At 45.2% G+C, this 144179-nt stretch overlaps 2 protein-coding genes across 5 annotated transcripts; both read right to left on the reverse strand.

The window, feature by feature from the left end:
- Positions 1 to 14051: 14051 nt before the first annotated feature.
- SOX7 (SRY-box transcription factor 7) lies at positions 14052 to 21578 on the reverse strand. Its single transcript, XM_037893854.2, has 2 exons — positions 18365 to 21578; positions 14052 to 17146 (listed from the first exon to the last, which is right to left on the reverse strand). Exons 1-2 carry the CDS (start codon positions 18600 to 18602, stop codon positions 16248 to 16250), a joined length of 1137 nt encoding a protein of 378 aa, XP_037749782.1. The 5' UTR covers positions 18603 to 21578; the 3' UTR covers positions 14052 to 16247.
- A 3754-nt stretch (positions 21579 to 25332) lies between these two features.
- On the reverse strand, positions 25333 to 105728 carry PINX1 (PIN2 (TERF1) interacting telomerase inhibitor 1). Of its 4 annotated transcripts, none has more exons than XM_027825681.3 (7): positions 105432 to 105728; positions 98401 to 98510; positions 95390 to 95482; positions 94550 to 94628; positions 90450 to 90539; positions 88847 to 88920; positions 25333 to 27892 (listed from the first exon to the last, which is right to left on the reverse strand). In XM_027825681.3, exons 1-7 carry the CDS (start codon positions 105448 to 105450, stop codon positions 27284 to 27286), a joined length of 1074 nt encoding a protein of 357 aa, XP_027681482.2. In that variant the 5' UTR covers positions 105451 to 105728; the 3' UTR covers positions 25333 to 27283. The 4 variants fall into 4 exon arrangements, with proteins under 4 accessions (XP_027681482.2, XP_043398030.1, XP_043398028.1 ...); XM_043542095.1 differs by having other exon boundaries at positions 105398 to 105468; XM_043542093.1 differs by lacking the exon at positions 105432 to 105728 and adding an exon at positions 105204 to 105373.
- Positions 105729 to 144179: the final 38451 nt, after the last annotated feature.

Below are 144179 nucleotides of genomic sequence, written 5' to 3' on the forward strand. Positions count from 1 at the left end.
CATAATAATACCCACTCGCTAGGGGTGACATGAGACCTAGTGCAAGAACTCTGAGACCCTCACACGAAAGGAGAGCAAAGTATTAGTATTCCTCACTCCCATCAATTGTTTAATCTCTCGAAGCCTCAGGGCTGTTAAACTCTGCCCTCTAGGAGTGCATGACGGGTCCTTGTCCATGACTCAGTATTGCCAGCTCCAGCGATTCTGGGTGTTTTTGTCCATTTCACGAAACCTGATGAAAGGCCCCGCTGTATGAATACTCCCATATTCAAAACGGCCACTGTCCCCAATTACTGTCAACGGGACTAAAGCCAGCAAAAGGGCACTGTTTTCCTACAGCCTATCTGCACACGCAGGCAGCCCTTAATAGAGCTGGCTGCCATCTCCCACTGTTTTCAGTGAGATTGAAGCCAGGCCCGGAGAAGATGGCTGCCACACTCTGGTTCAGGGGCCTGGACAGGACACAGGGAGTGTGAGAAGCAGTAGAGATGCTGTGAAAGGGGGATGGGACAGTGAGGGGGAGCAGGAGCCAGATTTAGAGGCTGCAGGAGGATGTGGGGACAGCAGGGAGTCTGAGGGGTGCAGGAAGATGTGGGAGGGAAGGAGGGAGGTGGAGGCATCTACAGGAGGATGGGGGGCAGGAGAGAGGCTGAGGGGGGGCAGGAGAATGTGGGAGGGAAGGAGGGAGGTGGAGGCACCTACAGAGGGATGGGGGGCAGGAGGGAGGCTGGGGGGTGCAGGGGAATGTGGGGGGCAAGAGGAAGGCTGAAGGGTGCAGGGGAATGTGGGAGGCTGAGGGCTTGCAGAGGACAGTGATGGGCTGGGAGAAGAGGGGATGGAATGGCCGCTCCCCCAGCGTGGGGGTTGTGGTGGGGAAGGAGAGTCCCCTCCAAGCAGCCAGGGGAAGGCAGCATTGACAACTCTCCTGAACTGATCGCAGGTCACAGGATTTTGGCACCTACAGGAGGAGCTGTCGTGATGACACCAGAGGGGCTGGGTGCGTGGCCAGAGCTCTGTGAGACTGCGACAGCCTCAGGGCTGAGGACACAGACCTGCCCTGCCGCTGAGCCCTGCCTTCATGTATGTCCCTAGAGCAGAGGGAGGGTCCTGGGGCTGCGGGAGGCAGGGGAAGAGGGGGAAGTTGGGGATACTGGGTCCCAAGCAGAGACGTTCCAGGGCAGCAGGAGGGAGAGACGTGTTGTTGCAGGCTCAAGACAGGAATAAGAAACGCATGGCAGTTCCCATTCTCAGGGGTGAGGCGAGGGTAAGCGGAGACTCCATCTGAACAGCCAGGGAGAGGTGAGGATTTCTGTGTGCAATTAAACATCCCCTCAGTTTTCACTTAAAATGCTGCCGCTGTGCCACTGCAGTGAGTCGGTGCCGACACCCAGGGGCGGGGTGCTCCTGTCGCTGTAGGTAACCCACCTCCACAAGCAGTGGCAGCCAGGTTGACGGAAGAATTCTTCTGGCGACCTAGCGCTGTCTACATGGGGACCTGGGTTGGTTTAACTAGGCCACTCGGGGTGCGTGTGAAGTTTTCACACCCCTGACCAACATACTTAAACTGACCGAATTTTCTAGTGCAGACCAGGCCTGCCTTTGCAACCTGAAGCGATCACAGAGACTTTGGCAGAGGAACAGAGGGGAGTCAACAGACAGATTAAAAACCATGGTTTGACTTTTTAAGAAAAATCCCGTGATTTTAGGGTCAATCTCATGATGTTGGAGGGGCTGACTCGGGATTTTTGCTCTCACATGGTTGGCAATACTTATGACTGGGACCTGGAGGAGCCATAGAAAGAATAGAGCAACAGCATGAAGTGGAGCACAGAACTCAGCCATGGGGACAAGTGGACTCTGGTAGCTGTGAGACACCTTTGTGCCTCCCTGAGTCTGGGCCGCTGGAGAGGCCTCTGGTCTGACTTAGAAACCTCTGGGGGCCTTTCTACATTACAGCAGCCGTCCTGGACTGAAGCACTGCCCAGAACCTGCGTAGTGATGCATGCTGCAGCCCCAGCACACCCCCAGGCCATATCCCAGCCTGTCCCCTACTCCTGCCCTTGCAAGGCAGTACCCAGGAAGCAGCCTTATCACTGTCTTTCACCGTGCCTGTGGGTATGTCTCTATACTGCAATAAAAGACCCACAGTGGCTGGCCTGGGTTAGCTGACTCAGTCTTATGGGGTTTGATCTGCAGGGCTATAAAACTGCAGTGCAGATTTCAGGCTCAGGCTGAGGGCCAGGCTCTGAGACCCCTTGGGGAGGGTCTCAGAGCCCGGGCTCCATTTTATAGACGGGGAGGTGAGTCACAGAGGGCATGTCTACACTGCAGCTGGGAGTGAGCCTCTCAGCCTCACTGGACAGACTCGCGCGAGCGCCATTCAAGCTTTGGCTGAAACATTCCAAAAAATTCAGACTGTGGCAGACACCCAGTATGGGAAAGTTCAGGCCAAATGGTTAAAGTTTTGCAAAATTATCAGCAATTGAAAATAGGGTCTTATAATGGAAAATGTCAGGTAACCTTCATAATAGGTGGTGCCATAGGCGCTGACTCCATGTGTGCTCCGGGGCTGGAGGACCCACGGGAAAAAAATAGTGGGAACTCGGCACCCACTGGCGGGCCCTGCGGGTCAGCTCCTCCCCCTCCCCCATGCCTCCCGCCCACCGCTGATCAGCTGTCTGTCCAGGCAGGCAGGAGGCGCTGGGGGAGGAGGGGGAGGAGCAAGGGCAGGAAGAGGCGGAGCCAAGGTGGGGCGTGCTCAGGGGAGGGGGTGGAACGGGGCGGGAAGGATGGGGCGGGGCGGAAAGAGGTGGGGTGGAGGCGGAGCTCGGGCGGGAAGAGGCGGGGGGGCCTTGAGGGAAGGGGCAGAGTGGGGGCAGGGCCTGAGGCCGTGTGGAGATTGAGCACCCCCGGGAAAATGAGAAAGTCGGCATCTGTGGGTGGCGCTACAGTGCCACCTATAATTATATCTCTGAGTATAATGTTATAATTTCCTATTTTCCCACATTTTATGTTTAGTTCTTTAAGTTTTGCCTGGACTTGTTTCCTGGCTTTCCGATGTTTTTAATCCCTCCGCACCCCAAACCCACCCAGTTTAGTTATTGATACGTATTTATAGCCCCTAAGTATTAGCTTAATGCTTTGTTGTCACTGAATAACAATAATACTTTCCCCTTTGACAGCACCTTTCATCCAAGAATCTCTAAATGCTTTAAGAATATTACTTAAACGAATGAATGAATCAAACCTCCCAGGATCTCAGTGAGGCAGACATCATGCTACGCCGCAAACGTGGGGTGAACCGAGGCATGGAGACATGCCCTTGGTCACCCAGGCAGTAAGTGGCGGAGCTGGGATTCCTGACTCTTGCTGTAACCTGTAGCCCAAACTTCTTCCATTGTTCATTTGGATAAAATGTTCTACGGTCAATCAGTACCAGAAACAAATCTGAACTCCACACAGTGGAAGGGATTGGCCATTATCTTTGAAAACTCATGGTGATCGGGGGAAGTCCCGGACGACTGGAAAAAGGCAAATGTAGTGCCCATCTTTAAAAAAGGGAAGAAAGAGGATCCTGGGAACTACACGCCAGTCAGCCTCACCTCAGTCCCCGGAAAAATCATGGAGCAGGTCCTCAAGGAATCAATTCTGAAGCACTTAGAGGAGAGGAAAGTGATCAGGAACAGTCAGCATGGATTCACCAAGGGCAAGTCATGCCTGACTAATCTAATTGCCTTCTATGATGAGATAACTGGTTCTGTGGATGAAGGGAAAGCAGTGGACGTGTTGTTCCTTGACTTTAGCAAAGCTTTTGACACTGTCTCCCACAGTATTCTTGCCAGCAAGTTAAAGAAGTATGGTCTGGATGAATGGAGGATAGAAAGTTGGCTAGATTGTCGGGCTCAACGGGTAGTGATCAATGGCTCCATATCTAGTTGGCAGCCGGTATCAAGTGGAGTGCCCCAAGGGTCAGTCCTGGGGCCGGTTTTGTTCAATATCTTCATAAATGATCTGGAGGATGGTGTGGATTGCACCCTCAGCAAGTTTGCAGATGACACTAAACTGGGAGGAGAGGTAGATACGCTGGAGGGTAGGGATAGGATACAGAGGGACCTAGACAAATTGGAGAATTGGGCCAAAAGAAATCTGATGAGGTTCAACAAGGACAAGTGCAGGTCCTGCACTTAGGATGGAAGAATCCAATGCACCGCTACAGACTAGGGACTGAATGGCTTGGCAGCAGTTCTGCAGAAAAGGACCTAGGGGTTACAGTGGACGAGAAGCTGGATATGAGTCAACAGTGTGCCCTTGTTGCCAAGAAGGCCAATGGCATTTTGGGATGTATAAGTAGGGGCATAGCAAGCAGATCGAGGGACGTGATCGTTCCCCTCTATTTGACATTGTTGAGACCTCATCTGGAGTACTGTGTCCAGTTTTGGGCCCCACACTACAAGAAGGATGTGGAAAAATTGGAAAGAGTCCAGCGGAGGGCAACAAAAATGATTAGGGGACTGGAACACATGAGTTATGAGGAGAGGCTGAGGGAACTGGGGATGTTTAGTCTATGGAAGAGAAGAATGAGGGGGGATTTGATAGCTGCTTTCAACTACCTGAAAGGGGGTTCCAAAGAGGATGGATCTAGACTATTCTCAGTGGTAGCAGATGACAGAACGAGGAGTAATGGTCTCAAGTTGCAGTGGGGGAGATTTAGGTTGGATATTAGGAAAAACTTTTTCACTAGGAGGGTGGTGAAGCCCTGGAATGGGTTACCTAGGGAGGTGGTGGAATCTCCATCCTTGGAGGTTTTTAAGGTCAGGCTTGACAAAGCCCTGGCTGGGATGATTTAGTCAGGGATCGGTCCTGCTTTGAGCAGGGGATTGGACTAGATGACCTCCTGAGGTCCCTTCCAACCCTGATATTCTATGATTTCTATGATTTCATGGCGCTTCTCGGCAGACAAGCCATCTGCATTGTAACAGCCCTGTTCAGCTGGCACTGTACGACACCCAAGAAAAGAAGGATCTAGCAGGCTATGGAGATCAAATGTCTCTTCTTCCCAAGAGCTGGTCCCTCCGGATCAGGGCTTCGGGACATTAGGGGCCCGATCCAAAGCCTGCTGCAGTCAGTGAGACTCTCTGCATTGGCCTCAGTGGGTTTTGGATCAGGATGTAAGGGGAAGCTTGTCTTGCTACTGCCCAAATTGTACCTGAGCTGTGGCTACCACGAGGACTTCCCTCCGCAGGACTGTAAATCTAGCGCTTTTCACTTGCAGGAAATTCACAGGAAAACAGTAACCACATTTTTTAAGATCTCAGAGCAGGAAGATGGGAGCGAAAAACAGATTTTAGGGCCAGGCCCGTTAAGAAGGGAGGCGTTGCCAAGCTGCTCTCCAGGGGGCCTTGCCAGCCCTGGATGGGTGCTCTCAACAGCCAGCTAGGCAGCCAGACAAGCCAGAATCTGCCATCCCGGTTGCTGTTTGGTCTCAGACACGTTTTTGGTCAGCAGCCTCCCCTGCTGCCTGGGATCCTAGGGAAGGAGCGGACAGAAATCTGACTAACCCCATCACGTGAGCAGGTTTCCTTCCTGAGTGCACAGAATGCTTCTGATGTTTTGTTAGCTCTGAAGCTCTTGGGGCTGAGTGACATGGCAGGCGCACGGGCGCCTGCGAACGAGAGCAAACAACAACGGGTCAGGGCTGCGCTGGGCCCGGGAGCGTCTCTCCGAGGTGGCGGCTGGGCCGTGCTGGCGGAAGAGCGTGCGGCATGCGTGGGTGAATGGGCTGCAGGCAGTTCAAAGCTCCGTCCGGATGCTTTTAGAACCCTGATTCTTCACCGCAACACTGTGTCCGGCAGCTTGACTGCGGTTCGGCTGCACGTCGCCTGCCACACATGCCTCCCAAATCCACAGAACTCCCCCACACCCGGGATGGTGTCCATGGAGATCCCCCCCGCAAGCTGTGAAGGAGGATGGAGAATGCTGTGGAGCTGCTCCTTTCCCTCTCCCTTATTTCAATGCCATTTCATCTCCTATCTTCCAGCTCCTCTCTGTGCCCCACAAGGGCGGGGGACCTCTGGCCCCCCAGGTAAGGATAAGAACATAAGAATGGCCACACTGGGTCAGACCAAAGGTCCATCTAGCCCAGTATCCTGTCTTCTGACAGTGGCCAGCGCCAGACAGCCCAGAGGGAGTGAACAGAACAGGTCATCATCCAGTGATCCATCTTCTGTCGCTCATTCCCAGCTCCTGGCAAACAGAGGCTAGGGACACCACCCCTGCCCATGCCATTGATGGACCCTATCCCCCATGAATTTATCTATTTCTTTTTTGAACCTTGTTATGATCTTGGCCTTCACAACATCCTCTGGCAAGGAGTTCCACAGATTGACTGTGTGTTGTGTGAAGAAATATGTCCTTTTATTTGTTTTAAACCTGCTGCCTATTAATTTCATTTGCTGACCCCTAGTTCTTGTGTTACGAGAAGTAGTAAACAACACTTCCTTATCTACTTTCTCTACACCAGTTATGATTTTATAGACCTCAATCATATCCCCCCTTAGCTGTTTCTTTTCCAAGCTGAAAAGTCCCAGTCTTATTAATCTCTCCTCATACGGAAGTCGTTCCATACCGCTAATCATTTTTGTTGCCCTTTTCTGAACCTTTTCCAATTCCAATATATCTTTTTTGAAATGAGGCGACCACATCTCTGCACACAGTATTCAAGATATGGGCACACCATGGATTTATATAGAGGCAACATGATATTTTCTATCCTATTATCTATCTCTTTCTTAATTATTCCCGGCATTCTGTTCGCTTTTTTGACTGCCGCTGCACATTGAGTGGATGATTTCAGAGAACTATCCACAATGACTTCAAGATCTCTTTCTTGAGTGGTAACAGCTAATTTAGACCCCATCATTGTATATGTATAGTTGGGATTATTCTTTCCAATGTGCATTACTTTGCATTTATCAACATTAAATTTCATCTGCCATTTTGTTGCCCAGTCACCAAGTTTTGCGAGATCCTTTTGTAGCTCTTCACAGTCTGCCTGGGTCTTAACTATCTTTAGGTGTCTTGAAATGTTCCACCTGTCCACCAAAGACAGGCTTTCCGGATCATTGTTCTGATCTTACAGCTTCCAGATGCAGCGCTACGCAACTGAAAATGCTTAGGGTGAAATCCAGGCTCCGCTCAAGTCCACGGCAACGCTCCCACTGACTCCAGCGGGGCCAGGATTTCACCCTATCGGCGCTCGCGGCATGGGCCAATGCAGGAGACTGGGTTCCACCCCCAGCTCTGCAATGACTTGGTTATGTGACCTTGGCTACGCCGCCTGTGAGATAGGGTTAAGGAGACTGCTCACCTCTGCCAAGCACGCCAAGATCCGGATTGGAAGCCTGAAGGACTGTCACCATAAAGGACTTTGCCACACATGCTGCTTTATCGACGACACTGCGGCCCTTCACCGCGTATACGCTACCTACTGGGAAGAAAGTCATTTACCGTCCCTCTGGGAATGGCAGAAGTGTCATTCTGCTTTTCACAGCACTGTCTTGTTCCGGAGCCCAGCCCTCCTGCGTCAAAGAGAGAGAGGCAGCACAAAAGGCTCAATTACAAATCAAAAAGAGGTCCCAGCGTGGGCTCGTGTTTACAGATTTCTAGAGAAATTGTGGCATTTGCCTACTGCGTTGGGTGCCATTCCCTCTCCACCCACCAGCTGGCTTCCCCTGCTTAATACCTCCCAGAAAGATGCTCCCCACTCACAATCCCTCCACAATGCTTCTGTCACCCACTCTCATCTCACTTATTAGTAAGGGAGATCCTTTATCTCAGAGATGGGCCTGAAGCCAATTTCCAGCCCTGGATCTGGGTTGGGATCAGCGTTCGCAGCCTAAGCCTCTCTCTGCGACAGAATCTGAACTCCAAATGCAAACGCTGCAGTAGCTGGGAAAGTTCCCATTGGCATCTGGGTTTCACACCCGTGAGTTCAGGAGTGATCAGATTGGGGTGTTTGTTTCACACTCTCCGTTAACATGGGGTCAATCCAGAGTAACTCAACTGATTTCAGTGAAGTTACTCCAGTTTTAGACCAGAGTAACTGAGTGCAGAGTCCAGCCCATTGCATTCAGATCCAGACTCCTGGTCTCCCCGACCTCTGCTTCATAACAGACATGAGGGAGGGGGCCCACCGTTTGCACGTTTCAAGGAGCGCCTCTGTCCTTTCCTCTAAGGCCTTTCCCCCATTGGCAGCCAGCTCCTGCTTTGTGTCTTTGGGCCTGTTTTCATTTTCCCAGCGTTTTGGCCGGGGGAGGTGAAAGGGAGCTAGCGAGGGAAAACTTGGGAGCTGCAGAATTGTATGGAAGGAGAAGTTATTTTTTTCTTGACATAAACAGCCAGGCTTTCCCTCGGCCCTTTACTTGAATCGTGAAGGTAGGACCCGGACTCATAACATCCGGCAGGAGGGGCCGGCGTTATCAGGCAGGAAACACTCAGCTCTGGACACATCCTCCCCGCACTCCCTGCAGCTCTCATTGGCAGCGCTCAGCAGGAAAAGACTCAGCAGCTTGTCTCATTCCCTCCTCTTAATCAAGGGAGGGCCTGAGCCTGCTGTCCTAACTCAGGGGGAAAACTCTTACTGACCAGAACGGGAGAGCTCCTGGAGCAAGGGCTTGCTGGGCTGGTATGGGACAGGGAGATGTGGCCCCACAAACAGGAGCGAGAGAAGATCTTCATGTTACACGCCTTATTCCCCCTCCAAAACTCCGCTCCGAGTGAAAGCAGAAAACAATTCCACTTCATTGTATTCACAGCATTCACCCGGTCCAATAAAGCAGGGCCCTTGGCTGGGAATCAGAAGATCTGGGGTCTCCGCCACTGACTCACGGTGCAGCCTTAGGCAAATCCCTTCATCTCTCTATGCCTCTGATTCCACACCTGTAATATAGGGACAATGATATCCCCCACCCCCTTGCAAAGCTCTCGGAGATCTAAGGACCCTGGGCGGGGTTGTACGCAGGGCAGCTAACCCAGGCCACCAACCATGCAGCTGCAGCTAAACTGCCATTTTTAGCACAGGTAAGTCTACTTCAGCTGGGAATTGCACCTCCAACTCCAGTGTAGACGTGCCCATAGTAAGAGACAATCCCTGCCCCAAAGAGCTGAGTGTAAGGGTATGTCTACGCTATGGAGACTGTACTGGCACAGCTATGTCGCTGCAGCCCCGCAGTGTAGACGCAGCCTGCCCCCACAGACGGGGTGCACCGCTACCCCAAACCAAGTTAGCCCTGTTGACAGAAGCAGTCTCCTATCAACCTAGTTGCATCTACGTGGCGGGAGGGGGGTGTCAGCATAGCTGTGTCAGTCAGGGGGTTGGGGTTTTTTCGTACCCCTGACCAACAAACTTGTTCAGTGTAGACTAGGCTTCAATAGATAACACAGACAAAGGGATCATTCTTATCCCCATTTTATAGATGGGGGAAACTGAGGCACAGAGAGGTGAAGTAACTTGCCCGGGGTCACCCAGAGAGGCCGTGGCAGCACTGGGATATGTACCCAGGTCTCCTTGACCATGAGACCACCCTTCCTTTCCAAATGCTAGAACTGCTCCGATGGGAGCCTCTCCCACCCTTGGGGACGTTGCCTAGGCTTGACTGATTTTGCTATCCATGCTGCTGTTGCCTCTTACAAATCCTTCTCCTCCTGTGATGAGCAACAGGCGAGCAACAGGCAACCCCGCATATGGTGCTTCCGAACTGTGGGGCCCCCTTTAGGATCTCGTCTCCTTGGGGAGGGACTGTGCCATGTCCAGCAGTAAACACACAGGATGCAAGAGAGCGAGGCCATTCTACACCAGCTGGGCCCACTGGCAGCAGTCAATAAACGACAGTAACGTAGCTAGGTTGACTCTCACTCAACCTTTTCTCCTCTGACATCTCGGGCAGAATGAGATCTGGACAGATGTCAATCAAAGAGGTACCGAAAAGGGTTGGCGACCCCTCCTTGCCCATAGCAGCTGAGTTAGGACAGATTCAGCTCCAGCAATTCTGGCCTCAGTGACTGAGAAGAATCACCACCTGTTCTGTGGATTTAAAGGAAATCGGTTCTCCCGGGAGGCCAGGCACATGACACACGCTAACTCCCAGACGGACCGAATTCCAGGGCTATCCGGGAAGGGTGAGGTCATGATTGCTCACAATTACTCACATTGCAACTTGCACAACAAAAATATTGACTGCAGCTTGAATGTCATATGGAAAACTACTGCCCTGCTGGTTCAAACTGTGTGTGGGCTTTGAGACCCGTGGACTCGGCCTAAGGCGATAGGTGACTTTTTCAATTCTCCGCCTCCTCCCTCCCATCCCTGCCTTGGATCTATGTCAAAAACACCAGTAGAGATTGGGTTTGAATTACCCCGGGCACATTTTCATTTTCACTCCCCGCCCTGTCTTACCTGGAGGAGACGACCGACGCATCTTAGGAGAAGGAGATGGAGAATCGTCGCCAGCCTGGTGCAAAGACGAGGCCTCACTCTGGGTCGTTCTGGGGAGAGTGGCCGACTGCTGCAGGGGAAGGACAGACCTGCTTAGGGTATCGACGTGGAACAAGCTGCTTTCTGAGATGGCCATGTCACGAAAGCCACCACCACAATAGACTCGTACTGGGGTCTTGTTGGTATTTGCAGCAGAGAGGCCAATGACTGAGTGGACCTCGTGATGGCAGTATGTTCCTTACCACTTGCGATGGCTATTTATTTATTTTCCAGTCACCCCCATCTGAGATTGGAGCCCTACTCTGCTACGTGCTGAATGTACACATAGTGAGCGATCGGGAGTCCCTGCCCCAAAGAGGGGAAATGGTCCCTGCAGGTCTGATTTGAGAAACATTGTTGGAGGACTGAATGGGAGGCTACCACTTGCTCATGCCCTGTTTGGCAAGTAAATAGGGGACTGTGCCCTCAGGGGTGCCATTCTGGCACCATGGAAGCCCTGGATCTAAAAATAAATTCCCAAGAGAGCTGATTTTGCAGAGTTAGCTACATAGGATGAAAACAGAGAACTCAGTTTTGCTGTGGCTATTAAGACGTTGTCAGGAGATGGGCTGATGGCACTGATCACGAATTTCTCCACTACTGAAACCACCCCAGTGACCAGGTTCTGATCCAGAAGCAGATTTTCCCAAAGTATGGGTGTGCCTAATGGGCTAGTTTTGTCTATTATAGAGCCAGACCCATTGTTCGAATTCAGATCCAAGTTCCCCCAGCAGCAAGGTTTTTGATTCAGCCCAGCTCTGCTACAAGTAAGGTGTGTGGGTGACTCACGCTGCTTTTCCTCATGTGATTCTGCTTTAAACAAGTGGAGACAAAGTCATCCCTTCTATAACACCAGAGAAGTCAGCCGAGTTAAATCAAGGATTAATCGAACTTCTGCCCTGCAAAATGGATTAGAGGGCTTAAAAAATACATTACATCTTCAGAACAATAGGTAATATGCACCGGACGTGATTTTTCTGAGATGCTGAGCACCCACTGCTCCAGGTGACGTCAATGGGAACCGGGCGGCCCAGAGAATTAGGCCCAATATCTGCATTAAATACAAATAATGTAATAAATGGTTGTAACTTACCCAGAGACTCATGATTAGCCAGAATAATAGGAGCTTCGTTGGCTTGTTACAAGCCCCAAACTCTAATTTCCTTGCAAGGCTTTGGTACGTTTGTTGTTTGTACCGTCGCTGGGCTGTGAGACCGATTCGTTTTGATAAAAGAGCAGTTTGCATCCTTGCACCCACTAGGGATCCAGACTGCCTTTAGGGGGCGCTGCTAGCCTTACCTCCTTAGACGAGTCTACTCCTAACTAGGCCTATGATGATGGTCTCCTCGGTGGTCATTGCACAATCTCTGTTCAGGAAACAAGACTCTGTCTATGAGATGGGAGGAGAAAACAGGCTGCTTCTTTACTATCAAATCAGATTGCAAGGTGTTTGGGACAGAAACACATCTGTCTCTGTGCTTTGAAGCCCTAGCTCAATGAGGCCCAATACCGACTGGAGTATGGGTACTACTATAACCGACCCTGCTTGTTCTGTTCGCAGTGTTTAAACCTTCAATCTCCAGATCTAATTGCATGAGCCCTCACTACTTCAGCTGAAAGACTAACATGGGGGATTTTCAAAAGCATTTGGGTGACTTAGAAGTACAAACCCCACTGACTTTCAATGGGGCTAGTGGGGTGGGATTTGCAGAAGCACCAATCTGACCTAGGAACAGAAGCCACCTTGCAAGTCAATGGAACTTTTGTTTTTGAAAATCTCGCTCTACATTTTGAATTTTGCATGCACCCCCTTCTCTTTCCCAGGAGCTGAATAGAACTCCTGAATCAAAGAAGCCCCAAATGTTGGGGTATTTGAAAACTAAATCCAAACGGGATTTTGCAGCTTGAGTTCACTTCCAAGCTACCCTATGAATTCGGAATCTACCCCACATTTGATAAATGGAGACTTCCTTTTATGGCTCCGCTGCTCTCGTGAGTTGAAGTCATCCCTATCATCTGGGAGGCAGCCTGGTATTGTGGTTGGAGCATGGAAATAGGAGTCTGGAGATGTAGGACCTAGTACTGACTCTGCTCCTGACCTTGGACCAATTACTTAATTCCTCTATGCCTCAGTTTCCCAACTTGTAAAATGGGGTTAGGAATATCAGCTATGCTGGAGTGTTGTGAGGGTTAATTCACTCATGGTCGCAAAACATCTTGAATGTGCAAAGGGCTCCTTCTGGCATAGTTCCCTCTATACCATGTGCACAGAATTTGAGTGTAGTATATTGTGTCCCTAATACCCATCAAAACTCACTTGAACAATACAGATGCATCATGGCCACAGAAGTGTGTATGCTGAGGAGCAGAAACAAAAGAAAAGGCTGTGTCAGTGAGCGATGGCTTTCTATGTAGCTTTCCTTCGTGTCGTTCACCCTTCTGGCCTCGTTGTATAGATATTTGGGCATCATGAGAATGCTTGGTCTGGAGCATATAAAGCCGGTGAAATTGATTAGTTTGGACTCCCCCAAGACTCACTCCTCTCAGAATTCATAGTCACCCGTTACAAGATGTCTCGGAAAACTGGCTCCTGCCCCATGGATCTGAGGGCAAGAAAGAGGCCTTACAGAGGTATATGAGTCCATGGACCCTATTTCAAAGTCCGTACAAGGCAAAGCTTCAAGTAAAGTTTTGCATGAATGGGCTATAGGTTTGGCCTGCAGGATCAGGTCCATGATAAGGGCTAAACTCTCATCAGTTACACCAGTTGAGTAGAGAGGAATCTGGCTCTGTCTGGAGAGCTCTTCACACACTATGTTTCAGAGTTACAATTTAAAACCTATCTATCATACCCCACTGCGTTTCTTACCTTCCCTCTTCCACACTTGTTACATTTCACCCACAACTTCACCTTTGGAGACTATTCATCCTGATTCTCAGTTACACCAAGGCCCCTTTACATCACTCTGGCAATGTAAAGGAGGGCTCATAAGGGGTGTAAATGTTTAGTATCCTTAGTGCAAATAAGAACCATGCCCTACAGACTCATATTATACTCAGCAAAACAGTCCACATATTTTGAGGTCCACTCCTATGCCACGTCAATAGCAAACTCCCCATTAACTTCAGTGGGCCCCCCAAATTGTGCCTGACTTGGATCCTGCAATCCTTGCCTACACAAAGGGGGGAGGGATAGCTCAGTGCTTTGAGTATTGGGCTGCTAAACCCAGGGTTGTGTGTTCAATCCTTGAGGGAGCCATTTAGGGATCTGGGGCAAAAATTGGGGATTGGTCCTGCTTTGAGCAGGAGGTTGGACTAGATGACCTCCTGAGGTCCCTTCCAACCTTGATATTCTATGATTCTATGAGAACTCTGATATTGAAGGGCGCTTTGGATAAGCGGGAATGCGCAATCAGGTCCCTTAAAGAGATTTCCACTGATACATTGGGACGGGAAAAAAATACTTCAAATTGTGACATAAATTAGTCCCGGATAAAGTATTACACAATTTTTAAAGATAGCCATAGGCCTTTTTTATTTCAAAAAAGAAACTGATGTAGAAAAGTTTGGCTGAAAATTAAAAAAACCCCAATGCAACATCGAGCACAATAAATGCTTCCCCTTTGAACAGTTTTGTCCAGAACTACAGCAATCTAAATGATAAAACAGTCATTGTATAAAAACATATTTATTTAAATTAAATATTTTATGCGAACTCATATCTACACGCATTCAAAATGCATAAGAGTCACACACAAAAAAAGATGGAAAGTGTTAGCTTAAAAGTTGTGGTTTTTTTAAAGAATTATTTGCAATTATATTATCATTTGCAATTAATTACGCACTCAGGATTGAAACCAAAAAATCATAACCACGCTACTAACTAATCATAACCAAATGTCATACAGTAATGCTAAGATTAATCATGATACATAACTGATTTAAAATAAAATGTCATCTTTATGAAAAAAGAGCAATACAAAATATGACGGGGAAATAATGGAACATACAAATCAATGTACAGCTTTATTACAAGCAATAATATACTGATGGAAAGAGGAATGGGCATTTCATTTCTAAACATTAAGTATTTGCCTTCAAATGATGCTTGATACAAATGTGTGTCTGCTATGTATCACCTCTTTTCCAAAGTGCTCATCACAATAAATTCTTTCCAGCTGTGGCTGCAGGTCGAGGGGACATGATGGGATATTACTCAGGTTCGTGGCCTTCAGAATAGCTGTTACGAAGGCCACTAGCATGGCTACGTACATGGGAAATTACTTGTAGTGACTCAGGCAGGGACCGATCTTGGTTCCATTTAACTCAGTGAAAGCAGGATCAGAGCCCAGTGAAACTCTGTTTAAAGAGAAGTCAAGCTGAATTTTATGGAGTGCGCAAATTTCAGCTTCAAACAGAAGCTCAGCTGCAACCTTCCCACTGGAGCAGCTAGCAGTCAGTCCATTATCACAAGACCACATTGTGTCACTGCACTGCAGTTCCAGTTATTGTGAACCTCCCACTCAAGTTGTTCAGGGTTGGGGCGGTGGGGCGCGGGTGTGTGTGTGTGGAAATGACATCAGGGTTCCACCCTGGGCCAGATCTTTCCTTCCTTACACTCTCAGGGTTCCTACTGAAATCCACAAAACGTTCCAGGAGCCAAAGGGACACAGAGCGGGGCTATGTGGGTGCAACAGATTAGATTAGATGCCTTTGCAGACACAGGACCAAATACACAGCTGGCACTAGGGATTGCAAGTCCAGTGACTTCACCGGAGTTGCATTCCTTATGCTAGTGCACACTCAAAAACTCCCAGCCACTTCCGTGAAACTGTTGAGTACACAGGGAATGCAAGACCAGGCCAACAGAAAACACACACAGCTATGCATGAAAGCCACAGAGCTCTCTCTGGTTAAAGCTCTTCACATAGCGTAATTACGGGAGAACAGGACATTTATGATCACCTGATCATATTCTCTCTGTGCAGCTGGTTGTGACAGCCACCATCTTAGCCAGTGCTGCGACTGGAATTGGAAACCTGCATTACTGAACACTGGAGTGACTACAGCTTGACGAGCCAGGTTCTGTAGGTAGGGGGCAGTCACGGAGTCACACCAGCAGGCCCAGAAGGCGGCACACGCTGACCAGAGGGTTACATTAACTCATTTGCCACATCTTTGCTTTTCCCCCCATCCCTACCACAACGGCAAAGAGCTACACAGAACAAGACACAGGGGCTGACTTTTCAGAGGAGCCGAGACTCTGCAGCCCCCAGGGGATCCAGCCAGCGTTGAGGGAGCTCTGGCCCCGATCCAGGAAGTTAGGAGTCTAAATACCTTTATGGAGCTGGGCCTCAGTGCCACTGAAAAATCAGACCCATCATCCAAAGACTCGCCACGCTTATCAAATAAATCGGTAGGAGGACTGTAGCCAGTGACCAGCTGGCTTGGAAAAGGGACTTGACCACAGACCTTTTCTGAAGCAGGATATCAAATACCTTTTAAAGCAGCATACTTAATATTGATGCCAGTGGATGTCTGAGAAGCAAAATCCATTACCTAGGACAGAGAGGAGGCTCCAAAGCTGTTTCAGTTCTGACCTGGCAACCCTGAGGTGAGGAGCAAGGTGCCCACCAGCTGTTGCGGCCCTGGAGCCATGGCCAATAATACTGTAGGGTCTGTCCGTGGCCAGTCCTCAGGCCCTGCTCCTTCTGGCCTAGGAGACGCGGTAGTTGTTGTAATAGGTAGCAGTGGCATCTGCTAGGACGGAGATGAGGCTAGTCTCTGTGGAGGGCGAGCCACCTGCAACCTGGGACACCTGTGCGTCTCCACTGGTTATCACCCCGCTGCGGTCTGAGTGGCCGGGAGCGCTGAGATACTGGTCAAACTCATTGCGGTCCATCTCCCCCAGAAGTTCTGCTTGGCTCAGCTGGTCCAGGCTGTCAAAGCCAGGGTGTTCAGGGGGTGGGGAGAGCTGACCAAGATGGGCATGGAGGCTGTGGGGGTGGATGGGGTGGAAGGCTGGCGTGTAGTAGGTGGGAGGAGGAGGGGGGCAGCTGGGGATTGGGGGGATCATGGAGGTGCTGGGCTGAGGGATGGACATGGGGCCAAGGGGATGGTGGTTACACTGGAGGGGGCTGGTGGAGTACTCTGGAGAGTAAGGGGCCCCAGTCATATGGGGGTGGTGATGCTCCTCCGGGCAGGGGGAGGAGAAGAAGCTCTGCTCAGGGTCTATCACATCCAAAGGGGACATCTCAGGCGGGGTGGGCAACCCGTAGGGGTAGGTGTCCATGTTGGTGCTGCCGCCGCTGGCCTGGGCTTCCCTGTAGCCCCTGATGCTCTGCAATACCGGGCCAGGCGAGTACTCACCCTGCCCCTCCTTTTCCCCCACTGTCCTGCCGCAGGCCCGCTTCTCCGGCCCCGAGTTCTGATCCCTGGAGAGGTTCCCCAGCAGAAAGCCTGGATCCACCCGCTTGCAGATCCGCTTGACCTGTTTCTTCCTCCTGGGCCGGTATTTGTAGTTGGGATAGTCTTGCATGTGCTGAACCCTCAGTCTTTCCGCCTCCTCCACGTAAGGTCTCTTCTGGGAAGGGCTCAGAGATTTCCAGGACTTGCCTGCAACCAGGAAGGAACAAAAATCCCCTTAGAATCCACAGCTGAGGCGTCGGTGCTGGGCAAGGAGGGGCTGTTCCCCTAAGCCCCCAGAGAGCGCTGGCTGGGACCCAGGAACAGAGCCTCCTCCTGTAGAAACCAGTGGTCAGACACCCGCTGAATCCTCAATACAGGGGTACGACCCTACACAAAATACTGGGTCGAGGGGAGTGTATGAATCCTACAGATCTAGTGAGTGGGACCTCCCCAGGAGAGCAAAATATTAAGAGGTTGGAGTGGGAGGGATCCCCCCGCCTGTGGCTTGCATTCCCTTTCCTCTTGAATCAGATGCTCCCTGACTCGCCTGCTTCAACTACACTGCAGCCCTGCCCAAGCTGCGGAGAAAGCCCCTTGGTTTTGTAATTAGACCAAGCCGAGTTCCTGCACCTGGGAGGGGGGGGGGGGGGGCAACTCATTTCGTGCCAGAGTCTGAACGCGAAATGAAAGGAAACAAGACAAGTGCCGGGTGGCAGTTTCCAAGGGGAAAGGTGGAAATAATCGGCCCCTTCCCCACAGAGACCGGGGGGGGGGGGGGGGGGCTGGACACATTTAGAGATGCGACGTTTTCAAAACAAATTCCCAAAAGTTCATTACACTTTTGGAAACAACCCGGGACGATAAATGGCTGTCGTCAGTTTGGCCAGATTTGGGCAGGGTAATTCCCCCCCCCGGCCTCCCCTCTAATCACAAAAGTGGAGAAAAGAAAAAGACCAAAGAAATCACTGGTTTTGTTTTGAGGAACCAACAATCATCGCCCTGAAGATCGGTCCCCCCCGGGTCTGACGAACGGGCCGGATTGACGAGTGAGCAAAACTAACGCAACGTGACAACTTCGACCCGGAAAATAACCCGGGTCAGGGACTTCTAACCCGCTTTGCTCCGGCCCCAGAGGCGCAGCGGAGTCCCAGCCAGGGACACGGAGAGACACGGCCCAGAGCCGGGGCAGGTCCGCCGCGCTGCCCGGGGTGTCGTGCCGGGCGAACACCTGCTTTTGTTTTGGATCCCGGGTCCAGACCGGCGGGGGAGGTCACGGGGGCGGCTGGGGTTAGGGTCGAGCCCGGGGGCAGGAGCGGGAGGCTTCCCCCCCCCCACCCCCACAGCTCGGACCCTGGTCTCTCCGGGGGGCACCGGGGGACGGATCCCGGCCGCCAGCCCCACGGGCAGCCTGGGGGCCCGGCTCACCGAGCATCTTGCTGAGCTCCGCGTTGTGCAGGTCCGGGTTCTGCACCGCCAGCCGCTTCCTCTCGTCCTTCGCCCACACCATGAAGGCGTTCATGGGTCTCCTGATGCGGGTCTCCGAGCCCTTCTCCGCCGGGCAGCGGTGCGCGGCCGGCGGGGAGAGCCCCTCCGGGAGCTCCCCATCCAGGGCGGAGCAATCCAGGCTCTCGGACCACGGGTAGGAGCCCAGCAGGGAAGCCATGACCCCCCGCTTCGCCCCTGGCCCCCTAGCGCTCCCCGCCGCCCGGCTCCGAGTCCCCCCTGCAGCGCCCGGGGCTCCCTGGCTGCCGCCCCCCTCCGCCTCTGGCACCGTAATCCAGGGGGCCCCCGGCCGAGCTGCACCCTGCAGCCCGGGCTCTGTATTTATGAGCTCCTCGGAGGAGCTTCCTCCAATGACACCGAAGGTGCCTGCGGCTCCTCCTTGTTTTCAAACTCCGGCGCCCCAGCCAGGAGGCCTGTGAGAAACTTCTCCCTGCAACCTGCCCGCAGCAAGGGGGCTGGCTCAGCCCCAAGGGGGAGCCCGCCCCCGGCCCCGGCCTTCCAGTTCTCCCCCATCCCTCCGCCAGGTTCTTCTTCTCCCACCTCGGATTGCTGGGGCGCCCCCCCCGGGGCTCCCTTCTCCTGCCCCAAGGGAACAACGGCCACCAAGCGGGCCAGGATCCAGCTCCCCCGGTCAGCCACAGAGCAAGTCTGGTGCTGGGCACGGGGGACAAGCGTCCAGGTTCAACAGCCACCTGGCTGTTCCAGCCAGCAAGAAAGTAACCGAGGGGAGAGCAAGGGTGTGAAAGCTGCGATGTGTGCCCCGCTGGCCAGCTTTGGTCGAAAGAGGGAAGACGAGAAGACTGAGCTTTCGAAAAGATCGGAATTCTCCCGCCTTAGTCTGATTGCAAATTCAGAATAAAACGAAGAAGGCCTGGTTTTAACTAAACTAAACTAAACTAACACACACACACGTTCTCTCTGATTCCAGCATCTCATCGCCCTCTGCAAAGCAGAGAAATCACATTACCCTTTACTGGCAATGTAGGGAAACTGAGGCACAAATAAGCGACGTGACTTGACCAAGGTCCAGTTGCAAATCAGATGCAAAACCACTCACGCCCTAGCCCCCGCCACTAGACAGCGCGGGCGGTTTGTCTGACAGTGCTGGTTTCCGACTGGTCAGGTGGGCCCCAGACCCGAGGAAATCTCCGCAGAGCTGCAGTGTGGATGCCTACGGGCCGCAGCCCAACAGAGACCAGCTGAAGGCACCTGACAGCCTTACAGGGACCTTTAACTAGACAGAGCCCGACAGCCCTTGCAAGCTGCTGGGCGACCTATCCCCGAGATGTTTATGCACTTTGCATGAGCCTCAGATTCACCATGCAAATAATGAATCAGGGGCCAATGCCTCCCAAAGGGGCCCTGAAGGCGACCTGGGTTTTGTTGCTCACCAAGGCACACGATGGTCCAAGCAAAGCCCAGCCTCCTGCTTTCCCCAGACACTTGGAGCACATCAAAAGTAGGGCCTCCGAGGGAGGCAGGAAAAGCCAACAAGCCTAAAAGAAACCAAGACACACCCTGGTCCCCCCCCCACCCCCCACTACAGATTCCCCCTTCTCTCTCCAGAAGCATGGATTTGCCCTCTACAATCCAGCCACTGCCCCCCAAAGAGAAGCTAAAGGTGTAAGGTTTTGTCTCCTTGACAAACCCCCTGGTATTCAGAGTAACAGCCGTGTTAGTCTGTATTCGCAAAAAGAACAGGAGTACTTGTGGCACCTTAGAGACTAACCAATTTATCTGAGCATAAGCTTTCGTGAGCTACAGCTCACTTCATCGGATGCACCCGGCGCATGGCCTGCTTGGAAATCCAGGATGTGTCAAGTCAAAATAGCATCACTCCAAAGGTGTTGCTTAAAAAAATAAATAGCCCAAGAGCCAACAGCAGGTGCTGCTTGTCCGGAAGAGAACTAGGGATGAGTTTTAAGAATTGTTCGGAAAGTTTCAGCCAGAAACGGTGGGGGTCTAAATATCCCCCCACCCCCAAAGGCACTAGAGACCGAGGTGCAGCCAACCCCCGGCCCGCAAAGGAATCCGAAAGCCTCGCCTCCTCTCGGGCTAGCCAGGGTCAGAAGAAATAAAAGCCAGCACCTCTGGCCTCGCTGAAACGGTTCTAGTTAGGCCCTGGGTTCCTTTATGATTCTGACCCCCTGACACGACTTACAGCACTTCAGCCGCTCCCGTTTGAATGATGGTGGATTTCCTATTTGTGCTGCCAGACAGCGGGCTGGACAGGACCCGAGCTGGGGAGGCATTTCCTTCAGCTGGGTGATAGAGGCGTGTAAAAGTGTCGGGGAATCAGGCAGTTGGAGCCTTTGGCTGCTCTGCACGGAGAGTCCCAGCAAGACCCGGGTGTTTGGACAGGTGGGCCGCTGACAGCGACTTCCAAGACGTGTCTCCGGTTCTGTTGACATGCGCCAGATTAAAGGTGATCTAAAGCCTGGTATGTAAACGTGTTGTGCGGGACCAAGATCCGGCTCAGTTTCCTGATCCCTAGAACACTCCTCTGTACATAATCTGACATTATTTCGAGCTCTTAAACGAAGAATTTTATTAGGACGACTCTGGGGGCAGGGTTGCTAGAGAAACGTTGCGGGAAGTTGTTCCAACACCCTACAAAAGCAACTGCCCTGATGAGGCTCTCTCGGTAACCAAAATACTTTTAAAACTGCGCAGAAACATCAACATTTTCCAAGGGAAACTGATTAAATCTAGTTATTTACAAGTGGGTTTGATCTCAGTCTCTGTTATCTGAGAACACAACAGGAAGGCAACTTCTCTCCAATCTAAAAGGCACAGGAGATTTCCTGGATGTCAAGACAGATTTTTAAATTCCTTTCAAAAATAATCAAGGAGGTAGTTATTCCCCTAAGCTGCGTGTTGGAGGCCTGGTCTAGAAAGACAGCAGCAGCAAACTTCCGGGGAGGAATCCTACATGTGCAGCCTGTAACTCCAGGTAGCCATTGCGCTTTCAATTCAAATATGTCCTGGACTCATTTGCCCGACTGTCAGTCTACAGCAGGGGTAGGCAACCTCTGGCACGCGTGAGCTGATTTTCAGTGGCACTCACAACTGCCCGGGTCCAGGCCACTGGTCCGGGGGCCTCTGCATTTTAATTTAATTTTAAAGGAAGCTTCTTAAACATTTTAAAAACCTTATTTACTTTACATACAACAATAGTTTAGTTATATATTAAAGACTCATAGGAAGAGACCTTCTAAAAACGTTCAAATGTATGACTGGCACGCAAAACCTTCAATTAGAGTGAATAAATGAAGACTCGGCACACCACTTCTGAAAGGTTGCCGAGCCCTGGGCTACAGCATACATTGCGAGCGTGCAGTTAGTCCCTCAATAGTAATCTGACAGGGAACATGCACAGGTCTCACTGATGCAGTTTGCACACCGCAGTTGCTCCAGAGGTCTTGATCTGAGATGCTTCAGTTTTTATATGTGGCCATCAGTAACCATTAGGAAAGAGATAATCAGACAAAAATATCGTAATGCTACTATATAAATCCACTGTACTCCCACACCTTGAATACATCATGCAGTTCTGGTCACTCCATCTTAAAAAAGAGGTATTAGAATTAGAAAACGTACATGATAGGCAACAAAAATGATTAGGGGATGGAACGGTTTCCGTATGAGGGGAGATTAAAAAGACTAGGATGAATATTCAGTTTTAAAAAGTGATGACTGGGAGGGATATGACAGAGATGTATAAATCAAAAATGGTGTGGCAAAATTGTATTATTTGTCCCTTCACATAACACAAGAACCAGGGCTCACCCAGTGAAATTAATAGGAAATCTTTCATCACACAATGCAGTCAACCTGTGGAACTCATTGCCAGGGGATGTTGTGAAGGCCAAAATTATAACTGGGTTCAGCTCAGAACTAGAGAAGTTCCTGGAGGATAGGCCCATCAATGGCTATTAGCCAGGATGGGCAGGGATGCAACCCATGCTCTGGTGTCCCTAAACTTCCAACTGCTAGAAGCTGGGACTGGATGACAGGGGATGGGCTCACTGGATACATTTCCCTGTACTGTTCATTCCCTCTATAACATCTTGCACTGGCCACTCCCAGAAGACAGGAGACTGGGCTAGATGGACTATTGATTTGAGACAGTATTCCATGCTTATGTTCTAACTTTAAGCCAGCAGTTTTGACACCCAGAAGAGGATAGTGAATTGTAGCCAAAAGGGTTCCAAGTCCATTTCGGAGAAAATTCAGTGCCTGCCTTTCAAACAGATAAGCCTCAGACCCTGCAACCTTGAGCAGGGCGTTATAGATGTGGGGTGCTGTTGGGCACAGTTCACCTGAGATGCCCTCACACTTCTCCACGCACAGGGACCTAGAAGGGTGCAGCCAAAATGCCTCTGCTCTTATCTGCAGGGACTCACCTCTTAGGAGTGGTATGATTGACAGCTCCTTTTCTGGATGAACCAAGTGCAGGACCTTGGACACCTGCCTGCCCTCTGCCCCAAACATTGTAAAAAAGGCAGGAGCATTTTCGCTAAGTCTAAAGACTTAAGCCAGAGAAACTACTGTAAACCTACTTTATTACCAAATTCACCGGCCATTCTGGTCAATTTCACATCCATGGGATTTGAAAATTGGTCAATTTCATACTTTCAGATGTTTACACCTGAAATTTCAGGGTGTTGTAACTGTAGGGGTCCTGACCCAAAAAGGGTTGTGGGTGGTCCCAAAGCTGGTGTGTGTGTGTGTGTGGGGGGGGGGGCGGGGAGAGGGAGGGTTGCAGGATTGCCACCCTTATTTCTGTGCTGCCTTCAAGAGGCAGCTCCCAGAGGCGGATCCAATCTCCTCCTTGCTGCTAGGAACGCCCCACCCAGGGGCTCCTAGCCACTAGTCATGGCCAGTGGCAGATTAATTGTGCCCAGGAACCCCAGCCAATTTGGGGGCCCCCAGAAAAATGGGCGCCCCAAGCCTAGGCAGGAACCACAGGGGGCAAAGCCCTGAGCCCAAGCACCCTGAGTTGAGCCACAGGGGGTGGAAGCCCCGAGCTAGGTTGCCCTGAGCCCTGGCAGGAGCTGCAAGGAGCAGGCAGCCCGAGCCTGGGCGCCCTGAGCACCAGTAGCTGTGGGGGGCTGAAGCCTCAAGCCCAGGTGGCCTGAGCCCTGGCAGAAAGCCATGGAGGGGGGGCTGAAGCCCTGAGCTCAGATCCTGACAGAAGCCTTAGGGGTGGAAGCTCTAAGACCAGCTCCGGGGCTTCTGCAGCACAGAAGTGAGGGTGTACCACCCTCACTTCTGCGCTGCCTCTGGAGGTGGGTCCGATCTCCCCCTTGAGAGTGGCCATGCAGGGGAAGGACAAGTCCTGTCCCACCCCAGCGTGGCATGGACTAGCAGTTGGGAGCCCCGGCTGGAGCATTCACAGCAGCATGGGGAGATTGGATTTCATGGGCAAGGGCTTATTTCATGGTCCACAACATCTTTTACATGTCCATGAAATTGGTAGGGCCATAGTCATATAAGTACATAGATCTAGCTTTGTACAGTGCCTAGCACAATGGGGTCCTGGTCCATGACAGCAACTCCTAAGTGCTACGATAATGCAAAGGAATAAATATTACTAAGCTTTGGAATTACTTCCGCAATCTTCCTCTGTGTCTCTACCACATTTTAGGGGCTTCTCAAGGTCTGTGTCTCTACCACATTTTAGGGGCTTCTCAAGCGTACATAAGAAGGAAAACATTGCATCTGATTTGGTCTGTCATTTTGATTGCCTTTGTAAGATCAGTTCCATCCCGCATCCTGTTTAAACATTGGTTAAACCTGCCCCGTAGGAACATTTAACTTTCTGAGTTACATCAAGGCAACTATGGCCATGTGAAAATGGCACTTTTCATTGTGACCATGTCAGTTCAATCAGTGGCAGTCTGGAAAGCCATCACCACATTTTAATACCTACCTCCTTGATTCTGGCATTGAGCTCTACGGGAGCAGAATCCTGCAGCCACATGGTGCCCCGGTGACTTCAACGGGACACTGCACTGCATCTATGTTACTAGCTACCTAACTGCACCTGGAGATCAGGTAGATTGGGGTGTAAGTGTGAGCATTTGCACCAGCAGTTAATTATAAAACAAACTGCAAAATACAAAACTACACTTGCAAAAATGGAGGCCATTGAGAGGAGGCCTTTTTCATAAGGCTTTCTCCACTTTTGGACCATTGTGAAAGAAATATTCCTCTTTGTGACAGCTCAGATTTACTTCAGCTATTGAATGACTTTCTAGTATGTAAAATTGCACACTCATAGAATCATAGATCATGGAAGATCTGGGTTGGAAGAGACCTCAGGAGGTCATCTTGTCCAATCCCCTGCTCAAAGCACTCTTCCTGGGTTAGTGCGAAATTTAGTGTATAATTTACACTTCTTCCTGTACAAGTAGAAAAATCTTTGGGCCAGATTTTAATCTCAGTTACATTATATTTAACTGCTGCAAATTCATTGCTTTAAAAAGAAGCTACTCCTGATTTTACACTTGTTTTGACTGAGACTGGAATCTGGCCTTTTGTGCCTCCAGAAAAGTTAGCATTTAGAAACTCAGTGAAGTCCAATAGAGAGAACAAACAAAAGACCAAAGTCAATTGGGGAAAAAAAAAAAAATCTATTCATTTAATAGCATCTGAGTTTTAATTCATCCCCGATGAAGGCAACAACACTCAGCCAATGCAGGGTTAAAAATCAAGGTCAAAGGTCAGATTTTGGCCCTCAATAGGCAGCACTCCTAGTGGGAGCAATAAATTGCCTATGCCACTCTGCTTTGCTGCTCAGAAGCAGGCCCACACCACTGACAACATTCACACTGCAAACCACCGCGTGTTTAGCTGGCCCCTTTCACTGAGGAAAAACAACACACTTCTGCCTCAGGTCTGCAGTTTATTTGGAGTTCTGTAGTAGACTCACACGGTGTAAGTGACATGTTGCTTAAAAAAAGCCATGTAGCAGCACCAGCCAAAGCACCATCATGATGGCCAATATTTGCACTGCACTGAAAAGTAAATGTTATGGGGATTAAAAGCCAAACAGTACAGCGTGGAATGCAGAGAAGTCCAAAATCTGCTGTTACACTAATGTAAATCTGGAGTAACCCCTCAGCAGGAAATGGCTGCATCCGGATGGGCAAAGAGGCTGCATTTTTCAGTTGTGTTAACTTGATACAATGGCAAAGGCCCATTGAGATGAAGGTTAACAGGTCTGAAGCAATGTTAATGGGCCGTGTTGCAGCGTAGGCTTCTCTCAGGCTACAGCACGGCCAGCTAATGCAGGTTCATACATGTCAGCCTGCATCTTAGTGGGGTTTTCAATCACATTACGCTAACACAATAAAAAAAAACACAAACCCTCCCTTTTTATCTGTCAGGACAAGGCCAGTGGAGTTGCTCCAAATTACAGTGGTGAAATAAAGAGACTCTGGCCCAGAGTCAAATGCACAGCTGTAATAAAACAATATTAAAAGCCAAGCTCTATATGGTTACACTGATTTAAATCCAGAGTAACTCTCCTGACTTCAATGGAGTTCCTCCCTGGTGTAAATGAAATCAGAATCAGGCTCAAGGTTTGTAAAAGGGTCCAAGGGAAAATGCTTCTTTAGGCCCTGATTCTGCCACACTTACTCCAAGTATCTCGTGGTGATACTACCACTCTATCTGAGTAAGTGCGCCAGAATCTGGTCCTCCACATTTACGCTTGTACATAAAACTTCTCCACGGGAGCCATGTGTCCCAACACACGCTGTCCTCCATTTTAAACGTATAGCCAATTTTTAAAAATAAATTTAAATAGCTAAATTGTACTCATCAGTTAGGTTTTCCTTGTACAAGTGGCAACTCCTTCCCTCAATGCACACGAACAGCTACATTTGTTTAAATTTTTTTGCTAACAGGTATGCCACATGCAAAGCTCCTCAAGTGTGACATTCTGAACACCGAATGGGTCAATGTAAAGACCAGAGTTGTGGCCTGAAAGTCAAAGTTAGGCTACACGGATGAGGCTACTAAAAAGAATTCTTGTGTAGCTCTGTAACAACAGAATACCTACCCCGCAATAGTTAACTACTGGCTAGGGAACAAAAGGAACTATTTCGTTCCATTCTCCTGCACTGACACATGGGCATAATCCTTTAATTAGAGCAGGCATTTTAAGAGGAAGCAAAATTCATTTTAGCTACGAAAGGAAATCAATGAAAAGGTTTACACAGCTACATGGTACATGCTCAGACTCACAGAAGGCAACTGCACTGGCACAAAAGAAAACAGGGATGATTAAAAAAAAGCAACAATTAAATTCTTGCAAGGCTGGGAAGAGGTCAGTGGATGGGGTAGTGGGCAGTGATCTGTCGGCATTTACTACTGTAACACAGTCCTGTTCCTTTCTCACACTAGCAACTGTGTGAAATGATACCAGTGCAAGTGAGAGTAGATTCAGGTCCACTGTGCTAAAGTATAGATCTTGCTGGCCGTGGGAGGGGTGGGGGGAGGGTGGGGGGGTGGCTAACTGATGATTATGTGAGCAGAGCCGAACTCCATTTATGCACTGTTGTCACCGTGTAGACTTGGGGAAAGCCTAGCCCACAGCACTGTTATCTACAACAGTTAATAGCACGCTTCATCCCCCACCTATGATGGGGCAATGTATTCCCGCCCTGCCAATGAGAGCTGTGTTTAAAGAGTCTGAGGTTTCAGTACTGATAGAGACAGAGCGCTACACATGGGATGAACTACATTTTGATGTCTGGCTAGCATTCACAGAAGGCTTCATATTCAACATGTCAACGTCTAACTTGTTCCGAAGTCCAAGACACTGCTAAGTTAACGCAAACGTTTCTTCTTTTTCCTCTGCATCCTGTCGACATACTCTGCTGCCTCTTTTTTCTCCTTTTTGTGTTTTTTCTTATATGGTTTCTTTTGCTTTGTCTCAGAGGCGTCTTCAAGATTTTCCCCGTCAGCTGTTCCAGGGTAAATTTCTCCAGTCCCTGGGAAAACACAAGAATTTCCATCACAACTGACATCTTCACCTTTGCGTTGATCTTTAGCTTTCTTTTTCTTTTTCCCTGGTTGGTATTCAGTGTTTGCGGTCTCCAGTTCTTCTTCCCACACGCCAGCTGTTCTGGAGCGTTTCACCTTTGGTTCTTCGTAACTGTCCATGTTTGCTGCCTCAGCATTTTTCTGACTCTTTTTCTTTTTGGATTTGGTTTTCAGTCCTTGTGAAGATTCTAAGTCTTCAGCTGTGGTCGTGCCAGGATCCGCTAACTCACTCTCTGGTTCATTCTGGAATTTCTTCAGTTTTGCCATGCGCTTGGCAAAATACTCTTGCACCGTCATGGTGCTGGTCACTGTATTACTATGGTCCACTGGATTGGGCATCCCAAGGTCTTCTTTTCTGTCCTCTTCTGGAGAATCCGCACAGGTGTTGTCCTCCTGGGGGAAATAATTTAAAGGTGATCAGGGAAAAGATTTTCAGCATATGGATTTAAAGGTTTTTTGCATTTCAACATCTACAGAGAGAAAACAAGAAAAAGTATCTAGGATCAAACCCTAAACCCTACTCTGAAAGTCATGGCAGAAGTCTCATGGATTTCAGTGGGAATAGGATCTAGCAATTAGTGCAGTGTGAAGGGAAGAGGGAACCACCCAACCAACTAACCCTCTTAAACTGGCAAGGGAAAGGAGAGAACATACTACAGTTTTTGTGAACATTGCCAATATTCTGGTATCACACAAGGGGGTATACTGAGGAATAAGAAGATAAAATTAAGGCAAGGAAAATTTAGACTTAGGGGGGCCTTTATTGGTTATTCTTTATTGATTTGCACCATATGTCATCATCTACACCTACTCAATGTAAATGCAAAGCATGTTTTAAATGCTCCCAAATCAGACGAGTGTATTACACCCACTTTGCACAGGTACATATGTCTCCACAAGATGCAAAGTGGTGAGGAAAAAAATATAGAGTGAGCTCTATTAATCTGTGGCATAGTCTCCCAAGGGAAAAGGTGGAAACCTCATCCCTGGAAGATACTTAAAGCACTAGAACATATGTTGTAGGGAACACTCCAGCACTGGCAGGAGGAGATTGAGGTAACAAATCTCATCTAACACCTGTGATCATTTGAAAAGTTCTTTCATAAATGTTTCATATCATTTCACTCTAGGTGTTCCCATTTGACCATAGTACCATACTAAAGATATTTCACTAAGGTTGCCTGACACTTCTCATTATAAGACCATTTTCTGTTTTTTCTAACTTTGCCAGGCTAACATTTTCCATGCCATGTGCCTGCCTCAGGCTGAACATTCTGGGGAGATTTCAGCAAAAATGGCTCATTGTTTCTGAGAACGAGGCTAGGGGGAAAATAATACATTTTTCAATAATGCTCAAGCAACCTTAATTCTGGCATTTCTTAACTTTTGAGTGCTTGACTTTGCAACCTTAAGGTTCCCTTAATAGAATATATATTATAAACACAGAAAAACTATCAGAAAGAACAAACTCCATTATAGGCCAGATTTAGCAAGGCTTTCACACCAAGAACCACTGCTGAACTCAGAGGTTCTGCAAGTGCATAGTTTGAGAAGCGATACTGTGTCTAGACTATATATATAAAATAAGAAGCAAATAATCACCGAGTTGAGTAATGGACATACGGGATTAAGAAAAGGATTAACTTTTTCATAAAGCGATAGAAATAAACTAGGTTGAAAATACAAAGCTTGTTAAGGTGTCCATTATTTACAAACAAACAAGAAAGAGATCTTGGAGTCATTGTGGATAATTCTCTGAAAACATCCACTCAATGTGCAGTGGCAGTCAAGAAAGCTAACCTAACGTTGGGAATTATTAGGAAAGAGATAGATAATAAGACAGTAAATATCATAATGCCACTATATAAATCTACAGCATACCTACACATTGAATATTTCAGGCAGTTCTGGTCACCCCATCTCAAAAAAGACATATTATAATTGGAAAAGATACAGGGAAGGACAACAAATATGATTAAGGGTATGGAACAGCTTCCATCTGAGGAGAGATTAAAAATTTTCAGCTTGGAAAGGATACAACTAAGGGGCGATATAATATAGATCTATAAAATGACGACTGGTGTGGACAAAGCAAATAAGGAAGTATTATTTACTTCTTCACATAACACGAGAACCAGGGGCCACCCAAAGAAATTAATAGGCAGCCATTTAAAACAAACTAAAGTATTTCTTCACACAACACACAGTCAACATGTGGAACTCATTGCCAGGCGATGCTGTGAAGGTCAAAAGTGTAATGGGGTTCAAAAAAAGAATTAAGTTAAGTTCCTGGAGGAGAGGTCCATCAATGGCTATTAGCCAAAATGGTCATGGATGCAACCCCATGCTCTGGGTGTCCATAGCCTCTGACTGCCAGAAGCTGTGAGTGGACAGTAGGGGATGGATCACTGGATGACTGCCTGTTCTGTTCATTCCCTCTGAAGCACTTGGCATTGGCTATTGTCAGAAGACGGGATACTAGGCTAGCTGGACCCTTGGTCTGACCCAGTATGGCTGTTCGTATCTTGTACCAGAGCAAAGTGGGTGTAAAATGCAATCAAATCAGAATGGTAGCTAGCATTTTATAGCCACATCGATTTAAACTGCTGCACAGGGTGAAGGGCAGCAGTGAATGGGGAGAATACAAAATCACTGATCTCAAATATTGTAGTTATTGTTTGGTGGCATACATGAGTGGTCTCAGTCCTCTTTAGGGTATGATATTTAACTGGCTAGCTGAAGTGGGGTTTTCTAAGTTTTTAAGTGAGGATTTCCAGGTACAGGTCTTTACTCATGTCCATAATCTTTACCCGTGTGAGCAAGAATTTGCAGGTTTGTGTCATTAGCGATGCACCAAGAGTGGCTACTTCCTCATATCTGCTTTCAAGAGAGTTATTCTAGTGGAACTAAAATAACGTTACACTTGAGATTCCAGTAATGTTTGTGTGGGCACTTAAAAAAAATTAGGTACTTTTTCCTCTAGGAATACACCTTGTTTTAAAGGGGGAATTTGAGCACAGTTAATGCAACAGTAGGACTCTGTCATTAAGAAATAAAAAGAAAAGGAGTACTTGTGGCACCTTAGAGACTAACCAGTTTATTTGAGCATGAGCTTTCGTGAGCTACAGCTCACTTCATCGAAAGCTCATGCTCAAATAAACTGGTTAGTCTCTAAGGTGCCACAAGTACTCCTTTTCTTTTTACGAATACAGACTAACACGGCTGTTACTCTGAAACCTGTCATTAAGAAATGTTATTTAAAGCTCCTCCCCCCTCACCTCCTCACAATTTTTCTACATTTGATGGGGGAAGATGCAGGAAAAGTTTGACAAGGCAGAATCCACAGAATAAATTGTTAGATTGTTAGCACAGCTCAGTCTTTTTAACAAGGTACCTTCCAATTTGAGTCCTACCAAGCAATACTGGTGCAGATCAAAAATAGCTGCCCTGGTAAGGCAAATTTAAACGGGTCACTTTCTTTTTCCATCTATCTGCAAGATGATTTTGACACCTTGCTCTACAAAATGACAAACGGTCTCCCAGTTTTCTAAGCAATGGACACTAGCCAAAACTGGCCCTTGCTGATATACAAAATGTCCTCAGGGACAGAGCGCCAATAACCCTGGGGCAAACCAGGAAAGGGTTTGTTAATTCCCTTGGCAAGTTCTGATTCTGACAATTTAATTACTGTAATTGAATGTGAATATTAATTGAACTGTATCCATTTATTTTTAAAAATATGGCACAGAAACTTGTTCTTTGGCTAAGCCGTTAACTTCAGAAGGTATTTGTGATCCCAGAAAACAAGCACACTCCACAGAAATTCCTGTATTGATAAGAATTTTAATAACCATGGGCCACTGAACACAAAACTAGCAGGGCATGGAGACAGGGAAGAAGGTGCCAACCCTAAAAAGCCCCCTTCAGTTTAGGGAAAGCTTATGTAAAATCGTAAATCATCTGGAAGGGCTGTTAAGTGCCAGAAATGTTCCTCCTCCCCTTCTATGTTTTACCTGATTAAGAAACCATGGAAACATCCTAGAACTATACACATGGCTTCTCTGCAACCTCTAGAAAGGTGAGATGCAGAATTACTTAATATTTTGCATCCTAAGAAACATACTTTGAAGCGCTAAGCATTTACTGATATTCAAATTTTTTACTTTTTTTTAAAAAAACCACAAAGCTGATTTCAATAATAGGTTAGCAGAATAACAACCTTATAGTGTGAAATCCTGGATCCCCTGAAGTCAGTGGCAAAAGGCCAATTGACTTCAGTGGGGTCAGGATTTCCCCCAGGTTACCTTATACTTACCTAGCACCTTTCAGCCCAAAGTGAGTTACCAACTATGTATAGGAAATATTTCACCCACCGCTGAAATGCAGCCACCTTTGGTAGGGAACGGGACAGTTGTTAAAAGACACACAGAAACTTGACAACAGCAGAGGAGAGTAAGAGCTGAGTTAGTAGCACAAAAGTCCAGACAGAAAAACTGGGTCCCACATGTTTCTAGGAGGAAAAGTGAGGTAGTAACAAAATCAATCATCTACAAAATAACTAGTGGTTACTATGTAAGCAACAGTGGATCTTGTGTTAGTTCAAATAGGTTCATGAACTCTGAACAGGAGAGACAGCTGTTCTTAATGCTTCAAGGACAAGATCGGGAGTCAGAAAAATCCGGATTCTAGTTCAGCCTCTGGCACTGACTCACTACGACACCTTGGTCGAGTCACTTTATCTCCCCACATCTCAGCTTCCCTGTTATGTGACTTAACAGGAGTTGTCACTTACATGACTATCAGAATGGCATGGAATAAGAAGTATAGTGGCACTAAGGATGGCATAGTAGAATAAGGTTGAACATATTTTTATTTAGGGCTGTCGATTAATTGAAGTTAACATGCAATTAACAAAAAAATTAATCATGATTAATCTCAGTTTTAATCACACTGTTAAACAATAGAATACCAATTGACATTTATTAAATATTTTTGGATGTTCTTCTACATCAAATATATTGATTTCAATTACAACACACAATTCAAAGTGGACAATGCTCACTTTATTTTTTTTATTACAAATATTTGCACTGTAAAAATGATAAACAAAATAAACAGTATTTTTCAATTCACCTCATACAAGTACTAGACTGTGATCTCTATCATAAAAATGCAACTTACAAATGTAGATTTTTTTTTGGTTACATAACTGCACTCAAACACAAAACAGCATAAAATTTTAGTGCCTACAAGTCCACTCAGTCCTACTTCTTGTTCAGCCAATCACTAGAAGAAACGTTTGTTTACATTTACAGGAGAGAATTGTTGCCCGCTTCTTATTTACAATGTCACCTGAAAGTGAGAACAAGCGTTCGCATGGCACTTTCATAGCAGGCATTGGAAGGTATTTACATGCCAGATATGCTAAACATTCGTATTCCCCTTTATGCTTCGGCCACCATTCCAGAGGACATGCTTCCATGCTGATGACGCTCATTAAAAAAATAATGTGTTAATTAAATGTGACTGAACTCCTTGGGGGAGAATTGTACGTCTCCTGCTCTGTTTTATCTGCATTCTGTAATACATTTCGTGTTAAAGTAATCTCAGATGATGACCCATCACGTTGTTCTTTTAAAGAACATTTTCATTGCAGATTTGACAGAATGCAAAGAAGGTACCAATGTGAAATTTCAAAAGATACCAACAGCACCCAACCCAAGATTTAAGAATCTGAAGTGCCGTGAAAAATCTGAGAGGGACGAGGTGTGGAGCATGCTTTCAGAAGTCTTAAAAGAGCAACACTGCTGTGGAAACTACAGAACCCAAACCACCAAAAAAGAAAATCAACCTTATGCTGGTGGCATCTGACTCAGATGATGAAAACGAACACGCATCGGTCCGCACTTGTTGGGATCCACAAATATTTAAATAAATGATATTCTATTATTGTTTAAGAGCATGGTTAATTTTTTAATCACGCGATTAATTGCAATTAATTTTTTTAATTGCTTGGCAGCCCTATTTTTAATAGATGCTCTCCTAAATAACAGAAATTGGGATTGGTGCAGAAATTACTGAGTATATCTATGGTCTGTGTTACAGGATGTCAGATTACATGATTCCTTCTGGCCTTAAAAACCTATGAATCCTACCTCCTGAATCTTTGCCCTGTCAGAGTGGAGAAGTGATTTCCTTCTTGAGGAACTGTACCAATCAGATTTAGAGAATCTGGTTTCATAACTGCTACTTTAGGTCCTCATTACAGAGATGAGTTTGTACCCCTCCCCTAGAGGGAGTAAAACTTGGCAGGCAAGAAAAAGCTCATGGCTGCCTAGTGTCTTTCGACCCCAGGTCCAACGCTGATGTAAAGAAGCACAACAAATAAACAGATGTGCATGGCACTTTATAGACCTTAAAGATGACAAGGTCTCTGCTCTGAGGAGCTTGTAGGATCAGGGGTGTAGACTGCAGACACTTGAGCTAGGCATGTGCATAATTGTTTGCAGGATTGGGACCAATCAGACAACATAGCAAGTAATGCACAGTGGTGTTTTTAGTTTAAGCAAGATATTTTTTAAAAACTGTTCCCATAGTTCTGTAGCCAATTCTCCCATGTTTAACACTATTTACTGTTAGACAGTAACTGGGTTATGCTAACATCTTTGGCCCATATATTCCATCCACATGAACACCACAGAGCCTATTATCCAGAAGAAAGAGATCTCAAACTTTCAGTGTTTTCTTTCCCTAATATTTTGTTCCTTTTCTGCTATTCATTGTTCTCCTTCACTTCCTCTTGGACCCTCATGTTACATTACAAGGATCATAGAATCATAGAATATCAGGGTTGGAAGGGATCTCAGGAGGTCATCTAGTCCAACCCCCTGCTCAAAGCAGGACCGAAGCAGGATGTAATGGCATATGTACATTAATCCTAAACTGTACAACCCACTTACAAGTAAACTTCAAGCGTGAAAATTCCATTTATTGTGAAGCAGAATTAGAATTCTGAATGGTGGCAGCATGTCTGAAAAGGACGTTCATTCTGGTTACTGTAACCACTATAGCTTTACTATAAGCAGATTCTACTGTGCTAGACACCTTGGAAAATGTGTTATCCACCAGTTAGATGCTAAATGTTGTATTCCACAGGCATCATCTCCTTCTCCCACCCCTCTGTTCTGACTAAGCAGACAAGGACAGGGGTTCGGGAGTAACCTATAGAAGAAGGGGAAAGGAGGAATCTGAGACTTCCAGCCTTGATGCAGCTGTTTCCTGCCAGGAGTGAGAGGAACCAGTTTTGCTAGAATTGCTTCAGCTCTGCAAATGGAGAGGGTGAAAAGAGGTGCTGCCACGACTGCTACGGTGTACAAGGCGAGGGATCTTTTCCAGAGAGGTCTTTGCCTATTATAGCGACTCCCTGCTTATACAGCAGTTTTTAGACAAGAAAACAAAAGAGCACTTCATTATAAAAAGTCTCACTGTATAAATCTAAAATTACTTTGTTTTTAAGTAACAGTCCAAAATGTGGATTCCAAGACATTATTTAGACACTCTCCTGCACATTTATCGTATATATGCTGTTGTATTTATTAAGTCTTTTTTCCTCCTGAATTCAGAAATGAGGCACTTCAGTTAAAAGGGTGTTAAACTTTCTGCCAAGAGCTTGTGCCAAAGATCTCAGCAAATAGACAATTTCAGCTTTTATTTCTCTTTAAATTCAAATGGGGTTTCAGTTAAAACCAGGAAGATGCCATCTTACTCAACAATGTGAATCCTAGGTATCCAGAATTCTATTTTAGAAAGAATACATTTTTATTGCTGATCACTCTTCTCAGTCCTAAAGAGCATACACAGCTCTCAGAGACTGAGCTGGATTCTAATCTGGCTCATGCTTCATAACAGAAATGTAAGTAAACTCCAAGTGCACAGCCAAATTTTGCCTTCAGTTACACCTGTTCAACACCACTGAACACAGACGTAACTCATGGGAGAATTTGAAGATTCCAGAGTTGCACAGGTGCACCAGATAAAAATTTGGCCAGAAAGATTTTAATTACTGGTGATATAAGAGCCACAAAGGACACGCTTTACTTTCAGATCCCATGCTGGGCCAACAGCACTGGCAGTTAGGACAAACATTTTTTGAATATTTACTTAGCAAATGTGATACGGTGTCACAGAAAGTTCTTATGGAACCTCCTAGTGCTGTTCTTATAGAAACACTTTTCAGAGTAGAACCGCACGTATTGCAGTGTAAACAAACAATGGCAGCAGGCAAATCGTGGCCTAGCAGGGCAGGATATGTAAACCCAAAGGTGAACACAGTGGGAGGAGATAACATGTAACATAACATGACGGGGAAGATGTTTGGAGGATAAGGAGAGGGAAAAAGAGGGTAAATTAATGCACTACATACAGTAATAACCAAGCTATGAAAAGGAAAGCAAGACACCTAGACATTCTGGTGACATCCCAATCCACTGTACCTACACAGCTGAGGTCACAAAATTCCTCTTCCTATTCATTTCCTTGTAAATTACAGCTGTGTGTTAGATTTAATAAACAAGGCTAAGGAAGATATTTCCCTTTGGATTCCTCTACTCATACAATACAGAGATCCAAACAGTGACCTCATCTTCCCTCTTCCAAGGGACTTATTTAGAAGTCCTAATCAGTGTGTTCTCGCCTTGCATAATAATAGAGGAAATATGGTGTGGTAATCAGAGCACAGGACAGGGAGGGCCAGGTCTCCCATGCGCCATTCCTAGCTCTGCTATCGACTCACAGTGCAGTCTTGAACAAGAAGTCACTTACTCGATCTGTGCTTCAGGCTATCCAGCTGTAAAACGGGTCTAAAATTCCTAACTGACTCACAAGGGAGTTGTAAGTTTTTCATTAATTAATTGTTTGCAAAGTGCTTTGAGATCCTCCAAGGGAAGAAGTAGAAAGTGTTATGTAAATACCAAGACCTTACATTTATGCAGCCTTAAGTTGGCAAGGTTGAGTGTTCCAAAGATATCGGGTTAAGGATGGGCATGCAGCCTTAGCTCAGTCAAGTCCCTTTGTACATATGCATTATGATAGTCTTCAATAACATGACCACATACTATTTTTCAAATACAATTACAACCCTAGATACACACAGATCACCTCAGATTAATCTTGACATCCCTGTACACTTACACTAATTTCAATGCTACAATGGTCCAGTCTAGCCTTCTAGTCAGGGCTAGACAGCCCTGAATTCTTTATTACTCGTATTGCAGTCGCATGCAGAGACCCCAATCAGGATGAAAGATCTCATTGTTACATGTGCTGTATAAAGGCATAGAAAGACATGGCCCCTGCCTTGAACAGCATACAATCATCTTATACAGTCCAAGCATACATTTTCACTATGCTGTAATATTTCACCTGTAGAGTTTTCTCCAAGTCTGTGTCCTTATCATATAAAGGACTTACAGGAACTGTTTAACTGGCACATATAGTACTGCAGGTTCACACAAATTTGTGTTGCAGAGAAACCAGAGGATATATTATTTGGGAAATATGTGACCATACAATTAAAGATGACCATACCACAGTGGCAGAATTATAAGGCAGCCTCAGCTTTTTCATTTCCTGATGTTTAAGTTTGCAATAATGTCGCTTTATTCCCCCATGGAATTAAAGATGCACTGAGAACAGACCCTGCTTCTAGGGGCAATTGTGTTACCTGCATGTGATTCTGCAGATACTGTTCAGCTGCACCTGGAATGTGTCTGTTTTCGACATAACTGTTAATCCTTTTAGTCAGACTCTAGAACACCAAACCCTCTTCAATTGTTGGTTGAAGAGAAGGATTTCTGTCTGCTCCCCACGGTCAGGTACGGCACCAGTTACATGGACTGGATGGGACACACGGCAGTGCACTCGGGTAGCCAAATCACAAGCAAGGATATCAGAGGATGGGGGCGTGGGGAGATTTTGTTGAGATAAGCAGTTGGGAGGAATGATGCCGTAATGCACTTGAAAATACCCAAAAGACGGAAAAGATTTCTGGCCAAGATTAGCAGAGGAAGCCGTGTCAGCAGCAGGGCTTGGTTTCTAAAGGATGAGGAAAACACATGTATTTTGAAATCTGAAAATAATATGGACCTATGGGAACCTTTACTTGTACCTCTTTGGTCACGTAAAATCAGGAATTAAAGTTCCTTGGAGGATTATAAAAACAGTATTGCCTGATTCTCTAGGGGTTTTTCCTTAAAATGTCTTTCTATGAAGGAAAATACACTGTTGAAATTACTCCGTAAGGGGGTAATTAGCTTCAGAGCTGATCCATATAACTAGAATCAAGTCAGAGCCCTTGCACTGGGGATACAGACATTTCCTGTTTTTCAGTGAGTGGTAGCAGAGGAGCTGTTAAGAAAGTCTGTGTCACCTTTTAGTCACATATCTGCTTAACAGGCCATCATCGCTAACTAGTTCCTCTCCTTTGCACGGTGCCAAGGCGGCTATCCTTGTGGTTACAGTACAGGACTGCCAATCAGGAGAGCAGCAAGGTGCTCAGACAGGGCAAGCAACAGAAACACAAAGTACTCCCCACCCAGAGTTTGTAGTCTAGGAGGTACAGAAAGACAAGATGTGCCGGGAGTGCAGAGAACTGAGTGTATATACCAAATAGAATCATACGCATTCTTTTTTTTTTTTTTTTTTTTTTGCAGTTGCGGGCCTCCTGGACGAAGTGGGTCTTCAGAAAGGGTTCCAGGCCCAGCTCTGACAAAGACATGCTGTGTGGCCTGGGAAATTCACTTGTGAGCTGGAATTCATTTTGTAGGTGATCTTCTTGTTCTTGCTTTCAAGGACTTAGATCACACATCCTCTGCCTACATTTCTGACCCGGTCTCCTGGTGACCATCCCAAGCACTCTGCCAGAGAGATCAGCTGGGACACCTCTTGCCTTCTTTCATAAATGTTTCCACGCCTTCTGCAAGCTTCCCCTTATACCTGGGGCACCCTTCCAAAATGACAACCAAATCACGGGCCTCACAGGATTCCGATCCCTCCAAAAGACACATTTCCACACCAGCACCTACAAAACGTGACCACTTTAAACTTTTTTAAAAACAAAACAAAACAAGACTTATGTATGCACAGCTGAACCACCACTTAACCAGTGTCCTACCTTACTCCGTCCCTTGTATATGTTATACCCTCACATGTCATGACAATCCCTTGGATTGTAAGCTCTCTGGGGGACGGATCTGTTTTCTCTGAAGCAATCAGCACACGTATGGGCACTATAAATTATAAATCAACAAACAACAACAGATGTGGGGCAGAAATGTACAGTATTGTCACACCTTTTCTGCAGAGACCACATACTTCGTAGTGTGGAATAACTCTACCTGGCCAGTATCTCTGTGCACAAGGGTCTAGGTCCTGCCCATGCTGAACACTTGGCATTAGTGAATGGCTGCCAAACTAACTGCTGTTGGACCTGAAAGAAAGGACTCCAAACCTCCCGCTCTGGGAGGAGGGAAAAAGCCCTTCCCAGCCCTCTTATCATAGAATATCTGCTCCCAGTTCTTCAGCCTTTTAGGGATAAAGTGAAGCTGCCTCACTGGTTCCTTGGTTGCTCCTGAGCATGGCTCCCACTCCCTCTAGTGCTGCCTCTCTCCATGGTATTGAAAGGAGAGAGATTGGGAGTCATGACCCAAAGCAGCCGTGCGGTGTTTCCACTTAATCCCAGTCAGGCTGAGAAAACTGGGTTTAGACCCTGCTGGGGGGGAGAGGAGGGGGGGGTGGGGGGGGTGGAGTGAGGCATGAAACTGGGAATTGAGGAGGTAGAGAGAAGGGTGCAGAGAGCGGAGGAAGGGAGAAAAAGTGTGTGCCCAGGGTGAGCATGCCTAGGGTGAGCAGTGGAAGGAAGAGGCAGTCTGTTCAGGGATTACACTAGGAGAAGATTATTTCAGGGGCTGGGTGTTTCAGAGAAAGTGGGACAGTGGGGGATGGAATGGAACGCAAACTGCAGTACTGATTACAGATCTGGTGACAGTAGTTCTTGCCTTGAAATAACAGCTTCTAGTGCTCTCTAGTGACAGCCTGAACCAGGGTCAATGTCAGACTTTTCCCAGCCGCCAACTGCATGGCCAACTTGCCAAGAGGAGGTTACAGCTACGGACATTAGCAAGGAGGGAGGTGGGACGGTCTTTAGAGATCACAGCTCTTAATGAACCATGCTCCGGTTTGATCTGAGCAGCCTTCCCACTCTGAGCAAGATGGAGCTTGGCATGCTGAGACCTATAGTTTCCATGGGTCATTCCCCGGTAGGAAAGATGATGGGATTCATGGATAAGGGTTGACATCTGTCCCACAGGCAGAACACTGGCCTTCAGGTAGTTGAAGGCTGCTATCAAATGCCCGCTCACTTTCCTCTTCTGCAGACTAAATAACCCCAGTTCCCTCAGCCTCTCCTCGTAAGTCATGTGCCCCAGCCCCCTAAGCATTTTCGTTGCCCTCCACTGTCCTTCATTAGAGCATAAAGTCTCCTTTTCCCTCACCATTGCTGAAAACCTGGCTCTCTCCTTGCTTCTCTCTCACCTAGATTATTGTACCCTTCTCCTTTCTAGCCTCCTCAGCTCTTACTTCCTCCTACTTCAATCTGTGCAACAGCCTCACCCACCATTTGGCAGATCACACCTTCAGTCCCTTCACCAGCTCGCTGTACCTTTCAGCATCAAATACCTGTACTCTTCCCCTACCTGTTTTTCTACCTCTGTCTCTACCGACCTCCACCCTTGTGTCCAATGCTCATAGATTTTAAAGACAGAAGAGACAATTACAGTCATTTAAGTCTGATCTCTCACATAGCACAGATCACAGAATTTCATCCATTTGGTCTCCTATTTGCAGTCCTCAATTTTTTTCAGGCTGCCCTTAGGCCAAGGGTAGCCTTCTTCTTCCAGAAGGCGAAGCATCCTCACTTTCTGCCTTCAATACCCCTTCAAATTCATTTCTAGGGGCTCACTTTTGACAGCTGACAACTGCTCCACTACATGCTGCTTCACTTCCTCATGCCTTATTCTCAAAACTTCAACGCTTCACACAAGTTTTGGTTAGTTCTTCGCAGTTACCCCGGTCCTCACTTCCCTTTGGTACTGTCATTCCCAGAGTTCACCTAATTCAAAATGATAAACCCTGCATTTTTTTAAAGTCTGCAAAGGCATATGGCAATGCAGATATATTTAGTAACAGTGACCAGAAGAGGATGAGGAAATGCCAATGCCTATAAATCCAAATAGATTTATTGATCTACCGGGATTTTATTACTATAATTTATATAGTGCACTAAGATGCACATGAGCACAGCTGGCCAATGTGCCTCACAAAGAGTGTAATCCCTGCCGCACAGAGCTCACAAGCTAAAGCCACGAGTGGGTACAGAACAATACAAGAAAGTGCCATGTAAGCACACCAGTATGGATGATCCAGTGTCTCTTGGTAAGGTCCTTAAACTGTTTCAGGAATAAGCAGCAGCACGAGGGAAGATGCGAAGATTTGAAGGGAGACGTCAGGAGTGATTTAGTTGGGGATTGGTCCTGCTTTGAGCAGGGGGGTTGGACTAGATGACCTCCTGAGATCCCTTCCAACCCTGATATTCTATGATTCTATGAGTGAGGACATGATGAAACAGGAGGAAAAACCAATATCTCATCTGTCACAAGTGCTTTATCGTCTGTGGTTAAGAAACGATGTAATTGTAGAAGCTGTCAAGAATCGGTGAAGCTTTGTTCTCAAGTTAGAGCAAAAACACAGGAGCCAGGATATGTCAAGGTGCTAACTCTCCAATAAGAGACTGAGTAATTTACTTGACTCCCTGTAATTCGGCCTAGCCAGCTAGTTCACGGAGAAGCAGGATCTGACCGAAGAGCAGATGCTAGTTAGAAACAGCTACCGTTTTTTATGGTATGTTGAGCACTAGCAGGGTGGCTAGCATTGTGGAGAACTCACAGAAGCAGTGTTGCCAACTCTCATGATTTTATCATGAGTCTCATAATTGTTGTTTTTCTTAAAGTCCCAGCTCCTGGAGTCAAGTGGATATGTGATTTCAGCCTTCATTCTTAAAGAAAAAGTAAGTTTCTAGCCCTTGTGACTGTGGAGAAAGCTTCAAAATGTGGCCCCATGTGTGCTAAAGGCTCAAAAGGCAGAAGACAGATACAAATCTATTATTTTTACATAATCTCATTCTTTTAAAGCCAATCTCATGATTTTTGAACAGTTGGGGTTGGCAACACTGAAAAAGGAAACTGACCCTGCCCTGAGGAGCTTACCAGTCTCAACATTAAGGGTTTTTATTAGGGCTGTTGATTAATCGCAGTTAACTCACACGATTAACTCAAAAAAATTAATTGTGATTTAAAAAATTAATCGTGATTAATCGCAGTTTTAATCACATTGTTAAACAGAATACCAAATGAAATTAAAAATTTTTGGATGTTTTCTACATTTGCAAATATATAGATTTCAATTACAACACAGAATAGAAAGTGCACACTGCTCACTTTATATTATTTTTATTACAAATACTTGCACTGTAAAATGATAAACAAAAGAAACAGTATTTTTCAATTCACCTCATACAAGTACTGTAGTGCAATCTCTTTATCGTGAAAGTGCAACTTACAAATGTATATATTTTGTTACATAACTGCACTCAAAAACAATGCAAAACTTTATAGCCTACAAGTCCACTCAGTCCTACTCCTTGTTCAGCCAATCGCTCAGACAAACAAGTTTGTTTACATTTACAGGAGATAATGCTGCCCACTTCTTGTTTACAAAGTGAGAACCGGTGTTCTCATGGCATTGTTGTAGCCGGCGGCGCAAGGTATTTATATGCCAGATATGCTAAAGATTCATATGTCCCTTCATGCTTCAACCACCATTCCAGAGGACACGCGTCCATGCTGATGAGTTCTGCTCGATAACAATCCAAAGCAGTGCGGACTGATGAATGTTCATTTTCATCATCTGACTCAGATGCCACTAGCAGAAGGCTGATTTTCTTTTTTGGTGGTTTGGTACTGTAGTTTCTACTTCGGAGTGTTGCTCTTTTAAGACTTCTGTAAGACACCTCATCCCTCTCAGATTTTGGAAGGCAATTCAGATTCTTAAACTTTGGGTCGAGTGCTTTAGAAATCTCACATTGGTACCTTCTTTACATATTGTCAAATCTGCAGTGAAAGTGTTCTTAAAACAAACAAGATGTGCTCAGTCATCATCCGAGATTACTATAACATGAAATATACGGCAGAATGCGGGTAAAATAGAGCCAGAGACACATAATTCTTCCCCAAGGAGTTCAGTCACAAATTTAATTAATGCATTTTTTTTAAATGAACGTCATCAGCATGGAAACATGTCCCCTGGAATGGTGGCCGAAGCACGAAGGGGCATATGAATGTTTAGCATATCTGGCATGTAAATACCTTGCGACGCCGGCTACAACAGTGCCATGAGCGCACCGGTTCTCACTTTCAGGTGACACTGTGAACAAGAAGTGGGCAGCATTATCTACTGCAAATTTAAACAAACTTGTTTGTCTGAGCTATTGACTGAACAAGAAATGGGACTGTGTGGGCCTGTAAGCTCTAAAATTTTACATTGTTTTATTTTTGAATGCAGGGTTTTTTTGGACATAATTCTAAATTTGTAAATTCAACTTTCATGATAAAGAAATTGCACTACAGTACTTGTATGAGGTGAATTGAAAATACTATTTATTTTGTTTTTTACAGTATAAATAATGGTAATCAAAAACAAATATAAAGTGATCACTGGACACTTTGTATTCTGTGTTGTAATTGAAATCGATGCATTTGAAAATGTAGAAAACATCCACAAATATTTAAATAAATAGTATTCTATTATTAACAGTGCAATTAATCACGCAATTAATTTTTTAATCGCTTGACTACTCTAGTTTTTACCATAGATTTGTAGATTCCAAGGCCAGAATGGAACACTGTAATCATCTAGTTTGACCCTCCTGTCTAACACCAGGCCATAGAACTTCCCCCAAAACAATTCCTAGAGCAGGTCTTTCAGAAAGACATCCAATCTTGATTTTAAAATTATCAGGGATAGAGAATCCACCACAACCCTTGGTAAATTGTTCTAATGGTTACTTACTCTCACCACGAAAGATTTACACCTTCTTTCCAGTCTGAATGTGTCTAGATTCAACTTCCAGTCATTGGATCCTCTTATACCTTTCTCTGCTACGCTGAAGAGCTCATTATCAAATACCTGTTCCCCACATAGACACTTACAGCCTGTAATCAAGTCACCCCTTAACTTTTTCTTTGTTAAGCTAAATAGACTAAGTTCTTTCACTCTAAGACATATTTTCAAATTCTTTAATCATTCTTGAGGCTCTTCCCTGAACTCTCTCCAATTTATCAATATCCTTCCAGGTCTAGATTCAACAGCCAGACCACCACTAAAAGCTATTTTTACTTTCATTTTACCATCCTTTCAGTCAACTTTCCTACTCTCCCTCCTCCTTTATAGTAGAAGCTCTCTCATGCCATCCTTGCCCCACCCCGTCAGCTACGACAGTGTAAATCTCCTGAGTTGTGCTTTGCCCACACACCTGACAATTCATTTAGATTTAGATCTCTGCAGTGATTCAGCAGTGCCAGCTCATTTTTATTTCCTCCTTCAATTACCCCATACTTAATGCCACAAGAAAAGCTGCAGGGTGGGGCTCCTGACCTTTCAAAGAAATCATTTTGCATGGAATTTAAGGTCCTGGATACTTTGAAAGCCAAATGGCACCTCTGACTTAAAAAAGAAGAAAAAAAAACAGATACATTGCTCTATGCAATATAAGTGCTCACACCAAGAAACATAAGCTTCTTCAAGCTGTGTGACCTTGGCCAAGTCATATCTTCTCTCTGCATCTCAGAATTTCTTATCTGAAAAATGATAATGTGGATGGTAACCCATTTTTTTAAAAGCCCTTTCGGAAATGTACAGAAAAAATAATTTTAGAATTAGAATTGTAAGATTTCAGAACATAATCAGGCACTGTATGGACTGGGGCAAGGGAGGTCAAGCCTAATGGTTAGAGTCTGGAGCCAGGGGTCAGAGTCTGGTGCCAAGCCAAAGGTCAGAGCTGGAGACAGTCAGGAGTCGAAGCCGGAGTCAGTTCTGGGGTAGGGCGTAGGAGCAAGGACATGAAGTGAGGCAGGAAAGCAAGAACCAAGAACAAATGGGGGCCTGGGATTAGGAGGAACAGGCAGGAAGGCAGGGTTCAGGAGTCAGTCAAGTAGGCAGGATCTGTAGCAGCTGCCAGCCAGGGATTTACCTAGTTGCTTGGACAACTTCCTGGTTTTCTTTCTGGCTTAAGTAGTGTGTCCCAGCCAATCAGAGAAGCTGAACTCCTCCCTCCAGTCAGGAGTTTTGTGGGCGGGGCCCTTTGTGAGCTAGAGCTTTGCTAGCCCCCTTCTCCAGTGGTTCGGGTGAGCTGCCTGGTGGCAGCCACGGTCTGAGAACTGCCTGGTGACCTGAGGGCCTGGGTTTAAGGCCCGTCATCCCTCACAGGTAGCTCACCTGGCCCTGAAATAACAGAGATGTCTTTGCAATCTAAAATGGGATACACAGTATTAACAGGACTCCTATTAGGGCCCTTAATCCACATGGACACAGGTACAAAACAAACTTATTTCTGTAGTGTAGATAAAAGGAGTCCAAATTTATCAGCTGGCAAAATTAGTCACACTGTCCGTGCTTACTAGTAATGTAGATTTGTATCACCATTGCACTGGCTTCCCAGGGATATTCCATCTCTTCCCTGTGAACAAGGTCTTTGCTAAAAGGCAGGTATTTGCTTGGTGTTCAAGTGAAGTTTATAGTACTGAACCTTAAGCAGTACTAACTAGTACAAGGTCAATGTCTCACTGTAAATCGGGGCAATTCTTAGGTTTTATTCCGAATAAAAATGCTATACCTACAGATGCTTCCATCCATGTTACAAATGCAGCAAATGGGTCACATTAAAACTGACATTACACCACCTAAAATCCATTCTCAAAATTTCCTTCCAGACCAGGGTCTTCCCATGTCACAGCTTTAGTCATACAACAATGCTGCTACTGCAACACCAAGGCAACCTGAATTACTTCCAGCGCGAGAAGGGATTCGCTCCCTTTCAAGAGGTTACACTGTAACACGTTCCAAGCAGAATGAAAACTCACCCTGGAATTTAACGCTGAGGGATAAGGGGGAAAAAAGTGAGTCCTAGAAAGATGGGAGTGACTAGATCGCAGAGATTTTATTGAAGGAACTGATTCAACAGGAAGAAAATTTGACTGCGCATCTTCCAAGAGCTACACTGTAGTGTTTTTAGATTATGAGCTCTTCACGGTAGACACCTTTAACTTCAGACCTAGTAGTAGCTTTGGTACACTACAAATAAATCAACAACAAAGATGGCAAAACCAAACAATTTCTATGGCTTGCTGTGTCTGGTCTCTCTAGAACAGACTGTAAATTATACAGATTCAAACCTTGTTCTGTCTAACTGGCTGTATCCGTTGTGCACATCTGCAGCATTTAATTGTTTTAATTGTTCAAAACACTTTTATCATTTAAATTTCAGTTAGAATGAACTCTGCACAGTGATGCCCACCCACAGCTCTGGGAGTCCCTGATGCACATTTAGAACGACAATAATGTCGAAGGAGGAGTAAGTACCCAAAGCAGCAGGGCTATTCTTCCCACCCTACCACTCATTTAATCACCAATCATGAGATCAATACAACTGAAACCTCCCACCACATTCCCCCAATAAACAGAAATCCTGCTCTCAATTGCCTGAGTCCTCCATTAATGAACACAAAATTTGCTGCATGCCCAGTTCTTAAAACACGGTTTTAGGTCTTGGTATTTTTGGAGCTACCAAGTGTTAAAAGCTACTTACTAATTGACTAAAGAAACCAACATAATGGTGCTTTTAAATAATTGTTCTATGCCACCTTACATCCTGGTACCCAGATGCCAGGGTGAGTGGCATCCTGGAAATGGAGAGGGAGGGATTTCGAAATCTAATTAAAGAGTTTAAAAAAAATATTCAGATTTGGTACATCTGCACCTTTGAAAAACTCCTCCACCAGAGCTAATTTTACTGCAATAGTTACAAGCTGCCAATGTTAACATCAGATGGCAAATACTGTTTTTATGCCTAGTCAGATGCTTGTATTGCCAGCCAATTAGAAAAGCCAATACAAACACATTTAAAAGGCCACTTTCTATAGCAACGACTTCTGAACTAACCAAGGAATTTCCCAACAACGCTCAGTCTCTAAGAGGGGGTGGGAGACAGAGGAGTTGACTTCCCGCTTTTCTAAAATGTCCAGAGGCACGGAAAAGCTGCCGTGACTCATGTAACAATGGTTCATAACATACTGCTGGGGCCCAAGTTGTTTGAAAGATAAATGACAATCTCCCCAAGCTGAGGAACATACTTCAGAAATTATCGAAACTAAGGCACTATGTCCTTTGGGATGGAAGCCAAATCAAATCAAACTGTCTATAAATTATAATTCTGGGTCAAGCTGTCTCTCCCCGTGAGAGGACATATGTACTTTGGACTGCTGAATAATGGCCACGGGATTCTTAGCTAAGACTAGAAAGAGAATGCCAAGTTTTCTTTAACATCTTGCACACAAAAATTATGAACGTCTAAATAAAATTAATAAACAAGTAACTAATTTGCCTCTTATGTATCACCTTTTATCAGAGGACCGCAAGGCACTTTACAAGCATTAATAAGTCTCACAACATTGTTGTGCAGTAGGAAAATGTGATCGCATTTTACAGATGAAGAAACTGATGAACATGCCCAAGGTCAGCCACACTGGGTATGTCTAAACTGCAATTAAAAACCCGCAGCTGGCCCATGCTAGCTGACGTGGACTCATGGGGCTCGGATTAAGGGGCTGTTTAATTGCAATGTAGACATTTGGGCTCAGGAGGAAGCCTGGGCTCTAGGACGCCGTGAGATGGTAGGGTCCCAGAGCTCAGGTTGTAGCCGGAGCCTGAATGTTTAGACAGCAATTAAACAGCCCCTCAGCCCAAGTCCCACCAGCTCAAGTCAGCTGGCACGGGCCAGGTACAGGTGTTTAACTGCAGTGTAGACATACCCTCAGTGGCAGGAATGGAGACTAGCCCCCAGAATTTCTGATTCCCAGTCTTGTGCTCTAATTACTAGTCCATGCTTTGTACATTATGGTTGCCTCTGTATCTACATCAAATTGAGTGATGTTAAAACTCTCCTCCCTTAAATAACCCATTTTGGCCTTAACCCAATCTCCAACTCCCCCACCCAACACTGAGTCAGGATCTGAATTCACAACTCAAAGCTCTCTAAGGGGATGAATGTGAACATTGCTACATTTGTGTACGTTGATACTTGGAGCTCAATTATGAAGCCTTGCCTTCAGGAATTTTCAGATGCTGGGTTTTGGTTTGGGCCCATCCCTAAATTAAACAGAAAAGAGAGGAGGTGGGGAAAGATAGAAGGAACGTGGTCACCACAGCAAGTTTAGTCTACTCTAGTCTCAGGTCTACAACATCTTTGGAAGCAGACTGTTATTTTTGGCATCTAGTCCTGCATCTTAAATCAGATTAGCTTAAATCAGAGCTAAAGCTAATTCAGTAATATTCTGCATCCCTGAGATTCAATATAAAAGTGGGAAAGGAAAGCGTTCCATAACAGTCTCCAAGATGATCATTAAATACTAAAACGAAAGGTTTTGCATTGTTAATGAAGCTGGATGAGCAGATGACACAATCTGCTGTTCACCAGAGGCAGGAGGAGACAGATGAGCCAGCCCTGCAGAGTGCAGTTCGTGTCTGGTTCATGGGGATTGGAAATGAACCAGAAGATTCAAACTACAATTTCATCAACTCAGAATTCAAAGGGGAGCCCATCTCCACTCCTCATTATTTAAAGGCCTTGGGAACACTCCTGAACTTAGATACACTCAGGAGAGCATCTCAGGGTTTCCTAGAAGTGAGGGGGTAGCTGATGAAGTGGGGAATAAAGTTTGCTGGCTTTTCAGTGAAAGTCAGTCTCTGACAAATTTTTTGAGCATAGGTCGAGATTCAGGAATGCAGCAAACCTCAAACTCCAGGCCGAGTCTGAGTGGCTTGGAGACTCTGCTAATAATTCATACTGCTCTCACACACATTATTAGGAGTCATGGTAAAAAAAAAAAAAGAACGAACGAAAGAAATTAGAGGGAACCGTTCTGCATTGGGTACTGAAACAAAGGGGAATGATGAGATCATATGCTACTGCTTCGGCATTGGCGAGATCTCACTGCCAGTGTGTGAAACGTATTATGAGACTCACTTTTCTGCAAGGTGTGCCAGCCAATAACATAGCAATAAATTAAAGTTCAAATAATACTATAAATAAGGCTGCACCCATGGTTGAGGTGGCAACACACTACACAGCTGTCAAACATAGGTAGCCTGCATAGCAACCATTAGAATTGAGATCTTTGGGTAATTGGAAACCAGGCGCCATGCTCACCTGACATGCTTGATCTACATGGTAGACTTCAGACTGCAGCCACTGTATGGGTGCCCACCTGCCAGCCAGTTAATTAGAACAGAAATACTTTGATCTCATGCAATAAGCCCCACACCACTATGGAGAAACAGATATTAAGGCTATTTTACAGATGGGAAAATTGAGGCACAGGAAGTGATAAAAGGATTTGCCCAAAGTCAGTGGTAGAATTGGGAGCAGAACCCACAAGTTCTGATTTCCAGTCCAGTGCTTCAAGCATTGGCCTGCACCCTCTCTTTCAAGTTGGTCTTAAGGAAAGCTGCATGTTCAGCCCTTGTGCCCAGTATGTATGTGTTGCAGTGTTGGTGATGGTTTGTGGGGTGGGGAGGATGAGAAGGGGAAAAGAAGTGTAACCAAAATGTACAGGGAATAACTAGGGTGAGCTTTGCTCATATACTTATAGGTTCTCTACCATTCATAACTGTACACACATCATTCCCTGAGTCAATTAGTATACTACAACCATAAGAGATCCTGGTTACAGCCTGGCTAATAGTTAAGTACCATGGGCTCTGTATTAACATTAAAGTTAAAACCCTGGACAGTCCTGATTTCAGGGACACAGTCCCATTTACATTACAACTTTTAACTGGATCCTTCAATTCATTTATATTTCTATTACATTTATATAATATATATTCTATTATATTTATATTTCTAGTAAAGACAGTGGTTAAATCAGCCACATGTCCTTTTATTCAGAGATGGGGACAAAAACTCCCTGTCCAAATATTCCCCCTAACTTGGGGAAAGTTCTGATCTGAACCTGGATCCAAACTTTGTAGTTCAATTGTTATTTTAGCAGAATTGCCTGCTGAAAAAAAAAAAGTCAACTCCTTTCTACTTAATTCATCTCCTGGTAAAAGTCTAAACAAACAATCAAGAGTTGTGCTGAATTTATACTTTTCAAATAATATATACAAAGTTGTCTACTGACCCAGCAGTTATCAGAACTTTTCGCTGGCACAAAAACCTCTTTCTAAACAAGCAGTGACCCACTTTCACCTAGCTGGCCTCTGAAGTCGAGAGAAGATTCATACCCTGTGGATGTTACAGCCCCCGTTTGAAGTCACTGCTGTCAGGAGATGGTCAGTTTACGTCTCCTGTCCTAGGACAGGAAAAGGATGCACTCTCAACTCCATGTGCTGCAGTGAGATAAGCACAGAGATTTCTGTCCTATGGCCTTATCAGCTTTTCCTGCTACTCTCCAGCACAGACACCACCAAGACTGGCAGTAAAACGCAACTAGCTCAAGTAAGACAAGAAAAGAAAAATAAAGAGACTAACATTTCTCATAACAGTTTGTACAAAGCCTGGCTGAACCTATTGCAGGTGGTAGTTTCATGAATCTCTCAAAATATGTTTTGAGGTTGGCAAAAACTAGTTGGAGTTTGAACCTCCCCTTCCCCCAATTTAAGCCCATCTCAACCCCTCCCACTCCAAGGATGAGTCAGCATTAAAAAAAAAATTCTTAGTAGCTAAATGGCAGTCTGCACTATATTAAAGAAAGAAGCACCCCCGCCCACCTCCAGTGCACACTCAAATGTCCTATATATGGTATTGATATTTTTTAATTAGAACTTCTCTCTCACACACTTCTCTCTGCTTCCTTTTCATTCTCTTCTTTTGCTGCTGCCTTTTTCACATTATATTACAGCTGTCCCTTTCTTCTCTGTCTCTCCTAAGTGTTTCACAATGGTCCAGTGGGCAGGGCATCGGGCTGCGAATCAGGAGACTTGGGTTCTACTCCAGAAGTACCACTGATATGCTGGGTGAGTGGGGGCAAGTCATTTAATCTCTGTGTGCCTAAATTTCCCTACCTGTAAAACTGAGCTAGCATTATTCCTTGTCAAGCATTCTGAGATCTACAGATGAAATGTAAACAATAAATAAATTAATAATAATAATAATGATAGCTGGCTCTTATAAAGTGGAATGCAACCTCAATAATATTGGAGTTTTGAACCACGGTTAGAATAGTTTCAAACTCTGAGAAAATGAATTCACCCCCATACCTAATTTGTACAGAATAAACTGAATGGTTCTAAATCTTCAGAAAAAGTTTATATTAAAATTACAGCAGGATTTTACAATATTACGGTCATATTTTCGGGGCGTGACTTGCCCCATGTGGCAGGACATTGCACTGATTCTTAGCACAAGGCTGACCTGATGTATCATTTTTAACCAGAGTACCAACTCCATAGGATGGACTACGGCTCATCATCCTTCGGAAGTGGCTTATCTATGAGAAGATTTAGATTCTAAATGCCTCAAGAAAGGGACCACATCTTCAATGTCTCTGGGAAGTGCCACACACACTATTATACAAAAAAACATTCCTACTAATAATTAACACTATCATGGCTCCACGCCCTATGTGGTATCCACGCAGGTACTCGCGCATCGCCACAAAACGTATTTTAGAAAGACAGCCACTGCTCCTACACCACATCCCTGCCCCTTGGATACATCACTGTGATAGCTGCCAACTGTCTAACAAGTCCCTTTGGCAGACACCCAAGTCCAGCCCTATTTAGTCAAAAGGGAGGATTACAACTTCATAACAATTTAGTGGCTATATAGTGCTTTATGTGTTTAAAGTGTTGTACAAACATTAGGTAGTTCATCATAAAAGCTGTCAAATGGAAACAATACAACCCACGGAGTATCACTAGACACTGTGGATGATCTCAGTATTGTAAGGGTTGCCAAATCATGCAAGTGACCACAACAGCAAAGTAAGTTTGAACCTAAGGAGATGGATGGATGGCTTTATGATTCACGATACTTGGATTCTAGTCCAGTTCTGCCACAGACTTCCTGTGTGACCTCTGACAAGTCACTTTGGTGCTTTTGAAAATTTTATCCGAAGGGCCTGAGAGTTTGTCTACATGGGGACACTCAGGAAAATTAACTCAAAGTGACTAAAGTTGTAAAATGAAAGTGGATTAGTTAAACTGCATTAAAGCACTGTGTGGTCACTCTCATTCAGTAGCCTTAATTCAACTTAGTTTTTACAACAAACAAAATTGAGGCCACACAAGAATTTAAATGAGGTTTAACTAACCCATTTTCAAGTCACACGTTTGGTTAATTTGGATTAATTTTTCTGAGCATCTCCATGTAGACAAACCCTTAGTTACTTTTGAAAATAGGATTCAGGAGACTAAGGGCTTGTCTACATGGGGACAGCCAGCATGGTTAACTTGGATTAATTTAAGGGGTGAATATGAAGTGGATTAATTAAACCTCATTAAATCCCTGTATGGACACCGTTAATGAGAATTAAAGGGCTTTAATTCAGTTTAGTTTAATTCACTTTGGAACTTAATTGAGCTAAATCAAATTAAGGCCACTTTAACTCTGAAAGAAGGTGTTCACAAAGGGGTTTAATGCAGTTTAACTAACCCACTTTCATTTCACACCTTTAATTAAATTCAGATTAATTTTCCCAGATGTCTCCATGTAGACAAGCCCTATATCTCACTGAAAGGCAACCAGACTAAGGGCTTGTCTACATGGGAAAGTTAAACCAGTGTAAAATAATAATTTTAGGTCAAGTCTCCAATCAAAAAAGTCAGTCCAGCTACGTCACTCAGGGGTGTGAAAAATCCACACCCCAGAGTAACATAGCTAAAATGACCTAATCCCCAGTGTAGACAGAATTCTTTTGTCAACCTAGATACTGCCTCTCGGGCAGGTGGATTAACTATGGCAACAGGAAAACCCCTCCTATCACTGTAGTGAGTGTCTACACTGAAATGTGATAGCCGTACAGCTGCAGGTGTGCCACAGTAGCCTTTCAAGTGTAGACAAGCCCATACGGATATAACTCCCTATGTGGACACACACATTTCAGCACGAGTATCTTTTCTGGCTTAGAAGTAATCCCCTTCCAAAGCCACAAACTATAATTATAACTGGTAAAACTCTCTCATGTAAACAAGCCCGTAAGGCTCCTAAGTCATTTTAGAAAAGTGCATTTAGGCACTTTTGAGAATTTTACCCTTAATCTCGGTTTCCTCATCTAAAAACCGGGGATAAAACTTCCCTATCTCCGTGATATGTGGAGGCTTAATTCACTGATATTCGTAAAGCATGTTAAGATTTTAGAAAAAGGCTAAATTACTATTACTATTAAATCACTTTGCCATATCCGACAGGTAAATTTTCAGTTTTGCCAAATTATAAAACAAGAAATCCAATCCCTTACAAGAGTTTGAAAATTTAAAAGTTCTGTTTAGAGAATAGGTAGATTTTCACCAATGTTCCATAGAATTTTTTTTTGTATTTTAAATTCACTTCAGGAAGAGTACACACAGACTCTTTAGAGGCAGAAATACATGTCTCAGATACCACACTTTCAAAACAGCACAGGTCTAAAGATAAGCTTCTTGTGGCGAGATAAACATCCATCACCATCTCACAATCTTGTCAATTACTAAAATATAAGCCCTCTTTCTGCATGATACACAGATACTACAGTGAAGGGCACCAATATAAACACACAGATGAAGTCTCCACTGTTCCTCCAAAACAAAATCTCAATTAATTGAAATTAGATTTTTTTTTAAAAAGTTACTGATTTTATAGAACAGACAATGTGTCTGTGTGTGTGTGTATCCCTAGATATCAGAGAGAACAGGAAAGAAAGGAAGATTTGACTAGCTCAGGAAGTCCTCAAAAAATAAAGCCAGGCCAAATTTAGTACCTCCACATAGCTGCAATAATCAAAGGCAGGATTGGTTGTAAAAGCATTCGCCTCTCAAGAGCGGCAAAATAAACTCATGAAAATCTCAGGAGGCAAAAACTGATCTGAGACTGGATATTGTTACTGCTGCTGTTTTGGTTAAGTGAGCTCTCGTTTGATAACAGCGAGATAGTCTTGTCAAAGAACAACAACAATGAAAAATGAAAGAACTACCATTTCAGTGGGGTTCTGTTTGGCAAAGCCCCATTTTCTGTGGTGGTGTCTGAAGAAACAAAACTCTGAATCAACTTCCTACAAGGTTTTGTCTACTTCAGATAAGGACTACAGGACCTTTGGAAAATTAACTTGTCTGAGCGGCACTTTGGTTTCTTAATTATGGAGAAAGCCAAAAATCAGCGGGAGAAGGATTCTACAATGAGTACAGAGCAATGCTCAGTGCTAGAATCTCATTGGTTCTATTACCAGAAAAATGTCCATATAAGGAGATATGCAAAAATGAAAATGGTCTAAATAACTAAAAAAAATTTTAACTAGGATCATCATGGCTAGGATAAATCTCTCAGAAAACTGTACTGTACTGTCTCCTACATAGGGGAGGTAAAATATACTGCCCACCAAAATAAAACCATCAGAGATTGTATAAAGTGTGCCTGATACAGATAAAGGATGTGGATTTATCTGGACGCCAGTGTGCAAAAGCCTCCATTTAAAATGGTATGACCTTCTGTAATCCTCTTCTACGGCAAGGACTGAAGATATTCTTACTTTATTGCTTATGATTCACAGAACATACAGTGAATAACTTGGACTCTAAAACACCAAGATCTCTTCTCTTACAGAAGCCATGTCATAAGAGACTCTTCTTTTTGCTCTGCCTTCAGATATGACTGGCAATTGCGAACTTACATCAGAAAAAGAAACAGATGTTTAACTTGGTCAGTAGCACTTGGAATTGTCTCTGCTTCATCTGTAGAAGTGCATTTCAAGGATTTACTAAATCACGTTAGTATTCATCATGTTTATTATGGTAGTGCCTAGAACCAACCAAGAACGAGGCCCCATTGTGTTAGATGCTGTACAAACACGGAAGCAGACATTCCTTGTTCCAAGAGCTCATTAGACAAGACAAGACAGACACAGGGTGGGGAAAGGGAGAGAACACCCGAGCAGAGCAAACAATGTGATAGTGGCAAACACTGTGTTAGTGCCACGATTTATTTAAGGTATTTACTTTTCGTGGGTTTAGTCCAGAGGCAATAAGTTCAACAGAAAGAAGAGTGAAGGGAAGGAGGAGAGGGGGACAGGCATGGGAGAAGAAAGTAAGCATGGCAGGTGTGAAGCTGAGGTAAACAGACTGAGGGAGGGTGAGTGGGAGGGTGAGTGGCACAAACAGCCAATCTGCACAAGGCGGAGAAAGTCCAGTTAAAACTGTAGAAAGCTCTTTAAAATGTCCAAAGATCACCACTTTGGCTGCTTCTACCACTTGGCTCCTTTCTGCCCCCAACACCGGGGGAGAGGGGAGGGGGGACAGAGGAGAGAGACAGACAACAAACCATGTAGGTCCTGGTGCCTGTGTGTGCGCGTTGGGAGGGGTGTCTCCCCTGCACAGGTCTGAGGGAAAGGGTTGTCCTATCTGGGCCCCATCCACATTACTTCCTCCCTCCCTCCAGGGCAGCAGTCCCTGCTTTGGCTGTTGCTGCAGCTGCTCCTACCAGCTGGAGCCTCTGGCTGGTTCCTTTCTGCTGCTCCCCCCTCAGACCACAAGCACTAAAACTAAAAATCAAGTCATTTTTGTCTATCTGGACGATGCTGCCAATGGGCAAAACCCCACATCTGGCAAATTCACCCACCGAGTGCCCAACTCAAGCAGTCCAGATTTTCAAGTGATATCAGGTGATTTCCCTTGGCTACAAATAACGATGCCAACAGGCAGACGTTCTGACACCAAGACAGGGTGATGGCAAGCTAACATGTGCCTCTCATTCTCTCAAGAACTGGATGGAACAGCTTGCATATCTTTTGTGGAATTAATCAAGATATGTCAATGCATGCCAACATGCAACTCTGCACCTTCCTAAAGACAGTCTCATGGGAAGACAGCCTAATCAGATGTAGGCTCATCAGGTCCACCTTAAACAGCTCTCCAAGAGACAAATCCTTCTCTTTCCATGTTAACTCTTCATGAAAATACTTATCTACTGTGAAATCTTCAAGCAAGGATGGGAGAAACAGTCAAATGAAAGAGACCCATTCAATTACGTCATGTAATGGCAGACAGCTAAAAAGTGTTTACACACAAACGCTAGAAGTCTAAATAATAAGATAGGTGAACTAGAGTGCCTCGTATTAAATGAGGATATTGATATAACAGACATCACAGAAACTTGGTGCAATGAGGATAATCAATGGGACATAGTAATACCAGGGTACAAAATATATTGGAAGGACAGACCAGGTCGTTCTGGTCGGGGAGGGGCACTATATGTGAAAGAAAGCGTAATATCAGATCAAGTAAAAATCTTAAATGAATCAAACTGTACCCCAGAATCTCTATGGATAGCAATTCCATGCTCGGATAATAAGAATATAGCAGTAGGGATATATTACCGACTGCCTGACCAGGATGGTGATAGTGAGTGCAAAATGTTCAGCGGGATTACAGAGGCCACAAAAATAAAAAAAACTTAATTATAATGAGGAATTTCAATTATCCCCATATTGACTGGGTACACGTCACTTCAGTACGGGATGCAGAGATAAAGTTTCTTGACATTTTAAATGACTGCTTCTTGGAGCAGCTAGTCCTGGAACCCACAAGAGGAGAGGCAATTCTTGATTTAGTCTTAAGTGGAACACAGGATTTGGTCCAAGGGGTGAATATAGCTGGACCGCTTGGTAACAGTGACCATAATATAATTAAATTTAACATCCCTATGGTGGGGAAAACACCACAGCAGCCCAACACTGTAGCATTTAGTTTCAGAAAGGGGGACTACACAAAAATGAGGAAGTTAGTTAAACAGAAATTAAAAGGTACAGTGCCAAAAGTGAAATCCCTGCAAGCTGCATGGGAACTTTTTAAAGACTCCATAATAGAGGCTCAACTTAAATGTATACCCCAAATTGAAAAACGTAGTAAGAGAACCAAAAAAGTGCTGCAAAAGTAAAAAGTAAAAGAAGCAGTGAGAGACAAAAAGGCATCCTTTCAAAAGTGGAAGTTAAATCCTAGTGAGGAAAACAGAAAGGAGCATAAACTCTGGCACGTGAAGGTAAATATATAATTAGGAAGGCCAAAAAAGAATCTGAAGAGCAGCTAGCCAAAGACTCAAAAAGTAATAGCAACATTTTTTTTTTGTTAAGTACATCAGAAGCAGGAAGCTGCTAAACAACCAATGGGGCCACTAGATGATTGATGTCCTAAAGGAGCACTCAAGGACGATAAGGCCATTACGGAGAAACTAAATGAATTCTTTGCGTCGGTCTTCACGGCTGAGGATATGAGAGAGATTCCTAAACCTGAGCCATTCTTTTTAGGTGACAGATCTGAGGAACTGTCCCAGTTTGAGGTGTCATTAGAGGAGGTTTCGGAACAAATTGATAAACTAAACAGTAATAAGTCACCAGGACCAGATGGTATTCACCCAAGAGTTCTCAAGGAACTCAAATGTGAAATTACAGAACTGCTAACTGTAGTTTGCAACCTATCATTTAAATCAACTTCTGTACCAGATGACTGGATGATAGCTAATGTGATATTAATTTTTAAAAAAGGCTCCAGAGGTGATCCTGATAATTATAGGCCAGTAAGCCCGACTTCAGTACCAGGCAAACTGGTGGAAACTATAGTAAAGAACAGAATGGTCAGACACAGATTAACATAATTTGTTGGAGGAGAGTCAACATAGTGTTTGTAAAGGGAAATCATGCCTCATCAAACTACTAGAATTCTTTGAAGGGGGTCAACACGCATGTGGACAAGGGGGATCCAGTCGATATAGTGTACTTAGATTTTCAGAAAGCCTTTCACAAGGTCCCTCAACCAAAGTAAGCTGACATGAGGTAAGAGGGAAGGCCCTCTCATGGATCGGTAACTCAAATGATAGGAAACAAAGGGTAGGCAAAAATGGTCAGTTTTCAGAATGGAGAGAGGTAAATAGTGGTGTCCCAACCAGTCCTATTCAACAGTCATAAATGATCTGGAAAAAGGGGTAAACAGTGAGGTGGCAAAATTTGCAGACGATAAAAAACTACTCAAAATAGTGAAGTCCAAAGCAGACTGCGAAGAGTTAAAATTGGATCTCACAAAACTGAGAGACTGGGCAACAAAATGGCAGACGAAATTCATTGTGGATAAATGCAAAGTAATGCACAATGGAAAACATAATCCCAACTATACGTATAAAATGATGGGTTCTAAATTAGCTGTTACCACTCGAGAGAGACCTTGGAGTCATCGTGGATAGTTCTCTGAAAACATTCACCCCATGTGCAGCGGCAGTTAAAAAAGTTGGAAAGTGAGGACTGACTCAGATGATAAGATAGACCTCTGAATCCACTATGCCAGCGTTTCATGCTGCGACCCCCTCTGCGCTCACATGTGTTAACAAAACCCTCTGGGGCAGTGGTGGAAATTCAGGTATGTCGAGGGGGGGGGATTTTTTGGCCTTGCTGTCCTCCCCTCCCCCCATCCAGCCCTGCTCCTCACACCCCCAGGTTCCCAGGAGGGAACTGCCATCTCTAACCAAAGTGGGCAGGAGCGCCCGGATGGGGCATTTCTGCCCCAGCTGTGGTGGCAGCACAGGCTCACCTTTCCCCATCCCTCCCCCAGACACCACAGCTCCCTGCCAGGATCGGGGGCTCATTTCAGCACTGCCAGCCCTTAGACTCTGCTGCCAGGGGCAGGAACTAGCCTCTCCATAGCCAGCTCTGTGCACTTCTGCTCCCTGCCCTGGGATGGGATCATGAACAGCCTCCCTGCCTTCCACAACCCTTCTAAATGGTACCTGTCAAGGTTCCTTCCCCACTCTGAACTCTAGGGTACAGATGTGGGCACCTGCATGAAAAACACCCTAAGCTTATTTTTACCAGCTTAGGTTAAAACTTCCCCAAGGTACAAACTATTTTACCTTTTGTCCCTGGACTTTATTGCTGCCACCACCAAGCGTCTAACAAATATAACAGGGAAAGAGCCCACTTGGAAACGTCTTTCCCCCCAAAATCCCCCCAAGCCCTACACCCCCTTTCCTGGGGAAGGCTTGATAAAAATCCTCGCCAATTTGCACAGGTGAACACAGAACCAAACCCTTGGATCTTAAGAACAAGGAAAATGCAATCAGGTTCTTAAAAGAAGAATTTTAATTGAAGAAAAAGTAAAAGAATCACCTCTGTAAAATCAGGATGGTAAATACCTTAAAGGGTAATCAGATTAAAAACAGAGAATCCCTCTAGGCTAAACCTTAAGTTACAAAAAGACACAAAAACAGGAATATACATTCCATTCAGCACAACTTATTTTATCAGCCATTTAAACAAAACAGAATCTAACGCATATCTAACTAGATTGCTTACTGACTTTTTACAGGAGTTCTGACCTGCATTCCTGCTCTGGTCCCGGCAAAAGACAAACGCAGACAGAGAGAACCCTTTGTTCCCCCCCCCCCCCCCACAGCTTTGAAAGTATCTTGTCTCCTCATTAGTCATTTTGGTCAGGCGCCAGCGAGGTTGTCTTAGCTTCTTAACCCTTTACAGGTGAAAGGGTTTTTCCTCTGGCCAGAAGGGCTTTAAGGTGTTTACCCTTCCCTTTATATTTATGACAGTACCCCTGGCCCCTTATCCCTCCCTGCTGGCTCAAGGTTCCCAGAGACGCAGAGAGGAGCTATCACAAGCTCTGATAGGAGGGCCCAGTAGGCAGAGTGGGACCCAGGTGCCAGCTGCGCTCCTTCCAGAGCCCCTGCCTCCCTCCCCTCGATGTTCTCATCCTGCTCCTTACTTCTCCCCTCCCTGCTGGCTCAACATCTCATGACCACCCTTCCGCACCTGGTACCCACAGTTTGGGAAATGCTATTCTATGCCTTACCCAATACATTACAGCAATTAGTGCAGTTGGCAGGCAAGTACCAAGGTCTAAGATCTCTTTTGTGCATTTAGTTTTATCCTCCATTGAAAATGAAGTATCGTTGCAGTTTCAAGATGACGTCTAACCACACAAAGATACTTAACTCATAGAAGTCATATAGCAATAGACAAACCTCTCCATGAAATGCTTTGAGAGGCTCAGAGGGAAGGCACTGCACATGCAAAGTATTAGATTATTGCTGCCTTAATTAAGAAGCCAGACTTGCAAGAGATGGGCTCTTATTTGTACCTGTGACTTGTGCTCAGTTATTTCCATGCATAATTGTCCTTGCAGTACTACTGTGCCAGCCCACAAATAATGGTTGGTGTGAACAATTTATATGTATTTGCTAATGACAGTGGACAAAAAATGGCACATGGAAGTAGTTACATGGGTAAAGTAGTGCACGTATAAATGGAGGCCAGACTGAGGACTTGCTGAAAATTTAGCCCCAAGGTCTGTAATTTTACAGAAAACAAAGTCTTTGTTGAAAAGCTTTTATTCTCAACTTTCTCACCTGTATCATTCATGAGGTGACACATACAAGAAGCTTCCCTGATGGCAGGGATTAATAGAGTAGCTTCAGAGGATGAAATTCCGCCTAGGTATTTATATCATCTCTCACTGTGATTGAGCCTCCCAGTGAGCTGACCATACTTGTATAGGAAACTGTAACCCAAAAAAGGCAAAAATGTAAGTGCACCATAAAGTGAGTCAAACAGGAATAGAAAAATTCCTGTGATGGTGCACTTCCTTTGCAAGGCTACATGCTGAGCACTAATTACCCTTGTAAATGTTAGATGAAATGACTCAAATATTTCCCTGCAAGAGTCACAATTCCCCTCTCTGATAGGGCAAGAATTGTACACACACGACCAACCAGGAACAATACGCATAATTGCAACGGACATTTTTTTAACCTAATAGTTAAGGCCAACACTGTCAAACCTGAGGGCCTAAATCCAGATTTAGGCACCTAAATAGAAGCGTTCTGATTTTCAGAAGAGCTGAGCACCCAGCGCTCCCATTAAAGTCAAGGGGAGCTGTAGGGGCTCAGAGCATTTGAATTTGGCTTTAACGCTCTACAGTTATAATACTGTTCTATAGCAAGAGACATGTTACAACATAGATATTGCGTACTAATTTAACACTTAGCCCACGTGCTTTGCATTTGTATAATTATTTATATGATTCCAAAACCGTGGAGAGCCCTAGCCATGGAGCTGGATGCCACTGTGCTAAGTGCAGTGCAAACAGAACAAAGATGTACTTTACATATAATTTAATGTTTATATAGTGCTTAGAATATCATCTGGCAATGCCCCTGTGAAACAGGTACTTAAGTGCTGTTATTCCTGAGCTGAGAAAGTGAGACAAGCAGTCAAAGCATCTTGGTTACAATCACATTGAGTCAGGGCAGAGCTGGAAATAGGGGACCTGATTCCCAGTCCTCTGTCCTATGCACTGGACTAAATAAGAATTCAGGAATTTCTGACTCCTAGCCCATAGCTCACTCCTCTGGATAAAGCTGTCTCTCATATAATAGGCAGGGCTGGTAGCACTGCCCATTATTAAATTTGCCTGACATTTCCCATTATAAGACCCTGATTTCAGTTGCTTATAACTTTGCCAAGCTTTAACCATTTAGGCTGAAGTTTCCTTGCTTGGTACACACCTTAGGCTGAATATTTTTAGAAAATTTCAGCCATTTACAAGAAGCAGGCTAGGAAAAAATACATTATTTTGCTCAAGTCAACAAATACTGGTGACGTTTTCTTTAAGCAGCTCTAGTGCCCGCAAGCTTTGGAGCAAGAACTTGAAATTTGGCAAGGGGTAGCCTTTGTGTCAGTATGTGACTTCTGTCATCCCTGTGAAAGTCCAGCTGAATTTGGTCAAGTCATATGCCTCTGAAAAAATCATTGTCTGCACATGCTCAGTAGAGACTTGCTGGAGCCTCCCAACTAAATTCCCTGAAGATTCCATCTGCACGGCTCATGTTCCATTCCAGGCCAGAGCAGAACTTTCTGTGCAATTGTAGCACTGGGTGCTGCAGGCTGTGCCGGGACAAGGCAGTGGAATTGAGAGCCAGGTAAACCACCTCTCCTGTCTCCTCAGTACCCCTCCAGAGGAGGCAGCTGCCTGATTCAGATGCAGAGGGGACCAGAGCTGGACTGGAGGGGGGTGGAGGGAAAAGGGAGACTTAGATGGAAGACTAGTGGGTTATGTGAGGGGGGTGGTAGAAGGAAATTGGGATTACAAATTTGGGAGGACAGGGGAACTGGGATAAAAGATAGTTCGCAATATAGAAACAGCACCAAATTAACTAAAAGTGTAAACCAGAACTGTTATATAAAGGCATCTAACTCTCCATCAGATCACAACAGCCTCAGAAAGACAGAATGGATAAGAGTCTGTCTGGACAAAAATCACATTGGGGAAGAAAGCTACTAGAGCCTCCCCTGGGATAGTGCTTGGGATGTGCTATAGACCGCCGGGATCCGATCTGGATATGGATAGAGACCTCTTTAGATTTTCATGCAGGTTGTAAGGAGAGTGGTCACTTTGGATAGGCTATTACCAGCAGGAGAGTGAGTTTGTGTGTGGTTTTTGGAGGGGGGTGAGAGAACCTGGATTTCTGCAGGAAATGGCCCACCTTGATTATCATACACATTGTGAAGACAGTGGTCACTTTGGATGGGCTATTACCAGCAAGAGAGTGAGTTTGTCTGTGGGGGGGCAGAGGGTGAGAAAACCTGGATTTGTGCTGGAAATGGCCCAACTTGATGATCACTTTAGATAAGCTATTACCAGCAGGAGAGTGGGGTGGGAGGAGGTATTGTTTCATGGTGTCTGTGTATATAATGTCTTCTGCAATTTCCACAGTATGCATCCGATGAAGTGAGCTGTGGCTCACGAAAGCTCATGCTCAAATAAATTGGTTAGTCTCTAAGGTGCCACAAGTCCTCCTTTTCTTTTTGCGAATATAGACTAACACGGCTGTTACTCTGAGACCTCTTTAATGTTTTTAATGAAGTAAATACTAATGGGAATTGTGTGATCATGGGAGACTAACTTCCCAGATATAGATTGGAGGACAAGTGCTAGTAATAATAATAGGGCTCAGATTTTCCTGGATGCGATAGCTGATGGATTCCTTCACCAAGTAGTTGCTGAACCAACAAGAGGGGATGCCATTTTAGATTTGGTTTTGGTGAGTAGTGAGGACCTCTTAGAAGAAATGGTTGTAGGGGACAACCTTGGTTTGAGTGATCATGAGCTAATTCAGTTCAAACTAAACGGAAGGGTAAACAAAAATATATCTGTGACTAGGGTTTTTGATTTCAAAAGGGCTAACTTTCAAAAATTAAGGAAATTAGTTAGGGAAGTGGATTGGACTGAAGGACTTGTGGATCTAAAGGCGGAGGAGGCCTGGAATTACTTCAAGTCAAAGTTGCAGAAACTACCAGAAGCCTGCATCCCAAGAAAGGGGAAAAAATTCATAGGCAGGAGCTGTAGACCAAGCTGGATGAGCAAGTATCTCAGAGAGGTGATTAAGAAAAAGGAGAAAGCCTACAAGGAGTGGAAGACGGGAGGGATTAGCAAGGAAAGCTACCTTATTGAGGTTAGAACATGTAGGGATAAAGTGAGAAAGACCAAAAGCCATATAGAGTTGGACCTTGCAAAGGGAATTAAAACCAATAGTAAAAGGTTCTAGAGCCATATAAATCAGAAGAAAACAAAGAAAGAAGTGGGTCCACTAAACACTGAGGATGGAGTGGAGGTTAAGGATAATCTAGGCATGGCCCAATATCTAAACAAATACTTTGCCTCAGTCTTTAATGAGGCTAATAAGGAGCTTAGGGATAATGGTAGGATGAGAAATGGGAATGAGGATAAGGAGGTAGATATTACCACATCCGAGATAGAAGCCAAACTGGAACATTTTAATGGGACTAAATCGGGGGGCCCAGATAATCTTCATTCGAGAATATTAAAGGAACTGGCACATGAAATTGTAAACCCATTAGCAAAACTTTTTAATGAATCTGTAATCTCAGGGGTTGTATCGTATGACTGGAAAATTGTTAACATAGTTCCTATTTTTAAGAAAGGGAAAAAAAAAATGATCCGGGTAACTACAGGCTTGTTAGTTTGTCATCTGTAGTATGCAAAGTCTTGGAAAAAATCTGAAGGAGAAAGTAGTTAAGGACATTGAGGTCAATAGTAATTGGGACAAAATACAACATGGTTTTACAAAAGGTAGATCGTGCCAAACCAACCTGATCTCCTTCTTTGAGAAGGTAACAGATTTTCTAGACAAAGGAAATGCAGTGGATCTAAATTACCTTGATTTCAGTAAGGCATTTGATTGGTTCCACATGGAGAATTATTAGCTAAATTGGAAAAGATGGGGATCAATATGAAAACTGAAAGGTGGATAAGGAACTGGTTAAAGGGGAGACTACAACAGGTCACACTGAAAGGTGAACTGTCAGGCTGGAGGGAGGTTACTAGTGGAGTTCCTCAGGGATCGGTTTTGTGGCCAATCTTTTTATTACTGACCTTGGCACAAGAAGCGGGAATGTGCTAATAGTTTGCGGATGACACAAAGCTGGGAGGTATTGCCAATTCAGAGAAGGACTGCGATATCATACAGGACGATCTGGATGACCTTGTAAACTGGAGTAATAGTAATAAGATGAAATTTAATAGTGAAAAGTGCAAAGGTCATACATTTAGGGATTAACAACAAGAATTTTTGTTATAAACTGGGGACGCATTACTCAGAAGTAACAGAGGAGAAGGACCTCGGAGCATTGGTTGATCACAGGATGGGCCGTGAAAAAAGCTAATGCAGTCTTGGGATACATCAGGTGAGGTATTTCCAGCAGAGATAAGGAGGTGTTAGTCCTGTTATATAAGGCACTGGTGAGACCTCATCTGCAATATTGTATGCAGTTCTGGTCTTCCATGTTTAAGAAGGATGAATTCAAACTGGAGCAGGTACAGAGAAGGGCTACTAGGATGATCCAAGGAATGGAAAACCTCCTTATGAAAGGAGACTCAAAGAGCTTGGCTTGTTTAGCCTAACCAAAAGAAGGCTGAAAGGAGATAGGATTGCTCTATATAAATATATCAGAGGGATAAATACTACGGAGGGAGAGGAATTATTTAAGCTCAGTACCAATGTGAACACAAGAACAAATGGATATAAACTGGCCATCAAGAAGTTTAGACGTGAAATTAGACGAAGGTTTCTAACCATCAGAGGAGTGAAGTTCAAGAACAGCCTTCCAAGGGCAGCAGTGGGGGCAGAAGACATATCTGGCTTCAAGACTAAGCTTGATAAATTTATGGAGGGGATGATATGATGGGATAGCCTAATTTTGGCAATTAATTGATCTTCGACTATTAGCGGGAGATGCCCAGTGGCCTGTGATGGGGTGGGATCCGAGTTACGACAGAATTCTTTCCTGGGTGTCTGGTTGGTGAATCTTGCCCACATGCTCAGGGTTCAGCTGATCGCCATATTTGGGGTCGGGAAGGAATTTTCTTTCAGGGCTGATTGGCAGAGGCCCTGGGGGTTTTTCGCATTTCTCTACAGCGTGGGGCATGGGTCACTTGCTGGAGGATTCTCTGCACCTTCAAGTCTTTAAACCACAATTTGAGGACTTCAGTAGCTCAGACATAGGTTAGGGTTTGTTACAGGAGTGGGTGTGTGAGATTCTGTGGCCTGCGTTGTGCAGGAGGTCAGACTAGACGATCATAATGGTCCCTTCTGCCCTTAAAGTCTATGATTCTAAGACTGCTTTCTATATGTTACATGCACTTTGACATTGTCTGGAAGAGTGGATGTTCTCTAGCAATACAGGCTGCTCCACTTAAGCCCATAGTGTTTAAGTGTATAGTCTACGTACACATCAATCATTTGATCCCAGTCTTTACTTGCTGGGGTATGTGATCCCGACCTTATGTAAGTGTAAATGTGTAACTCAATTAAGAGCATATCTAAATGTCACTTGCAGGATACCCTCCCCAGTATAATGTCTCTGGATAAGTGTCTACAAATACTGAGAATGTCAGCAGAACAAAGTGGGCCTAAGGAAAGTCTTATGTGGCTGAAGTGCTACTATACATAATATACTCGTGCAAAATACCACAGATGTTTAATTCACAATCTTTCCATCACTTCTGCTTAAAAAAAATTTAAATGCCGTTCTTGTGAGGCAGGACTTATGAAATACACTTTAGAACCCTGCACACTCTTGAGGGTCATGTATACTTTAATAAACATAACATGAAAAATGTATACCAGCCTGTGATTTCTTTTCAACTGCAAATTTTGAATTAGTGTTATGCTGCCAGAATAACAGAGCTATGAAGACAGCATGCACAGTATTCAAATATCAAAACACATAAATGCCGATTGTGCTGAAATTTTGGGCATCTTCCTATATATGTTCTTCCAATTAGAGCAGAAATGATTCTTACAGGTAGACACTGCACCTCTTTTGGAGTAAGTGATCCTTTCTTGTTAGGAGTCTCAATGTGAAAACAAACTCTTCTGCTGAAAAGGACAACCACCTTTTAAATCCTCCAGCATCAGGCTTAGAATGGATAAAACCCAAAACATTTTAAAACAAAACCAATTACTTTTCTAAGGAGAGCAGTTATTACCCAGGACATATCACATGGGCTAGCTGCTGAAATCTACATCAGTAGGGATTGCAAAAAAGAAAGTCACCCCCACTCAAATGTTAAAATCAGCCTGTAGCCTCATTCCTTTCAGACTATTCAAAGCTATTGGATGCTCAAATAGTTATAGCAATAAAAAGTGCCTATTTGCACTGCAATTGGCCAAAACAAACTTTCCTGTTGGATACAGATATGGCCATGGCAATTCATGTTTGTGACCACCAGCCTCGATTATTTACAACTCATATTTAGATATACAGCCACATAATCCGTGAAGAACTCCTAGAATTAATGCATGGCAAGACAGGCCATGATGAAAACATCAGCCCAGTGAATTGCTCTTTACGCACTGGCTCCCCACTGAATACACAATCCAGTTCCAGGTCTCTGTCTTGATTTTCAACAGCTGCCATGGGATTAGCCCTGGCTTCTTTAGAGACCCCCTTCCTCCACACTAGTGAACACCCACAACAGCTACATTCTATTCCAACAGTGAAACCCTTGACTACTAGGAGGCAGTTCCCAATTCAGAAGGCTGAATCTTCAAGAGAGCTGGGCCTAGTTCTTGGTCTACATTTAAAAATTAGACCTATGTCACCCAGGGCTGTGAAAAATTTGGCGCCCTGAACATTGTAGTTAAGTCAACCTAACCACTTGTGTAGACACGAGTAGGTCAACAGCATTCTTCTGTTAACCTAGCTACCACCTCTTGGAGCGGGGGATTAACTACATCGATGGAAAACCCCCTTCCATCAATATAAGAAGTACTTATACTACAGCACTTCATTGGCGTAGCTGCAGTGTAACTGTGTCATGTAGCAGCTGTAGTGTAGACAAACCCTATGGAACTGACTGCTGCAGGATGGAAGAACAAGCACGGAACTAATCGCTTTAGAACTACACACAACACTTATTTCTTTGACTTCCCCTCAGTAATTTATTCACACACCCCTGATAAATATGCAAACAAAATAATCAAGCTATTTCTCCTACAAAGGAAGGAATCAAAGTTATTACTTCTAGGAAGGAAGGGTTACTGTTATTTCTATTTAAAAGTTTCCATTTACAACGAGATTACAACCTATCTCACAGGAGAGTTGTGAGGCTTAGTTAGGTGTTGTCTACACACAAACGTTGTACCATTTAACTATGCTGGTATACTTACGTAGTACAACTGCCTACTGTGGATGCAGCTGAACCAATATAAAGGTGTTTATACCACAGAGCTTATTACTATACGGGAAGGGAATAAACTGTATTGGTATAAGGCACTTTTATGTCAGTATAACTCTGTCCACATAAGGGTGGAAGTGGGGTGGGCGGATTGGGGGGTTATACCAGTATAATTATTTTGGTTTAAAAAAAATCAGCCCCCTAACTGAAATAGTTATACCAGTACAAAAACTGTAGCTACACCAGGCCTTAGGGTCTGAATGTATCTGAAACATTGACTGAAAGTACCAATTATGTGCCAAGTATTACTATATGATCAGATATTTTAAGTAAGACTAAAAATCTCATTTTCATTAGCAGTTACTAATTATCTAACTACTGTATAATTACTTTACAGTCCTATTTTCAGAACGCTACATACTTTTGATATTGCACATGTCTGCAAGTGTTTGTATAGAAAGGTGTGCATGCGCACACTCTATTGCCCTCTGCTGGATGGAATCAGAACCGCTCCGTTGTCTATCAGAGGCACTACACTTAAGAGGCTCCTTTAATTTACGTGGCAGGGCTTTGAGCTCAAGGAGCATGAGGATCAATATGCTCTCTCTGCTGTCTTGTGACTTCGGAGTGGCCATGGTGTGCAGCACAGGGCCTACTGTGAAGCCCTAGGTAACCACGGATTGTTTAAACACCACAAACAAGTACACCATGCACTTTTGGCCAGTGAGTTTTTTTTTTTTAAATGCTTCAAACATTCTTTAAAAAGAAAGGGAGTACTTGTGGCACCTTAGAGACTAACAACTAATCTTTGGAGCTTAAGGCACAAAGCAAACAGCAGCAAACTACATCAAAGCCTCCCTATTATCACTCCCTACTGAACTGTGAAAATATAAATTCAAAACTGACAAGCCAGTTAGACTTTTAACTAAAAAGTTGGTGCAATTAACTTTAAGCATGCCGCTCTGCTACCATATTTCTGGCACCAGCTTTGAGAAGTGGCCCAATTCTTCTGAGGAACAGAAAGACCATTTATCTACTGTATTTATTCAGGGCAAGCCTCCTCCTTCATGTCAAACCGAGGAATGTAGCGCTGCTGAAGATGACTGGCAGTGATAAAGGAGCTGGTACGATTTTCAAATGAATATGTCATGCTTTTCCAAGGCTTTAGACAAAAGTGAATAATATGCCCTCCTAAACAACCACCGGGCACCAATTCTGAGAAAACACACTAGGCTACAATGCTCATAAATTACTGGACATTATAAAACCACAGTCCTAAGCAAGGCTACTACCTGGATCTCCTACACACAGGCAATTTTATTAGATACAATTGTGGAAATAGTCAGCATTACAAATGGATGGGAAAGGATCATCTTTCACCAGATAAAGTCAGAAAGTGAAGCTACTTTACAGAACAATTTGTTTCCAGATGGACCTTTTCAAAGAGTCATATTGGTCTATGTCCATTCTCAACACCTGTCCATTTTAAGTAGGGTGATCATTTGTGTATTACCAATTGTGTAATAAACCTATCACCATCATACAGCACATCTAAGCACCAGTATAGAATGGAAGAAAAATATCACAAGATAAAACCAGACCACTCCCACTGATAATACTCATCCAATTAACAAAGCAACCATCTTTATTCAACCATCAGCAACACAGCAAGAAATTCTCCCAGAAGGATAAAATGGAAAGTTGAATGGATGGATCTGGCACAACATCTGTCCTAAAGGTGCTCTGGCATTAGGGGATTTAACAGGGATCAAATTCCAAAGGGAAAGGTTCTCCTAGAAGAATACCTCAGTGCCCATCCTCAGTGAGTTCAATGTTGGGGACAGACAAGCAGCAGCATTCTTTTGCTCTTCTGGCTACTAGCAAATTTCCACCGGACTGTATATTAATTGGCAAAAAGTGTTTTTCCAGTTCACAAGTTCAAAGCATTAAGATAACTCCATATCTCCATATCCAGAGGAGGTACGCTCAGTTTAAAAGATGATTTTTCCTAGCTGCCAGCCCTGCAAACTCACCCTGGGATCTGACAGTCAAGCTGGATGCTTTCCCCTCTCAAGGCTCACCTAGATTACACTGGCACACCTATGTCTCCTAGGGGTATGAAAAAACCACATCCCTCATATGTAGTTAAGCCAACCTACTTCCTGGTGCAGACAGCGCTAGGTCAACAGAAGAATTCTCTAGGGGAGGTGGAATACCTAGAGCGATGGGAGAACCCTTCCCGTTGCTGCAGTAAGTGGCTACACAGAAGCGCTCCAGCTGGGCTGCTGTAGCATTTTAAATGTAGACATAGCCCCAGCCACCAGCACCAGTAATAAGGGTTCCACAGGCCAAGATATAACCTTAGCGACACTCCCCTGTTCACTCTCTTTGCCCAGCACCACCTATGCTGGGCCGTACTCTCCAGCGCAGCAGTTTGGCTCAAACCAACAGACAAGAAAACTCCTAAGATACAAATGAAGAACAGTTTATGCCATTGTATTACTAATGGCTGCTAACTCTCATTGAAGAATGGGTTGATGAAGATCCAAGAGAATATAAGAACAGCCATAGTGGGTCAGATCGAAGGCCCATCTAGCCCAGTATCCTGTCTTCCAACAGTGGCCAGTGCCAGGTGCCCCAGTAGCACATATTTTAGATAGAGGTGAGAGACAGATGAGAGATAAAGACTTTAGTTCTATTCAGTGGCTTGAGCAATGTCTGCAAAAGCTCATGGTGCGTCTACAGTATGTTTTAGGCTTGATGGCCTATTAAAAACCAGACCCTAGATGAGGGGATGGCACACTGCTTGAGATGGAGCTCTGGGAAGCAATGTACCTGAGACAGGCACATTGCATCTGGGAGCAGAGGGGGAACATGGCCTCTGGGTCACCTTTTCACAGAGCACATCATGAGCTCCCCACATCCAGGGCCAGATCCGTAAGTTAATAAAGAAGGGGAGCAGGGTCATTCATGGAAGGTGACGGTCACCACTATCCTGGAGCATCCCCAGAAAGCAAGCACAGGCTAGGGCTCGGCATAAAGCCCTTTATTGTATGAGTGTTTTTGCAAGGCTAGTTGCCAAGTGTGACAAACTGTGTGTTTCCTAGTAGCAAATGTTGAAGTCAGAAGCCCCAGGGTTGGTTTGTGGGGTTTGTTTTTTTTGGAGGGGAGAGGCTGGCCAACAAATGATGGCTATTGATGGGCATCCTAAAACAAGGGAGAAAAATATAAACCAACCCCCTCAAAAAACCCATGGAGCATATTCTGAGCCTTTGGATAAGATCCACTACAATTACTACATGCAACATTCTTTCGCCATTTGGTAACTTAGAAACACGAGGCTTATTAAAGGGGGGAGCAGGAAAAAAAGAGGTGTTTCGGTCTGCAAGACCTGCTTGGAGGAGGTCTGCTGTAATGAACAGATGTCAGGGAATCAGCAGCCCAAATGATGCATTAAGTACTAACTGTCAAAACAAGGGCTGCTACTTCACTTAACCAGAAGCAACGGATTATACAAACACTCCAGCAGGTAGATACCTCTTCACTTGTTATTTGACCTCAGCTTTCTGAGGCTCAAAGATCTAATTAGAGTAACACCCCATTCCTCGCCCCAATCCTCTCCCCGCCCCCCCTTCCGCTCCCCCCCATATGTGCAATTTAGTGCTCTGGAGCACATTCCCTCCTCTTGTCCCTCCCCATCCTAATAATATGTAAACAGCTTTGCTTCGGCAAGTATTTCGGGCAAGCTGGAGACAGTCATGCTTCAGGAATTTCAGAAAGTCTAATTAAGTCAGGATATCCTAAACCCACTGCATTGAGTTTACAGGCACTATGGCTGTAAAATTCAGAAGATAAATATGCACATACATAAAGCATACTTCAGACAGCTTTTTAGTTCTCCAGCACCAGCCGCTGTTAGTAAATAAACATGCACATTATATTATTGTAGCGCCTTGGAGACATAATCTTGCCCCACAACCCCACGGTGCTAGGTGCTGTACAAACACGGAACAAGAAGAGAGTCCCTGGCCCAAGGAGCTTTCAATCTAAGCCTAAGACTTGAGACAACAGATAGATGCAGACAGGAGAGGACAAGAAGACAGGCATAGAAAGAGCAGCAACTAACAGAAGGTGTAAGAAGGAGTAAGTTAAAGTAGGGGCATCTTGGCTTTTTCTCGCTTCTCGGCATACATAAGAACATAAGAATGGCCATACTGGATCAGACCAAAGGTCCATCCAGCCCAGTATCCTGTCTACCAACAGTGGCCAATGCTAGGTACCCCAGAGGGAGTGAACTTAACAGGTAATGATCAGTGATCTCTCTCCTGCCATCCATCTCCACCCTCTGACAAACAGAGGCTAGGGACACCATTCCTTACCCATCCTGGCTAATAGCCATTAATGGACTTAACCTCCATGAATTTATCCAGTTTATCCATTTATCCAGTTTATCCATTTATCCTTTTAAACCCTGTTATAGTCCTAGCCTTCATAACCTCCTCAGGCAAGGAGTTCCACAGGTTGACTGTGCACTGTGTGAAGAAGAACTTCCTTTTATTTGTTTTAAACCTGCTGCCCATTAATTTCATTTGGTGGCCCCTAGTTCTTATATTATGGGAACAAGTAAATAACTTTTCCTTATTCACTTTCTCCACACCACTCATGATTTTATAGACCTCTATCATATCCCCCCTTAGTCCCCTCTTTTCCAAGCTGAAAAATCCTAGCCTCTTTAATCTCTCCTCGTATGGGACCCGTTCCAAACCCCTAATCATTTTAGTTGCCCTTCTCTGAACCTTTTCTAATGCCAGTATATCTTTTTTGAGACCACATCTGTATGCAGTGTTTAAGATATGGGCATACCATGGATTTATATAAGGGCAATAAGATATTCTCCATATTATTCTCTATCCCTTTTTTTAAATGATTCCTAACATCCCGTTTGCTTTTTTGACTGCTGCTGCACACTGCGTGGACATCTTCAGAGAACTATCCACTCCCTTATGGTCACTTGTTGACATGTGAGCTTACACCACTGTATGTCACCACCTCTACAACTGGCTCTACATTTATGATCCTACAGCTTTAAGTATCAAATGTAAATCAATAACTAACCTACAATTTTAATCATTAGTACAATCATAAATATTACAGATGGAAATTATGTCACCTAGTCCATTCCTGTGCAAGTGTAGGATTGCTCCCTACAGAACGTTCATAGAGCAGTACAACAGAAAAGGCATTTTTAGATACAAGCAAATGTCAGAGCTCCACAACCCAACAGCTGAGTATTTTATTTTATTGGTGCCCCAGATTTAAATCATGCAGCACCAAAAGCAGCATTTATACAAAAATGCTACGATGTGATGGTCTTCTAAGAACAGTATTCGGTTTGTACTACTACAGTAATAGGACAGAATGAGATTGGTGACAGGGAACAGCTAATTTTTTTTCTTTTTTTTTTTTTAAATTAAGGACTTGATCCTGAGAAGTGCCGAGACTGTGAAGGGCGATGGAACAGCTTCCATATGAGGAGAGATTAATAAGACTGGGACTTTTCATCTTGGAAGGAAAAAAAAAACGACTAAGGGGGAATATGATAAGAGGTCTACAAAATCATGACTGGTGTGGAGAAAGTAAATAAGGAAGTGTTATTTACGCCTTCTCATAAACACAAGAATTAGGGGCCACCAAACAACATTAACAGGCAGCAGGTTTAAAAACAAACAAAAGGCCGTATTTCTTCACACAACACAGTCAACCTGTGGAATTCTTTGCGCCAGATGATGTTGCGAAGGCCATGACTATAACAGGGTTCAAAAAAGAACTAGATCAATTCATGCAGGATAGGTCCCTCAACGGCTATTAGCCAAGCCAAGGTGCCCCTAGCTTCTGTTTTCCAGGAGCTGAGCGACAAAGGATGGATCACTTGATGATTACCTGTTCTGTTCATTCCCTCCGAAGCACCTGGCATTTGCCACTGTCAGAAGACAGGATACTGGGCTAGATGGACCTTTGGTCTGACACAGTATGGCCGTTCTTATGTTCAAGCATCGCAGGATCTTAGCTTGAGAACTATTTCATTACAGTAGAACCTCAGAGTTACGAACTGACCTGTCAATCACATACCTCATTTGGAAATGGAAATATGCAATCAGACAGATCACACACACACACACACCGCAAATACAGTAGAGTGTTAAACGTAAACTACTAAAAATATAAAGGGAAAGTTTAAAAAAGGATTTGACAAGGTAAAGAAACTGTTTCTGTGCTTGTTTCATTTAAATTAAGATAGTTAAAAGCAGCATTTTCCTTCTGCATAGTAAAGTTGGAAAGCTGTATTAAAGTCAATGTTCAGCTGTAAACTTTTGAAAGAACAATCATAATGAATATTTCATTATGGTTGTTCTTTCAAAAGGTTACAACGGAACATGAACATTTTAGAGTTACAAACATTCTCCATCCCCAAGGTGTTCATAACTCTGAGGTTCTACTGTAGTTGAATGAAAGAGCTTCTACTTTAACGCTATAATAATAGAATAAAAATTAACCCGCGCTTATTCTGGCATGTGTGTCAGTGTGGAATTCACCCTTTGCTGTTTTCTCCTGCACTTCCTACTTCCTTCTCCACTGAGTGTTTAATTACATTGGCATAACTTTTGGGAGAATTTTTGCATCCATTGCTATCCAGCAAAATATCTAGCACACTGGATAACATGGGTAAGGTGCAACGAATGTTCCAGTTGCTTTTGTGCAGTGGTATGCAGCGTAAGACAGCCTTGTAAAGCCAATTAGTAGTTAAAAATAAAGGGCTGCTGCACAAATGTGCAAGTGGGGGAATTCAAAACCAAGGAAACGCTTCTTCCACTTATTACTTATCCTGTGCCCGTTTCCCTGGCATCTGTGCACCAGGTTAAAAATAAACGAATTAAAACAAATATATGAGTCGTGCCAATGGGTGCTTCAAATTACAAGCCAGAGCTAATCAAAAAGTTTTGTTCTAACTTTTTTCTCTCCAAAGAAAAGCTGACTCATCAAAATGGAAACTTCTGTTTTCAACAAAAAATGGGTGTTTTCATCAGAAAACTGAAATAGCTTCAAGTTCTGGGTGTCAAACTTGTACTGAACAGTAACAATTTCCAGCTTTCAGAAAAATTTCAAATGAAAACTCAGTTTGGTAATTTTTTTTCCTGGGAACACAAAGCATTTCCTGACCAGGTGTCCGTACAACCCCCTTCAGTATAAGCTGGTTACAGCACACAACTGGGAATCAGGAAATATGGGTTTTGTTCTTGGGTCTACCACCTATTGAGTCAAAGCTCAGGTGAGGTACCTAACCATCTGTCCACTGATTTTGGCTGTGCAACCTGAAACACTTAGGGTTGGTTTTCAGGGTACTGGACACTCATAACTCAGATAAGTCAATGGAAGCTGCAGGGACCAAACACCACTGAAAATTCAGGCCCTAAATATCTCAAGTTGGGCACCCAAAATTAGTACAGGGGGTCCCCGGTATAGGTCTCCCCCTTATCCATCATTTCATGTAGTCAGCGCTCATCAACAGGGGAATGTATTCCGATTCATGTCGGTCCCGATCCGCATATCTGTTGCTTCACCTTGTGCATGGCTTTTCTGTGGGTGCTTATTTCTGTGGGTGCTTTCTCTGGGGAGGCGCTGGGATGGGGTGCAATCATGTCTGGGGCTGCTGACCCCACTGATCAACTCCGCCCCTTCCCTCCCAGTGCCTCCTGCATGTCGCGAAACAGCTGTTCCCTGGCGTGCAGGAGGCCCTGGGGGTGGGGTGGAGGGAGGAGCAGGGATGGGGTGCGCTCAAAGATGGGGGTAGAACTGGGTGGGAAGGGAGTGGGGGGGCGGGAAGAGGCGGGGTGGGCTATTATTTCTTATGGGGAAAAATTCCCCAGTATCCATCTCCCTTTTCAAGAATGCAACCCCGACATACACCGGGGATTCCCTGTACATACTTTTGAAAGTGTTGGTCTTAACAGTTCTCTGCCTCAGTTTCCACACCTTCAGAATGGGTATAATATATGGCTGTTGGGATGAATAATTTATTAATGTGCTGGAGGCAGATACTATGAATGTTGTTAGAAATGCCTAACAGAAAATAAAGAGCATGGACTGGTTGCTGAGCAAGTGAGCCTTGTACCATAATCTGCAACTTGCCACCTCTGGCAGACTATCGAAGTGCCCAGGTTCCACAGTTCAAGGCCCTGAACCGAGACTTGCCCTGTTGCTGGTCCTGGGCAATTCAGTTCCAGGAACCATTTTAAGCATGCCCCATCATTACAGTTCATGTAGCTGTCCCCATGTAGAGATTTTGCTCTCTCTTTTATAGGTGTAAATCACGGTAACTCCACTGAAACGTAAAATAGCTGGAAGGGAGGAAATTCAAGCCCAGAGAACAAAAGGGTTGTGCACACCCAACATGGGTCATTTCAACACGTAGTTTATGAGTGTTCACGGACACTAAGTTCTAACACTCCAGAATGCTGGTATAACACTTTCTATCATCACCAGATGGCTAGGAGATTCCATCCCACACCCGTGGACTATGACCCAGCCTCTGTTATACAGGTCTTTGTCATCTCCTGGCTGGCCCACACCAATGTGATATACCTAGACATTTAACCGTCAGCTGTTTGGAAACTCCAACTAGTCTAGAACACTGCAGAATATCTCCACAGCAAGATGGGCTACCATGAGCATATCACACCTGTGCTCTGCTCTCTACAGTGGCTATCCAACGAATATATTGAGTCAAGTTCAAGGCCTCTGTCATATTCCTACGATGGGTATGTCTACACAGCAACTAGACACCCGCGGCTGGCCCGGGCCAGCCGACTTGGTCTTGCAGGCTCGGACTGCGGGGTTGTTTGATTGCTGTGTAGACTTCCAGGCTTGGGCTGGAGCTTGAGCTCTGGGACCTTCCCACCTTGTTGGGTCCGAGAGCCTGGGCGAGTGTCTACACTACAATTAAACAGCCCCACAGCCCGAGTCCCATGAACCCGAGAGAGATGACACAGGCCAGCCATGGGTTTTTAACTGCAGTGTAGACGTAAGTCCAGGCCTCTGAGGGTATCTAAAAGAGCCAAAAGCTCCAGAAGAAGACTGACTAATACCTCTGCTCCTCAGGCACCACAGAACTTTCTACCATAACAGTAAAGCTCCCTTGTGCAGGAGAGAGTGCTTTCTTCGGGGCCTGTCTGAGAGTGTGGAATGAACTCCTGCAGGAACTAGCTACCACAAATCTCAACACCTTCTGCTTCAAGGACAAAGCACACTGCAACCAGCCTTCTCTAACACAAATACACTGTGCGTACATATTAAAAAAACCTGCCAAACCAAAACACTCCACCATCCACATAATTTCTCTCCCTGCTGCCCTGCCCCAGCCAGCTGCAGCCCTACCTGTGCCTCCCTGATAACTTCCTCATCTCCCCACACGTGGGTGCACCCCAGTTTGAAAACCAATGCTCTGTACTATGCCACGTGTGGATAGCAGAGTGCAGTGTACTCTATCAATCCAGGGCCAGTCAGCAGGTGGGGGAATGAAGGAGCCTGCTATTCTGGCTGTACATCAAAAGGGACCTAGGACTCTATACTTAAAGCAAAAGGTGTAATTATATCCTAGTATGATATCCAAATTCTGTGAGGGGTAGATTAAAATTTCAACGAACTTTTCTCATCACTTTATTTCCCGTCCAGCAGACCAATTTTCTAAAAAGAATGTCTGAAATCGGCTAAATGTTTTTTAAAAGACTAGTTAGAAAAACAATTTTGTGACAAAATTGTAATGGCCGTAATAAGGGCTGTGTCAGAAATGGGTTTCACAAGACAAAGTCAAGGCTAATTAAGTTCTCCATGCTCCAATCCAAAATTCCTATATGAAGGCTGCAGCTCTCTCATAGTTTAAAAACTCTACAACTGCCAATTAGGAATTGACATCTCTTGGTTTACGTGACAAATTCAACAATTAAATCTTTTCTAATGTGCTTGTTTTTATGGCTCTTTACATGGCTGCACTGCTCCAACCTGGATTTACCCTTTCTTCCTGTGTGGAGTGATCTGAATCACATTATTTTACACCGTATCGAATCAACTTGTAAATGCTAAGGGTCCAGTTCTGTCACCTTTTCACACAGCAGGTAGTACCTCACTCTGGAAACAGTCCCGCTGGGAAATCAATGAGACTATTTGCGGAGGAAGAGCCTATGTAGTGTATGGGTGGCAGAGTCAAGCCTTAATTATTTTGGGCACTTTACCCCACGGGTTCTTCCACTGATGCCACTGGGCCTGATCATGGAGTAAAGTATTGTTCATTCAGTGATGATATCGCCTGTTAAACTCTTGAAATGTACATAAACGTGAAAGCCACAAACCTTTCCGACCTGATATACTACCTAGCTTAACTACCAATCCATGGCAAGGATTTCTGTTCTTGAGATTGCTTAATGGGCGGAGGGACTTTTGCACTTTAGAAAGCAGATATGAGTGATAAGTGCAGCAGATGGTTACATCTGGGACTCTCCCTTTAAAATGTTTCACCACCCAAACCTAAAAAGCACTCTTTAAAAAGCAGCAGCAGCAAAAAACTTACCTCCCAAAAAAATGCAGTGTAGTTTTCACAGAGTATAGTTAAAAAATGACTAAGTTTTCTTGATATATGAATTTGTGGGCAAACCATTTATCAACAGGCCTGTTTACCTCTGCAGCAGAGTCCCTCAAGCCAAGAGCCATGTCATTCCCCTTTGACTGATTAATTAGCCAATCAGAGGACATTTTTCACTGTGAGGCATGATGGTTTATTCCTGCTAATGCTTGGTCTCTAACAGCGACACATTAAAGCCAACTCGGCTCTTTTAGCCTATCGAAGTGACCAAAAGGGAAGGAGAGAAGATAAATCAAAAGAGCTCCCCCCAGTTTCACTCCAGTCCCTAACTAAACCCCCAAGGAATGAACAGATAGAGGCAAGACTCTTCACCAATGAAGAGAAAAGAAAAAGCACTGGTTCCTTGAGACTGGGAGATGTCTTTATCTGCTGATTTCCGAACAGCAATAATTTATCCTCAGTTGATTAACAGGGTGCTTACAGAATAGGCAACAGAACATCAATACATAGCAGTTCTCTTGATAAAAGGAAAGAGGAGCTAAGATACCTTGCCAGATAAAGGAATGTTTCCCATTGCTGCAGGAATAACGTGCCCAGTACTGAGAAGCACCAAACAGAACCCCGATTAACACCACGGGGCCTGATGGTGTAATGAGCTCTGCAGCTGGCCGTCAGATACACCAGCACAAAATGGGTGCAAAATGCTACCAGTAGTGTTTTGTACTGGTGTAATGAGTACACAAGGTGCAAGGCTGTGATGAACTGGGCCCTTTATTTATATTTTAATGAGTTAGCTATTAGTTGTATGTACCATTTGCCCTCTACTGGGTGGAAGCAGAATTGCTCAAGTGGCAAAGTGCTCAAGTGTGGGTCAAAGCCCTACACTAACAGCTGATGAAGGGGCTTTTGTCTCTGAAGTTTCACAGGCCATGGTTTGCAGTGTAGCCTGAGAGGCCACAGATTTAATACAATACATTCACAAAAACTCTTCTCTCTCAAAAGAAACATTAAGGTAATTCATTCAAATGGTCAAAAGGCAGGAAATGCAGAACTTAAGACTGAATGTACAATATTCACTCTTTCCCTTTGTGCCTATGCCTCTGGAAACATGGCCCGCTCCCACTGAAGTCAATGAGAGTTATCATTGCCTTTTAATGGGAGTTAAAGCTGCCCCTTAGCCCAACTACACAACATTCAATTTCTCAAATTATACATATAGGCACGCACACCAATCATCTGTACTGAGTAAACCATGATGGTCAAGGCAGACAAAAATTAACAGCTCCCAGGAAGGGTTCCTACAAATCACCATCTTCAAAGTTTGGATCTCCTATATAACAGCACAATGCAATTTCCCACGGCTACTGATAGGGTGATAGAGTGAATTTCAATCACTTACCAGAGTTTACCATAAGTGATCAAGCATTTTCTTTCCCCCCACCTACCAAACTATTGATTTTTGAAGATACGATACAAATGAATAACCATCACTGATGTACAAATTGCAAGGAGCAGCCATCACAAAAAACAGAAGCCGTGAGCAGAGGCTGAACAGTGACTATGTTGTTACTGGAGTGTTTGGTCAGGGTTTACAATAGAAATAGTTCAGTATTTAACCATCCATTCCAATATTTAACTCTTCATTACAGGACTATTTATTCTCATTTACCTCCCTTACTGAGAGATTCATTGCTTTTAATGCAATGTTTAATAATATTTACCCCTCAACCATGTAGAATGCATTAAACGTTCTTTAACTGTAAACATGAAGGGCTGACATGTATATGAGACAAACAGACTCTGAGCATAGGTCTGAGAGCCATGAAGTCCTAAATTTTAATCCCACCTCTGACCAATTCCCTCTGTGGGCCAAGTCACAACCTCTGGGTCACAGCTCCTCACCCTTGAAAATGGGGATATTATACATCTAATATCAAATAAATACAGCAGGAGAGAATAAATGCAATACCTATTAAAGACCACCAGAGAGTTAAGGAGGAAGACAATGCTGTAGAAGCCATCACATTTTTGTGAGGTATTTCAAATAAACCAATTTATAATTCCCCACCCCTGACATGTTAAATCCAGTTTTTCTTGACTCTATTTACTATAGGGGCTTGGATTTCCCTTAGAAGATTATTCCACTGACATTGCCATTAGGAAGCTTGCAGAAGATCTGGCATGTGTCTTCCTTTTCCTAACTGTAAGTGCCTGCTCCCTGTTCTATTCCCAGATTTTGACCACCCTGAATAGAAGAAGCCTTTCCTTTTCCTTTATTACTCCCCCACACCCAGATATTTATAGACATTGTGGCAGTCTCCTTCTACCTCTTTTCTAAGATGAGCATATCCAATTCCTCCACTCCCTCCTTCTAGGACATGCCCTCTAACCCTTTAGCCATTTTACTAAGCTCATTTTGGACTCTCTCCAGTTTTTCAACGTCCTTTTTGTATTGCGCATTCCCATTCTGAACACCCAGCTGTGATCTTGCCAAGCTCAAATAAACTATCAGTAATTCTTATCTCATAACCAACTTCTGTCTTATGCAACACTTAATGTCCACAGACAAAGCTTTGAAAAACATAGCTAATGAGTCCTGATACCACCCCGTGACATAGGTATTAGCTCCATTTTACAGATGGAAAAACAGATGCAGACAGAAGTTGTGACTAGTCTAAGAACACATTAGTTAAGCCTCACATACCCTGTGTCAGGTAAGTATCAGCATTCACATTTCACAAAGGGGAAAACCAGGGCACAGAGGGAGGAAGTGGTTTGCCTACAGCCTCACAGTGAGTCAATGGCAGAGCCAGGATTAGGCAAATTTTCAAGTTCTGGATTCTAACCACTAGGCAACGAGATCTTTGATAACTGCTGGGAAATGCAAATCAATTGAGGAAACTCTGGAAAACGTGTCAGAAGCCAATTTCCTGATAAAAAGTGAGACAGCAATGGGGAGGAAGACTGAAATTCCGGATGATGAACAGGAAAGTGATCACACCAAACCTGGAGGTAAATGGGCAACTAGTCTTTGGCCATTTAGGGGAACTCATGCATGACAACAGCCATGTTACTATAATTTAAGGAAGCTGTTTACTGATCAGATGGCCTCAGATGAGAGAGGCTTAAAACAAAAGTTTTCTGTGCAGGAATTTGACTTCTTAGAAGCATCCCAGCAAATCAGGGCTTCTCCCGCAAACCCCAAAATTAGTCAGTGCCAGAATCATGTTGTTCAGCTAATGAGCTGGGACCGTCTAACTCATTCCCAAATCCTCAGTCTCACTCAGGAGTATTTTCTCCTGTGATAAGGCTCCATCAGGAAACACAGCTGGATGGAGGAAGGAAATTCTGAGAAGAAAAAAAAAAAAAAACAGTGGGGGTTCCAGGAAGTTCAACCAGATAGGAACTAATGGAATTTGTTTTTCTGTCTCCCCAGCTCCTAAGCGAGTGAGAAAATTAAAGGGGGTTGGGGGAGAAGCCTGGCAGGCACTGCCCTGCAAGCAGGTCCCCACCGTGGGTCTCGGGAGAGCACCATAATTACAATTCAATATTTTCGATCACTCATTGTCTCCCTGAGAAAACTGCAGACGTTTCCAATTTAGGTGAGCTCCAAAGCTCAGCCATTGTTTTCACTTTAAGGGAGACGGTTCCAGAGGTCCCTCTGTAGTTTATTAAAAAGGCTTTGTTTGGCCACACGATCTATCATGAAGGAAACATTTATTTTAGATTTAAAATTATTTAAAAAAGAAGAAGCCTATCAAAGACTTTGGGTACCCTTGCATCATCAATACATACAATGAAATCCCAGCAGCATTGACGTAATCACTTTAACAAGATCTCAGCTGGCCAGACACCTACCAAAACTACTTTCCACCCCTTCATGGGTATGGGGAGCAAACCCACAGCCCTCTCTAAAAACCCTATCCAACCTGATGTGGTCTTTTTCAGCTTGCCTGAAAAGTGGCTAAGTTCAGGCTACTTGGGACTGGGGAGCAAGAGCCTTCACAGAGAATGCACTACCAGCCACCCATCTCTTTCATGAAGAGGGGAGTCCAGCTTGTGCATCTCTGCTGACTGCAGATGAGGCAGAATGAGGTAAGGAGAGAGGTGGTCCCTCAGGCAGGTAGTCTCAGACTATTCAGGGCTTTATAGGGTATAACCAACATCCTAAACTGCACGCACAGCCTAATTGGCAGCCAATACAAATCCCAGAGCTCAGTGGTCATACGCTTCCAGTGATACGTCCTGCTCAGTAAGTGAGCCGCGTCATTGTGGGTCAGCTTCAGTCTCTGAATGGTTTTAAGGTGCAGCCCCAAGCAGAATGTGCTACAACAGTCTAATCTTCAGGTGACAAAAGCACTGATAACAGTGTCACAGACGGACGACATTTGAAAGGAAAGGTCACAGCCTCCTAGCCAGTTGCAGGTGGTAAAAAGCTGACTGCCTTAGTGCTGTAATGTGATCATCAAGCAGCAGCTGGGAGCTGAAACCACCCCTAAACCGCAAACACTAGTGACTAATGGTGGATGTACTTCCTCAGTGGGACGAATATTATCTCCACCATCTCCTCTAGCTGCTTCCCACCGCCCACCATATCTCAGTCTTGTCTACGCTGAGCTTCAGCCAGGTCGCTCTGACCCATAACTCAATCTTACTGGCTGAGGTGCTGAACTGCATCAGGAGAGCGGGACAAGAGAGATACACAGCTGGTATGTATCAACATACTGATGACACCCCCGCACCTCCTTAATAACCTAATCCTCCTAATGGCCCAGACTCAGGTACAGTGGGAAAGGTTACAGACTAGCACCCCATGGCACCCACACCTGAGAACTTTTCAGGAAAAAGCAATTTGCCCACAACTACTCGTTGCGATCTCTGAGAGAGAAAAAGACTGAAGATTTATCCAAGGACAGGTACATAACAGGCAGCTGCAACGTAAGCTCCTCTGCGTCTCTTGACTCTGGGCTGGTGGGACCATCTCTAGGAATAAGAAGGGAATTTAGTGTCCTGGTTAACACAGTCCGTGCTTTCTTTCGAGGTTTTGTGATATGGACAATTGTCCAGCAGGAAATGGACTGAAACCACCTCACACAGACCACCAAACAGCTATTACATGTAGAGAAGGAGTTTTGGTGACTCAGTGACCTGAGTTGGATTCTATGAACTAGAGGCAAAATATTAGACATTCTATTCCCAGCTCCTTGAAAGGGATCTCTCTCAAGTACACATGGTTTGAGAATGCAGGAACAATACAAGGCGCATTACGACTATACAAAAAGTGTGGTTACAATAAGACTTTAGAAGCCAATACGACTACTTGGTAGCAATAGTTCTAGCACCTAAATTCACCTGTCCTGACTTGTCCCGAGCAGGGATGACAGCATGCAACTGCTGAAGGCTGAAACTGTAATGAAAAGGCAAGGGACCACAGACTACCACTGTCTGAAAGCGCATCCCAGGGTTCTGATGGACACCAGGACTCTTCCTACACTCTCTCTCTGAACAGGAAATAATATAAACTACTGTCCAAGAGAATTACAGCATATGCAGTGCTCTCTGCCACATCAGGGAAAAGCCCAGTGTCCAGGAATTGCAGCACAGACCACAAATAAACGTAACAAATACCATTTAAAAGGGTCAACTGACCAATTAATTTAATATCAAGCCAGATTCCCCCCTCCTATGGAAAATCCAGTGTAGGAGACAAAAGAGGAGTAGGAAAAGTCTGTGAAGTTCCATGCTGCAAGTCCCCCTTTACTTGAGGGGCTGAGCAGGGCAGTTTTTATACTGTTCACCCTCTAAACGACACAGGTGTCTGGGATCCAGAGAGAAGGGAGGGCTATTGCACGGTGGCTAGAATGGCTTAAGAAGCAGCTGGGCTACTATTGGCTGGGTCTACCTGTGGCGGACCAGCAGCTTCAGAGGGGATACAGGGGGCGTTACCACCATGCCAAGTTGCTCTACCTCTTCTGCCACTATTTCAGCATAGAAATCTAGCCAGGAATACCTGCACCCCACAGTTCAGTGCCACATCAAAGCCATTAGCCATCACGTTTTTATAAGAATAAAAACATGCCTATGTCTGAATGCATTTCTATAGTGCTTCCACTCCTCGGGTTGCTACCTTTCTAATTGCTGGTAACCAGACCCCTGAGACCCTGCATGTGCTCCACCTATTCCCTGCAAGGCCTCACTCCCGTCGGTCGCTCATCTCCCCCCATGCTCCCGTCACTTGCTGGCTCATCTCAAGGAGGCTGCCTGCAGGTAGCAGGAGGCCCCAGCTGAGCAGGTGCTGGTGCGGGTTAATGACCCAGCGTCTCCCCCTGCCCTGCGGTAACTGGGCTTTTGGTTCGGGTGCCATTTGGTGTCGCCAGGTAATTAATATTGTCTCCTTGAGAAACTGCCAAAGACTTCACTGCAAACTATCGTGATGTGAAGGAAAGATAGAAATATGGTAAAAGGCCAATATGACTCCACCACGAGCTCTTTAATGACCTGAGAAATCAAAAAGGAAGCCTACAAAAAGTGGAAACATGGACAAATTGCTAAGGAGAAGTACAAAAGAATTGCACAAGCATGTAGGGACAAAAATCAGAAAGGTTAAGGCACAAAATAAATGGCAATAAGAATTTTTTAAAATACATTAGGAGCAAGAGAAAGACAAAGGAAAGCATAGTCTTCTACTTAGTGGGGAAGCATATCCAATAAATGAGGACATCAAGAAAGCTGAGGTATTTAATAATGCCCATTTTGCCTCAGTTTTCACTGAAAAAGTTCATGGTGACCAGATACAAAATATTAACAACAAGGTGAAAGGAATGCAAGCTAAAATAGGAAAAGTATATTTAGGTAAGCTAGATGCATCTAAGTTGGCAGGGCCTGATGAAATTCATCCTAGGATACTTAAGGAACTCGCTGAAGGAGTCTCGGAACCATTAGCAATTATCTTTGAGAACTTCTGGAGCACGGGTGAGGTCCCAGAAGACCGGAAACAGGCAAACATAGTACCTACTCTTTAAAAAGGAGAACAAAGAGGACCTGGGGAATTATAGACTTGCCAGCCTAACTTCAATACTTGGAAAGACACTAACAAATTATTAAATCAGTTTGTAGGCACTTGGAGGATAATAGGGTTATAAGGTATAGCCAGCATGGTATTTGTCAGGAACATATAATGCCAAAGCAACCTAATTTCCTTCTCTGACAGGGTTACTCACCTAATGGATGGGGGGAAGCAACAGATGTGATATATCTTGATTTTAGTAAGGCTCTTGACACAGTCCCACATGACATTCTCATAACCAAACTAGGGAAATGTGGTTTAGATGAAATTACTATAAGGTGGGTGGCACAACTGGTTGAGAGACTGTACTCAAAGAATAGTTATCAATGGTTCACTGTCAAATTGGGAGGATATATCTAGTGGGTCCCACAGGGATCAGTCTTAGGTTTGGTACTACTCAATATTTTCATTAATGACTTGGATAATGAAGTGGAGAATATGTTATAAAATCTGCAGATAATACAAAACTGGAAGTGGCTGCAAACATTTTGGAGGACAAGATTAGAATTCAAAACAACCTTGACAAATTGGAGAAGTAGTCTGGATTCAACAAGATGAAATTCAATAAAGACTAGTGCAAATTACTTCATTTAGGCAGGAAAAATCAAATGCACAACTACAAAATGGGGGATAACTGGCTAGATGGCAGAACTGACTAAAAGGATCTGGGGCTTGTAGTGGATCAGACATTGAATATGAGTCAATCGTATGCAGCTGTGAAAAAGGCTAATATCATTGTGGGGTGTATTAACAGCAGTGTTGTGTATAAGACATGGGACTTATACTCAGCACTGGTGAGGCCTCAGCTACACTACTGTGTCTCATTCTGGGTGTCGCACTTTAGGACAAATTGGAGAGAGTCCAGAGGAGAGCAACAAAAATAAAAGGTTTAGAAAACCTGACATATGAGGAATGGCTTAAAAAAAAAAAACTAGGCACATGAAGTCTTGAAAAAAGACGACTGAGAGGGAACCTGATTATCTTCAAATAGGTTACAAAAAGGACTGTGATCAATTGCTTTCCATGTCTACTGAAGGTAGAACAAGAAGTAATGGGCTTATTCTGCAGTAAGGGAGATTTAGGTTATTAGGAAAAACTTTCTAACGATGAGGGTAGTTAAACTCTGGAATACACTTCCAAGGGAGGTTGTGGCATTCCCATCACTGGAGGTTCTAAGAACAGGTTGGACAAACACCTGTCAGGGATGGTCTAGGTTTACTTGGTCCCACCACAGCACAAGGGGCTGGACTTGATGACTTCCCAGCGTCCCTTCCAGCTCTACGATTCTACAGTGAATCCCAGTGTTTGGATAACTCTGTTTGGGCAAAATGTGATCCCTGAGTTCCTTACATTTAATGTGGAGATGAAGACTATAAAAAGACTCTAAGTCCCCACAAGTTCTGCTACACCTTGAGCTATCAGGAGGCACCACCTCAGCAACAGGGCCCATGGCCATACAGCTAATAGGAGAAGTTAATCAAGGGGGCTCAACTACTAAAAGCATATGATATCTTAGGCTGCTGGTGGCTGCTATGGACTTGAAGTCCAAAAGCTAATTTCAAAACTGCTGTAAATTAAGACCAGCTGTATTGTGGCTGATGGAGTCTCCCCAAACTGTTACCCCTCAAGTGAAAATGATGTGGCTTGTAAAATGAAGGTCTGGATTATGACTCATAGTTGCAGACAAAACAGGACGGTTCTTGGTTTTAAGTCTCTTCTAGCCTCAGTTATTCCAATTAATGGTAGCTCTATTCTTGCAGTTTGGGGAATTTTTATCATAAGCAGCAGAGCGGATACCCATTTTCTCTCCCTGCCAAGGTTTCATTTATTTAAAAACAAAAAAAATTGTAAAGCTACCTAGGAGAACAGCAAGGCAGTGTATCGTAGCTTGGGTTACACCCTGCAATCTCATGGAGGTGCTGTAGTTTTGACAGCCTACAGATCTTTACTGTTACAACACTCACCAGAGACAGGATCTCCTGGCACACTATTGCCAAGCCCCCTGTCACTGGCTTCTCATGAAGCTGTAAAACAGCTTTAAAATATTTTTGATTGGAGCTGGCACAAGGCTCTGCATATTCTAGCTCTATCACATATGATATTCAAGAAATCCTCTCAGTTCAAACACAGGCTCCAGCCTTCCCTCTAACCACAACCGACTTCAGAGTGCCCACACGGTTAGCACTATAATTCCTGTGGCATGTTCTTTTGTCCCTTCTCTGTGTGCACATTAGTGATCACCAGTATTGCCAAAACACTTGCCTGGTTGCACTAGTCACGTTCCTGCACAAGGGAATCACTCTGCGTATTCATAAGACAGACACCCTCCTCCTAACAGCAAGATGCTACTGAAGTGTTAAGTGCAAACCTAGCTGTGACCTACAGAACTCACATCGGTGAGTCTATAAGTGTCAATTTGGACATCATATTTTACCTTCCTGAAGGAATGAAGAGTCCCTGGGAGATACGTAATAGCAGATTTGTGCCTGTGCATACTGAACAACGAAAGTGAAAAACAAGTCACCATATTTCAGGTGACATTAAAACAGCTCCTTGGGTTTAGAATTTGTAAATATTCAGCTCTCTTGTGGAAACATAGGAACAATTTACTGTTTTGCTGAGTTTGGTCAGTTTTTGCTACATATTGTACTTTATATTTACAATATGTATGTAATCTGCAACTCAAACAACAAAAGATAGCTACTATGCATTCTACACTGCAAATAAGAGTGTAAAAGGAAAAACAAAATTCTTAATACTGACTGATTTTCAGAGAAGTTACGCCATGTCCACAGTAAATCATTAAAACATCGACTAAACTCATTCTTTTCACCAACAGTTAAAAGCTTGCCCTTCCATTCAGAGCTTTAATGGGGACAGAATGGGGGCTTTAAGGACCGGAAAGGCCATTGCTCTCGAAGAGTACATAATAATCTCACTTGCATCAAGGCATTTGTATATGTGCATAGGTTTCTTTAAAGGGAAAAATGTTAAAAGAAGAGGAATAGTTTACACCACTGAACCCAGAATCAAGAAAGACGTTCTGGCCGGCACTTCCCGCAGCTCCCATTGGCCGGGAACAGTGAACCGCAGCCACTGGGAGCTGTGAGTGGCCATGCAAATGTAAACAAACTGTCTGGCGGCCCGCCAGCGGATTACCCTGATGGGCCGCAGGTTGCTCACTACTGCCCTAACTAGTTTTGAGATGGAACTTGGTAAGTTTATGAACAAGTCTGTATGACAGGGTTGTCTGTGATAGCAGGGGATTGGACTTGATGACCCAGGAGATCCCTTCCCGTCCTACATTCATATGACTTACCTCAGTTTTTGTACTCTGTCGTTTCCCAAAAATGCAGGACAGGTCATCTTCACTGCGGGAAGAGAGATCCTTTCCTGGAGGGGGGGGGGGAAGCAAAGAAATGCAGCCATTATTCATTTGGACAATATCAAAAGTGAACAGTGGGATTCCAGAAGCCTTAGGGGGTGGGGAGACAGGGACAACATGTTAAGCTGGCCCTAAACGTTGATTGTCCTTGGCCCTTTTGTAGGGGGAGGAATGGGTAGGGAAGAGGCAGCAAGTGGGCACAAGAAGCCCGCTGTAGTGCCTGTCCTCAGACAAACATAAAAAAGGTCTCTCTGCACTCCTTCATGCTATCCCAAAGGGGCCAGGGAAGGGGTAGGGTCTTGGCCCCGCCCCCCTCCCTCTATCTTGATCGTCATGCTGTTGACAGGATGCAGCAGGGTGGAGAAGGCTGCACCACGCTAGAGGGAGACCTGGTCTGTGTCCCCTTACACACAGGGCGAATTCAGTGAACAAGCATGTCTCCTCGAACTCTGGCTGGATATCCTTGCCTCTGACAGCATTAAGTCATCTTCTCTGGATACAACGTAGCCAACTCTGCCAGGGAGGGTTTAACCCCGGCTTATGAAGAGCAAAACTTCTACCTCTGGAAAGTACCAGATTGCCCCAGCCCGCGGGTCTCTAAAATGTTTTCAAGGGCAGGGGAGTGATGCTTCAGGCCCTGCAATAAGCTTTATCCCTATCTGAATACTACGCTGTCTGAATACAGGAGTGGTAGACAAAGCAGAGGAAGGGAAAGAAAGGAGGAGTGATGTGACATCTTGAGATGCCACCAAAAGTTAGCTGCAACCTTTGGTGGAGCCCTAGTACTACAATTTGGCCCCCATTAAGAAGTCAACTGCCGCTATTTTATGTGATGCATTCACTAGCGTAACACAACATTGTATTGGGGATTATATTTTAACAAAGTACCCATTAGTGGAAAATAGTATGTATGGGTAGAATCCGTTCCAATGACATTTTTATTTACTTACATACACACAGAGAACTGAGAGGCAAATAGGATTACTATTAAAGAAAAGCCAGAAGCAGAGGATGGCTGACACATTCAGTTATTAAGAAAAAAAAAATCAAAACTTCAGGAGTTAAATTTAATTATTTGGGTGACCTAGGCCAATGATCAATGATAAAGAGAAGACCTGGTAACAGGGCTTTCCTCTTATTGCAATCAAGTTTAAGCTTATCACTGATCTTATCCACATGACCACTAAGAGGGGCTATCAAGATTGCACAGGATATAGCTGTACAGATGTCCATGCAACAACTTCTCGTGAGTTCTTTCAACACATGGACCATTGTGTTTTTAATTTTATACCATTCAAAATAGTCACCTTTCCTTATTAATAGCAGCTTCCTATAGACAATGATTGAATTATTCAAGAATACCAGCCTAAAGCCAACAAAACCTGCCAAATAAAGCAGGAAGGCTGTATTATAATTGAAAGCTGGTTGCCACATGGATGTTTCTAATGACAAATATAAGTCAGAGGGTGCGTGTCATCCTGGTACATAGATATTTATAACCCTGAAGTTCAAGAAAGAACAACAAAGTGCCCCTTACCTTTTGCAAACTTCATATAATGAACACGTTTCCTGGAGGATCTGGATTTCTCTTCGAGACTGAATGTCTTCTTCTGTTCGCTAGAGGGCTCTAAAACACAAAGGTTACATTTCCATTAGACAAACGTTAACCACTAAACTCAAATGTCAGTATATTTAATGCCTCAATTTAGGACCGTGTCCCAACAACCAGTCACACCACAACATCGAAGGAGCATGGTAAGTGTTGTTCAAGATACGTTACCATACGATCTTATTACCCCACTTCCCAGCTATTATGTTACCCCTACTCATTATAAATGTAATTTGTAAAAAGATGCAAGTTCTTCAGAGCAGGGACAGTGTCTTGTTACTAAACATTTAAATTGCAACAGTGCCTACAAGCAATCAGGTTGGCGGGCCATTGTTCTAAGTCCTCTACAATGTCTTTATGTACAACCCTTAGATAGAGTCTATTATCATCATTTGTTGCCCACCATACCAATTAACCTAAAAGGAATTCTTGATGACAAACACACTGATATACAGGAGTGACTAAGTTAGGGTACAACCCTGAAAAGTGGCTGGAAACAGCACTGTGAGGTTCTGTGATCATCTCTCAGTGACTCTCACTTTTCTAACGCAATCACTCATAGGCTGATTCTCTTCCCTTACAAGGCTCTTCATGGTCAATCCCCACGCTACCCACCATCTCTCATTCAGCATCAAGATGCTGATGCTCACCTCCGATCGGCCCATCGTACCAGCCTTCATCGTCCACTTATTCAATTTTCAAACAAGCACCGTCATGCCTTCTCCCATGCTGCCCCACAGGCTTCAGACGAATTCCCCATAAACATCCACAAAGCTACCTCGTTGTCCACCCCCAACTCCTATGCTGGGATTCTTAAAACAAGCCCTGATAACAGTTAGGCTGCAGATGTGCAGAGACCACTGCCTATCATGCTGATCAATATCATCTCATTGCTTCCTGGTGCTCCCCCATCTGTCTGTACCCATCTGTTATCTCATCTTACGCTTAGATTGTAAGCTCTTCACAGCTTTGTGTCCTGTGTTCACACAGCACTTAATAGTGTGGTCCTGGTCCTCGACTAGGGCTCCTACGTGCTACCACAATACAAATAATCATCATCAGTTTCCAAGTTAAGATGTATTTTTTAACTGCTAGGCCTGCAGACTCAGCCTGGGTACCAATAGCCAAGCTGGGTTCCTTCATTCTCATGCACCCTCACCTGTAATCAAGGATCTGCAGACAAAATTAGATCCTCAGTGAACCTGTGCAAACCCATTACCCTCCATGGACTAGAACAGGTGGCACTGTCTGGAACTCAGAATGACTGAGCTGGAGTTAAACCATCAACCTAGGGGGAAAAAGCTAATAGCCCATGATCACTCCGATCCATCCAGTCCCTACTGCATTTAAACTGAAAATCTGTAACAAGGGGAACTGGTTACTCTTACATCTAGTAAATCTGAGGTGAGAAAGAATTTGCTGCAGACAGAGTTGAAAGCCCTCAAAGACACGTTTCGTGTGGAAACTGAGCATCATAATAGTAGCATCCCAACCAAGGATCAGGCACTTGTGATTCCACTGCTGTCTAATCCAGAGGGAACATAAAACAGTAAGAATTCTCAGTGGAGCGTCAATCGCAATCTCACACTTCCAGCAAGAGTGACACCAGCACCCTCTTGTGGCTGTAAGGTGGAACTTCAGTATCCAACATCAGAAATTTTATCTATGGAGCTTTCACTGGAGAGATGCATCATCATCTCCTCTGCTGACTACTGAGGCTCAGTATTTGGGCTGGGCGGATGCTGCAGAAATATTCACCCCAATTTTAAAAACAATTTGCTTTGGCTGTATTTATGTCCATATCCTATTCACTTTTTGTGACTACTGAGCAATGAAATGGGTGCTCAGATACCATGGGGGTGAGCCAAGCATAAATATCTTTCGAGATCAAGGGTCTTCAAAACTTAATACAGCATAGGACTTTGGAGAGGTCACAATGGTCTACCTAGGGGATACAGCACAGGACCGGGAAAGAGGACAGCTTCCTTCAATGAATCTGGCTCTGCCACTGACTCACTGTGTGTCCTTGGACAAGTCATTTAAGCCTCTCTGCTCCTCAGTTTCCATATGTGTAAAAATGGGGTTAGTGACATTTGCCCACTTTTGAAAGCACGTAATGGATGGAATCAACTTACAAAGACCATCAGGGTCTTCCCACGAGTTACAGCTAACTGATCTTCCTTTAGCTCAGCAGGATTTTAGGATCAGATTTTTAATTGTATTTAGATTCCTGAAAATGCAGATAGGTGCCCACTGGGATCTTCAAAGGCACCTAAATCCAATGGGAGTTAGGAACTAGGCACTTTGAAAATGACCAGGGCACCTCTCTAGACCTTTAGACACCTACATACACCTCTACGCCGATATAACCCAGGCTTGTGAGTTCAATCCTTAAGGGGGCCATTTAGGGACCTGGGGCAAAAATTGGGGATTGGTCCTGCTTTGAGCAGGGGGTTGGACTAGATTATCTCCTGAGGTCCCTTCCAACCCTGATATTCTAGGATTCTATAACGCTGTCCTCGGGAGCCAAAAAATCTTACTGAGTTATAGATGAAACCGTGTTATATCAAACTTGCTTTGATCCACTGGAGCGTGCAGCCCCGCCCACCCGGAGCGCTGCTTTACCGTGTTATATCTGAATTTGTGTTATATCAGCTTGCGTTACATCGGGGTAGAGGTGTACCTTTAAAAATCTGTCCCTTAGAGCTTGAGGACCAGGATTTCAGTTGCAGCCCTGTAGGTGTGCGGCTTATTAAGGGGAAGTTGTAGTTTCTCCACCGTAAAAACTGATTTTAATCTTCCTCGTAATTCCAAAAATAACTCCACACTCTTGCTGTCATTTTTAGGATTAACTCATTAGCAACTACAGTTTGCTCTGAATATCTTGAATAAACTCACTAAGGCCAACATACTGCCACTGATAATTTGTGGCCAGATGCTGCACCCAGGCAGAACCCCACTGACTCTAATGGGGCTCCACCAGGGAACTAACGGTTGCAGACCTGCAGCCCAAGGGCCTGTCGGCACATAAAAATTGACCCAGTTTAAGTAAAGGCATGATGTTAGATCAAGTTAGTTAAACTTATGCAGCACTATGTGGATGCTTGCACGGTTTTAAACCTCACTTATATCAGTTTAGTTTGTTCCTATTATTTAAACCAGCATGTGCATAGACCAGGCGCAAGTACTTTCTGAGACTGAGAGATTTAGCCCTTTTGGAAATTTTTGACAAGTTTCCTGCTTCTGCATGTCCTGCCCTTTTGCCCAACTAAATCACAGTATTTAAAGAGGTAGGTAGGTTTTGACCCCGGCTCATGCAAACAGCAGTTTCTCAAGGGCAGGAAAAGTGAAGCGCTGAAGAAACTGCCACTAGGTAAAAACCCAGACACAATTCTTCATCAATGAGGCTGAGGAGGTAAAATGTGGCAATGGAGAATGTTTCAGAGTAGCAGCCGTGTTAGTCTGTATCCTCAAAAAGAACAGGAGGACTTGTGGCACCTTAGAGACTAACAAATTTATTTGAGCATAAGCTTTCGTGAGATACAGCTCACTTCATCGATGAAGTGAGCTGTAGCTCATGAAAGCTTATGCTCAAATAAATTTCTTAGTCTCTAAGGTGCCACAAGTCCTCCTTTTCTTTTTTGGAGAATGTTTGTGTCTCACGCCTTTGAACTGCCTCAGGCTGTTTTTCAGTGGACAGCTGCTGCTTCTGCATATCTCACCAGATAAAGGGAACACACCCGTCTGCCTTTTCTTTTGAAGAGCCCTAACAAGGGCCTGATTCAAAGCCCATTACAATCTATGGAATTTAAATGTAATTCATACACATCCTCATCAAACTTTACATCTTGGTTCTGCGTGGCAGTAAGCCCTCTGTTCCCATTCATTTTAATGAGAGTTGAAGGGGGATGAGCACCATGCAAGAAGTATTACCAGCCCACAGGACTGGGCCTTAATTTGCCTTTTAAGAAATGAAAAATAAAGGAAATTCTCAGTGAAACTTCCAATATAGCGAAGTATTAACATACCTGATTCACCTTGCCCATGGCAATTATTCAGTTCAGCCAGAAGTTGGTTGAAGTCATCTTGATGAGCAATCCAGTTGTCCTGTAAATAGCACCCAAGCAAATAAGAGGCAAAAGATCCTATCAAAAGGTCTATCAGAGTCTCACTGTACATCCTCTGGTTCTACACACCAAAGAGTAACTAGCAATCCCTAAAGTTTCATGGGTAGAAACACTAACTACAGCTTGTTAAGTTCGCTCCAAGTGCCTACGAGTTGCGTTTGAAAGTCTTCAAACAATACTGAGTTGTTGTTGGCTCTGTCATGCCCCAGTCTGGGCAAGTTGTTTTCAGCTACAGGCAGGAAATGCTAACATAATTTTCCTGCAGCACAAAAGATGAGAACACACAAAGTCAGTTCAGATGTTGACTCAGACAGCGCCTTTAGGGCTCGATCCCACATTCTGTGTAAACCCATGACTGCCAACGGGAAATAGGGACTGTTCCAGGAATAGGGAGCAGAATGACAGGAAGGCATGAAACCAGGTCTAGTAAATGGAGACAAAGGGATATCTACCAGTAAACAAACATTTCAGTTGTCTGTGGGAAGTGGCATCTCTGAGCCGCCTACTCCCCATTATTCACCACAGCCTCCCCACTCAAACATCCTCCCAAAAAACCCCAACAGGACACAACTGTACCAATACTGCATTTAAGCTGGTTTCTCTCTTCTGTGAGAAGTTCATCATTATCCTGACACCATACAAACTTGATGGTAGATTTCACTCACTTCCCATTACATAAAGGGGCTGTCAACAATCAACACATTCTTACCTGTGTTGGCAGTAACGCTGACTAGTACTCACCTCATAATTTATGGCTGCTCCTAAACCAAGTGTGTTGTTTTTCACTTGAACCTTGATGTGCTCTGTGCTCCCTTGTTCCTGAACCCCAAGACCCTAATGGGAACATAAGGCAAATTGTAAGCGTTTTTCAGGAGTGACATTAAAGATAAATATAGGTATCAGACAGAAAGTCCATTTATTTTTGAAATACAAACAAGACAACTTATATTATTTATTTTCTTGTCTACAATTTAATTCAGTCAAATGCTATAAGCAACACAGAGAATTTGTGTATTTTTAACTTACTGTTTATGTGCCCCTCAAAACACCAAAGCAGTAATATCACTGAAAAGGAGTACTTGTGGCACCTTATAGACTAACCAATTTATTTGAGCATAAGCTTTCGTGAGCTACAGCTCACTTCATCGAAAGCTTATGCTCAAATAAATTGATTAGTCTCTAAGGTGCCACAAGTACTCCTTTTCTTTTTGCAAATACAGACTAACACGGCTGCTACTCTGAAACAAATAATATCACTGAGTTGTTCACGATTAATCCAGACAGCACCTTACATTTCTAGGTGATCCTGCAGTGCTTTACAACTTTGAACATAGAAAGAGAGAGCACACATTGGGAATGCTTCTCTCACCACGGAAATGCATCCACCTCAGGGGTGGAAGATGTAATTGTTGTACTTAAACAACTGCCAGCAGGAAACGAAGAATAACACACCCAACGGAACTTGCGGAGAGAGGTGAGATTGAGGCAAATAAAAATGTAATTGACCCAAACTGGAACTCAGCAGGACCCATTTTCTTTGCTTGTTCATGAAGAGTGTTGGGGCAAGTCTGGACTTCAGATCTTGGCTTTGTCCCTACTACAAACTAACAGTATTTAAATTCAGTAAGGAAATATGTTTGGGGCCCAATATGTATTTTTCTTGCCCAGGTGGCAGGAAAGCCAAACATGCTAAGCCCCTGGTAGGTTACCATGTTTTAGCCAAGGTACCTATCAAAGACAAGACCTCATTCTCTATCCTATTTATTTTTTCCTAGCCATACAAATAAGGAGAAGTCACATAAGAACACTGGTGGACCACATCACAGTATTTGGGAGTAGTGTAGATGAGGCCTATGGTTGAAAACCTGTTTTATGCAGCAATAACCCATATTTAAACATGACTGTTGCTAGCATGGGCCCAGCAGACAGTGAACTTTGTTTTAAAAATTATGCTAGCCAGATTCCTCTCACTATCACGTACCAGGTCTATTGCCCCATCTATTGGGACTGTGTTGTAACAGATCCTCCTGACTTCAGCTGTAATTCCAGTGTAGGCAGGGCCTATAGCATGGTTTTAGGACACTTAGGAAAAAATCTCTGTCCACTTTAGTTAAGGCAACAGTTGCGTTTGGTTGTTGCCAGCATGATTTTATCCAGTGTGAGCAGAATGTTTGACAGCATCCTTTCGATCTCAGTTTTAAAATCCCATGGCTTTCATACTTATTTTCACAGTACATTAAAAGCACTAATAAATGCGTATTTGTGCTTACAAATCAAGAAGTTAATCAATCACAGTTAGAAAACCTATCGAAGCCAATGGACTCATTGATGTCCATGGGTTTGGGATCAGGCCCTACCTTTCGCTGTTTGTATGTGAAATTCTGCTCCAGCAACTAAATGCAAAATCAGAGCCAGTTAAAAACCTATTTAGGCTACCTTTTCTTAAGCAACTTTCCCAAGTCAACACAGTTATTGTGAGACGCGCAGGAGTACCTCTTCTCTTTCACCATAAGTTCTGGGAATCTCCTAAACTCAAGAAAGCCACAACTATTATTCTTTATTAAATGGTGGAAGAGAAATACCAGAGATGAGAGATGCCTTTAAAAAACAATGAAGACCATTCTCTTTTGTGTTTAGTCAGGTAACTAGCACCTGGAAATGCTGAAGAGACACAGGCCTCAATTCTGGGCTCTGTGGAGTTTCTATAGAAGCTGAGCCACTCTAAAGAGGCAGCAGAGATGTCTTTATTGGCCAACAGGGAATATATCTGTCATCCTAAGATCACAGGCCTCCATCCACAGCTCTCCACCATAGGAGCATGCTGGGGTGGGAAGAGATGTGGCTTGATGCTACACTCTGGCTATTCTGGGTGGAAGAGCAGATCATAAGGGGCCATTAAAAGTTGCCAAAAGTTAAAGCAGCTCCTGAAGCTACTCTATCTTACACCCCAGGCAGCTGTCAGAATTTGGGAGGCACATCTGTAGCTCCTGCAGTTCTGAATTGGGGTCACCCATCTCCTTATCAAAGAGAGCAGAAAAGGAAAAAAGGAAACAGGACAGCAGGAGAGATCCAGAAGTCAGCAAGAAGGGAGGTAACAGTAAAGTACCTACTAAAAAGGATATAGCCCTATAAACTCTAGGCCAGGGGTCGACAACCTTTGAGAAGTACTGTGCCAAGTCTTCATTAATTTAAGGTTTCGTGTGCCAGTAATAAATTTTACATTTACAGAGCCCGCCGATGGAACCTCAGACTGGCAGCAGGCTGAGTGGTGCCGGCAGCCAGGACCCCAGCTGGCAGGGGCTGAAGGACGAAACCCCAGACCGGCAGCGGGCTGAGCGGCTCATCACGCTGCCGGTCTGGGGTTCTGTCTGCTGCCCGCATTGCCGGTCTGGGGTCCTGGCTGCCAGCCCCGCTCATCCTGCTGCCGGCCTGGGGTCCCGGCCGCTGGCCCCTGCCAGCTGGGGTCCCGGCCGCCGGCCCCGCTCAGCCCGCTGCCGGCCCGGGGTTCCATCCATCCAGGCCGGCAGCGGGCTGAGCGGGGCCGGCAGCCGGGACCCTGGCTGGCAGGAGAGTGCCACTAAAAATCAGCTTGCGTGCCGCCTTTGGCACGTGTGCCGCAGGTTGCCGACCCCTGCTCTAGGCCTAAGAGCTGCCTGTAATTCCTGTATCCAGATCTCTCTCAGTATTTCAAATACTGGAATAGCTGAGAGTTTGCTTTTCTGCAAGACCACTTACTTCCCTTCAGACCATACCTTTCCTTTGGACCATCCCATTTTTTCCAACATCTTCTGGCCAAATTTGGATTCATCTTTACTCCAGGCGCTGTTTCTAGGATCCACAGACCACTTCTGCTTTTTACGGGCTACAGTGGGGGGGGAGAGGGAATAAATTATGCTCTATTTAATATTACAGAAGCTGATAATGCAATTAAAAAAAAGTCAAGACATTATTTTCCCTCCAAACAGAATCTATAACAGACTATGTATGGTACTTATACAGTCCTAATACCACAGTATCTGAGCATCTCAATCTTCAATGTATTTCTCTTCATAACACTTCTGTGAAGTAGGGAAGTGCTATTAGCCCCATTGAAACAGGGAATTGAAGCACATAGAGACTAAGAGACTTGCCCAAGGTCACACAGGAAGTCTATGGCAGAGCAGGGACTCGAATGCAGGTCTCCCAAGTTCTAGGGTGGTGCCCTAATCACTGGACCATCTTTCCTCCCTGAATGTCAGATTATAGTGGATCTAACCACTGCTTTAATAAAAAAAAAATTAAACATAACCAGTCACAGATGTCCGCTTATTCAAACGAGTACAGAACAAGCACCAATGTGATGAAAGCTTTCAAGGTCTGCACAGAGAATGGCTAATTTATCTGAGAACTCAGATGACATTATTATTTGTATTACAGTTACACCCACTAGAGTCTCAAAATGAGGATCAAGGCCACATTGTGATCAGACACAGTAAGAAAGATCCTCTGCTTTGAAGAGCTTACAATCCTACAAACGATTATGCATATCCTTAACTTTACTACCGTTAGTAGTTCCACTGAAATCAACGAAGTAAAGTAAAGTTAGCATAACAAAGTTAAACATGTGCATAACTGTTTGCAGGATCAGGGCCTAAACCAGGGGTGGGCAAACTACGGCTCGGCGGCTGCATCCGGCCCATCAGACATTTTAATCCAGTCCTCGAGCTCCGGCCGGGGACTAGGGTCTAGGGCTTGCCCCACTCTGGCGGTCCAGCCGGGGAGCGGGGTCGGGGGCTTGCCCCGCTGCGTGCGGCTCCTGGAAGCAGCAGCATATCCTCCCACCTCCGGCTCCTACACGTAGGGGCAGCCAAGGGGCTCTGCACACTGCCTCCACAGCCCCCATTGGCAGGAGCGGCGCCTGGAGGCGGGGCAGCGCGCAGAGCTGCCTGGCTGCGCCTCCGCGTAGGAGCCAGAGGCGGGACATGCTGCTGCTGCTGCTGCTTCTGGGAGGTGCTTGAGGTAAGCGCCACCCAGAGCCTGCACCTCTGGCCCCCTCCCACGCGCCAACCCCCTGCCCCAGCTCTGATCCCACTCCTGTCCTCCAAACCCCTTGGTCCCAGTCCGGAGCTCCCTGCTGCACCCTCATCCCCAGCCCCACCCCAGAGCTCTCACCCCCTCCCATACCCCAACCCCCAATTTTGTGAGCATTCATGGCCCGCCATACAATTGCCATACCCAGATGTGGCCCTTGGGCCAAAAAGTGTGCCCACCCCTGGCCTAAACAGAAAAAGGAAGCATTACTACCCTCATTTTACATATGGAGGCATAGAGAGATAAATGCCTTGCTCAAGATCATAAAAATTCTGTGGTTGAGCCAGGAATTGAACCCAATTCCCCTGAGTCACAATTCCATGCTTTAACTACAAGACCATCAGTCCTCTAAATGCACCTTTGGAAAATTGGAACAAGATTACAGGAACACAATTTGGTTTCAGCCCCTGTTCTGTTTCTTCTAATAAAAACCCACTCCGACTTCAAAAAAAAAAATAATCACAAAACATAGTGATGAAAAAAATTACAAAATTGTGTTTAACATTAGCTTTAACGTTCCCCAGCAGCATTAGAAACACTAGTAACTGTGCTGTACAGAAAAACCACCCTCAAGAAAAGTCCTATTGGATTTAAGAGGAAATTATACCCTGCTGATGGAATACCCCCAAATTCCATCAGATGGTTAAATACCAATAGAAAGGATCTCATTCTCTGGAAAACTGTACAGTTTCCAGAGAGATCTCTATATGACTTTCGGTATGCTTTTTCATAAGTGAAACTGACCAGCCTGTTTTCATTATCCAAGCTGAGTAAAAATTCAAGAAGTGAATAGAGCATACAGGGAGAAAAGTCTAGAGCTCTGTTAGTGCTGATAATCTATAGTCATACCAATAACATAGGGATTGTTTGTGTTTATATATAAACACAGAGTGGTCGGGATGATCAAAAGGGCCTAAAATATGCCAAGTGCCCAACACTCCCACAAATCTTCAACGGGAACTGGGCACTTAACCTCCTTAGGCTAATTTGAAAATCTCAACCAAAAGGAGTTATGTGGACGCTGGCCAAGATTTACAAAGCTGACTAGTGATTTTGGGCAACCAACTCAACACACCTCAAAGAAAACTGATTTCAAAAAATAATGATCACCAGTCTTCTGAAAAATCAAACTGAGCAACCAAACACTGAATCTCACAACATTTGAAAATCTTGGCCACTGTCCCTTTAAGCCACAGAAGGTTGTACATTTCAAAGTCAACCAGTGCAGCACACGAGGATCAATTCAAGAGGACACAGTCACACACATACGGAAGGTTTCAAGTACACTAATGTCTCCTTTCCAATTCCATGCTTTACACGGTCCCTTTTCCTCTACCCCTTTAGCCTGAAGTCTCTTCTTCATTGCTTTCCTTTCACCTTCCTTAAATCACTATAATCCCACTTGTTCAGCACTTCCTACCAGCTATAACATCTGAAGGACCCTCATTTTCTGTCTATTGTAACTATTACTCAGGATAGTGGCTTAACAAAACCCGAGGAATTAAATTTGATACATCTTACACAGCTGTAAAGCTGCCACATATATCTAAGATGCTTTTCAGTTCATCCTCCCCAGAGACCCCTGGTTACAAGACTTAGTAGAGTAGTTTCTCAAAGTTGAAATTTGTAACACTTTTTCCTTTCCTAGCACCTTCAATTGCAGGATCTCAAATCACTTTACAGACAGGGCATTAATCTTCACATTTCCCTAAGACAGACAGATGTGTCAGTCCTATTTCGCAGATCGGGAAACCCAAGAACAGAGAAGTGAAGTGACTTAGTTAAAATCAACAAGAAATGTGCGGCAGAGCCAGAACTCAAACCTCTGTGCTGCAGCCATCCCTTCTCCTCCAAATGAGATTTGGAAAGAACAATTCTCTTTGTTAAAGATGTCTGTTCACTGTAACCTTTCCACAATGAAGAAGTAAACTACCTACCATCCTGCAAGCTAAAAGTGATTCAGTTCCAACACTAGCACTCTGCTGTACCAAACTGCCCCTGGAGAATTACATTATAGAGGTACTACTGATATCCTGGGTAAGCAGCACCATCCAGTGGAGAAAAACTTCATTCACTCAGACACCTTTTGCTATTCCACTAACTCCAGCTCCATGCTGTTTGAATGGATCAGTTCCTGAACACTTTTTGCCCAACTGCAGCCCTGGATGTGAAGCTGAACTAGAAGTTCTGAAACTGTGGTCCATGGAGCACTCAATAATTATGGGCAGAGAGCTGGTTGGTGATGTGCTACTGGCTCTTCTCCTTGTCTCCAGCTGCTAAACTGCACTAGGAGATGGCTAAAAACCATCTACAGATGTTCTAGGCATCCTTTCCTTGCCCTCCCATCTATAGTCTCTTGTTTTAGATTATTCTTTTTGAATTACCGTAATACCTAGGAGCTCCAATCATGGACCAGACCCTGTTGTGCTAGGTGCTGTACAAGCCAAAACAGTCCCTGCCACAAAGAGCTTACAATCTAAGTAGACAGGAGACAACAGATGGCTACAGACTGACAGGGCAGTACAAGGAAACAACATGAAAATATTGTACCGTATGATAGGCGGTATACTCTGCACATCAGCACCCTGACCATTGTCAAATTTTTTTTATGCATCATGGTACAGGAGAGTTTTGAGGAGGGTTTTGAAAAAGGAGAACGAGGTGGCTTTTCAATTGTTATGGGAAGCACCTGCCGAGTGTGAGGGGCATCCTGTGAGAAAGCAAAAGATCTTAGTTTGAAAATGTAATAAGCGGGTGAGGGAGGCCAGCATCATGAGCTGACAGGATGCAAGAGCTCACATCTTGATATGAGAGATGACAGGTAGGAGGAGGGGGAGCCAGTGGAGGGATGCAAAGAGAGGTGTGCCATGCTTAAAACAACAGGCTAGGAAAATGATCTTTACAGCAGCATTTTGAATAGATAAAAGCATGGCAAGATTGCTTTTGTCAAGTCCAGAGAGAAGGATGTTGCAGTAATTGAGAACCAAGAGAATGAGAGCTTGGAGAAGAGTTTTAGCTATGTGCATGGATAAGAAATAGTTCTCCTCCTCTCTTTTGGACTAAATATTGATAATACAGTGACTGAACTTGTCCAGAACTGCACACACAAAAATGCATGTGCATAATCTGCTTTCACAATTACCACAAGCTAGTCACACATACAGAGTTCTGGCAAACCCTACGTAGTTAGATTTATTCTTTAAAGAAGTATTTCAGTGCTTCCCTGCACATGCAAGGATAAACATTAACACAGCACTAAATTTTTAATTATTGTACATTGGATACTGTACAATTCTGAATAACCATGCTGATGGGGACTTGCATGTAATTGTGCTCTCTGTGTATAGCTTTATTCAAATCAACTCAGAGCTATGTCTCTCAAATTAAAAAAAAAAATCTTAAGTTTCATTACATATTCTGGCCCCAGTCCTGCAGAAACATATTATTTATATTTGACATTAAAAGAAAAAAAATTCAAAAGGTTCGAGTGTCCCAATAAATAATTAAACTTTCAATAACCATCTAAGGGCATTAAAAACTATTTTATATATTCTGTTGACCAATACATGCTGGCTAGTCTCTTGAATATATTTCATAACCAACTGAAGCGTGGTCAAGCAAATGGCTATACAATTTATCAACAGGTTCTTATAGTACCCTCATCAACTTAGTATCTAAGCACTTCTGAATGGCACATTATGCAATGTGACTAACATCCGTCATGTGTTTGTTCTTTCATCCTCTCCCCAGGGAATGAGAGTATACAATGAAATGTTTAGTTTTAGGTGTTATATATTTCTGATACACACACTGCTATATATGTTAGAGAAGGGAGATTCAGAGGAATACATTTTGCACTTTGAATCATAGAAGATCAGGGTTGGAAGAGACTTTAGGAGGTCATCTAGTCCAATCCCCTGCTCAAAGCAGGGCCAACCCCAACTAAATCATCCCAGCCAGGCCTTGTCAAGCTGGGCCTTAAAAACCTCTAAGATGGAGATTCCACCACCTCCCTAGGTAACGCATTCCAGTGCTTCACCATCCTCCTAGTGAATTGATTTTTCCTAATATTCAACCTAGACCTCCCCCACTGCAGCTTTAGACCATTGCTCCCTGGAAGAGGAAGGTAGAAAGGACTGTGATGATCCTTTGTTCCTGGGGGAGTTCATTCCAGTCTTGGACCAGCCCTCAAGAAAGTTCTGTCTCCTGCAGAGATGAGCCTCTCTCTTAGGCGATGTCTACACTACACAGCTTTTAGTGACATGTCTGTATCGCCATACCCATGCTGCTAAAAGTCATGCAGTATAGACACTGTTTGTCGGCTCTCCTGCCAACAAAACTTCTACCCCCAATGACTGGCGTTTGTATCGTCAGCAGGACTGGCACTTGTTGCGGCAAAACTTTTGGTTTTTTTGGGGGGGGAGAGGGGAATACCTCTGAAAGACACATATAGACATAGCCTTTGAGATTTCCATTGCAGCAGAAGACCAAAGTTGCTGATCACAGTCTTCATCTTGGAACTTTAGTTGATCTTCTCCGTATCACGGGCCCATGCCCTTGAGTGCTTTGAAGATAAGTACTGAGACCTTGAACTTGATTCCATCACCCAGCGGCATTAAATAATCAATTTGTGGTAACAGTTTACCTCACACTCAATTTAAAAAAGTCTCTCACACAAGAACGTACGCCCTCCTTATGCAAAAGTGCTATAATACTAATGTTTAACATTAAGCACAAATCTCGTTGAGTTCAGCAGGGTTATTTCAAGTATGTTCTTGTCTTTATACATATGTATAAATTGTCATACAGTCAGGGTACTCTCTCACTTAGATACTATGAAGTTTTGTTCCAACTACAGAAAATCCCTCTCGCCATCACTGGGGATAAGGCAGCGTTCATTTCCTGTCCTAAATTGCTGTGAACCGTTAAACAGTTGCCACCCTTCCTCGCCAGAGACGGCTGCGTTTCACCACTGCGTCCATGTGCGTGCTCACACCATAGTGCAGTGTCGGAGCATGCACCACAGGCCATGATAAGAAGCATTTTCCCCTCTGACAGGTAGCTCTTTTAGTGGGGGCAGTATGGGGGGAGAGAAGGGACGCTGGTGTGGGAAACAACCCCATGGGGGCCCAACAACACAGCTTGGGGCCCCCGCCCAGCACCCCTGCCCACAGAGGGGCTGGGGCCCAGTGCCCACCCTGCCAAAGGCCCACAGAGGGGCCCAGCAGGCAGGACCCCCATAGGGGCTCCACGAGGTCCAGGCACCTCCCCACTCGCTCCCCCAATGCCTGGATCTAGGCAGGTTCCTTCCTCCCTCCCTCACCCACCCACCGCTTTGGTAGCGCCCAGGGGCCCCTCCCAGCCTCCCCACCGCTGCGCCAGCCCCCCCGAGCGCCCTGGGCGGGGCAAGGAGCCAGGGTTCCAGAGGAGACATAACGCAGCCTGGAGGAGCGCCCCCACCCCCCGAATAGTGGTATCTCCCTACCCCTCAGAACAGCTCCTTCCATCGAGTCCACCCTTTCATCAGGGACACGCTCCCCTTTCCCCCACCCCCCCAACATCCCTGGGGGTGTCTTCCACCTCCTCATCGGTTTTGGTTTTTCCCCACACCCCTCCTGCGTAGACCGTGGTAGCTCCCCTTCCCAGACACATAATGGTTTCTCCCTTCACCCGACTTGCCGGCTCTAACCCCCTCCGCAGCCCCGCTACTCACGCTCCGCCAGCATCGCCATCTTTGGGGCCTTCTAAGCTACCGGCGCGCAGAGCCCCACGTTCACCGGCCGGCGCCGCCATCTTGGGAGAATGGGGCCATCTTTCCCTTGGGCGCAGAAAAGGGCGCCCGAAGATGTGCCTGACTTAAAAGGGAAGGCGAATCAAAACAAGGCGCTTTTCCAAGGGGGAAGCGGGGCGTGTTAGGGACGTAGGAGAAACCCAATGCGATTAAAACGCTCAGCCACCCGCAGTTCTGCGTGGAAGCTACACGGGCAACTGCCGGGCAGCCCTGGCGCTGCGAATGGGGCTGCCCAGGTGGGGCTGTCAAATGGATCCTGCCTGGATCTGGGGGGCTTCTGGGGGGGCTACCCCGCCCTCACACCCACAGCGCCTCGCGCGGACGAGAGAGGAGCCCACTGGGCACAGTGCCGTGTGGGGCGCGTGGCAGGCCGCTGTGATGCGCACTCGCCCAGCCCCGTGATTCGCTGTCCTCAGGCCACCTCCGCTGGTTGCTAGGTGTCAAGGTTCCTTCCCCACTCCGAACTCTAGGGTACAGATGTGGGGACCTGCATGAAAAAAAAACCCCCTAAGCTTATTTTTACCAGCTTAGGTTAAAACTTCCCCAAGGTACAAACTAGTTTCCTTTTTCCCTTGGACTTTATTGCTGCCACCACCAAGCGTCTAACAGATATATAACCAGGAAAGAGCCCACTTGGAAACAGCTTTCCCCCCAGAATCCTCCCCAAACCCTACACCCCCTTTCCTGGGGAAGGCTTGATAAAAATCCTCACCAATTTGCATAGGTGAACACAGACCCAAACCCTTCGATCTTAAGAATAATGAAAGGTTTCAGAGTAACAGTAGCTACAGCTCACTTCATCGGATGCATACTGTGGAAAGTGTAGAAGATCTTTTTATACACACAAAGCATGAAAAAATACCACCCCCACCCCACTCTCCTGCTGGTAATAGCTTATCTAAAGTGATCACTCTCCTTACAATGTGTATGATAATCAAGTTGGGCCATTTCCAGCACAAATCCAGGTTTTCTCTCTGCTCCAACCCCTCAGACAGAGACAAACACCTACAAGATCTCTATCAAGCATTCTTACAACTACAATACCCACCTGCTGAAGTGAAGAAACAGATTGATACAGCCAGAAGAGTTCCCAGAAGTCAACTACTACAGGACAGGCCTAACAAAGAAAATAACAGAACGCCACTAGCCGTCACCTTCAGCCCCCAACTAAAACCCTTCCAACGCATTATTAAGGATCTACAACCTATCCTGAAGGATGACCCAACACTCTCACAAATCTTGGGAGACAGGCCAGTCCTTGCCTACAGACAGCCCCCCAACCTGAAGCAAATACTCACCAGCAACCACATACCACACAACAGAACCACTAACCCAGGAACCTGTCCTTGTAACAAAGCCCGTTGCCAACTGTGCCCACATATCTATTCAGGGGACATCATCACAGGGCCTAATAACATCAGCCACACTATCAGAGGCTCGTTCACCTGCACATCCACCAATGTGATATATGTCATCATGTGCCAGCAATGCCCCTCTGCCATGTACATTGGTCAAACTGGACAGTCTCTACGTAAAAGAATAAATGGACACAAATCAGATGTCAAGAATTATAACATTCATAAACCAGTCGGAGAACACTTCAATCTCTCCGGTCACGCGATTACAGACATGAAAGTTGCGATATTACAACAAAAAAAACTTCAAATCCAGACTCCAGCGAGAGATTGCTGAATTGGAATTCATTTGCAAATTGGATACAATTAACTTAGGCTTGAATAGAGACTGGGAGTGGCTAAGTCATTATGCAAGGTAACCTATTTCCCCTTGTTTTTTCCTAACCCCCCCCCCCCCCCCCCCCCGTCAGACGTTCTTGTTAAACCCTGGATTTGTGCTGGAAATGGCCCACTTTGATTATCATACACATTGTAAGAAGAGTGGTCACTTTAGATAAGCTATTACCAACAGGAGAGTGGGGTGGGGGGAGGTATTTTTTCATGCTTTATGTGTATAAAAAGATCTTCTACACTTTCCACAGTATGCATCCGATGAAGTGAGCTGTAGCTCACGAAAGCTTATGCTCAAATAAATTGGTTAGTCTCTAAGGTGCCACAAGTACTCCTTTTCTTAAGAATAACGAAAAAGCAATCAGGTTCTTAAAAGAAGAATTTTAATTGAAGAAAAAGTAAAAGAATCACCTCTGTAAAATCAGGATGGTAAATACCTTACAGGGTAATCAGATTTAAAACAGAGAATCCCTCTAGGCAAAACCTTAAGTTACAAAAAGACATAAAAACAGGAATCTACATTCCATTCAGCACAGCTTATTTTATCAGTCATTTAAACAAAACAGACTCTAACGCATCTCTAGCTAGATTACTTACTAAGGTCTAAGACTCCATTCCTGTTCTATTCCCGGCAAAAACATCACATAGACAGAGAGAACCTTTGTTTCTCCCTCCCACAGCTCCAGCTTTGAAAGTATCTTGTCTCCGCATTGGTCATTTTGGTCAGGTGCCAGCAAGGTTATCCTAGCTTCTTGACCCTTTATAGGTGAAAGGGTTTTTCCTCCGGCCAGGAGGGATTTAAAGATGTTTACCCTTCCCTTTATATTTATGACACGCCGCCCAGATCACAGATAGGGTGAAACGCTGGCTGTGATTTCTTCCTGGAGCTCTAGGGGAAAACAGAGTTAATAAGACACATGCACTCTAAATATACTACCAACAATATTTTCCACATCTCAAGGACGATTTTAACCAGTTGATTCTGGGAAACTTTCATGGGAGAGTGCATCAGCCACTTTGTTAGAAGCTCCTGAGATGTGTTGGATGTCGAAATCAAAATCTTGGAGAGCTAAACTCCACCAAATAAATTTTTTTTATTTCCGTGGCAGTATGAAGCCTCTATAGTGCAGCATGGTCTGTTTGCAGGTGGAAACGCCGACCCCAAACATATGGGCGTAGCTTTTCCAGAGCGTAGACAATGGCGTAACATTCTTTTTCACTGACTGACCAGTTGCTTTCCCTCTCAGACAGCTTCTTGTTGAGAAACACTACAGGGTGGAATTCTTGATCCGATCCTTCCTGCATTAAAACTGCTCCCACACCATGCTCGGACGCATCTGTGATTACTAGGAATGGTTTGTCAAAGTCTGGGGCCCTTAGTACAGGGTCAGACATGAGTGTTGCTTTAAACTGGTTAAAAGCCTTCTGACACTCTTCGGTCCACTGAACGGCATTTGGCTGTTTCTTTTTGGGTAGGTCTGTCAGTGGGGTGGCGATTTGGCTGTATTGCGGTACAAATCGCCTGCAATATCCGGCCAAGCCTAAGAAGGATTGGACCTGTTTCTTTGACTTTGGGACAGGCCACTTTTGGATAGCATCCACTTTGGCCTGTAGGGGGTTGATAGCTCCTTGACCCACCTGGTGTCCAAGGTAAGTCACTCTGTTTAGGCCTATTTGACACTTCTTAGCCTTAACAGTTAGTCCTGCCTCCCTTATGCGCTCAAAGACTTTTTGTAGATGTTCCAGGTGTTCTGCCCAGGAATCTGAAAATATGGCCACATCGTCAAGGTAGGTGACTGCATATTCTCCTAATCCCGCTAGGAGACCATCTACAGGTCTTTGGAAGGTGGCGGGTGCATTCCGAGGCCGAAAGGGAGTACATTAAATTCATACAGCCCGACATGGGAGGTGAAGGCTGACCTTTCCTTGGCGGATTCATCTAGCAGTACCTGCCAGTACCCCTTGGTTAAGTCCAAGGTAGAGATCATAGAATCATAGAATCATAGAATATCAGGGTTGGAAGGGACCTCAGAAGGTCATCTAGTCCAACCCCCTGCTCGAAGCAGGACCAAGTCCCAGTTAAATCATCCCAGCCAGGGCTTTGTCAAGCCTGACCTTAAAAACCTCTAAGGAAGGAGATTCTACCACCTCCCTAGGTAATGCATTCCAGTGTTTCACCACCCTCTTAGTGAAAAAGTTTTTCCTAATATCCAATCTAAACCTCCCCCACTGCAACTTGAGACCATTACTCCTCGTTCTGTCATCTGCTACCGTTGAGAACAGTCTAGAGCCATCCTCTTTGGAACCCCCTTTCAGGTAGTTGAAAGCAGCTATCAAATCCCCCCTCATTCTTCTCTTCTGTAGACTAAACAATCCCAGCTCCCTCAGCCTCTCCTCATAAGTCATGTGTTCTAGACCCCTAATCATTTTTGTTGCCCTTCGCTGGACTCTCTCCAATTTATCCACATCCTTCTTGTAGTGTGGGGCCCAAAACTGGACACAGTACTCCAGATGAGGCCTCACCAATGTCGAATAGAGGGGAACGATCACATCCCTCGATCTGCTCGCTATGCCCCTACTTATACATCCCAAAATGCCATTGGCCTTTTTGGCAACAAGGGCACACTGCTGACTCATATCCAGCTTGTCGTCCACTGTCACCCCTAGGTCCTTTTCCGCAGAACTGCTGCCTAGCCATTCGGTCCCTAGTCTGTAGCGGTGCATTGGATTCTTCCGTCCTAAGTGCAGGACCCTGCACTTATCCTTATTGAACCTCATCAGATTTCTTTTGGCCCAATCCTCCAATTTGTCTAGGTCCTTCTGTATCCTATCCCTCCCCTCCAGCGTATCTACCACTCCTCCCAGTTTAGTATCATCCGCAAATTTGCTGAGAGTGCAATCCACACCATCCTCCAGATCATTTATGAAGATATTGAACAAAACCGGCCCCAGGACCGACCCCTGGGGCACTCCACTTGACACCGGCTGCCAACTAGACATGGAGCCATTGATCACTACCCGTTGAGCCCGACAATCTAGCCAACTTTCCTACCCACCTTATAGTGCATTCATCCAGCCCATACTTCCTTAACTTGCTGACAAGAATACTGTGGGAGACCGTGTCAAAAGCTTTGCTAAAGTCAAGAAACAATACATCCACTGCTTTCCCTTCATCCACAGAACCAGTAATCTCATCATAAAAGGCGATTAGATTAGTCAGGCATGACCTTCCCTTGGTGAATCCATGCTGGCTGTTCCTGATCACTTTCCTCTCATGCAAGTGCTTCAGGATTGATTCTTTGAGGACCTGCTCCATGATTTTTCCAGGGACTGAGGTGAGGCTGACTGGCCTGTAGTTCCCAGGATCCTCCTTCTTCCCTTTTTTAAAGATTGGCACTACATTAGCCTTTTTCCAGTCATTGGGGACTTCCCCCGTTCGCCACGAGTTTTCAAAGATAATGGCCAAGGGCTCTGCAGTCACAGCCGCCAATTCCTTCAGCACTCTCGGATGCAACTCGTCCGGCCCCATGGACTTGTGCACGTCCAGCTTTTCTAAATAGTCCCTAATCACCTCTATCTCCACAGAGGGCTGGCCATCTCTTCCCCATTTTGTGATGCCCAGCACAGCAGTCTGGGAGCTGACCTTGTTCGTGAAGACAGAGGCAAAAAAAAGCATTGAGTACATTAGCTTTTTCCACATCCTCTATCACTAGGTTGCCTCCCTCATTCAGTAAGGGGCCCACACTTTCCTTGGCTTTCTTCTTGATGCCAACATACCTGAAGAAACCCTTCTTGTTACTCTTGACATCTCTTGCTAGCTGCAGCTCCAGGTGCGATTTGGCCCTCCTGATATCATTCCTACATGCCCGAGCAATATTTTTATACTCTTCCCTGGTCATATGTCCAACCTTCCACTTCTTGTAAGCTTCTTTTTTATGTTTAAGATCCGCTAGGATTTCATCGTTAAGCCAAGCTGGTCGCCTGCCATATTTACTATTCTTTCGACTCATCGGGATGGTTTGTCCCTGTAACCTCAACAGGGATTCCTTGAAATACAGCCAGCTCTCCTGGACTCCTTTCCCCTTCATGTTAGTCCCCCAGGGGATCCTGGCCATCTGTTCCCTGAGGGAGTCGAAGTCTGCTTTCCTGAAGTCCAGGGTCCGTATCCTGCTGCTTACCTTCCTTCCCTGCGTCAGGATCCTGAACTCAACCAACTCATGGTCACTGCCTCCCAGATTCCCATCCACTTTTGCTTCCCCCACTAATTCCACCCGGTTTGTGAGCAGCAGGTCAAGAAAAGCGCCCCCCCTAGTTGGCTCCTCTAGCACTTGCGCCAGGAAATTGTCCCCTACGCTTTCCAAAAACTTCCTGGATTGTCTATGCACCGCTGTATTGCTCTCCCAGCAGATATCAGGAAAATTAAAGTCACCCATGAGAATCAGGGCGTGCGATCTAGTAGCTTCCGTGAGCTGCCGGAAGAAAGCCTCATCTACCTCATCCCCCTGGTCCGGTGGTCTATAGCAGACTCCCACCACTACATCACTCTTGTTGCACACACTTCTAAACTTAATCCAGAGACACTCAGGTTTTTCTACAGTTTCGTACCGGAGCTCTGAGCAGTCATACTGCTCTCTTACATACAGTGCTACTCCCCCACCTTTTCTGCCCTGCCTGTCCTTCCTGAACAGTTTATAACCATCCATGACAGTACTCCAGTCATGTGAGTTATCCCACGAAGTCTCTGTTATTCCGATCACGTCATAGTTCCTTGACATCACCAGGACCTCCAGTTCTCGCTGCTTGTTTCCAAGGCTTTGTGCATTCGTATATAAGCACTTGAGATAACCTGTTGATCGCCCCTCATTCCCAGTATGAGGCAGGAGCCCTCCCCTCACAGACATTCCTGCCTGTGCTTCCTCCCGGTATCCTGCTTTCCCACTTACCTCAGGGCTTTGGTCTCCTTCCCCCGGTGAACCTAGTTTAAAGCCCTCCTCACTAGGTTAGCCAGCCTGCTGGCAAAGATGCTCTTCCCTCTCTTCGTAAGGTGGAGCCCGTCTCTGCCCAGCACTCCTCCTTCATGGAACACCATCCCATGGTCAAAGAATCCAAAGCCTTCTCTCCGACACCACCTGCGTAGCCATTCATTGACTTCCACGATTCGACGGTCCCTACCCAGGCCTTTTCCTTCCACGGGGAGGATGGACGAGAACACCACTTGCGCCTCAAACTCCTTTATCCTTTTTCCCAGAGCCATGTAGTCCGCAGTGATCCGCTCAAGGTCATTCTTGGCAGTATCATTGGTGCCCACGTGGAGAAGCAGGAAGGGGTAGCGATCCGAGGGCTTGAAGAGTCTCGGCAGTCTCTCCGTCACATCGCGAATCTTAGCCCCTGGCAAGCAGCAGACTTCTCGGTTTTCCCGGTCAGGGCGGCAGATAGATGACTCAGTCCCCCGGAGGAGGAACTGGCCCATCCCAGTTTTTCTAATAGTTCATCTGTGCGTGGCATTGGATAATTCTCTGGGCGAGTTACAGCATTTAGCTTACAGTAGTCCACACAAAAACGTATCTCCCCATCTGGTTTGGGAACTAGAACCACTGGAGATACACATGTACTGCCAGAGGGGTGGATTAACCCCACCTGTAGCATATCCTGGATCTCCCGTTCTATAGCAGTTTTAGCTTGAGGAGACACCCGGTAAGGTTGGACTTTAATTGGGTGAGCATTACCTGTGTCAATGGAGTGGTATGCCCGTTCAGTCAGTCCTGGAGTGGCTGAGAACATCGACGTGTAGCTAGTGCACAGCTCCTTGATCTGCTGTCGCTGCATACGCCCAAGGGTCATGGAGAGGTTCACCTCTTCCACGCCACCAGCACTTTTCCCTTCATAGTGGACACCTTCAGGCCACTCAGCGTCATCTCCTCCCTGGGCTGTAAACTGACAAACCTTTAATTCTCTGGAATAAAAGGGCTTTAGAGAATTAATATGGTACACCTTAGGCTTTCGGTTTGAGGTGGGGAATGCTATGAGATAATTAACAGCTCCCAGGTGCTCCTGGACCGTGAATGGCCCTTCCCACAACCCTTCCATTTTATGGACCTGGAGCGCCTTTAAGAGCATGACCTGGTCCCCTACTTTGAAGGAACGCTCTCTGGCATGTTTATCATACCAGGCTTTTTGCTCTTTTGAGCATCCTGTAGGTTTTCTTTAGCAAGGGCTAAAGAGGTTCGGAGGGTGTTTTGTAGGTTGGTTACAAAGTCCAGAATGTTAGTTCCTGGAGAAGGTGTAAACCCTCCCATTGCTGCTTCACCAATTGTAATGGCCCCTTAAACTTGTGGCCATATACAAGTTCAATTGGTGAAAACCCTAAACTGGGATGTGGTACAGCTCTGTAGGCAAAGAGCAACTGCTGCAACGCTAGGTCCCAATCATTGGAGTGCTCATTTACGAATTTACATATCATGGCCCCCAAAGTTCCATTAAACTTCTCCACCATGCCATTTGTTTGATGGTGGTAAGGAGTGGCAACCAAGTGATTTACCCCATGAGCTTCCCAAAGGCTTTCCATAGTTCCTGCCAGGAAATTAGTTCCTGCATCTGTGAGGATGTCAGAGGGCCAACCTACCCTGGCAAAAATGTCTGCTAGTGCCTGGCACACACTTTTAGCCCTGGAGTTGCTTAGAGCTACTGCTTCTGGCCATCGGGTGGCAAAATCCATGAAAGTCAGTATGCACTGCTTTCCTCTGGGTGTCTTTTTCGGAAAAGGACCCAGAATATCCACAGCTACTTGCTGAAATGGAACTTCAATGATGGGGAGTGGCTGGAGAGGGGCTTTGACCTGGTCTTGGGGTTTTCCCACTTTTTGGCATACCTAACAAGACCAGACATAGGTAGAAACATCCTTGCCCATTCCCTCCCAGTGGAATGACCTCCCCAAACGGTCTTTGGTCCTGTTCACGCCAGCATGGCCACTAGGATGATCATGGGCTAAGCTCAAGAGCTTGACCTGGTACTTAGTTGGAACCACCAACTGTCTCTGAGGATGCCAGTCTTCCTGGTGTCCACCAGAAAGAGTTTCCTTGTATAAAAGTCCTCTTTCTACAACAAACCTGGATCGATTAGAAGAGCTGAGAGGCGGTGGGTTGCTCCGTGCCGCCGTCCAAGCTCTCTGGAGGCTTTCGTCTGCTTCCTGTTTGGTCTCGAATTGTTCCCTTGATGCTGGAGACATCAGTTCCTCATGGGATTGTGGACCTAGGCTTGGTCCCTCTGGAAGTGATGTAGGGGATGGGGCTGTTTCCGTTGACTGTGCTCCACTCTCCGCTGGTGCACTATGTTGGGGTTCAGGCTCCGGCTGAGCCTCTGGTGTAGGGTTATCGGCTGCTGCCAGTTCAGGTTTGGTGGGACACTCTGGTGTTGGGGTTGCAAGTACTGGATTCAATGCCGGCAATGGGTCTGGTGCTGGTTGTTCCGCCAGTTCCTGTTCTGGGACTGGCTCTGTCTGGGTTTCTGGGACTGGATCCACTACTGCTGTTGCAGACATTGGCCTGGGGTCCGGGTCCATCGCCTCTGACAGGGTCCTGGTAGAAGTTTCCGGAACAGAGCTAGGCATGACGGCTTGCTTAGCCTGGCTCCGGGTGACCATTCCCACCCTCTTGGCTAGCTTCATAGAATCATAGAATATCAGGGTTGGAAGGGACCCCAGAAGGTCATCTAGTCCAACCCCCTGCTCAAAGCAGGACCAAGTCCAGTTAAATCATCCCAGCCAGGGCTTTGTCAAGCCTGACCTTAAAAACCTGTAAGGAAGGAGATTCTACCACCTCCCTAGGTAACGCATTCCAGTGTTTCACCACCCTCTTAGTGAAAAAGTTTTTCCTAATATCCAATCTAAACCTCCCCCATTGCAACTTGAGACCATTACTCCTCGTTCTGTCATCTGCTACCATTGAGAACAGTCTAGAGCCATCCTCTTTGGAACCCCCTTTCAGGTAGTTGAAAGCAGCTATCAAATCCCCCCTCATTCTTTTCTTCTGCAGACTAAACAATCCCAGCTCCCTCAGCCTCTCCTCATAAGTCATGTGCTCTAGACCCCTAATCATTTTTGTTGCCCTTCGCTGGACTCTTTCCAATTTATCCACATCCTTCTTGTAGTGTGGGGCCCAAAACTGGACACAGTACTCCAGATGAGGCCTCACCAGTGTCGAATAGAGGGGAACGATCACGTCCCTCGATCTGCTGGCTATGCCCCTACTTATACATCCCAAAATGCCATTGGCCTTCTTGGCAACAAGGGCACACTGCTGACTCATATCAGCTTCTCGTCTACTGTCACCCCTAGGTCCTTTTCCGCAGAACTGCTGCCTAGCCATTCGGTCCCTAGTCTGTAGCGGTGCATTGGATTCTTCCGTCCTAAGTGCAGGACCCTGCACTTATCCTTGTTGAACCTCATCAGATTTCTTTTGGCCCAATCCTCCAATTTGTCTAGGTCCTTCTGTATCCTATCCCTCCCCTCCAGCGTATCTACCACTCCTCCCAGTTTAGTATCATCCGCAAATTTGCTGAGAGTGCAATCCACACCATCCTCCAGATCATTTATGAAGATATTGAACAAAACCGGCCCCAGGACCGACCCCTGGGGCACTCCACTTGACACCGGCTGCCAACTAGACATGGAGCCATTGATCACTACCCGTTGAGCCCGACAATCTAGCCAGCTTTCTACCCACCTTATAGTGCATTCATCCAGCCCATACTTCCTTAACTTGCTGACAAGAATGCTGTGGGAGACCGTGTCAAAAGCTTTGCTAAAGTCAAGAAACAATACATCCACTGCTTTCCCTTCATCCACAGAACCAGTAATCTCATCATAAAAGGCGATTAGATTAGTCAGGCATGACCTTCCCTTGGTGAATCCATGCTGACTGTTCCTGATCACTTTCCTCTCATGTAAGTGCTTCAGGATTGATTCTTTGAGGACCTGCTCCATGATTTTTCCAGGGACTGAGGTGAGGCTGGCTGGCCTGTAGTTCCCAGGATCCTCCTTCTTCCCTTTTTTAAAGATGGGCACTACATTAGCCTTTTTCCAGTCATCCGGGACTTCCCCCGTTCGCCACGAGTTTTCAAAGATAATGGGCAAGGGCTCTGCAATCACAGCCGCCAATTCCTTCAGCACTCTCGGATGCAATTCGTCCGGCCCCATGGACTTGTGCACGTCCAGCTTTTCTAAATAGTCCCTAACCACCTCTATCTCTACAGAGGGCTGGCCATCTCTTCCCCATTTTGTGATGCCCAGCACAGCAGTCTGGGAGCTGACCTTGTTAGTGAAAACAGAGGCAAAAAAAGCATTGAGTACATTAGCTTTTTCCACATCCTCTGTCACTAGGTTGCCTCCCTCATTCAGTAAGGGGCCCACACTTTCCTTGGCTTTCTTCTTGTTGCCAACATACCTGAAGAAACCCTTCTTGTTACTCTTGACATCTCTTGCTAGCTGCAGCTCCAGGTGCGATTTGGCCCTCCTGATATCATTCCTACATGCCCGAGCAATATTTTTAAACTCTTCCCTGGTCATATGTCCAACATTCCACTTCTTGTAAGCTTCTTTTTTATGTTTAAGATCCGCTAGGATTTCACCATTAAGCCAAGCTGGTCGCCTGCCATATTTACTATTCTTTCGACTCATCGGGATGGTTTGTCCCTGTAACCTCAACAGGGATTCCTTGAAATACAGCCAGCTCTCCTGGACTCCCTTCCCCTTCATGTTAGTCCCCCAGGGGATCCTGGCCATCTGTTCCCTGAGGGAGTCAAAGTCTGCTTTCCTGAAGTCCAGGGTCCGTATCCTGCTGCTTACCTTTCTTCCCTGCGTCAGGATCCTGAACTCAACCAACTCATGGTCACTGCCTCCCAGATTCCCATCCACTTTTGCTTCCCCCACTAATTCTACCTGGTTTGTGAGCAGCAGGTCAAGAAAAGCGCCCCCCCTAGTTGGCTTCACATGATTGGCCAAGTCTTCCCCCAACAGCATGGGGATGGGATAATCATCATAGACTGCAAAAGTCCACGTTCCTGACTAGCCCTTGTACTGGACAGGCAACTTGGCTGTAGGCAAATTGAAAGTGTTGGACTTGAAGGGTTGAATTGTCACTTGGATGTCTGGGTCGATTAAATTGGGGTCCACTAAGGAAGCATGGATAGCCGACACTTGTGCTCCGGTGTCCCTCCATGCGGTGACCTTCTTCCTGCCCACACTCACAGTTTCCCTCCTCTCCGAGGGTATCTGGGAGGTATCTGGGCCTGAGGACCTCTGGTGTGATTCTGGTGTAATGCACTGTAATCTGTTGGGGTTCTTGGGGCAGTTGGCCTTTACATGCCCCGGCTCGTTACATTTAAAACATCGTCCAGCTGACGGGTCACTGGGGCGAGGTGGGTTGCTGGAGAATGGTGTGGCGGGACGGTAAGGTGTCGGGAGGGTTCCTTGGAGGGTAGTTGGGGCTTTGGGCTGCCCCCGGTAGTAGGGTGTGGTCTGAGGTTGTCCCTTCTGGTATCCGCTCCAACCGCGACCAGTTTTTTTCTTCTCTGCCACCTCCACCCATTTTGCTCCAATCTCCCCCGCCTCAATTACAGTTTTGGGCTTCCCATCTAGGATGTATCTTTCTATTTCCTCAGGAACACCCCCTAAGAACTGCTCCATTTGCATTAGGAAGGGCAACTCTTCTGGAGATTTAACACTTGCTCCTGATATCCAGGCATCCCAATGTTTCACAATGTGGTAGGCATGTCGGGTAAATGACACTTCTGGTTTCCACCTTAGGGCTCTGAACTGCCGATGGGAATGCTCAGGTGTTAGCCCCATTCTGACTCTCGCCTTGGTTTTAAACAGTTCATACTGGTTCATGTGTTCCTTAGGCATTTCAGCCGCCACCTCAGCTAAGGGTCCACTGAGCTGCGGCCTCAGCTCTACCATGTATTGGTCTGTAGAGATGCTGTACCCAAGGCAGGCCCTTTCGAATTTTTCTAAGAAGGCCTCGGTATCATCGGCTGCCTTGTAGGTGGGGAACTTTCTGGGATGGGAAGTGGTACCTGGAGAAGGATTGCTAGGGTTTGTTGGTATATTCTACTGAGCCTTTGCCTTCTCCATCTCCAGTGCATGCTTCCTCTCTTTTTCCTTTTCCTCCTCTGCATGCTTCCTCTCTTTTTCCTTCTCCTCCAGTTCTTTGTCCCTTGCCTCCATAGCTCTCCTGTGGGCAGCCTCCCTTTCCTCCTCAGCATGCTTCCATTCTTTTTCCTTTGTCTCCTAGCTCTCCTGTGGGCAGCCTCTTGGGCTTTTTCCTGTTCCTCCATTTCTTTTTCCTTTGCCTCCTAGCTCACCTGTGGGCAGCCTCTTTGGCTGTTTCTGTTTTGGGCTCTGTCATGTTTGCCTCTCTGTTTTTAACTAACTTTACACCTGAGAGTTAGAAATAAAACAAACAAAAAAACTTGGCTTGTAAAATTTTGCTGTGCTGTCCGGATACCTATGTTCTCTGATAGTGATGGTCAGCCTACAGAAAAATCCTTAAAAAAAAAAACCTAACACCTTTGTCTCCAGGCAAATAGACAGAAAACCCCTCTAGTTGCTCTTAGGTAAAAAAAACTTCTTCAGGTCTGTGAAGACTTGTGAATTTCCCTGCAGGAGGTTAACTACCCTGCTTTAGGTAGAGAAAACTCCAGCTCACAAAATACAATTCCCTTTTGTCTCTGCTCTGGCCCCCAAGCAGAGACAAAGAAAAAAAAAACTCTAATTGCTTTCAGCTTAAAACCTACTTTCCAGCAGCCCAAAGGAAAAAAAAAATTTCCTTTTAAAATCTGTGCTTATGGTTAAAAAAATCTCAAATTGATCTCAAAATGATTTCAAGTTAATCCCACCGCTCTGCCACCATGTCAAGGTTCCTTCCCCACTCTGAACTCTAGGGTACAGATGTGGGGACTTGCATGAAAACCCCCTAAGCTTATTTTTACCAGCTTAGGTTAAAACTTCCCCAAGGTACAAACTATTTTCCTTTTTCCCTTGGACTTTATTGCTGCCACCACCAAGCGTCTAACAGATATATAACCAGGAAAGAGCCCACTTGGAAACGTCTTTCCCCCCCAAAATCCTCCCCAAACCCTACACCCCCTTTCCTGGGGAAAGCTTGATAGAAATCCTCACCAATTTGCATAGGTGAACACAGACCCAAACCCTTGGATCTTAAGAACAATGAAAAAGCAATCAGGTTCTTAAAAGAAGAATTTTAATTGAACAAAAAGTAAAAGAATCACCTCTGTAAAATCAGGATGGTAAATACCTTGCAGGGTAATCAGATTCAAAACATAGAGAATCCCTCTAGGCAAAACCTTAAGTTACAAAAAGACACAAAAACAGGAATATACATTCCATTCAGCACAGCTATTTTATCCACCATTTAAACAAAACAGAATCTAATGCATATCTAGCTAGATTACTTACTAAGGTCTAAGACTCCATTCCTGTTCTGTTTCCGGCAAAAGCATCACACAGACAGAGAGAACCTTTGTTTCTCCCCCAGCTCCAGCTTTGAAAGTATCTTGTCTCCCCATTGGTCATTTTGGTCAGGTGCCAGCGAGGTTATCCTAGCTTCTTAACCCTTTACTGGTGAAAGGGTTTTTCCTCTGGCCAGGAGAGATTTAAAGGTGTTTACCCTTCCCTTTATATTTATGACACTAGGTGATGCTGGAGCCAGGGCCGCTGGCAGAGAATCCGCACCGCGTGATGTCTGGCGCCATCTTCTGTATCCAAGTGCGCTTGCGTGGGGGCGCCCCACAGGGACCTTGCCCCACGCGTGAGCATCCGCCTGCGTCAGTGTCCCAGGGCGGCCTGGCAGCGCTACATTAGCACGTTGCACCCCGGTGGGGCTTGACTGCCCTGCGGGGTGGGGCTGGGATCTTCCCACAACTTGGGGCGCATCTTAAAGGAGAGATTTTCTCCTGGACCCATCTCTCATCCCCGCCCGTTTGCAATCACAGAGCAGCCTTGGGGCAGGGCACAACATAGTCTGGGCTATAAGGGATCATGGGGGAGACCAGTGAGTGATGATGTACAAGGTTAAGAAGACTTAGGCTGTGTCTACACTGCACAGCTTACAGCAAGTCTTGCAGCTATAAGGCAGGGAGTGTCACCGCTCTTGGTGGGCAGGAGAGCTCCTGCCAACAAAATAAAACCACCCCAGTAAGGGGCGGTGGCTTTGTTGGCGGGAGAGCATCTCCTCCGACAAAGTGCTGTCCACACTGGCTCTATTCATTGGTAAAACTTTTGTTGGTCAGGGCCGTGTTTTTTCACACCCCGAGTGACAAAAGTTTTACTGACGAAAGTGCAGTGTAGACAGTCCATCTTCTAGGAGCCAATACAGGCTTGTTTTGTAAAATAAATAGGCCCACATCCTCACAGATGTTTAGATGTCTAACTCTCACTGATTTCAGTGGGAGTTAGATGCCTGAAAACCTCTGAGGATCTGCTTCCTAGTACTTTGTCCAATTTCGTTTTAAAAGTCTTAAGCAATACAGCTTCTATCCCTTCCCCTGTGAGACTGTTCAACAGCCTAGTAGGTAGCACTGCTGGGAAGTCTTCTCTTTCTAAATTTCATCCAATTCATCCTAGCTATTGTCCCCATTACACTCCCTAAATTATTCCTCTGCATTCATGGCACTTAAACCCCTTGTTTCTTTAGAGGACGCCAGAACACAAGTTCTGTTAATGTGCTAAGAATATGCTCCTAAATCTTTATGTGTTTAACCAAAGTGTCTTTTTAATACAGACCAGTTTTCTTTATGTGTTTAACCAAAGTGTCTTTTTAATACAGACAGTTTTTTCACCCTCCTATTCTAATTGTTCATTTCTTACGTGAGCCATTTAACTCCAGTCAAATTTAGTTTTCATTTCTATATTTGGAGAGGCCTGACATTAATGTCTCTTCTCTTTAGAGGGTCAATGTAATATCAGATAAAATCTGTAGGTGGTGGTATTACACAACCCTAAGAAAGAGTTTTAAAATAAAAGGAGTACTTGTGGCACCTTAGAGACTAACAAATTTATTTAAGCATAAGCTTTCGTGAGCTACAGCTCCCTTCATCGGATGCATTCAGTGGAAAATACAGTGGGGAGATTTATATACATAGAGAGCATGAAACAATGGGTGTTACCGTACACACTGTAAGGAGAGTGATCACTTAAGGTGAGCTATTACCAGCAGGAGGGGGGGGGGGGACATCTGAGGAACGGGGAGGGGGAAATAAATGTGGGGAAATAGTTTTACTTTGTGTAATGACCCATCCACTCCCAGTCTCTATTCAAGCCTAAGTTAATTGTAGCCAGTTTGCAAATTAATTCCAATTCAGCAGTCTCTCGTTGGAGTCTGTTTTTGAAGTTTTTTTGTTGAAGAATTGCAACTTTTAGGTCTGTAATCAAGTGATCAAAGAGATTGAAGTGTTCTCCAACTGGTTTTTGAATGTTACAATTCTTGACGTCTGATTTGTGTAACTTCCTCGCGGCTGGACTTTACAAAAACTAGACAAGCCATTTACAACACACACTTTGCTTCTCTACAAAAGAAAAAGGACACTAAACTATCTAAACTTCTACATGCCACAAGGGGCCACAACAGTAGTTCCCTTAACGCACCCAGCAATATTATTAATCTAGCCAACTATACTCTTAGCCCAGCAGAAGAATCTGTCCTATCTCAGGGCCTCTCCTTCTGCCCCTCCACCCCCACAAACATGATACAGTTCTGTGGTGACCTAGAATCCTATTTTTGACGTCTCCGACTTAAGGAATATTTCCAACACACCTCTGAACAACATACTAACCCACAGAGACCTTCCTACCAAGACTACAAAAAGAAGGATTCTGGATGGACTCCTCCTGAAGGTCGAAACAACAGACTGGACTTCTACATAGAGTGCTTCCGCTGACGTGCACGGGCTGAAATTGTGGAAAAGCAGCATCACTTGCCCCATAACCTCAGCCGTGCAGAACACAATGCCATCCACAGCCTCAGAAACAACTCTAACGTTACAATCAAAAAGGCTGACAAAGGAGGTGCTGTCGTCATCATGAATAGGTCGGAATATGAACAAGAGGCTGCCAGACAGCTGTCCAACACCACTTTCTACATGTCATTACCCTGTGATCCCACTGAGGGTTACCAAAAGAAAAAACACCATTTGCTCAAGAAACTCCCTGAAAAAGCACAAGAACAAATCTGCACAGACACACCCCTGGAACCCCGACCTGGGGTATTCTATCTGCTACCCAAGACCCATAAACCTGGAAATCCTGGACGCCCCATCATCTCAGGCATCGGCACCCTGACAGCAGGATTGTCTGGCTATGTAGACTCCCTCCTCAGGCCCTACGTTACCAGCACTCCCAGCTATCTTCGAGACACCACTTACTTCCTGAGGAAACTACAATCCATCAGTGATCTTCTTGAAAACACCATCCTGGCCACTATGGATGTAGAAGCCCTCTACACCAACATTCCACACAAAAATGGACTACAAGCCGTCAGGAACAGTATCCCCGATAATGTCACGGCAAACCTGGTGGCTGAACTTTGTGACTTTGTCCTCACCCATAACTATTTCACATTTGGGGACACTGTATACCTTCAAATCAGCGGCACTGCTATGGGTACCCGCATGGCCCCACAGTATGCCAACATTTTTATGGCTGACTTAGAACAATGCTTCCTCAGCTCTCATCCCCTAATGCCCCTACTCTACTTGTGCTACATGGATGACATCTTCATCATCTGGGCCCATGGAAAAGAAGCCCTTGAGGAATTCCACCATGATTTCAACAATTTCCATCCCATCGTCAACCTCAGCCTGGACCAGTCCACACAAGAGATCCACTTCCTGGACACTATGGTGCTAATAAGCGATGGTCACATAAACACCACCCTATACTGGAAACCTACTGACCGCTATTCCTACCTACATGCCTCCTGCTTTCATCGAGACCACACCACACGATCCATTGTCTACAGCCAAGCTCTACGATACAACCGCATTTTCTCCAACCCCTCAGATAGGGACAAACACCTACAAGATCTCTATCAAGCATTCTTACAACTATAATACCCACCTGCTGAAGTGAAGAAACAGATTGACAGAGCCAGAAGAGTACCCAGAAGTCACCCACTACAGGACAGGCCCAACAAAGAAAATAACAGAACGCCACTAGCCATCACCTTCAGCCCCCAACTAAAACCTCTCCAACGCATCATCAAGGATCTACAACCTATCCTGAAGGACGACCCATCACTCTCACAGATCTTGGGAGACAGGCCAGTCCTTGCTTACAGACAGCCCCCCAACCTGAAGCAAATACACACCAGCAACCACACACCACACAACAGAACCACTAACCCAGGAACCTATCCTTGCAACAAAGCCCGTTGCCCACTGTGTCCACATATCTATTCAGGGGACACCAACATAGGACCTAATCACATCAGCCACACTATCAGAGGCTCGTTCACCTGCACATCTACCAATGTGATATATGCCATCATGTGCCAACAATGCCCCTCTGCCATGTACATTGGTCAAACTGGACAGTCTCTACGTAAAAGAATAAATGGACACAAATCAGACGTCAAGAAGACCGGGAAGAATTAGTAGGGGAAGCAAAAGTGGATGGGAATCTGGGAGGCAGTGACCATGAGTTGGTCAAGTTCAGGATCCTGACACAGGGAACAAAGGTAAGCAGCAGAATACGGACCCTGGAATTCAGGAAAGCAGACTTTGACTCCCTCAGGGAACTGATGGGTAGGATCCCCTGGGGGAATAACATGAAGGGGAAGGGAGTCCAGGAGAGCTGGCTGTATATCAAAGAATCCCTATTGAGGTTACGGGGACAAACCATCCCGATGTGTCGAAAGAATAGTAAATATGGCAGGCGACCAGCTTGGCTTAACAGTGAAATCCTTGCGGATCTTAAACATAAAAAAGAAGCTTACAAGAAGTGGAAGATTGGACAAATAACCAGGGAAGAGTATAAAAATGTTGCTCGGGCATGTAGGAATGAAATCAGGAGGGCCAATTCGCACCTGGAGCTGCAGCTAGCAAGAGATGTTAAGAGTAACAAGAAGGGTTTCTTCAGGTATGTTGGCAACAAGAAGAAAGCCAAGGAAAGTGTGGGCCCCTTACTGAATGAGGGAGGCAACCTAGTGACAGGGGATGTGGAAAAAGCTAATGTACTCAATGCTTTTTTTGCCTCTGTCTTCACGAACAAGGTCAGCTCCCAGACTGCTGCGCTGGGCAAAACAGCATGGGGAGTAGGTGGCCAGCCCTCTGTGGACAAAGAAGTGGTTCGGGACTATTTAGAAAAGCTGGACGTGCACAAGTCCATGGGGCCGGATGTGTTGCGTCCGAGAGTGCTAAAGGCGTTGGCGGCTGTGATTGCACAGCCATTGGCCATTATCTTTGAAAACTCATGGTGATCGGGGGAAGTCCCGGAGGACTGGAAAAAGGCTAATGTAGTGCCCATCTTTAAAAAAGGGAAGAAAGAGGATCCTGGGAACTACAGGCCAGTCAGCCTCACCTCAGTCCCTGGAAAAATCATGGAGCAGGTCCTCAAGGAATCAATCCTGAAGCACTTACAAGAGAGGAAAGTGATCAAGAACAGTCAGCATGGATTCACCAAGGGAAGGTCATGCCTGACTAATCTAATTGCCTTCTATGATGAGATTACTGGTTCTGTGGATGAAGGGAAAGCAGTGGATGTATTTCAGAGTAACAGCCGTGTTAGTCTGTATTCGCAAAAAGAAAAGGAGTACTTGTGGCACCTTAGAGACTAACCAATTTATTTGAGCATAAGCTTTCGTGAGCTACAGCTCACTTCATCGGATGCATACTGTGGAAACTGCAGAAGACATTATATACACAGAGACCATGAAACAATACCTCCTCCCACCCCACTCTCCTGCTGGTAATAGCTTATCTAAAGTGATCACTCTCTTTACAATGTGTATGATAATCAAGGTGGGCCATTTCCAGCACAAATAGCGGGAGAGTGAGTTTGTGTGTGTGTGTTTTGGGCGGGGGGGGGGGGGTGAGAAAACCTGGATTTGTGCTGGAAATGGCCCACCTTGATTTTCATACACATTGTAAGGAGAGTGGTTACTTTGGATAAGCTATTACCAGCAGGAGAGTGAGTTTGTGTGTGTGGTTTTTGGAAGGGGGGGGGGTGAGAAAACCTGGATTTGTGCTGGAAATGGCCCACCTTGATTATCATACACATTGTAAAGAGAGTGGTCACTTTGGATGGGCTATTACCAGCAGGAGAGTGAGTTTGTGTGTGGGGGGGGCGGAGGGTTAGAAAACCTTGATTTGTGCTGGAAATGGCCCTACTTGATTATCATACACATTGTAAGGAGAGTGATCACTTTAGATAAGCTATTACCAGCAGGAGAGTGGGGTGGGAGGAGGTATTGTTTCATGGTCTCTGTGTATATAATGTCTTCTGCAGTTTCCATAGTATGCATCCGATGAAGTGAGCTGTAGCTCACGAAAGCTTATGCTCAAATAAATTGGTTAGTCTCTAAGGTGCCACAAGTACTCCTTTTCTTAGTGGATGTATTGTTTCTTGACTTTAGCAAAGCTTTTGACATGGTCTCCCACAGTATTCTTGTCAGCAAGTTAAAGAAGTATGGGCTGGATGAATGCACTATAAGGTGGGTAGAAAGTTGGCTAGATTGTCGGGCTCAACGGGTAGTGATCAATGGCTCCATGTCTAGATGGCAGCCGGTATCAAGTGGAGCGCCCCAAGGGTCGGTCCTGGGGCCGGTTTTGTTCAATATCTTCATAAATGATCTGGATGATGGTGTGGATTGCACTCTCAGCAAATTTGCGGATGATACTAAACTAGGAGGAGTGGTAGGTTAGGTGGCAGGTAGGGATAGGATACAGAGGGACCTAGACAAATTGGAGGATTGGGCCAAAAGAAATCTGATGAGGTTCAACAAGGATAAGTGCAGGGTCCTGCACTTAGGACGGAAGAATCCAATGCACCGCTACAGACTAGGGACCGAATGGCTAGGCAGCAGTTCTGCGGAAAAGGACATAGGGGTGACAGTGGACGAGAAGCTGGATATGAGCCAACAGTGTGCCCTTGTTGCCAAGAAGGCCAATGGCATTTTGGGATGTATAAGTAGGAGCATAGCCAGCAGATCGAGGGACGTGATCGTTCCCCTCTATTCGACATTGGTGAGGCCTCATCCGGAGTACTGTGTCCAGTTTTGGGCCCCACACTACCAGAAGGATGTGGAAAAATTGGAGAGAGTCCAGTGAAGGGCAACAAAAATGATTAGGGGTCTGGAACACATGACTTATGAGGAGAGGCTGAGGGAACTGGGATTGTTTAGTCTGCAGAAGAGAAGAATGAGGGGGGATTTGATAGCTGCTTTCAACTACCTGAGAGGTGGTTCCAAAGAGGATGGTTCTAGACTATTCTCAGTGGTAGAAGATGACAGGGCAAGGAGTAATTGTCTCAAGTTGCAGTGGGGGATGTTTAGGTTGGATATTAGGAAAAACTTTTTCACTAGGAGGGTGGTGAAACACTGGAATGCGTTACCTAGGGAGGTGGTAGAATCTCCTTCCTTAGAAGTTTTTAAGGTCAGGCCTGACAAAGCCCTGGCTGGGATGATTTAATTGGGGATTGGTCCTGCTTTGAGCAGGGGGTTGGACTAGATGACCTCCTGAGGTCCCTTCCAACCCTGATATTCTATGATTCTAAGAATTATAACATTCAAAAACTAGTTGGAGAACACGTCAATCTCTTTGGTCACTTGATTACAGACCTAAAAGTTGCAATTCTTCAACAAAAAAACTTCAAAAACAGACTCCAATGAGAGACTGCTGAATTGGAATTAATTTGCAAACTGGCTACAATTAACTTAGGCTTGAATAGAGACTGGGAGTGGGTGGGTCATTACACAAAGTAAAACTATTTCCCCATGTTTATTCCCCCCCCCCCCCCGCTCCTCCCCCCAATTGTTCCTCAGATGTTCTTGTCAACTGCTGGAAATGGCCCACATTGATTATCACTACAAAATGTCCGCCCCCCGCCCCCACTCTCCTGCTGGTAATAGCTCATCTTAAGTGATCACTCTCCTTACAGTGTGTATGGTAACACCCATTGTTTCATGTTCTCTATGAATATAAATCTCCCCACTGTATTTTCCACTGAATGCATCCGATGAAGTGAGCTGCAGCTCACAAAAGCTTATGCTCAAATAAATTGGTTAGTCTCTAAGGTGCCACAAGTACTCCTTTTCTTTTTGCGAATACAGACTAACACGGCTGCTACTCTGAAACCTGTAAAAAGTTTATAATTTTATAAACATTAATTATAGGCTCAGTTGATATTAGGTTACTGTGGAGCAAAATCATTTTTTTTAAAAAATGCTGGAAAATTACATCTCCTCCTCTCAACACATACATGCACGCACACACATACACACGCACACACATACACAAATGGTTGAGGCATTTTCCTCAAACTTTCAAACAACAAAAATCACCACTGAGCTGAGAACTCTGGAGAGTTTCCGCTCTGGAGAAGAGTTCTTCAAAAAGTTTATGACTCCCTCAAATAAGGCAGTATAATGAAAGCCCACTTTAACCTCACGCTTGTACCAGGTGACTGATATACTGTATGGCACTTTTCATTCTCAAAGCTCCCTACAATATCCCTGCAAATAAGTTTTATCATCTGCCTTTTACAGGTGAGGAAAATAGGGCAAAGATGCTAAAGAATCACCACAGTAATACATAGGACCTCAAGTTCCTGGCTCCCTTGCCTATGCTCAGACCTCTAGCCTATGCTGCTTTCTCTCTCTCTCTCTGCAGACTACAATGTGTGACTACACCTCCTGGGATTCCTGTGATCCCCCTCAAACACAGGAGGTAAACTCTTACGGGGATTTAGTGCTGGAAGTTCAAAAATGAAAAGGCCATAGGCTTAGCCAAATTGGAGAGAACCAGAGAGGAAATAGGATCTGAATCCTGGCTAAGTAACAGGGCGTTCATGAGCCAATTCAGTTTCTGTGCTGAGTGATCGCCTCAGGCCAGTCAGAAAGTGCTTATCAAGTGAACTCCGGGAGAGGTGTGATGGAAGCACTAAGGACACAAGTTGCCTCCAGACTTTAAAATGAAAAGACAGGTTTGATTTAGAACAATGATTAGACAGAACAAGAAGATTAAAGGTGAGCTCTGGTATAAAGGAGTGTTAGTACAGCAGCTATGGAAGAGGCATAGAATCCACCACTAGGCATGGAGCAAGATTAACAATATCCGATCTGTGGAGCAAAAATGTCAAACTGAGCTACCCACAGTGAGGAGACAAAAGGCTCCAAAGAACAGCTACGGGGGGCAGATGAGGCAAAGTGACACATTCAAAGCAATGAGAATTTGGTGCATTTGCTGCCAACTAACGACTGAGTAAATGCAATAGGTTACTGAGGACACTAGAGGGAACTTGGGCAAAAAAGACAGCAGAGAAGGCAGGACTAAAACAAGGTAGTATTTGTATTATCTGATTTACCCTTTTGTTTATTTACTCTTTCTCACAATAGAAAAACCAGGGCTCACCCAATGAAATTAAAAGGCAGCAGGTATAATACAAACATGACAAAATACTTTTTCATACAACATACAATTAACCTATGGAACTCACTGCCATGGGATGCTGTGAAGGCCAAAAGTGTAACCGGATTCAAAAAAGAATCAGATAAGTTCATGGAGGATAGGTCCATCAATGGCTATTAGTCAAGATGGTCAGGATGTAACCCCATGCTCAGGGTGACCTTAAATCTCTGACTGCTGGAAGCTGGGAGAGGAAGAGAGATGGATCTCTTCAAAATTGCCTTTTTCTGTACGCTCACCCTGCAGCTCTGGTACTGGCCACGCCCAGAGACAGGCTACTGAGATAGATGGACCATTGGTCTGACCTAGTATGGCAGCTCTTACATTCTTATTAGCACAACAAGCGCTGTACATTGTAAGAACAGTCCCTGCTCTGAAGGGTTTATAATCTAAATAGATAAAGCAGATGAAGGATGTAGAAGAAGTGAGTATCATTATTTTACAGATGGGGAAACCAAGACATGGAGATGTAGTGATTTACCCAAAGCCAGGCAGGAAGCTTCGAGCAGAGCTGGAGCTGAACCCAGATCTCTTAGATCCAGTCCAGTGTCTTATCCACAGACCACCTTTGTGCTATTTTCTGTTTTATGAATCCTATTTAACCCTCTTAAACACTCACTCACTTCAGTCAAATTAGAAGTGAGAGGATAGTGTTCAATCCAAAGTCACGTACGCAAGCATTTAACAAAACCAAATGTTGCATTTGCACATGCCAGAGTTTTCACAAGAAGCGCTGGCCTGCTCATCCAATCAGGGAACAGAGACAATACCAGATGACCAATACCTCATCAAGCACAACTACTCAACACAAAAAGAATATCACATGCTTGCAAAGAATTGTTCATGATCCATCCTCAGAGACAAACGAGAGTTCATCCCAAAAAAATCAAATCATTTTGAATCCCAAAGGTGTCTGTGGAAATCATGCTCTGTTCCCATATATTCTATGAGGAGGAAAAGGTTTGAAATATGTTGGATAAATTATTCATTACAAATTACTTGCACAGCACTAGTCAAAACCCAACAGCAATAAACGAGAGATTGTTTATCAAAAAGCAAATGGGTCTGCACATTTGAATGTGCTCAATTACAGTCTGTTTTATTCACCCCTCCCCCCCCCCGCCCCATAAAAGTCTGCTAAGTTCCGTTTGCAGAATCTTTGTTACTTGTGAGGCTGAGAGAGGAAGAGCTGGAATTTCACATCCTAGGCAGAGCTTGACTTCGGCTCTGTAAGCAAAGCAAATTAGATTCAGAGGCTTTTGAAAGGGCAGAAATAGGGGAACCCACTTTTCAGAGTATAGCTGCCCTTTAAGCTGTAAAAATGACTGACCCAATACTGTCATCTTGGGAATGTTTGAGCTAATAAAAGAGCGCTAAAAATAATCAGCACAGACTCATTAGCTCTTTAATTGCTAACTGTTCTTTCTTTCTCTCATAACCAAATGTCACTTTGTCCCATGTATCTCGCTAGTTACATTGGTTAGTGAGTGCCAGGGGCTAGCTGAGCCCAGTGCATGTCAATATAACTTACCAACACTGCTGTGTAGGTGCCAATCCATTTTCAGCTCCTCCACTCCGCAGCAGATCTGAGTAACAACCTGACATTTTTGCACCCTCCAAAGCACACTCCAAGCTAGGCAGCAGGGAAAAGAGCAGTGCAGAGAGAGCAGGGAGGGAAGTGACATTAACAGACTCTGAAATGCTCAATGCCTGGCTGTCCTGATATATGGAATCCTAGTCCTTTAAACAGGAGACATTTATTAAAGAAACAGCCACTACTACAGTGTTGCCGGCACCCAGTGCCCAGAGGCAAAACAACAGCAGGGGTTTGTTGCCCGGTGTGCGTTACCCAATAAACACAACGGGGTGGAGAAGCAGAAAAGTTTATTTGGAATTTTAAAGAAAGGTGCAGGGAGAGAAATTTTAAATTTTGCACAGCAGAGCAGGTTATTACACACACTTTTATATTTTTTAATGTTATTGCACTATATATTAGCCAATTAAAGCTTTGTACAAATATTTTGCTTTTTTTATATGGGTTATAACAATGTTTATTTTTTGCAACTTTTAATAAGCATTTTTAGCAACTTAAATAACTAGCACATTTTGTTTGGCCTTGTAGCTGGTTTTTTTTGTTATTTTTAACTTGGCGTAAGCAAACCCTATACTATGAGGCATTATCTACAACTGCAACATTGTTTTAAGAGCAAAAGAGCTTACTCAAACCAGCCAGGCCTGAGTTCTATTAAGGGGGGTTGACAAGAAGCCCTTAGGCCTTCAGCAGGGAGACTTCCTCGACCCTTATGGCCTTCCATCCCCTTGACTTAACTAGTGGCCATGCCCTGGAGTCTCCAACAATTCTTTTTTTTTGAGAATATTTATTTTTGTTGCTTGTGTTTTTTTATTTTTATTTATTTATTAGCGGGCTATGCATAAAATTAAAATTTTTAAAGCTATGCAAAATAAGCATTTTTATACAGGACTACATATAACACAGTAAATATAACATGATTAATACAGGGGAAAAAAACTTAAATAATAGGCTAAACAACCCACTTAGCCACAGGGAAAGGCCCCAGCCAGAAAATAAAGAGCCTAGCCAATTTTTTTTAGATTGCTGATGAATGCTTTTTGCCAGCTGCTGTAGGCGTTGTAAATTAGTTTTTACGGATGGCCCTGCATTTGTTATATTAAAGCAACACATGCCTGCGAACTTTTGGCATAAGTGACCATGGCGTAGAAGCAAATAATTTACAGCCAGCTTGTTTTGTAGCATACTTTGACGTACTTTTTTTAACTTATGTGAGAGTTGGGCCAGGATGGTTGAGGTTAAATTAATGGCTTTTGCTACTGTGCAGGCAAGGTGCTTTATTGCGTGATAATTATGCACTACAAGCCCAGGAATACTAACTAAGGAAAAGGCCAGAGCTGCTGCCTCAGCCTCTGAGAATAAGGTTTTTTGAGAACGACATTGCGTTTACTGCACTTTGGGCCAGTGCCAGCCAGGTATTTATGGGTACAGTGCCTGAAACAGCAGTACCGGTTAGGCACAAGGCCAAGAGGGGGAATAAAATATACTTTTTTATTTATTTTTTTGCCTTCCCGGTGGGCTGCCATTTGAATAATAATTTTAGTTTAAGATTTTTAGTGGAGGGGGCTGAATGCACGGTCCACCTTTCAGCCACGGGGGTTGACACTACAGGCTTCCCTATAACTCAGGTTCCAGCTTTGTCTGTGTTGTTTACCAGGGACCACACCTTGTTTTAAACTCTATACAGCAAACATAAACATCTTGTAGCTGTATAATGTACTGCAAGTCGGCAGACCATTGCAGTGGCCTTATCTACACTGGTGTAACACCAGTGGGAGCTCTTGTGTAGATGAGGTGCTCGGGTCTGCTGGCGTATTTCCTGCCATGTCATTTAGTCTTTCTCTGAGCAGGGCAAGATTACACAGTGGTAAAAATGCTGGCACCTGTCTGCACTAGAGCTGCTACTGTTGCTGTCAACACCGGAGCTGCAAAAGTCGGTAGTGTTAAGAAAAAGCCGTGGAGCTTGTTAATTGGACTTTGCTGCTGTTCTCTAAGCAGCTAGGAGAAAGATGGAAACTAGTAGCCAAAGTGCAAGTCAGGATTCAGGAACATCTGCTAAAGATCTCCAGCATGAATAGGGATGATGCTTTCTGGGGGTCCCAGGGTTATGCTACGTGAGGGTATCCACCTGCCCTTAGCATGAGGAAGCCTGGTGTGTGCCTGCCATGGGTCAGGGTCCCCAACTCCACCAGCCATGGGCACCATAAGCACTGCCCTTTAGGGCTCGCAGGCTCTGCTGTTACTCTACAGATTAGCGATTGGCACACCACAACCCTCGAGCCTCTCGAGTGTATTCGTGGAGCGACCAGCCCCATGTCCTCTGGACACTCAGAGCATTTACAGTTTGCTGCTTCCAAAGAAACAGTGCACTCCAGTTACCAGTTCCACCTCAGATCACCACTCTGCTTAACACACAGCACTGAGACAGGCTTATAGTTAAATCAAGAATAAGGTTATTTAACAAAATGTAGAGATCATTCAGGTAATACCAGGTAGAAGTATTGGAAACAAAAGATTACATGTAAAACAAAATCATAACATGTATTATAGAGCCTAGACTTAATTAACCAGGTACTCTCATGTCTTGTAGAGCATTGCACACCGAAAATTGTTGTAGAGCTTTTCAGCCATGCTGGCTGCGACCCTCTTTTCATGACACAAACACAGTATTAGTTTATCTCCTTGGTGAAGGATCACTTTGTGTCACTTTGCACTCCAACATATACCAGAACAATTCTTTGTCTTTATTCATAAACAGCATCCCCCTTCCACTGCTATTTATTTAATCCTGCAGATTTTCTTTCGTGTAGATTTCACAATCTCTTCTTTTGCTTGTGGTTCAGCATGCAAATAGGCATACTGTATAAAAATGACCAGATAGAGATAGGTGTCTGTTACCTCAGAGATGTTCCTTCCAGGCAGCAGCTGTGTCACCTCCTGGTGACCTGTCTTAACTCCAAGACCTTAAGAACATAATTTTTAGTACAGATACATAACTTCTTAAATGTTATTGGTACATCCATTTTGCACGATGACCTGTGGGCTACTGGCTTTCAGTAAAGACCTCACATGCAACCCTTCAGTGAACTATTATGCAGTTTTCCAACCCAGGGGTCCCTGTACAGCCCTATACACCTCCTGTGCTGTCAAGGGTCCTTGCTTCACAATAGGTCAGCTGCTGTATGGCATGGAGTCTGGAGAGGAGAATTCTATGGTCTGGCTTATTCAGGAAGTCACACTCTATGATCACAGTGGTCCCTTACAGCCTTCGACTCTATGAATTTTGTGATTTGCATTTCAGCAGAATCAAAATGTTATCCCCTTCTGCTAGATGAGGTCTTCTCTTCAAAGTGACTCTGTGCAAAAATGCTTCTTACTCCACAGATCTTCTCCATGGCCCTCCTCCTGTGCCAGACCAATAGGAGTTTTGCCAATGAATTCCGTGGGAGTGGGGGCAGGCCACATGTGCTTACCCAGACCCAGATCTGCTGACTGCTGTAATGAGAAGGGAAGTTTTTACTGCCTTTTACTCCTGTTAGCCCAGATGAGCCACCCAAGCTACCGGAGAGCAAGCTGGTTTCTGTTCCTCTTTATATGTCACCCAAGGAATTATTTACCAAAGGCCAGATCACAAATCCCTTCTTCACATTGATGTCAATGGGGCAACACATGTGAGTAACTGCTCATGAGGGACTCCAAGTACCAGCCATTTGCACCTGTGCAACTGTATTGATGGCAACGAGGTAGTGCAGTTATCCCTGAAGGGAGCCTCTGGCTATGTCTACACTTCAAGCTGGGGGTGTGATTCCCAGTTTGAGGAGACATACTTGCGCTGGAGTGTAGCCATGGTAGCAAGAGTGGTGGGAGGGGCTACCCACCCCGAGTCCAAGACCATAGGCACATATTCAGACAGTTAGCCCTTCCCACACTCACGCTGCCATGGCTACTATACTCTATTTTTAGCACACGAGCTTGATGAAAAGCTCACACGAGCGTGTCTCCCCGAGCTGGGAATCACCTCTCCAGTTCAAAGCATAGACATACCCTCTGATGCCGATGGGAGAACTCTGGTGGAACAGAGCGCATAATGTGGCCGCCCCAATCTTTTTTTAGAGACGATGATGTGCAAGAAGGAGAATAACCAGCTTGACTCTCAGAGCCCGGAGCAAGTTCACACAGCTGGCAGTTAGGGAAAGCATTGTGTGTCTTGCATATTGAGCCTCTTTGATGTGGCAGTCGTTGGGAGACAATGATCATGGAACTCCACAAAGCGTTTTGTACAGAGCAGAGCTGTACTTTATTCATTTTAATTACTTGCTGTTACGACCCCACGGGTTTGCCTCATGAGGCCAAGGGTGAAGTCCTGACCCCAATTAAGTCTACAGAAGTCTTGCCATTGACTTCAGAGGGACCAGGATTTCACCCCAGATTTTCTAGTGTTCCGCACCCACAATTGGGCCCAGATTTTCAAAAGTGCCTCTCACCCAGCTGCTCTCATGGTGACACTTAAGCCCAGATATGCAAAGAGCTCAGTCATAGAATATCAGGGTTGGAAGGGACCTCAGGAAGTCATCTAGTCCAACCCCCTGCTCAAAGCAGGACCAATCCCCAACTAAATCATCCCAGCCAGGGCTTTGTCAAGCCTGACCTTAAAAACCTCCAAGGATGGAGATTCCACCACCTCCCTAGGTAACCCATTCCAGTGCTTCACCACCTTCCTAGTGAAAAAGTTTTTCATAATATCCAACCTAAACCTCCCTCACTGCAACTTGAGACCATTACTTCTTGTTCTGTCATCTGCTACCACTGAGAACAGTCTAGATCCATCCTCTTTGAAACCCCCTTTCAGGTAGTTGAAAGCAGCTATCAAATCCCCCCTCAGTCTTCTGTTCTGCAGACTAAATAAGCCCAGTTCCCTCAACCTCTCCTCATAAGTCATGTGTTCCAGCCCCCTAATCGTTGTTGATGCCCTCTGCTGGATGCTTTCCAGTTTTTCCACATCCTTCTTGTAGTGTGGGGCTCAAAACTGGACACGGTGCTCCAGATGAGTCCTCACCAATGTTGAATAGAGAGGAACGATCACATCCCTCGATCTGCTGGCAATGCCCCTACTTATACAGCCCAAAATGCTGTTAGCCTTCTTGGCAACAAGGGCACACTGTTGACTCATATCCAGCTTCTCGTCCACTGTAACCAGTGGTGAGCTGGAGCCGGTTCGCACCGGTTTGCTGGAACCGGTTGTTAAATTTAGAAGCCCTTTTAGAACTGGTTGTCCCACGAGGGACAACCGGTTCTAAAAAGGCTTCTAAATTTAACAACTGGCCAAAAGTGGCGCCTTAGGCGTCGACTCTGTGGGTGCTCCGGGGCTGGAGCACCCACAGGGAAAATTTGGTGGATGCAGACTACCCACCTGCAGGTCCCCAACCTGCGCCCAGCCCCAGCTCACCTCCGCTCCGCCTCCTCCTCCGTCTCCTCCCCTGAACGCGCCGCCCCGCTCTGCTTCTCTGCGCCCCCCCCCCGGTTTCCCGCGAATCAGCTGTTGGCGTGGGAAGTCTGGGAGGGCTGAGAAGCAGGCGGTGGTTTCACGCTCAGGCCCAAGGAGGCAGAGTGGAGGCGAGCTGGGGCGGGGGAGGGGTGCGAGGAGGGCTGCTGCGCCGCAGCAGGTAACCCGGGGGGTGCGCGGGGGAACTGCTCCCCACCCCAGCTCGCCTCCGCCTCCCTGGGCCTGAGCGCGAAGCTGCCACTTGCTTCTCAGCCCTCCCAGACTTCCCGTGCAAACAGCTGATTCGTGGGAAGCTGGGGTGGGGGCGGGGGGCGAAGAAGCAGAGCGGGGCGGCGCGTTCAGGGGGGGAGGTGGAGGCGGAGCAGAGGTGAGCTGGGGCTGGGTGCGGGGTGGGGAGCTGCCGGGGGGTGCTCTGCACCCACCAAATTCTTCCCTTGAGTGCTCCAGCCCCGGAGCACCTACAGAGTCAGTGCCTAAGACGCCACCTTTGATGTGATCAGTGGGGGAGCGGCCGCTGCCCCTGCTCCCTCCCAGCTATGCTACCCCGCCCCTAGGAGCCAGAGGGACCTGCCAGATGCTTCCTGGGAGCTGCCCCAGGTAAGCACCGCTGGGACTCCCCACCTCGCCCCCCGAGGTCCCTCTGGTTCTTAGGGGCACCAACTACAGTGGCCCACAAGACCCTCCTGCCCAGTTCTGGGGGCAGTCAGGAGACAGGGGATGGGGGTGGATGGAGCAGGGGTCCCGGGAGGGGGGTTGTCAAGGAACGTGGGGGGTTGGATGGGGCAGGAGTCCCGGGGAGCAGGGGTGGGCCACGCCCCCCTCATGGGGTGAGGAGGGAACCGGTTGTTAAGATTTTGGCATCACTGATTGTAACCCATAGGTCCATTCGGTCCCTAGTCTGTAGCAGTGCATGGGATTCTTCCATCCTGAGTGCAGGACTTGTTCTTGTTGAACCCCATCAGATATCTTTTGGCCCAATCCTCTAATTTGTCTAGGTCCCTCTGTATCCTATCCCTACCATCCAGCGTACTTACCACTCCTCCCAGTTTAGTGTCATCTGCAAACCTGCTGAGGGTGCAATCCACTCCATCCTCCAGATCATTAATGAAGATATTGAACAAAACTTGCCCCAGGACCGACCCTTGGGGCACTCTGCTTGATACCGGCTGCCAACTAGTCATGGAGCCATTGATCACTACCCACTGAGCCCGACGATCTAGCCAGCTTTCTATCCACCCCCAAGCAGGTCTGATTTTGCCAAGGTCTTGGGAAAATCTGGCCTTCAGCTGCTTTTCGAAAGAGAGCTAAAGAGCAAAAACTTGGCTCTACTAAGTTTAATAGCAAAACTCCTACTGGCTTCAATGGGGCCAGGATTTCACCCCACGTTAGTGGTGCCCTTTTGGCCTGTGTGGTTAGCCAATACTGGGGGGCCTTGCAGGGATGAGAAATCGATGATACAAGCCAGGTACACGCTTGGTGTAATTTTGTTTATTTACAAAACAGCATACACAAAATCCTATGGCCCTGATCACAGTAAAAATAAACAGCCAGCTGTTTCCTTGTTCAGAAATCCCCAAATCTGCTGCCCCAGCAAGTTCTGTGCCCAAGAAGGTGTCCTTGCTTCCTCTCAGGGCATCACAACTCCTTCTCCAATGTTTCTTGGCCTCTAACACACACAGGCTGGAAATCAACACTGGAAACCCCTCAGCCTGGCACACTGCTAGTCCATGGATGGTAGCCTCCCGTTTGCAACTATCTTAACTACATCAGAGGGCTTGATTGGTCCTTCTGTTGAGCCCTAAGGAAGGTGTTGGGCACACCCATAGGATTTAACAAGGTCCTTTAGTGGATCCAAGACTCAGCTGAGGGCAGCCATTTCAGCATAACATTACTAAAATAGGGCAACAGGCTGTAATATATTAGCCACCCCAAGCAGAAGAAGAAGCAACAAAACAATAACTTCACAAACTAACAGAGCATCTTGCACTTTCCCTTCTTCCTGGGCAACCTTCAAGCAATTGCTACGCCACATTTCAATTTATAACACCGCTAACTTTTTAATTTAACATGCTTCTTGTAAAACAGGAGCTGGGGCATAGCTTTCATTTGTTGGCTCGTTGTAGAGTTAACGAACCAGGGAAAGTACCAGTTCACATTTATCCCACAGACGCATTCAGATCCACATCTAATGCAAATGGTTGTCACAGTGCTTGTAAATACCATTGTTTACCTAGTATCACTTGGAGCATTTAGAAAAGCATTCTGCTTGGAAATAAGATCTTTAGTTTGCCTCATAACTCCCATCCTTTCTTGGTTTTTATATTTATAGCAAGTATTTTATCAAGTTTCAGGCATGGAGCAGAAAAAGATATATGCAAAGCCTGTAAATAAACACAGGATTAGCGTGCGCCTTCTCAAATGCAGTTAGAAGGTATAATGGTATTATACCATTACTTAATACATTATACTATTACTTAATATTAATAATAATATTATTAGTTGTATGGTTGTAGTACCTAGAAGCCCTGGTCACGGCCCAGGATTTCATTATGTTAGACACTGTACAAACACTGTGGTTTTCAATTAAAAAACATACTTATAAGATCTAACTGTCTTTTATCTGATTACAGAGCCTCTAGGTTAGTGGTTCTCAACCCATGGCTGCTTGCGGCCCAATCGGCACATAGCTGCGGCCCATGTGAAATCCTCAGGGCCATACAGATAGTATATATACTGTGTGGATGTGGCCCACATAACATATAGAGAGCTGCATATGTGGCCCACAGTGGTAAATAGGTTGAGAACCACTGCTCTAGGAGGAGAATTATTTATTATTTGTATTACACCAGCCCCTAGAGCCCCCAACCAAGATAAGGACCCCGCTGTGCCAGGCACTGTACAAACACCTAGTAAGAAACAGCCTCTGCAATCTAAACAGATAAGGCAAACATAGGGTGGGAAAAAGGAAGTGTTGGTATCTCCACTTTATAGATGGTGAACTGAGGCTCAATGGCCTAGATCCTCAAACGTGTTTAGGCCCCTAACTTCAACCATTTTCAATGGGAGTCAGGCACATAAATATCTTTGAGAACATAAGAACGGCCATATTGGGTCAGACCAAAGGCCCCTCAAGCCCAGTATCCTGTCCTCTGACAGTGGCCAATGGCAGGTGCACCAAGAGGGATGAACAGACAGGTTATCATCAAGTGATCCATGCCCTGTCACCCAATCCAAGCTTCTGGCAAACAAAGACTAGGGACACCATTCCTGCCCATCCTGGCTAATAGCCATTGATGGACCTATCTACCATGAATCTATCTAGCTCCCTTTTCAACCCCCTTATAGTATTGGCCTTCACAACACAAGGAGTTCCAGAGGTTGACAGTATGTTGCATGAAAAAATACTTTCTTGTGTTTGTTTTAAACCTGCTACCTATTAATTTCATTTGGTAGCCCCTTGTTCTTGTATTATGAGAAAGAGTAAATAACACTTCCTTATTTACTTTCTCTATATCACTCATGATTCTCTCGACCTCTATCATACCCCCCTTAGTCACCTCTTTTCCAAGCTGAAAAGTCCCAGTCTTATTCATCTCTCCTTATACGGAAGTCGTTCTATACCTCTAATCATTTTTGTTGCCCTTTTCTGAACCTTTTCCAGTTCCAATATATCTTTTTTTGAGATGGGGCGACTACATCTTCATGCAGTATTCAAGGTCTGGGCGTACCATGGATTTATATAGAGGCAATATGATATTTTCTGTCTTATTATCTATCCCTTTCTTGATGATTCCCAACGTTGTTTGCTTTTTTGACTGCTGCTGCACATTGAGTGGATGATTTCAGAGAACTATTCACAGTGACTCCAAGATCTCTTTCTTGAGTGGTAACAGCTAATTTAGACCCCATCGTTTTATATGTGTAGTTGGGATTATGTTTTCCAATGTGCATTACTTTGCATTTATCAACATTAAATTTCATCTGCCATTTTGTTGCCCAATCACCCAATTTAGTGAGATCCTTTTGTAGCTCTTCGCAGTCTGCCTGGGACTTAACTATCTTGAGTAGTTTTGTATCATCTGCAAATTTTGCTGCCACACTGTTTACCCCTTTTTCCAGATCGTTTATGAATATGTTAAATAGGACTGGCCCAGTACAGATCCCTGGGGGACACCACTATTTACCTCTCTCCATTCTGAAAACTGACCATTTATTCCTACTCTTTGCTTCCTATCTTTTAACCAGTTACCAATCCAGGAGAGAACCTTCCCTCTTATCCCATGACTGATTTATTTTTCTTAAGAGCCTTTGGTGAGGGACCTTGTCAAAGGCTTTCTGAAAATCTAAATACACTATATCCACTGGATCTCCTTTGTCCGCATGCTTGTTGACCCCCCTGAAAGAATTCTAGTAGATTGGTGAGGCATGATTTCCCTTTACAAAAATCATGTTGACTATTTCCCAAAAAATTATGTTCATCTATGTGTCTGACAATTTTGTTCTTTACGATAGTTTCAATCAATTTGCCCGGTACTGAAGTGAGGCTTACTGGCCTGTAGTTGCCAGGGTCACCTCTGGAGCCCTTTTTAAAAATTGGCGTCACATTAGCTCTCCTCCAGTCATTTGGTACAGAAGCTGATTTAAATGATAGGTTACAGATGACAGTTAGTAGTCCTGCAATTTCACATTTGAGTGAAATTGCAGAACTCTTGGGTGAATACCATCAGGTCCTGGAGACTTATTACTGTTTAGTTTATCAATTTGTTCCCTATTGAGGGTCTGGGCCAGAGAGATTAAGGGCCTGGGAATTTTACCATTGATTTGGGGACAGCACATGGAGCTTCCCTGATCACCCCTCCACCTAGGGGGCTGCAGGGACGTGCTGGCTGCTTCCGGGAGCTGCGTGGAGCCAGGGCAGGCAGGAAGCCTGCCTTAGCCCTGCTGCACTGCTGACTGGACTTTTAACGGCCTGGTCAGAGGTGCTGACCTGACTCGCCAGGGTCCCTTTGTCGACCAGGTGTTTCTGTTGAAAACTGGACGCCTAGCAACCCTAAGATCAAGATCTTGCCCAAGATCAAGAGGGAAGTCTGTGGAAGAGGAAAGTATGACCCAGTCCAGAGCCCTAACGACAAGATAATCCTTCCTCACGCTCAGAATATTGGGCTTTCCTGATTTCACAGCTCCTAGCATTTTCCCTCTTGAAGCGTGACAAGCAATAGAGATTTTCATCAACTGCAGAGGAGAAGGGAGTGTCAGCCATGTTACCTGTGGCTCTTACACAACTCCACTCCTCTGGGTTACCGCTGACAAGCAGCACACTGATGTTTGACATCAATAGCACAAATGTCTGACAGAGAAGATTCCTGAATGGGCCAAATGGGGAACAGCCAGAGACAACGATTGTACTGAATAACCTGACCCAGATACATGCAGCTGAGCCAGTGAGCTGAGGACTCAGTGGAAGCCAGTTCATATAAAAGTGTCTAGTGGAGGAGTGCTCAGCTTGTGCTCTTTGCCTGGCAAGAAAGTTTCCTGCTGGGGCTTTGGAGAAGTAATTGTGAGACCTGGGAGTTGGCAGTTGGGTGGCGGTGGAGGGTTTTCCTCAGTGCTTAATTTGGAATGAAAGAGGTGCCGGGGCTCGAGCAATATTTTAGTTTCATAACTGTAACAGCAAGCCCAGAGGTGCTGGGGCTAGGAACTGCCAAGCCTAGAGATGCTGGGGCTCAGCCCTGGCACAAATTAAGCACTGGTTTTCCTGTAATCCCTATGCCAGAAACAGACCAGCAGCCGATACAGCTTTTGCTGCAATGGTTGTGTGCCTCTTCACCAAAAGTAGCTGAATCCTGCCTCATTTGGATGCGCAGTTTCCCTCAAGATGCTCAGTTCCCACAGAGGCCCTAGTACAAGAATCCAAATGTACAGGACCCAGTAGCTCCCTCACAGTTCAGACAGCCCAGTTGTTTCACTCTCACAGTGATCTCTGGCACATTGGCCAGCGTGATCACATACCCCTGCAGCACTCCATGTATTGCCGTGTCCATCTCTAACAGCAACACTGCTCACCAGGGACTTCACAGCCCCATACTGGCGCCCAGCTGACAGATAGCCATCTTCCCCCGGGCAATCGCCGCTCTCTTTTCAACAATAGACAGAGCTCTCTTTCTCATGGCATGGTACCGCAATTCTGGGGCCAGCACACCACAGATAAGTCCCTTTCCTCATTCTACAGTTCTGCTGCTCATCTCAGGTCTTGAAAACAACTTGTTTATACCCCAGTTTGTGGCTGAGGACCGGCCCCAAAAGCAGATTTCCGACCTGGTGAACGTCATCCCAAAGTAATGGCTGTATCCAGAGACTCCAGAGGGAAACTTGCCTATGTACTTTACAAATTCCCGGTGCATCTGTGGTTGCCAAAGCTGTGCCATTTGCATTCCGTTAGGTTAACTTATTTATAAAGTTGTACAGCTTCATTCCAATCCACACTTTTCAGAATCATAATTCCATCTTTGTGAAATACGTATCAGTTATTATTTCTTTATTATTAGGAGTGCTTGTTGCATGCCAAGCACCTTCCAGGCACTCAGGAAGGGATGGTACCTAAGTCATGAATTTTAAGGTCAGAAGTCACTATTAAATTATCTAGCCTGACCTCCTCTATGTCATAGGCCATGAAATTTCACCGAGTTATTGCTCCAAAAAGCTCATAGTCTAAGTACAAGACAGACAAGTAGACAGAGGTTAGGGGAAGGAAAACAACAAAAAGAAATTTATTACACCGAAGTCAACTTAGTTCTCAGTAGGCAGCAAGGCAGAAGTGGGTCTTTCAGAGGGACTGAAGTGTGGACAGGGTGGGGACCTGTGGATGGATAAACAGGACGATGAGATTGGAAATGCTGCTGGAGCGGGGAGAATGGGGGCAATATGAAGTTTGACAAGGGATTTTATCTCACACTCCTGTGCTTTTCAAAGTGAAACCCTCTTCCCTTTGTGGTACCTTTCATTAGATCATCTCAGTCCATGTTCCTGACAAGTCAGTATATTCTGTGAACCTGGAATTAGACGAAAATAAATTACCGTGACCATGACCCAGAAAATAGCCTCTGTGGCCCTTTGTGCACTTAGGATGCCAAGCTTAGCTTCCATATATAGCACAGTGGGGAGTGAAACCCTCCAAAGAGCAGCACTCTTTCAGGGCATAGATTATGATTTCTCCCCGGGATGCTCTCCGCTCCCATGGCAGGCGAGCAGTTAGTTTGGTGCCTGCTTTCGTCCAGAATGTTTTAGGACGTGTGTGATCAGGCTCTGATTGTTCTGACATTCGCAAGGCAGAGGTCTCAGGGGGAGCCTGTGCAGCCTAATTTGTCTTCTGGTGCATTTACTGTTTTTCACATAATTCAAAATTGCTGTTTACAGAGGGCGTTTCTCACCAAAAGGACCAAAACAAGCTGGCATGGAGCAGGGCAACCAGCAAAGGGAGCACAGTAGAAGGAGCTTGATTCAGGGTCCCTTGAAATATTGTATTTCAAGTCCAGAGAGGCAAAATAGGGCCCAGGCCAGATACCTGGGGATATGGTTTGCATATACGTGTGGGCGTGTACCCTAGCCGGGGAATGGCCTCTGACTACGCACATTATTTTAATTCTTAGGAGGAATAAATTGCAAGAGAGGGACAGGGGCTGTGTCTGGGGCTGGTCCTGGTCGGAAAACAGGTGCATAGGGTTACAAATGTTCTATATAAAGATACACATATAGGTAGAGAGTAAATATAAAGAGCGCCAGCTAATGGCACATGAGGATACATTGGACTGGTCATCTGTAGACTGGATAAAGTTGTTTCTGTGTCCTGCTCATGCGAAGTTCAGTTCTTTACACACATTAATGTTGCTCTTGCAGAATCCACGTGAGCCCATTTTGGGGTGTTTGTGCCATCTCCCTGCACTCACCAGCATTTGCCACAGGGCTTTAGAGTCTTCAATATTGCAGAGAAATTAGGATCTCAGTGAGATTTTGCCAGTCTTGCCAACCTCAAGAAATCAAATATCATGTGTCAGATCCCCCCCAAAATCATGAAATCGGCTCCACAAATCATGAAATTTTAAAATAATCAAACCATATTTTTTAGTCTGTCTTCTGATTAT

The sequence above is a fragment of the Chelonia mydas genome, chromosome 3 (genome assembly GCF_015237465.2).
Source record: "Chelonia mydas isolate rCheMyd1 chromosome 3, rCheMyd1.pri.v2, whole genome shotgun sequence".
NCBI lineage: Eukaryota > Metazoa > Chordata > Testudines > Cheloniidae > Chelonia > Chelonia mydas.

Bases quoted from the DNA above. Each gene is read 5' to 3' on its own strand.
- PINX1 (XM_043542093.1), bottom strand. From the start codon at position 105,306: ATGAGGAGGTGGAAGACACCCCCAGGGATGTTGGGGGGGTGGGGGAAA. The intron at 95,483-98,400 runs GTATGGTCTGAA...TGTTCCCATTAG, and splicing joins TGGGATGGTCCAAAGGAAAG to GGTCTTGGGGTTCAGGAACA. The intron at 88,921-90,449 runs GTAAGGGGCACT...CCCCCCCTCCAG, and splicing joins TTATATGAAGTTTGCAAAAG to GAAAGGATCTCTCTTCCCGC.
- SOX7 (XM_037893854.2), bottom strand. From the start codon at position 18,602: ATGGCTTCCCTGCTGGGCTCCTACCCGTGGTCCGAGAGCCTGGATTGC. The intron at 17,147-18,364 runs GTGAGCCGGGCC...TCCTGGTTGCAG, and splicing joins GGAGCTCAGCAAGATGCTCG to GCAAGTCCTGGAAATCTCTG.